Raw genomic sequence first — 144,179 nt, 5'->3', positions numbered from 1 at the left:
TGTACAGGAGTTTTTTAAGTTTGATATAGGGCCATTTGTCTATTTTTGCTTTTATTGCCTGTGCTTTTGGTTTCATATCCAAGAAATCATTGCCCAGAGTTAAAATTTTTTGAAGTTCTCTACTGTATGAACACATGATTTCATTTAGTCATTGTCTAGTCTTAGAGGGACAGTTTTAACATTGAGCGTGTAACCACTCGAGACAGAATACCCTTGCTTTTGAAACCTTGCCCCAAACTAGCTTGTAACCTTAATCTTGGGCAAGTTAGATAACCTTTCTAGCTTTTAGCACTTTTGTCTGCAAAATGGGACAATAAGGTACCGATTTCATAGGGCTATTATGAGAATTAAATGAGTTAATACATGGAAGGCATTTAACAGCACTCAGTTATTTTGGTATCATTTCCATTTAACAAGTGTGAGGCTTTGAGAATTTTTAAACTTGTAGTCTGTAATTCTATCATACAAGCAACTTGAATCAATCTGCTAATACTAAAGATACTGTAAGATATCAAAGCACAACACGTTGCTCTTAAAGACATGAACATAGGGAAAATTAAGAAAATAACAGTGAAAGTTAATAGTACAATGTATTGTAAGGCAATATGTGATTACCAAATAAAGTGGTTGATTACAGTTGTGGTGTAGTCTGAAGACATTATTCAGGTGCAGACTTTGCCTCTGACAGCTTTATAACCAGGGATGAGTTGCTTAACGTTGCCAAGCCTTGTTTAGTTATGAGTAAAAGGAAGATTTCATCAAGGGCCCATGTGAACATTAGCTGAGATAAGTCACGTGCAAATACTTAACGTGTATTTTACATAGAATGTTCTCAGAAGATGTTTATTGGAATAATTTAAGAATTCAGGGGAGGGAAAGATCTAGAACATTTGTATAAGTTCCTGATAAAATATTTAGTGTAGAAGGGAATTAAAGCTATTGTTTAAAATGGAATTTAAAATTTTTATACCTGAATTTCACCTATTCTAGACTACCCTTAAATCCTTATAACTCAGAGTTTGGATGAATGTGTTTTCATGCTAAGATAGGCAAAATAAAACATTGCATTTTGATTTCTCTTTATTTTTATATAGTGAATGAGAAGATGTGAGACTAAGTTCTAGCTAAATTCCAGAATTTTTGTCCTCTTTACATTTTATTCTTGCCAGGTGAGAAGTCTGATTGATAAACCACTTTAAAAAACTGGCAAGAGTTTCCCTTGAGGAAAAGCATCTTCAAATGAATCTAGGACATTGTTGCTTTCTAAGTATTTAGTTGAGAATATTATTTTACAGTTTATTTATTGCAGTGGACTTCTAAGCAAATTGAATTTTACAGCTTTCAAATATTTTCATACTGTGAGTTTGGTTTATGTTTGAAAGGATTGATATATGTATATGTCTACTACATAGGACATATAAATATTCTGGAAAAGTAATGTCAGCATGCAAAAGTAAATTGCATTTTAGTTTCTTGAACTGTATATTTATTGGATTATTGATATGTTTTGGATTTTTACAGAGATACAGTCTCACTGTTTTAATTCTTTACATTGGTACTTTAATACTTTAGTGTTTCATACTAATTGGCAGGCAGTTTGAAGTATAGATTTTTTTTTCAAAGAAAAGCATTTTAATTGTTTTCAAGAATTTCGTAGTAATTTGAACCAAATGGCAGCCTCCAGCTTCAAAAAAGGCCATCCTGTGTCTACTTTATTGAATGGATAACTCACGTATAATTTGCAGCATCTATCTGCACAATAGCAATTAAAATAGTCCTCTTTTTTTTTTTTTTTTAAAGATTTATTTATTGATTGATTGATTACTATGTTGGGTCTTCGTTTCTGTGCTAGGGCTTCCTGTAGTTGCAGCAAGCGGGGGCTACTCTTCATCGCGGTGCGCGGGCCTCTCACTATCGCGGCCTCTCTTGTTGCGGAGCATAGGCTCCAGACGCGCAGGCTCAGTAGTTGTGGCTCACGGGCCTAGTTGCTCCGCGGCATGTGGGATCTTCCCAGACCAGGGCGCGAACCCGTGTCCCCTGCATTAGCAGGCAGATTCCCAACCACTGCGCCACCAGGGAAGCCCGATAGTCCTCTTTTTATTTTTCCCCTCAGATGAGACATATGTGTGTAGATTTTTCTTCTTTTTTTTTTTGCTGCATTATTTTTAAATTTAAATCTGATAAAAAATTCAAAGTTCTGTCCCCCTTTGTCGCACTTAAATTGGTAAAATAAAGCTTTTAAAACTGTCATTTCACATCTGGAGTATTATCCAGCCTATTCCTTTCAAGACAATTCCGTTTTCTTCTGTTTCTGACTTAATCAAAATTTAGTGACAAGTGTAAATTATACATTCAGAACAGTTATTTTGATAGCACCAAGTGTTACAAAATGATCTCCAAATTTCAGCTAATAACCAAACTATTTCAGACGTTATAGTTGAAGAAAGAATACTGAATTTGGTTTGAACCTTAATTTAATGGTTTTGTGCCCCTACATCCATAACTGTCTTTCTGATCCTCGATTTCCTCATCTATAAAATGGGGCTATATTTATTCAACAAATATTTACTGAATCCATACTTCTTCGTGGCAGGCACTGTTCTAGGAACTAGGGAGTCAGTGAACAGTAAGACAGAGTTCTTATCCTCTGGGAGCTTATATTCTAGAAGAATGAAATAGAAAGTATCTGCTGGACACAAAAATGGCTTAATTCCTGTCATTCCCCTTTCCTTTCCTGGATCGCAGTTTTATCTGTAGTCTTCACAGGATTATTATAAGGTTATTTTATTAAGAGCTATAAGAATTTCATGTATTACTATTGAATACTATGGCAAAAGTATTTGGATAGTGCCTTGGAATTAACAATATAGTATTCGTCTCTTTTCTGTCATTTTTTAGTTACCTATTTAAGCATAAAATAATTACCTTAAGTTAGGATTAATCTCCGTTTGGATTCAACTACTCATTCCCTTCTTAGTTAACATGTAGTTCTCCTTGCCTTGCATTTATTCCTTGTATTATTTATGTATATAGTTGTTCCTTTCCTACATTAAAAATTCCTCTGCTGTCAGGAACTATTTTAATGTTAATCATCTTTTCTACTCTTAGGGTGTCTAACAGTGTTTTGCATATACTTGTCGCATCTGTAAAGCCTAGATTTTCTGAAATAATACTTGTTTATATAATTTTATTCCCTTATCAATGAAGACAATTTGTTAAATAAATAAATGAAAAAGTTATAGCTGTAAGCCTTTTCATGGTAATATATTCACAAATGAAGTTTTTCCATAATCGGACAAGTGTGCAAAAATGTATGTATAAGGGTTGTCACTGTAGCAAGAATTTGGAAAGAGTCCATCAGTGGGAATTGATTAAATAAATTGCATTGCATTCATATACTATGCACCTATTAAAAACGATGATGTGCCTCAGTCATTTTCCATCCACTGACCCACCTCACCCTGCTTATTGGCTACAAATTCCCAGCTGCCTTAATGAATTCAGAGTTCAGCCTGCTCTCTCTCCCCTATTGCAATAGTTCTGAATAAGGTCTTAAAAAATAAAGATGATGTGGACCTGGATTTATTGCTATAAAATGATATATACATTGAATTATGAATTTAATAAAGGTAGGCTACAGTCATATGTAGATTATTCTCGTTTTGTTTCAGAATATATAAAAAGCTAGACAGCTAGCCAACTAGAGTAGAGTTAAATATACCAAAATGGTTGAGTGATTTTTTTTCTTGTTTTTCTTGGGATTTATAAGTGATCTTCACTTTGTTATGTCTTTTTTTTTTTTTTTTTTTAAAGAATTATTTATTTATTTATTTATGGCGTGTTGGGTCTTCGTTTCCGTGCGAGGGCTTTCTCTAGTTGCAGCGAGCGGGGGCCACTCTTCATCACGGTGCGCGGGCCTCTCATTCTCGCGGCCTCTCTTGTTGCGGAGCACAGGCTCCAGACGCGCAGGCTCAGTAGTTGTGGCTCACGGGCCCAGTTGCTCCGCGGCATGTGGGATCTTCCCAGACCAGGGCTCGAACCCGTGTCCCCTGCATTGGCAGGCAGATTCTCAACCACTGCGCCACCAGGAAAGCCCTGTTATGTCTTTTTTAATGAGCTGAACAACATTACTTTTATAATCACACAAAAGCTATTTCCAGTTTGCGAGGAAGAAGGAAAAATAATCCTTTTTTCAAATCATGTGTTCTTATTTTAGGTTTTGTTAGTGATGGACATTATTTATAACAGGTGTGCAGCAGAACCTTATGAAATAAAAACAGATCTTGGTTTTTCACTTTTGGATTATCCACATAACCATTTTTAATACTATATTTACTTTTCCACTGGTCCTTAATATGGGGTATACTTAAAGTAAGTACAAATTACATTAAAACCACAAGCAAAGCTGTTTGTCTGGAAAGTGAACACATAAAATAAGGTTGCATAGTTTTAAAACCAAAAGTAAATGTAATCTGGTTTATAAGTACTGTATCTGCCCAACTAATGTTTGTAATACTGCACATTATTGTAGTAACTGAGATCTCATATGATAGCTAAGACATTTAATAAATCAGAAAAGGCCAATGTGTTCTAAATTCTGGCAGTATTTGAACTGAATCACATTACCTTCTCAGGCATTGGTTCCAGTGATTGTTAATCCAGAAAACCTTGCTGATTCCATTTTAAGATGATAAAACTGGATAGTGAGACCCAGAGGTAATGGAACTTGTCCAAATTTTCACTATTCTGGAGCCAAAGAGTGCTTGGCGTGAGTGCATGTATACACACGGCCATTGTTAAGCACAGCTCCTACGCATGAAATTGTAGAAAGATTTTCAGTATCATAATAACTTGAAAATTTAAAGCAACTGTATGATCCTGCTTTAGCAATATCTAGCATCTAGCTGTTAACATGGAAGACGTCCATGAGAGAATGTGTTTGTGCTAAGAATGAAAGGGAATGTACAGATAACTTCTAATTAGCATGCATAGGGACTTTGTGGCCACGTGCAAATATAAGCACATATAACCACTTTCACATCTGGCTTTAACAATTTTTAAAAAATACTTTTTTCTTTTATTGGATGAAACACTTCTATAAAGAGACACTTTCCCCTCATCTGTCTTAGGGTTACACAGTGGTGCAGTTCATATAGGAAAGGCAGGATATGATAAGTGCTTGACTGCTTTTATCAGTTTTCCAGAAAAGGAGTTGTCTCCCCTTTTCCAAAAGCAGATAATATTATTTTTTAGATTTGGCCAGTGAGAACCCCTTTAGGTTAGCTCCTGAGTCCTATAGACACATTCCCAATAGTTTTTTAATAGTTTCCTTTCTCTGGTATAACAGAAAGTTTCAGGTTCCTCTTATATATCCCCTATACTAGACCTGGAATCAACCATATCTCCAATAAGCCCTGGTTTCTTTTAGTGGAAAATGGTGTTTCAGTATCACAATCTGGTACTAAGGATGCTGTGGCTAATAGATTGTTCATTGTTTCTGAGCCTTTTCAGTGTACAGACTAGGGAATTTTTTTTTTTTTAAGCTAAAACAGCTTAATAAGTTTATGCTAGTAAGTCCAATTCAAGTTAAGCACTTTGGGGTGTTTAAACTTTTCTCACTTCTATTTCTATTTTTTTCCTTCCACAGTAGTAATCCTGGTTTTCAAGTCCATGGCAAATGATAGACTATGTCATGATTATTTATTTGCTTTATGCCACATCATATACATAATAGTTTCAGTGTAATATTACCAATATTACCTCACTGATAAAAATTACTGAAAACAGTTATATTTTCTTTTCATATACTCTATTTTCCCTCCATATTTTAGCTTTTTTAAAATTCTGAAATACTTTCAAACTTATAGAAAAGTCTTAAAAATAGTGTAGACTTCCCTATGTACATTTCACTCAGGCTTCCTATTTGATAAAATTTTACTGCATTTGCTTTATCGTGCCTTCCCTCTCTCCCTGCTATCTCTCCCCCACCCACACACATACACAATTTGTTCTTATTATATTTTTTCCTGAACCAATTAAGAGTAAGTTGTAGACATGATGTCCTGTTACCCCTAAATAATTCAGTGTATGTTTTTTAAGACAAGGACACTCTTACATAACAACAGTATAACCATCAGATTCATGAAATTAATGCATGTACTTCATTCAAATTCTGCCGGTTCTCCCAGTTATGTTTTTGATAGCAAAAAGGACATATGTTGCATTTATTTGGCATATTTTGTTCTCTAGATATCATTTTTCTTTTTTTTAATTTTTATTTTATATTGGAGTATAGTTGACTAACAATTGCTTGTTTAATCAAACAATTAACAATGTTATGTTTGTTTCAGGTGTAGAGCAAAGTGATTTAGTTATACATATACGTGTATCTATTCTTTTCTCGAATTCTTTTCCCATGTAGGTCATTACAGAGTATTGAGCAGAGTTCCCTGTGCTCTACAGTAGGTCCTTGTTGGTTATCTGTTCTAAATATAGCAGTGTGTACATGTCAGTCCCAAACTCTCAATCCATCCCTCCCTAACCCCCGCCCCCCATAACCAAACCATAAGTTCATTCTCTGTGAGTTTGTTTCTGTTTTGTAAATAAGCTCATTTGTATCATCTTTTTTAGATTATGCATGTAAGCGATATCACATGATATTTGTCTTTCTCTGTCTGACTTCACTTAGTATGATAATCTCCAGGTCCATCCATGTTGCTGCAAATGACATTACTTCATTCTTTTTTAATGTCTGAGTAATAGTCCATTGTATATATGTACCACATCTTCTTTATCCATTCATCTATCGATGTACATTTAGGTTGCTTCCTTGTCTTGGCTATTGTAAACAGTGCTGCAATGAACATTGGGGTGCATGTATCCTTTTGAACCATGTTTTTCTCTGGATATATGCCTAAGAGTGGGAGTGGGATTGCTGGATCATATGATAGCTCTATTATTAGTTTCTTGAGGAACCTCCATACTGTTCTCCATAGCAGCTGTACCAATTTACATCCCCTCTATTTTCTTTCTTGATCTTGGCATTTTTCATGAGTGCAGACCAGATATTTTATAGAATTTCCCTCAATTTGGGTTTGGCTGACATTTCCTCATATGAATCTTTGGCAGGCATACCATGTTCTTAGTGTAACTTATCAGGAGACATGTTATGTCAATTTGGTCCTTACTGGTGAACTTAACTTTGATCACTTGGTGAAGTTGGTGATTACCAGGTTTCTCCACTCTAAACTTACTTTTTTTCCCCCCTCTTGTAATTAATAAATATTTTGTGGGAAAATACTTTGAAACTGTAAATGTCCTGTTCCACAGCAGACTTTGACCAACTCCTTTTAGCATCCATTGATGATTCTTTCCAGAATAAATTTCTGATGGTTGCCACATGTTGGTTTTTTATTCCATTATTTCTTCTGCAGTTTATTAGTTGGCACTCAACTTTATTCATTAGTATGGATTCATGGATTCCTATTTAATCCATTATTATCGTTATTCATTTTGATGCTCAGATTGCCTCAGATTTAGTCAGTAGGAGCCCCTTCAAGCTGGCTGCTATGTCTTTTTGACACGTCCTCATCATTCTTTGAACTTCCTTACTTTCTGGCACAAAAAGGTTTTCAGGCTTACTTTTTACTTTCTCTGCCCTGGGAATCAGTTCTCTCCCCAGGAGTCCTGATTCTTTTTAGTGGATAATGGTACTTAGAAACTAAGATATAGACACTTGATAAGCTCATTGCTACAGGTGTGTCATTGCCTCTAGGTCCTCTTGGTAGAGCTAAGAAATATATGTATGGGGACTTCCTGGTGGCACAGTGGTTAAGAATCCGCCTGCCAATGCAGGGGACACGGGTTTGATCCCTGGTCTGGGAAGATCCCACATGCCGTGGAGCAACTAAGCCCATGCGCCAAAACTACTGAGCCTGCACTCTAGAGCCTGTGAGCCACAACTACTGAGCCCACGCGCCTAGAACCTGTGCTCCGCAACAAGAGAAGCCACTGCAATGACAAGCCTGCGCACCACAACAAAGAGTAGCCCCCTCTCGCCACAACTAGAGAAAGCCGGCGTGCAGCAACGAAGACCCAATGCTGCCAAAAATAATAATAATAATAAATAAATAAATCTTTTAAAAAAAGAGAACTATATGTATGTATGAATGCATGTATGTGTATGTATGAATGCATGTATGTGTGTGTATGTTGCATGTATGTATATGTATATCTGTGTGTTATATATGTTTGTGGGTATACACATGCCTGTAGTAATTTAATCTATATTAATTTTGCAATCTGTGCAAAGATTCACACACCTCCGTTTGAAGTCCACAGGGTTCATTCTAACCTTCTGCATTTTCATATTTGTAATTCCATTTTCTCTGTTTTTTAAAAATTTTATTTTATTTATTTATTTTTGGCTGTGTTGGGTCTTCGCTCCTGCATGTGGGCCCTCTCCAGCTGCGGTGAGCGAGGGCCACTGCTCACTGTGGCGTGCGGGCTTCTCATTGCAGTGGCCTCTCCTGCTGCAGAGCATGGGCTACAGGCACACAGGCTTCAGCAGTTGTGGTGCACGGGCTCCGTAGTTGCGGCTCGCAGGCTCCAGAGTGCAGGCTCAGTAGTTGTGGTGCGTGGGCCTAGCAGCTCCGCGGCATGTGGGATCCTTGTGGACCAGGGCTCAAACCCACGTCCCCTGCATAGGCTGGCGGACTCCCAACCACTGTGCCACTAGGGAAGCCCCCTGTAATTCCATTTTCTGACAGTAAGAAATGTGGCTCCCGTTATTATCAATTTACTTATTTGTTCATTTTTCCCCCTGTATGTAATGAGTTGCATTTTTGATCCCATTGGTGCAGGCCTGTCAAGCTCAGCCATGCTTTTGGCTATGAGTGCTTCCTTGGTCCCAATAAGTTTCTTTGGTCCAGGCTTCAGCTGCCAAATGAAAATGAAAGGAAGAGAAGACAAATAATCTGTTTTTTTTACAAGTAAAAGGAAAGACAGAGGAAGCCTACCATTTAAAAAATATTTGAACCTATCTACAGTGTCAGAGCATATTATTACATACTATGTGCTCTCTTTTAATTGTTGTTCAGTTTTAACTCAATAGGTCACTGTACATTTAATGTTCACCATCAGTCCTTATGTCATTGTATGTCTAATTTTGGATTCCTAAAGCCTGTTCTCTAGTAGATTTCTAGGAAGGCCTTGTGGGAACTATGCTCCCTAAGTTCTGGAATGTTGAAAACAGTTCAGCTGTGGGTCTTAATGCTTGAAGTTAGTGAGGGATACAAAATCCTTGGCTCAAATTTTCTTTCTGTGGGTATCTAAATATATATTTCTATTGTTTTATGCAAGTACTACTGATGAGCAAAGTCTGATGACAATCTTATTTTCTTTATAAGAGAATAAGCCATTTGATCTTTTTGACTAGATGCCCAATTAATTTTACTAGAGTATATCTTGATGTTGGTTTTTCTGGGTCAGTATTCTTAGGTACATGATTTGCCCTTTCATTATGTGGTTTCAGATGTTTTTATTTTTATATCAGAAAAGTTTTCTCCAATTGTTTTTATATTGGTTTAATTTCCTTTATTTTTCTTCTTCAGGACTCATTCTATGTATGTTGGATCTTCTTTAACTATCTTCGATATTTGCCATTTTCTTTCTAATTTTTTGCCTTTTTCATTTGTTTTAATTAAAAAATTGTCCTTTTTATGTTCTCTTTCATTTACACAGCAGTTCTGTTGTGTTTATTAACTCTTTGTTTCTTCTAGTTTAATTCTTCTTTTTTGAATTGATTTTTCCTTTTCTTTTTTATTGTCTCCTGAGTTTTATCACCTAAGCCATGGGTAGATAATTTTAGGGGTTTTAATTCTAATTTATGTTGTTCTTTTGTATTGTGAATAATTTTTAAAAGTCTTTTCAGCTTGTTTTGAAATAGTAGGTTATAGTGTTTACCTATTTTGTTGGCAAGTCTTTGTGGTGTGCTTTCATTGTGTTCAGAGATTTAGCCTGTTCTTTTTTTTTTTTTTAATGTAACTTTGTATCAGATTTCACGTCTATCATTTTCTTTTACTCATTTTTATGTGAAGTTAGTTAGCCTTTCTAAATACACAGAGATCTTCTCCAGTTTCTGTGTAATGTTTGAAAGTATGTCACCTTGCTATATAAGATCTCCTCACTCCTTTCTCCTTCCCCACTTTATCTGGACTTTCGCTTTTCTTTTTTTTCTATTGCCTCTCGTCTCTTCAGTTTGGATCCTGTTCCCAGAAGTTTCTCCTTGGTGTGGCTTTGTTCTGGAGGAGAGCTTTGACTGATTAGTTTTGAGAATTGTAGTGACTGGATGCCCTTAAGAGTTTATTGTGAACCCTTTCAATCACATGCTATTGTAGTGAGCAAAACCCATTCCTTTTTATTCACTTTTCTCATTTTCGCCTGCTCTGCTTCATAGAGAGTCCCTGTTGGCTGTTTTGCAGTTATTCTGTTCTGTGGACTGGTAAAAGTCCCTGTTACTGTCCTCTGCTTTTTCCTGCACAGATGATACTACCCACATAGATCTTGTAACTATTGGTGGCTTGTCCCCACCTTGTATTTTGGGATTTTGTACATGAGGTTTTGATTTTGCTGTCTAATTGCTCTAATTTATGAGATTTAAAATGTAAGCTGCTGTCTTCCCAGAATTTCCACAAAATTTTTCGTATTAAAAAGTTGTGAACCACTACCCTCTAGACCGTACTGGCTTCTGCTGTCAAGGTTAATGTGATTGCATTAAATGTGAACGAAACTATAGTTAAAAATTAACTATATGTTATTCTTATATTGTTAATAACTACTAGATTGGTGTCTAATTAAGAGCCTTTCTGTACCATCTACAGCTAGATTGTTATAAAAACTGAATATCTTATGTCTTTGGTGACCTCTTGAATGCATTAGCTAGGAAAAAGATATGGAAGAAATTTCTCATATGTAAAATATTAAAAATAATTATCGGGAGTTCCCTGGTGGTCTAGTGGTTAGGATTCAGCAGTTTCACTGCTGTGACCCAGGTTTCGTCCCTTGTCAGGGAACTGAGATCCCACAAGCCATGTGGCAATGACACTGCTGGATTTTTAAAAATATATATGTAACAGCTTTACTGAGATGTAACTCGCATACCTTACAATTCATTCAATTAAAGTATACCATTCAGTGGGTTCACAGAGTTGTGCAACCATTACAGCAATTAGTTTTAGAACATTTTCTTCATCACAGAAAGAAACCTTGTACTCACTAGCAATGACTCCTCATTTCTCCCCAATTCTATCCTTCCCTCCCCAGTAACCCTTGGCAACAACTGATCTTTCTGTCTCTGTAGATTTGCCTATTCTATACATTTCATATAAATGGAATCATACAATATGTGGTCTTTTGTGACTGGCTTTTTTCACTTAGCATGTTTTCAAGGTTGATCCATGTTGTAGCATATATCAATACTTCATTTTTTAAATTGTCAAATAATATTCCATTATATGGACATATCACATTTTATTTATCCATTCATCAGTTGATGGACATTTCAGTTGTTTCAACTTTTTTCTATTATGAGCAATACTCTTATGAACATTTGTGAACCAGTTTTTGTATACATGTATGTTTTCATTTCTCTTGGGTATACACCCAGGGATAGGATTGTTGGGTCAAATAGTAACTATATGTTTAATCTTTTAAAGAACTACCAGATGATTTTTCAAAGTGGACATATCATTTTACATTACCACCAGCAATGTATAAGGGTTCCCGTTGTTCAATATCCTTGCCAACACCTGTGATTGTCCATCTTGTTGATGATAGTCATCCTAGTGGATGTAAAGTGGTATCTCATTGTAGTTTTAATTTTCATTTGCCTAGTGGCTATTGTTGCGCAACTTTTCATGTACTTATTAATCACTTGTATATTTTGGAGAATGTCTATTCAGATCCTTTACCCATTTTTAATTGAGTTTTTGGTCCTTTTATTATTGAATTGTAAGAATCCTTTATATATTCTAGATATATGTCTCTTTCAGATATATGATTTTGTAAATATTTTTTCATATTCTGTGGATTGTCTTTTTACTTTATTGATGATATTCTTTGAGGGGCAGAAGTTTTCAATTTTGATAAGGTCCAGTTTCTCTGTATTTTCTTTTGCCACTTTACTTAATTTGTCAAATCTAAGAATTTCGGACTAAATCAAAGTCACAAAGATTTACTCCTATAGTTTCTTCTAAGAGTTTTATAGTTTTAGCTCTTACATATAGGTGTGTGATCTATTTTGAGCTAATTTTTGTGTATGGTGTGAAGAAGGGGTCCAGATTCATTGTTTTTCATATAGCTGTCCAGTTGTGCCAGCACCATTTGATGACCCACAAAATCTGATATGTAGTATGTTCATTTTTCTTCAATTCTGTTTTCTTGTTTCTATTATGATTGTTTCTTTGATACATGAGTTTTTCTAGACTCTTCTCCTTTCCAACCCATTTGTGATCTAGTTACATTTTTATAATTGATTTCTCACTTAAATGCATTTTGCTCAGAGATTGTAGTATATTGTAATACTAATTCTTTGAGATTTGAAGAGGATAATATTATGGTCTAGTTATAATGTAGTCAATTTTCATTCCTTGTGTGCCTGTAAAGAATGAATATTCACATTTGTTGGATATAATTACTTTATGTTTCTTAGATCAAACTTGATAAATTAGAAGTTTATGTCATTTGCATCCTTAGTGATTATTTAATCGACCCAGTGTCAGTTGTGGATTAAAAATGTGTTAAAGTCTTTTACTGTCAAGGTGGGTTTCTCTGTTTTTTTCCTTTTAGTTCTGTTGATTTTTTTTTTTCAATGTTTAGTTTTAACTCATTATGGGAAGTTTCAAGCATACCCGAAAGGAGAGGGAATAGTTTAGTCAATCCCTACCACCCTCCCATCTTTAATCATTATGAATACATGGCCATTCTTATTTCATATATTCTCTCTACCCCTCTTCTGTGCTTCTCCAGTATTTTATAGGAGATCCTAGACATATACTGTTGCTTTATAGACTCAGTTTAGATTTACTCACACATTACCACAGTGTTTGCTCCACAGTATTTGAACCTCATGATGTCCATTCCCTTTTACATCTCAGCCTGTCTGCAAACATTTTCCTTTTGTTCAAAATATGTATTTTAAGTATCTTCTAGTGAAACCTCAGTGGTAAATATTCTCAGTTTTTGTTTGTTTGAAAATGTTTTTATTTTAATCTTATGTAATTTCCAGAAAATTAGTGCAGAACTCAAGTTGACAGTTATTCTCCCTAAGTATTTTGAAGATATTACTCACTTAGCTGCCATTGTTGCTGCTGAGAAATAAATAGGAAGTCTAATTTCTGTTTCTTTTTAGGTAATCTCATTGGCTACTTTAAGGACTATCTTTTTCTTTGGTATTCTGCAGTTTCACCATGATGTGACAAATAAAAGTATGTCATAAGTTATTGGATGATAGTAGTTTTGAGTTACTAACATTAAACTTCTTAATATTCTACTTCTAAATGGTGATCAGTAGTCTGTCAACAGCTAAGTACATAAGGGAATGCTTGCTATTTATTTTAAAAGACCCTATGGTGTATCTTTCTGAAGTACACAATTTGTCAGCTTTATAACTTTTTTCTCAAGACCATGTGTTTGTACCTTGATGTAAACAGAGATAGTATGCTTTCTGTATCTTTCCACAGCACTATTGGAAATAATTATGAAAAATGGAAGCACTGCTGGAAGTAGCCCTCATTGCCGAAAACCGTCAGGTAGTGGTGATCAAAGCAAGCCTGAGTGCACAAAGGACAGCTCCTCTGGTAGTGGTGAGAGCGGAAAAGGCTACACCAAAGACCAAGTAGATGGAGTTCTCAGGTAGGAATAAGTAACTTATATGTCAATTATAACTGATACTAATGTAAGTTTAGTGTCATAACACCTAAAAAATGGGTTTGAATTATAATTCAGTAGAAGAACAGACATTGAGAAATTGAACTCTGGGTGTCTTATGCTTTATATTCTTTATAAAATCAGTCTGTAAATTACCAATTCTGTGGAAGTTTCCATCTTTTAAAGTAACTATAAGCCACAAAGCTACTTACAGGAAGAAATTTTTTGAGGCAAATTGTTTCGATTTTTGACACAATACAGTGTTTAGATAACAATATTGAAAGAGGATAAAGAATTGTTTTGTCACATATATATATATATATATATATATATATATATATGAAAGCAGGAGAATTTCATATGAGAAGAAAATTGAGGGCAATTGCAACAGCATTTTCAATTTCCTACTTATATTAATGAAGGATAGGGTTTTTTTTCTATTTATATTCTTTCTTTAAGGCTATCTTTATATGTATGCAAACACTATAACGTCCTCTCCTTTTAATATTTCTCTTACTCTGATCATTCTGTCTCAGTGTTTTAGTTTTACTTCATGATACACGTCTACTTAAAGCAGAAGAATTAGGTAGAATTGGAAAATTATGAACTGGGTTTTGGAGATTGACTTTATTAATTTTATAATTAAGAAAAGATTTTCTGGAAAGTAAACGAACTTCTGAGTATGAAACACTGGAGAAAATACTGTTATGGTTTCCTGCTATAGCTTAAGGAAACTGTATTGATGTTGTACTGAAATTGCTATCTAGGGAAACTAAAGTATAAGGATGAAGGACTCTGAACAGTGATTAATCGGATAATTCAACATAGAGAGTGAATAGTACAGTGAACTAGCTTAAGTGAAAAGTAGGTAAAGCTAGTTTTCTTTCTCTTTTGCCCTTTCTTATCTGTTTCTCTTTTAATCTTATTTTCTTTCTTTTTTCACCCTTTTTTTCCCCATTCTTATTTTTAGTTAATTCTTTTTTACTCACCATAATTTGGAATTGAAGTTATTTTTAAATCAAGTATCAATGTATTTATATTTTGCTTTTCTTCATATATATTCAGATGCTAAAGCTTGAATGTAACATTTTATCTGTGTGACCACAATAAGAAACAAAGACTCCCTAATCATGGTAAAGGGTATTTGGTTAGCCTGAATGGTAGTGAAGTACTTTGAGAATTATAAATAATCTTGCTAACGACTTTTATAACTGTAGTATTGTGTCAGAGGTGGCTGAATAAGTGAGATAAGTGAATAAATGAGAGACTTGCTTTTGAATTTCTTTAAGAAAAACCTTTAATTAAACAGTGTGCTGAAATGTGTTTCAGGAAACCACATCTCTCCAAAAACAAATTTTATTTTTTCTTGTAGAAATTACTTTTTACTGGGAGAACTTGTTCTCAGTAAAAGACCTAAATAGAGTGAATTGTGTGAAAGATGAAAGATGATTGTGGGTGCAGATCCCCTTTGTATATGGCCAGAATTGGATAGATGGAAATAAAATGTTGAGAGATTTCCTGTCTTTTGGGTCTGTATTCTCTATGAAATTGGAGATGAAGTTATCCTCTGAGAGTTAGAAGAAAAGAGATGAGATTGAAAGCTTGAGAAGAGTGGTAAAGGTATGGAATATTTGCAGAGGGTAAAGGCAGATGGAATGGCAGGATTGCTGGCTAGCACTGTGGACCCAGCCAAGTTTGAGACTGAATTTTTGTGGAGTACAAGTATTAGCTTAGTAGTATACCTGTATTAGAGATTGTTTCTCTTATCAATAATTTCAGCATACCTTTTTTAAATTAAATAAATGAAGTTTTTTTCCTTTGGGGATAAATATGACCAGAACATTCTTTAATAGAACCCCTAAGTTATTCAAAGTATTTCACTTGGTACCTTATACTGTATAAGAGTTGCTTAGCTAATCATGTAACACTTACTCGTTATATTAGCCTTCTGTAAGTGTCGCTTTAGTGAGGTAACAGATCACCAGCAAACACTTACATGCTGTATGTTTTTGTTTTTGTTTTACCTATACACAGGGGATTTTTCTGAAGAAAGCCATGTTATCTTGTTGGTTAGCACGATTATGCAAACAAGTTGCTCAGTGACAATTTGGCTCAATGGGAGAAGCCATGCAATAATACTGCATCCATTGCATAAGTAAGAGCTAGCTTACAGTAAGACTGAAGAAAAAGTGCGTAACTTTGTAAAAACTCGTATTCTGTGAAACTAAGCACTATTTGTTGTCTTTGCGTTGAAATATATTGAAAAATTACAGAGCAAAAGGTGTCCTGGATCTAATTTAAAGAGACTTTTAATATCTCATGGAAAAAAAGCCCATCTTTTATTTTAAAAATTTACAAGATCAGTGAGAAATCATTAACTGGCCATCATTATATTTATCAATTAGGAACACTTCTGTATAACTGTTAAAATTATTTGAATTATGGGGATTTCATTAGGATTGGATTTAGCTGTAGTTCTTTAAATGAAAACAAAATAAACCATTTTGCTAAATTTATAAAATAAATAAACCTTTGTCTCAGGAATAAGGAATTATTTTCCTAAACAGCAATTAAATTTGAAGTTTATTTAAAACTCATCTATAATATATGAAAAAAAGAATAGAAAGAGACCCCTCCTTCCACGGCCAGAATGCTTTCTCACACATAAAGGAAGACATAAAAGTTGAGCCATGCATGCATCTCCGCTGTTGAGCTCCCAGACATATCTTTCTGGCCTTTTTGCACGATATTTTCTTCCAGGGCAGGTAATAGATTACCTCTTTTTTCTTTTCTTTTTTTTTTCTTTCTTCCTTCCTTCCTTCCTTCCTTCCTTTCTTTCTTTCTTTCTTTTCTTTCCTTCTTTCTTTCTTTCCTCCCTCTCTCCCTTCCTCCCTCCCTTCCTTCCTTCCTTCCTTCTTTTTTTAGTCTTTGGTGAGGATGGTGAAGAAGATTTGAATCTTTCAGTAAGGAGCAAACTATAAAAAAATGTGACAAATGCAGTTAGTTGGTGAAAAGGAGTATAATGAACAATATATAGATTAAAATTAATTTGTGAATGGTAATTTCTCATTTAGGTGTGAAAAATTAAGTAAATGAGTATATTTGTAGCGTTACTTGAGATATGTAGTCTACAGCTTGTCCATTGGTGATGTTGACTTTATACCTCTCTGCTAGCTTCTCAAAGAATTTCTTCTCTAATATACGATGAAAAATTCAGTGCAAGGAAGATATGGTAGAGCTAGATACGGCTAAGAGTTAGTAAAATAATTGTTTTTCCTACCTTTTTTCTCTTTGTGACAGTACTTAGCTTTATGACCCATCTCTAGAGGACTGTGAATTCCAAACTAATTTCCCTATACTATCCAGCAGCCCTCTCCTAGTCTGCCTTTTTCTATTGCCTAGCCTTTTGTGCTCAGGAAATAATCAACAACATAATTTTATAGGATTAATCTGGTCATAAGGAAACATCTTATGCATTCAAAGCAAGTAGTAATGACTTTAGGATTGTTCAGTGTTTTGTTTATCACTGCCTTTTGTCTTTTGTGTTCAGATAGTGTCTGTCATATTTTTAGCTCTGGTCCTTGTCCCACAGTCTTCTATTCCAAATTGATTTTTTGGTGCCAACTATATTTTTCTTACAGCACATTATCTTTGGTCCAAAAATGACTTTTAGATCTTCACCATTTCTGCCCTCAAATTGTACTAGTCATCCATCCATTCAACACATATGGTGAACAAGACACAATCCCTGCCTTCAGGGGGCCTAATAGTCTGGAAAAGTAGTCAAACATGTAAACTGATAGCTGTGGTACATTTAAGATAATTGCTGGGATAGGGCTAAGTTCAGAGAGCTTTAGGAGAATATAAGAGGGTCACCAAACTTAGTCTTGAGGAATCTGAGTTCTTGAGAAAAGGAAGAGCTCAGCTGAGGTCTGAAGATGTTGTAGAAACTAACTAAACAAGAAGAGAGGCAGAGAAGGCATGTTTGGGGCACCGAAACCAACAGAGAATCTGTTTAAACGCTGATTAGAAGAGCAAATAGAAGGAAGTGGATGGTTGGTCTGGAGTCTGAATGGGCTCCTTTTCTTCTTTATTCTGATTCTGAGACAGCAGGATTTTCAAGTCAGACAAACTGAGGATTGAATCTTCACTTGTGAGGCCTTTCCTAATCGCCCTATTTAAAATAGCAGGCCTCTCTTTCCATTCACTATTTCCCTTTGCCACTTCATTTTTCTCTAAATATATATCACCATATGATGTCATATGATGTACTTCGTATTTTACTTCTATATTTGTTAATTGCTTGTCTCTCTCCCAATTTTAAATTTAATGTGAGGAGGGATTTTTTGACTGCTTTATTTACCACTGTAGTGTCTGAAACAGCATCTAGCAGAAAGTGGATATTCAGTAAATTTTTGTTGAAGAAATAAATTTTGGTTTCCATCTGTTACTTGGTTATATGACTTTTGGCAATTTACATAACCACTCGAAGCCTTGATTTCCTCATTGGTTAAATAGGAATAATATCTACCTAATGAGGAGTAAATGAGATAATTTGTGTAAAACAATCAGCATAATAAGATTCTACAATTCTTTACGTGAAATTTTTGTGGACCAGATGTAGTTTGGAACTCGGGATCTTCATATTTTCGAAAAGTACTAAGGAGCATATGTTATAGATTACATAATGTCTTAGCAGGGTCTGGTAAGCAGCCCTAACCTAATAGTGCCATTTCTGCAGCAAAAGGTACAAATATCACACTTGAATGTGATAAATGAAGACTCTATAGCAGCTTCACATCAGTTCAGTTTTGCCTTTGAAATTTTGCCTCTGAAAGTTTCCAAGTCAGGTTTTTGCAGTCAAGTTAGTTATAGAATAACTTCCATTTTTCAGAACTTTATGGATGTTGGAACATGGATATGGGGTTGTGGATATGTGCCTGACACACAGTAGGTGTTCTGTACATGTCGTTCTTCCCTTGTTTTCTATCACATAGTTTCTTAACATATCTAGGAGAATGAGTCTCTACAAAGGCAGTGATCGTTCTCTGTTTTGTTCTCTAATAGATCTCAAGTGCCCTGGGACTTAGTGGGTGCTCAATAAATATTATTGACTAAATAAAGGAAATGTCATGTTTATGAAATAAAATTGACTTGTGTTCATATTTATTAAGTATCTAAAGTTCTAAATTTCTAAAAAATTAGAAAAATCTAATTTTAATTTTTATTACTCTGAAGAAGACTGCCTAACAGATTTTTGTTGTGATTATTAAAAAATTCTATAATCTTTTCAGTGTGTTCTTTTTTTCCCCTTGTTCATATAACAAATGATGAATGCTTTCATTATGAAAGGAGAGCTAAGGTTCATTTATTCCATAAATATTTACTGAGAACCCATCATGTACCAAGCACTGTGATGGCTAATAGGTTTAGTAGCGAAATAAGACCAATCTTGTCTCTTTTCTCTGAAAATTTCAAGTCAGCCTTTGCAGTTCTTTAGCTGTCAGGGAACAGTTGTGCCTCAGATCCTTTTACTTCTTACTACTTCTGTCATCAAGCTGCTCATACATGGAACACTTTTTTTTTTTTTTAATATTTTTTTTTGTTTGTTTGTTTGTTTAAGATTTGTTTTTTCGTTTGGGGTATAGAATAATTGAGTTCTATTTATTTATTTATTTATGGCTGTGTTGGGTCTTCGTTTCTGTGCGAGGGCTCTCTCCAGTTGCGGCAAGCGGGGGCCACTCTTCATCGCAGTGCGCGGGCCTCTCACTATCGCGGCCTCTCTTGTTGCGGAGCACAGGCTCCAGACGCGCAGGCTCAGTAATTGTGGCTCACGGGCCCAGCTGCTCCGCGGCATGTGGGATCCTCCCAGACCAGGGCTCGAACCCGTGTCCCCTGCATTGGCAGGCAGATTCTCAACCACTGCGCCACCAGGGAAGCCCCAACACATTTAAAGTTATATAGTACTCAACAAAAAATATTTAAAATGTAGCTGTATTTTAGTGAAGGAAAATTTTTAGGTCATGGGAGAATGTTAGCATACAAAAGGATTAGTATTCTCTGCTCCATTCAGAGTATTTCTTTTCCTAACATACTTCAAAGACTCTGGGCTTAAACGTTGCATATTTAGGGTTATAAACATGTAAGTAATCTTTAAGAGTATGTTCATCATAATGAAAATCAGATGTAACAAATATTTTTGAGTCCCATGATGTATTTTATTATGAGATTTTATCTTTCATAGAGACTGACACAAATGAATTCTCTTTAGCATTGCCTAGCTGAATTAACTTGCCTTGACATTGAAGCCATAGGGTACTGTAATTGTCTACATGCACTAAACTGTTGCTTTGATACTTGGTTAGGTTTACATTATGCAACAGTAAAACTCTTGGAATGCAATGCACATTAATCTTTAGCTGTGACATACTTGCGAGGAGTTTTGGAATTTATTTATGCACTTAAGAGTACTATAAAATTGTTCTTACTCTCTCGTTTTAGTTGCAGTGTGTGCTCTGTCCTTCATCCACATTTGTTGTGAGCTTTGCTTTACTTCTCTGTAGTTGTGATAAATTGCACCAAGGACATTCTTATGGTCAATTCTTAGATTGGGAGAGGTTGGGAAAATGGTCTGTGATTGAAAAAGAGAATGGAGCAGTAACCCTTAACGGATAAACTATAACTTGATATCGAGAAAACAGTCCACAGACAGGTCTTTATACTATTCTAATAAATAAAAAAAATAGAGGTATTACTCGAAGCTCTTCCTTGAAGTTTACTTACAATGTAACACATTCTCTTGTTCACAGCATAAACAAATGTAAAAATTACTATGAAGTACTTGGAGTTACCAAAGATGCTGGTGATGAAGATTTGAAAAAAGCTTATAGAAAGCTTGCTTTGAAGTTTCATCCAGACAAAAACCATGCACCTGGAGCAACAGATGCTTTTAAAAGTAAAGTAAACCTTTTAAAGCAATTTTCTAAGCCCTTTTCAGAATCCACTTTACAGTGTTTTAGAATATTAAATTCTGCCTTTAGACTGGTGCATTTAGAAGCCAGCATAAGCAAGCCTCCTCAAAATCCTTTAAAACTTCACTATTAACTTGTTATACCAAGAGCCAAACAAATGCTGTTTGGCTTCACAAAAGCGACATGTCAGTTTTGGCAAAGTTCTAAGTAACTTTTCTAGGTACCCATGCACGCCTTCTAGTTTACTACGTACAAGTAGTGTGATGATTATGCATGAGCTTCTAGCATGTTACCAGCTGGTTCTAAAAGAACTAAAAGCAATATTTTTTTTATGAGTTTTTGAGATATTAGAGACTGTCTAGAATTGGGAAATTACTTGGAATCACTATTTGTCCAGTATTCTTCTATTTCTGTTAACTCTGGCCAATTTTTGCATTTTTCATATGTAGTTCTAACTACTGTGATTTTTTTTTCAAGAATGTTTCTTTTCTCTTGGCTAATATTTTCTTCATTTTCTTTCTTATTATTTCAGTTTTTTTGCCAATTTAGTAAATAAGTGTGAGAGAACTGATTTTATAATTCATGTTTATTACAATTTATTCATAATAGTTAACTTCTGATTCATAGGAAAATGCTTAAATTTGTGATTATTTGTTCTTGTGAATTTGACATTCATAAAGCCAATGTATGATGTTTACAGTGAAATGCTGGGGTCTTGGAATAACAGGAAGGAGATAATCATTTTAAATTTTCCTAAAAGATAGACGACTCAATTGTCATTCATAAAAATACTGTTAAAATTGTTTGCAATACAGTTTTATTTCTTAAAAGAAGTTGGCAAGCAAAATACATTTGGGAATTATTAATATTTTCCAGTAAAAGCAGCTGCCAAAGTGGTGCTGGTGAAAGTAGACTATCTCTGTGACAGTGAGAGCCTTCTCTGTCTCCTTAGATTAAAAGTGGCGTGTTGAAAGCACAGGAAAAGCTGCTTTACTCAAAAACACTAACTTTAGCACATATTCCCCCCCAAAGTAAAATACCTCTGTGACAGTGAGAGTCTTCTCTGTCTCCTTAAATTAAAAGTGGTGTGTTGAAAGCATAGGAAAAGCTGCTTTACTCAAAACACTAACTTTAGCACATATTTCCCCCCAAAGTTAAAAACCTTTTTTTCCCTTTCTGAATTAAAATCGTTTAATTTAAAATTTTTTGTGTTTTTAAGATGTCTAAACACATTGGCAGTGAGTTATTTGCATGTTTGTGATCTGTTAGATGATTTCAGTATTAATTCTTCATTAATGTTAACGACATTTAACTGCTTCTTTCTCCCATTTCTGTATTGAAGTCATGTTAGCATTATTGGTCTTAGAATAACAGTAAGTGGACCTACCAATATTTTTACAGCCTGTGTTGTGTTTTGAAGAGGTGAGCAACATATATGTCACCCCACACAGACACTTAGAGGAGTTTAACAAAGGTGATTGTTCTTTGGTGTGGTACATTTCAGAGTCTAATACTACACTTTGCAAAACTAGAAACTTAATATTTATCAACATGCTGGGCGGTGATTCATCTCTAGAGGAAAGGCGCACATTATTCAATACATAGGGGTTTATTTGTAAATCAGAATGCCAATTTATTAACTCCAAAGAAGATCATAATAGGGTGGTGGTTGATGAACCCATATTTCATTGAGTGGAAACTACATAGAAAACCAAGATTGTTGGGACTTCCCCGGCAGTCCAGTGGTTAAGACTCCACGCTTCCACTGCAGGGGGCACGGGTTCGATCCCTAGTCTGTGAATTCCACGTGCCACGTGGCATGGCTAAAAAAACTAAAGAAAAGAAAACCCAGATTGTAAGCCAGAGATGCTTGGTGAGCAAAGGTAGTTAATTAGAAGATATTACTGCTAGTGTGTCAGCACACAGAAATGGCAGGTTTCATTCATTCAACACATAGGACCTTTTCATTACCTTCTGAATCGTCTTATTTTATTTTTAACCATTTGATCTAAACTTCTGTGTTTGGGATACCAAGCTGTTTATTCTAAGTAAAGACTATAGTTTTTTGTTTATATGAGAGGTAAGTATAGATTTATTGCTCTGTAATTGCCAAAATACTTTTTACAGAAGATGGAAACCACTTGTTTTTTATATCTTTCAAGAATAGAAAAAGAGGAGATAATTGGTTAAGGAATTAAATTAGATAGAAGAGATATTTTCATTTGTGTGTTTTGTAAAACTTTAAAAATAAAAGATTATTATCAAAGAGAGTAGGCTAAATGAACTCTTAACTTCATGTAGCTCTTTGTTCTTTAGTTATGTTTGTGAGTTTCTCAAAGCAGGGAATATTTTATTTAAATCTAGACAGTGACTTGCATAGTATATATAAACATACCTTAAAAAAATATTTGAATCAAATGGATCCCTTTTCTTCTGTCTGATGTGGATATCTTCAAAACATGCCCAGTCTACCTTGACCTTCAAAGACTCCCAAGTATTTCAGAGACTATTTGAATAGTACATGTGCCTGTTTACATATACGTGAATATAATGACAAGGGCATTGATTAGCTGTTTATATGTTTGCTTGATAAATAATAATGGATCAGATGCTACTGCCTATGTTAGGTTTGGTAGTTCAATATTCTTAACATCTAGAGCGAATCTATAAGAACAGAGAAATCAGTTCTACCCTATGGGCTAATTCTGAGAGAAATACAGTAAGAAAATATGAGATATCCTCTTACTCAAAGAATTTGTAATTTATGAAGAGGAGACAAGACTCACACAGAACATTTGGAATAATAGTAATACCTAACATTTGACAAGCATTTTATAGTTTTTCATTCCTATTTTTAAAAATTTAATGCTTATTAACAATCTTCTGAAATAGATGGGAACCGGTGTCATTCTTTCACAAATAAGAAAACTGAGGCTCAGAGAGATTAACTGATTTACCCAGGATCTCCCAGAAGACTGAATGTAATTAAATTCAAAACATAGAATAAAGATGTCTGAAGAAAAGTCAGAAAGATAAAGTAGAATCATAATCAGAGTAATTGGAGAAGCCACCATATAATAGGTGAGAATTAAGAGTTTACTCAAGGTGTGTATGATTTCTATGGTTAGTGAAGAGAGAAGATGGCAGAAACTTGGATATGAGAATGAGGGAAGTGACTTAAAAGTCAGTGATGACTTCCACTTTCAGGAAGATGGAAGAGTTATACTTTTCCCTGTTCCTCACACTAAAGTGCAACTGGATATCAGTTATAAAGTAAAACAAACATAAGAAAACTGAAACATAGAGGGAAGAAGGTAGACCAGCTAAGGACCTTGGGACCCAAAGAACAACATGGCAGTGTGTTGCTTGGGTTTCCTTTTGCCTTTTATGTCTTAGACTGGGTGCTGGAGAAGCAGATAACCCAGAAACACCAATGAGCACAGACAAACAATTCCCAAGAAAGGCCTGCTGTCTCTAGCCAAACAACCAGGAAAGGGGTGACATAGTAAGACAGAAAACTTTTAAGCAGTAGTCATTCTACCGCAGCCAAATACCACAGAAAAAACTGTGGCCCCACCCACACCCACACCAGCAGAGGCTGAGAACCTATACTGTCACCCTTTCCAGGCTGTAATGAGATGCCCTACCCTCCCAACTGGGGTGGTAACAGAGAAGATTGAGTAGGGAGCTGTTACTTCCACTGCTACCGGCAGTAACAAGGTATCCCTTCCTCTCCCCCATCACCCGGGGTAGTGTTATAAGTGGCCTGGACTTTCACTGCCATCCAGAGGTAAGCAAAGCCATATCATTGTGGTGTCATTAAAGCCACCTGGGGAGCAATAATGAGGCACCCCTCCTCTTTCCAGCCAAAGAGATATCAGTGGAGGCTTGATTGGGGACTGGAAATCCCATCCCTGCCCATCAGTGATGAGGAGCCTCTTCTTTCAGACGTCATCAGAGGCCAAGGGGGAAACCTCAACTTCTACTCCCACCTTGGAGTAACAGGGTGGTATCCTCACTTCCTGTACCAAACAGGACAATTAAAACAGAAGCTTTAGATAAGGTCCAGAGCCTTATAAGACAATACCTCAAATGATCACAAATCAATTGAAAATCACTTACCATACTAAACATTAGGAACACTTCAAATCATATTTAAAAAGTCAATCAATAGAAATGCACATGAAGATGACAGAAGGGTTAGAATTGCCTAACAAAGACTTTAAAGCATCCATCATAAAAATGCTTCAATGAGCAATTACAAATATGCTTGAAACATTTAGAATAAAAGTCTCAGCAAAGAAATAGAAAGTCTGAGCAAATAAACACAAGGTATAAAGAATCAAATAGAAATTCTATAAATTAAAAGTACAAAACCAAAATGAAACTAGCAATGAATAACATAAACAGCAGAATAACAGAGGAAAAAAAAAATCAGTGAACTGGAAAATAGAAAAATGGACATTATTCAATCTGAACAGTGGAGAAAATAGACTGAAAGAGAAAAAAGGAACATAACCTCACATACAAGTGAGAATATAACAAAAGATTTAACATTCTTATATGTTTCCTAGAAGAAGAGGAGAAAGAGGGCATAGCTGAAAAAGTACTAAAAAAAATAAAGGTTGAAAACTTCAAATACTTGACAAAAGATATAAACTTCCATAATTTAAGAAGTTGAGTGAACTCCAAAGAGATAAGCCCAGTGATATCCACACGAAGACACATCATAGTCAAACTTCTGAAAACTGAAGATTAAGAAAAAACCTTGAAAGCAGCAAAAGAGAAGTGACACCTTACCTATAGGGGAAAAGCAATTCACATGACAGTGAATTTCACATCCGAAATCATGCAGGCTGGGAAGAAGTGGCACATTTTTCAATACTGAAAGAAAAGAAACTATCAACCCAGAATTCTATACCCAGCAAAAATATCTTTCAGGAATGAAGGGGAAATCAAGATATTTTCAGATGAAGGAAAAGTAATAGAATTTGTCATTAGCAGACATACCCTAAAAGAATAGCTAAAGGAAATTTTCTAAACAAAAGAAAATAATAAAAAAAGGAATCTGAAATATCAAGAAGGAAGAAAGGACAGCATAAGCAAAAATATGGGTAAATGCAATATACTTTGCTTCTCTTGAACTTCTAAATTATGTTTGACATTTGAAGCAAAAATTTTAATATTATCTGATGTGGTTCTCAATGTGTGTAGAGAAAATATGTAAGGCAGTTACATTATAAATGGGGAAGAACAAAGGAAAGTAAAGAGAAGTAGAAGTAAGGATTTCACAGTACACTTGAACTAGAAAAGTGATGATACCAGTGGGCTGTTGTAAGTTATGTATATATAATATAATATCTAGAACAACCACTGAAAAACTGTACAAAGAGATAGAGTCAGAAAACACTAGATAAATCAAAATGGAATTCTAAAAAACATGTTCACATAACTCCAAGGAAGTCAGGAAAAAGAAAACAACAGAAAACAAAAAATAAAATGGTAGACATACGCTCTAACTAATCAGTAGTTACATATAAATGTAAATGATCTGAATATATCAATTAAAAGACAGATTGGCCAAGTGAATTAAAAATATATGACTTGACTATATGTTACCTATAAGAAACTCACTGCATTTATAACAATATAGACAGGCTGAAAGTAAAGAAATGAAAAATGGTATATCATGTAAACATTAATCAAAAGAAAGTGGAATAGCTGTATTAATACTAGAAAAAGTAGAATTTAGACTAAAAAAATTACCAGAGAGAGATATTATGTTATGATAAAGAGACAATCCTTCAAGGGGATATAACAATATAAATGTGTATGCACCAAAAAACAGATGCAAAATATGTAAATCAAAAACTAATACAACTGGAAAGAGAAATAGGTAAATTCACGATTATAGTTGGAAACGTTAGCACCTCTCTCTCAACACTTGATAGAACAAAAAGACAGAAAATCAGCAAGAATATAAAAGAATTAAACACCACTATTACCCAAGAAGATTTAATCAACATTTATAGAACACTCCACCCAACAGCAGACTATAAAATCTTTTCAAGTGCTCAGAACATACTCCAAGTTAGACCATGTCCTGGATCATAAAATAAATTTCTACCAAGTTGAAAAACTGAAATCATACGGAGTGTGTTCTTTGACCACAATGAAATCAAAATAGAGTCAATAACAGAAAGATAATTGGAAAATGTTCAATCACTTGGAAACTGAACAACACACTTCCAAATAATCTATGGGTCAAAGAAATCTCAAAGAGAATTTTTAAAAAATACATTAAACTGAATAAAAATTCAACATATCAAAAATTCGAGGGAACCAGCTAAAGCAACACTAAGAGGAAACATAACACTTAGTGCACGTATTAGAAGAGAGGAACAGCCTTAGTCATCTAGGCTTCTCCTCATGAAACTAGAAAAAGAAGAGCAAAGTAAACCTAAAGCAAGAAGAAGGAAGGAAATAAAGGTGAGAGTGGAAATCAGTAAAATTGAAAACAGAAAAACAATAGTGAAGATCAGTGAAGCAGAAGAACTAGTTGTTTGAAAAGATCAATAAAATTGACAGACTGACAAAGGGAAAAAAGAAGACAATTTACTATTATCAAAAATAGTATCAGAAACAAGGATACAAACCCTGCAAACATCAAAAGGGTAAGAGAATACTATGAACAGCTCCACACACATAAATTTACAACCAATTTTTTGAAAATTGAAAATGATCAGAACTCACTCACTTTGAAGTAGGTAATATGAACAGCCCTATAACTGTTAAGTAAACTTGTAATTAGGAAACTCCCAAAAGGAAATCTCCAGGCTCAGATGTCTTTATTGGAGAATTCTATGAAACTTTTCAAGAAGAGTTAAAACCAATTCTACAGCCTCTTCCTGAAAATAGAAGAGAAGGAAATATTTCCCAATCCATTTCACAAAATAATTATTACCCTGCTATCAAAACCAGTCAAAGACACTACAAAAAAAATAAAACTACAGACTAATATCCTTCGTGGAATAAACCCAAATATCCTTAATAAAATATCAGAATTCAACAATCTTTTAAAAGAATTATACATCCTGACCAAGTAGAGTTTATTCCAAGGATGCAAAGCTGGTTCACTATTTGAATATCAGTCAGTGTGATCCACTATGTTAATAGGCGGAAGAAGAAAAATCTTATTTTATCAGTCAATGCAGTAAAAGCATTTGAAAAATTTCTCCACTCATTCATGGTAAAACTGACAGGAAATAAAACACTGATAGAAAAAAATAGTAATTCCAAAGGAAACTGCCTCAAATTGATAAAAGAGCAACTATAGAAAACCTACAGTTAACAGTATACTTAACGGTGGAAGACTTAATGCTTTCCCCCTAAGACTGGGAACAAGCAAGAATGTCCCCTTTCACCACTCTTACTCAAAATAGTGTTGGAAATTCTAGTCAGTGCATTAAGGTGAGAGAAGGAAATAAAAGGCACACAGATTGGAAAGGAAGAGATCAAACTGTACCTATTTGCACATAACATGATCATGTATAAAATCCCCACGGAATGTACCAAAAAAAAAAAATCCTAGAACTAGTAAGTGAATCCTGCAAGATTTCAGGGTACAAGATAAACATACAAAAATCAATTTCTATTTAGCATATTTCTATATACTAGTAGTGAACATGTAGACACTGAAATTAAAAATACATTACTGTTTACAATCACACACACACAAGAAATACTTAGCTGTAAATTTAACAAAACTTGTATGAGATTTGTATGCTGAAAGCTGTACAATACTAATGAAAGAAATCAGAGGATCTAAATAAATGGAACGATATATCATGTTCATGGATTGAAGGACATGGTAGTAAAGATGTCAAGACTTCCCAAGTTGATATACACATGTAATACAGTTCCTGTCAAAATCCTAACAAGACTTCTTTGTAGATAAGAGCAAGTTTATTCTAAAACTCATATGGAAATACAAAGAACCTGAATAAATAAAAATGATTCATTAAAGGAAAGGAGTAGGAGTAATTAGTGTACCTGATTTTAGGACTTACTTTATAGCTACAGTTAGCAAAACAGTGTAATATTGGTAGAGGGATAGACACATAGGTCAGTGGAACAAGACAGGGAAGCCATACAATATGATAAAGGTGCAAAATAATTCAGTGGAGAAGAGATAACCTTTTCAGCAAATGGTTTTGGAGCAATTGGACATTCATAGGTAAAACAATAACAACAAAATTTAACCTTGACCTAAATCTCATGCTTTATGTAAGAATGAATTTGACATGATAAAACAACACTTTAACTTTTAGCAAAAAATCATGGAAGCAAATCTTTAGAATCTTAGGCTATGCAGTGACTTCTTAGACTTAACACTAGACAGTTTATAAAACAAGAAGTGGATAAGTTGGACTTCATCAAAAAAATTTTTGTTTGCTCCGCAAAGATGCTATGAAGTAGCGGAAAAGACAAGCAACAAGATAGGAGAAAATATTTGCCAAGCACATATCTGACAAAGGACTAGTGTCTAGGATATATAAAGAACCCCCCAAACCCAAAATTTAAAAAGCAGACAACCCAATTAGAAATTGGTTAAGAGACATGAAGAGACATCCCACAAAAGATTATATACACATGGCAAATAAGCATGTGAAAAGGTTTTTTAACATCATTCATTAGCCATTAGGGATAATGCAAAGTAAAACCAAAATGAGATATCACTACACACCTATCAGAAGGGTTAAAGTAAAAAATAGTAAGAACACCAAATACTGGTATGGATGCAGAGTAACTGGATCACTTATACATTGCTGATGGGATATGAAATGACACAGTCACTCTGCAAAACAGTTTAGCAGTTTCTCACAAAACTAAGTATTCAACTAATAGACAGCCCAGCAATTGCATTTCTGGGAATTTATCCCAGAAATAAAAATTTATGTTTACACGTACATGAATGTACATGAATGTACATAGCATTTTTTTAAAATTTTACTTATTTATATTTGGCTGTGTTGGGTCCTCATTGTTGTGTGCAGGCATTCTCTAGTTGTGGCGAGCGGGGGCTACTCTTCATTGCGGTGGCTTCTTTTGTTGCGGAGCATGGGCTCTAGGTGTGTGGGCTTCAGTAGTTGCAGCACACGGGCTCAATAGTTGTGGCTCACGGGCTCTAGAGTGCAGGCTCAGTAGCTGTGGCGCACGGGCTTAGTTGCTCCGCGGCATGTGGGATCTTCCCGGACCAGGGCTCAAACCCGTGTCCCCTGCATTGGCAGGCAGATTCTTAACCACTGCGCCACCAGGGAAGTCCCTACATAGCAGTTTTATTTGTAATATCCAAAAACTAGAAACAGCCCAGATGTTGTTCACTGGGTGATTAGTGAAACAAACATCCATACCATGGAAAACAATAAAAAAGGAATGAATGGCTTACATAACAGCTTGGATCCATCCCCAAAGAATTATGCTGATTGAAAAAAGCCAATCTGGGAGGTGTCATTCTATTTATATACTGTATTATTCCATTGATATAACATTCTTGAAATGCCAAGATTTTAGAAATAGAGAATAGAGTGGTTAGTGTTTGTGGGGATTTAAAGAGGGGATGGAGGGGAAGGAAGTGGGTGTGGTTATAAAAGGGCAACCTGAGACGGTAATGGAAATGTTCTGTATCCTGATTGTATCAATGTCAGTATCCTATCTGTGATACTGTGCTATAACTTTATAAGATATTACCATTGGGGAAATTAGGTAACATATAGAAGGGATCTCTCTGTAATATTTTTTACAACTTCATGTGAATCTAAAGTTAACCTCAAAATAAAAGGTGTGATTAAGGAAAAATGAATAAAGCAGAAGGTATCTCTTGGTGAAGTAAATAACACTGAGATGGAAATGTATTTTGTGAGGCTTTTGAATACCAAAATAAATTTTGGTTTTAATTCGTAAGATAATAAGGACCTGAAAAAAAAAATCTTGATTATAGGTATAGCACAAAGTAAGTGAATAGAAAATTAGTCACAGTAGATAGAATAAATTGTCTTACATATAGAATTATGAATTATGACAATCTTTCACAAATATTTTCTAAAACATCATAATGTTTGGAAATCACTTTTTTAAAAAGCAAAGCCTTAAAGGTAGAATTGGGTTGCCAATATATTATTAGTATAAAAAGTAATAGCATTATGAACCCGAAATAGTCCTTTTAGTGCATAGAGGTTAAATCCGAAAACTGATATTATTACTGGAAGTACAACTTTGGCAGATATTGAAAGATATACTTCTTTTTAAGGTTATACTTCTTTTTAAGGTATGTGTTAATTAATACCTTGATGGTGTTTGTAAGTACATTGCTGGGATCTCTGATTATGCTTCTCCCTTGGAGCAACATTATAAATGATTGCTCTATTTCTGAGTCACAGATCTATTTGAAAATCTGAAGAAAGTTTTGGACCATCTCCTCAGATAAGTGGACCATCCACCTAATTTTTCATACCATAGGGTTCACAGACCACCTGAAAGCTATCCCTGATTCAGAAGAAAGGGTCCAGAGAATCTGTATATAATTATTTCAGTGTGATATGTAGTCATCCAAAAACAACTACCATACCATAGGGTTCACAGGCCACCTGAAAGCTATCTCTGATTCGGAAGAAAGGGTCCAGAGTATCTGTATATGATTAATTTCAGTGTGATATGTAGTCCTCCGGAAACAACTACCATACCATAGGGTTCACAGGCCACCTGAAAGCTATCTCTGATTCAGAAGAAAGGGTCCAGAGTATCTGTATATGATTAATTTCAGTGTGATATGTAGTCCTCCGGAAACAACTACCATACCATAGGGTTCACAGACCACCTGAAAGCTATCTCTGATTCAGAAGAAAGGGTCCAGAGTATCTGTATATGATTAATTTCAGTGCGATATGTAGTCCTCCGGAAACAACTACCATACCATAGGGTTCACAGGCCACCTGAAAGCTATCTCTGATTCGGAAGAAAGGGTCCAGAGTATCTGTATATGATTAATTTCAGTGTGATATGTAGTCATCCAAAAACAACTACCATACCATAGGGTTCACAGGCCACCTGAAAGCTATCTCTGATTAGGAAGAAAGGGTCCAGAGTATCTGTATATGATTAATTTCAGTGTGATGTGTAGTCCTCCAGAAACAACTACCATACCATAGGGTTCACAGACCACCTGAAAGCTATCTCTGATTCGGAAGAAACGGTCCAGAGTATCTGTATATGATTAATTTCAGTGCGATATGTAGTCCTCCGGAAACAACTACCATACCATAGGGTTCACAGGCCACCTGAAAGCTATCTCTGATTCGGAACAAAGGGTCCAGAGTATCTGTATATGATTAATTTCAGTGCGATATGTAGTCCTCCGGAAACAACTGCCTAATGAGCACGTATTTGCTTGCACAGTGCCTATGGCAGCCACCACATGGGAGCTCAAAAGTATTTTTAAAATAATCCCATATGCAAGAGGCTTATGATCCAGTTTAAGAAGTAAGCTGTTCTTATAAAATGATTAATTATTAGATGTTTCAGAATGTGAATAGGGTGATTCTTGCATTTAGATTAAAGCGTTACAGCTTTTGTAAATCACCTCGAGAAGACATTTTGGTAATTAATGTGATCTTTTGGGCATGGGAGTATGAGGTAGGCAATAGAATTCTTTATGAATATCATGAAAGTAGCAAAGTGAGATAGGAGGACTAGAGATATGGATATATGGATTCATTCAAAAACAAATTCAGTCTCTATGCTCTACCGTGGGGATATTGCAGTGAAAACTTAGATACAGTCCCTACCCTCATGGAGTTGACAGTTTAAGAGAAATAAATTGTTCAGGAATAAATGAAGAATAGCTTACTCTGGGCTGGAGTGTGCGAAAAAAGTCTATGGTGTAGGTTGCATAGAGTTTACTTACTGTCCTAAAATAAATTTGACCTTGAACAAGTTTCCTAACCTTTTTGAACCTCAGGGGGCTCATCTGTAAAGTTGAGACACTAATGGATAAAGTAATAAGATATTGGGTTCAGAGCCTGGTAGTTGGTGGCTACTGCTATTGTTATTGGTTTGAAGGGAAGTAATGAATGACTAGATTGGGATACTCAAGAAAAGAAGCAGGAAGTTAGGGGAGCACAGTGGTAAGAAAGCAAGATGAGCATTCCTTTATGTTCCAGGCAGTAGGGAGACTTGCCTGATTAATATAAAAAATTGTATTGGGAGGTAATATGTGTAATTGTAAGCAATGTATAATACCTTTAAAAGAAATTGTTACTGTCTTATTTTTTTGATTAACCTCAAGTCATTTTTTGTTGTTGTTTGACAAGAAGCCTTTATATGGGGCAGTCTTTTATAATATAAAAACGTTGCTTATTGGGGCTTCCCTGGTGGCGCAGCGGTTGAGAATCCGCCTGCCAATGCAGGGGACACGGGTTCGAGCCCTGGTCTGGGAAGATCCCACATGCCGCCGAGCAACTAGGCCTGTGAGCCACAATTACTGAGCCTGCGCGTCTGGAGCCTGTGCTCCGCAACAAGAGAGGCCATGATAATGAGAGGCCTGCGCACCGCAATGAAGAGTGGCCCCCACTTGCCGCAACTAGAGAAAGCCCTCGCACAGAAACGAAGACCCAACACAGCCAAAAATAAATAAATAAATAAATAAATAAACCCAGAAAGTTAAAAAAAAAAACTTTGCTTATCAACTTTTGCTCATTACTTTTTCAGAGATTGGAAACGCTTATGCGGTTTTAAGCAATCCAGAAAAACGAAAGCAGTATGACCTCACAGGCAATGAAGAACAAGCATGTAATCAGCAGAACAATGGTAGATTTAATTTCCATAGAGGTTGTGAAGCTGATATAACTCCAGAAGACTTGTTTAATATATTCTTTGGTGGTGGATTTCCTTCAGGTATTTTAATGTTAGTTATAAATATTTGTACTTTATGAAGCTAGAGATCATCACCTCCAGTTAGGCTATTTAGAGATTTATGTACCTTCTCCCTGACATTTTCTTATAGTATTATGATCCTGTGATGGTTTTTCATGAAGATAGAAGAAAATTGTTAGACTTATTACCTTTATTGTAAGTCTGTCTTTTTCCTAGAACATACTTTATTTTTAAAAAGATGTTGTGTATTTTACATAGAGCTGAAGAAAGGATCTGTAAGTAGGAGATCCAGTGGCAATGCATTAGTTAAGTGCCAATACAATTATAGGAAGTAACCTGTACCTTGAAGGACTATTTGACATTGGTTCTTTGAAGATCTTTGTAGATTTCATTAATAATATTGTAGATTGTTAATATGGATGTATGTGGAGGTACTGTCCATTGAAATGTCTGAATCATGGGTTACATATAAAGTAAGTGGGTTTTAAAAAATTACATTAAGATAGAAATAATTTCTTGAACTAGGCTATCAAAGTAAAATACTGTAGAAGTACTACTAAATGAATAGATTTTTAGTACCAGCATAAGTAGTACTGTGTTTTACTTAAATTTACTGTAAGTTGCTTGTGTGGAAATTAATTTTCTTTAAGAGTAGCTCCTCTAAGGTGTTTAAAATTATAGCTCCAGTCTTGTTTACAGCAGTAACGAAAGGTGCTAAGTTAAACATCCCATTCAAAATTAGGATAGTCTTTATGAATGTAGCAATATAATTTGGCCTGGTAGTCCTGTCTGAATATTATTGAGAAAGATTGTGATCATTGATAAGGCATTTTGTAAAGCATCCTTGAAAGAAAGAGGATGTGTAGATACAAATTAATGACTGAAAATATAACCTGCATTTTGACGTACTAGGATACATAATTACCTCTCACGAAAAAATTATTCAGACTAATAATTTTGACTAAAAATATGCTGGGAACAATTAGAAATCTTTCAGACAATAGTGAATTTTTCTGATAGTTGATTTGCAGTTCTTTTGCTTGTTATAACATAGTTTACTTTATCAGTGATAGCCATTTCTGGTTGGTCACCTTTTTTGAAAACAACTTGAATGTCCATCAACAAGAAAATGTTTGAAAATTGTGGTCCACCTGTACCATAGTATATTATACAGCTGTTTTTAAAAAGTGAATTAGAGCACAAGCTTTTGATTTCTAGAAGTACTTGTGATTCATTGATAAATGCAGAAAGCAGAGTTTCAGATTAATGATCCAAGGTTTGTAAAATCAACCAACCACAGCAAAAGTCCTCCCTGTATGCAGTATTAGGGAGGAACTCTCATTCAAGTTTTCATCAAGAAAGAGCTTCTCCTTTACTTTAAGGGAAGCAAAGAAGAATCATTCCTGGTTTTGTCCACTCTTCACTCACAAGAGGAGAGGGCAGTAAGCATTCATTACTCAAACATGCGTTGTTTTAGTAATTAAAAATAAATAAATAAAAATATAAAGGAAAATATGATTTTTCTGATGATAATTGTTCTCCCTAATTTAACCTTGCTTTTAATTTTCTAGGTAGTGTACATTCATTTTCAAATGGACGAGCTGGCTATAGCAATCAACATCAGCATCAACATAGTGGACATGAAAGAGAAGAAGAAAGAGGAGATGTATGTTTATGATATGATTAGAAATCAGAAAATGGCAAATTTCAGCTCAGGAAAAGCATAGAGTTGTCTGAAAATAGGGCAAGTTGGTTTAAAATGAAGTAATGAGTTTTCTTTTACCAGAGGTGTTCAATGGAGACTAGAGAATCCCTTAGGGATACTGGGGGAGCAGGGGTAGAAGTCAAGGTGACAGGTGGTTGGGCAATATGACACCTTCACATTTGATATTCTATGATTCTAATGAAGGTAAACTTGCAGTGTGCATGTTCTGAACGTAAATTCTTATTGTTGGTTCTAAAGAATTTAGAATTAATACTGAAAAAATTAAATTAGAAGTCACTTTCCTTATCCTAATGCAGTTATACCTAATTGCATATAGCAGTTAAATTACGTGAAGGAGAAATATAAATGGAAAGAGCACTGGACCAGAAATTAAAATGTCTGGTCCCCAGCTGTACCACTGTCATCAGTGTCCATGTTCCACCCTCAAATCCATGGTAAAAATAGTTTTGCAACCTGCTGCATATTGATAGAGTCTCTGTGTATGAAGATAAAGAGGGAGACAGAGAACTTCGTCATCTGTAAAATGAGATCAGGTTATACCAGTGTTTTCCAAATCAGGATCAGGATCTCTAGGTGAAGCACCTAAAAAGTTGTATTTTTAAGAATCACCCCAGGAAGCTGGTATGATCAGGCAGATTTGGAAGCACTGAACCGATGATCTCAAATGTCCTTTCTTCCTCTAAAAATGTTTGACAATTGTTGGATTATTGACAACTAAAGTTATATTACAATTTGTTATTCTTTGATGATTTTTTTGTAGGGAGGTTTTTCTGTGTTTATCCAGCTGATGCCCATTATTGTATTGATCCTCGTGTCATTATTAAGCCAATTGATGGTCTCTAATCCTCCTTATTCCTTATATCCCAGATCGTAAGTAGCTCAGTGAAGTTTTACAAAAAAAGAACTGTTGTTTCTTACCTAACTAACTTTAAAGGGCCTTGTGCTCTTTTAAACTTTTAAGTGCCAAATATTCTATTACTACATGTGTACCTGATTTTAAAATGTCTAATTTTAAAGGTAGTTTACTTAAGCAATAAGTTTGTATTATGTTAGTTTACATTTCTGTCCTATTGTGGATAAAGACAGAAGTGTTACGTTCGAACTTGATGGCAATTTAATGTAATAGGTAATGTGTTGACATCAAAGACAAAAAACTTTAGAAGACAAAAATACTTTAAAGACAAAAATAGAGTTGTGATTGATCTCACATAGGATTTGTGTCGTTAGGGTATGACTTCACTCTTATGTTTATAAAATATTGATTAAATAAAAGCAAATATTACTTTTTTGTTATGTGAGGTATTTTTCCACAATATACTTTATATATAAGCGATCAGGACATATAGCAAATTTAATGCAGCATACCTTCCAAAAAACTTTAGTGTAATACAATGAATATAATGGAAACTTTGTAAAATCATATTGCTAGTGATTATATAGTATTAAAAACAGATTGGTCTAAAAATAAGAAGTAATTTATTTCTTCCAAATAAGATTTTTATTAACTATAAGTTGAGAGAACTTATAGGAACATAATGTATTAAAATATGATTACTTTTTTATGACATGAATGGTGGTTTTAGGTAATTTGAGATAATATTAAATACTTGATTACCAATATTGACTTTTTAATTATTTTTATTAGCTTGATTTGAAGAAGCAGATCAGAATGTACAATTTTAATTAAAAAAATAATGATCAAGCATTTCTTTTACAGTGGATCAGGGCAAACGATTAAAATGCAGACAGAAAACTTGGGTGTCGTTTATTATGTCAACAAAGACTTTAAAAATGAATATAAAGGAATGTTATTGCAAAAGGTAGAAAAGAGTGTGGAAGAAGATTATGTGACTAATATTCGAAATAATTGCTGGAAAGAAAGACAACAAAGTAAGTTTATCAAATATTTAACATTTAAAAACTTATTCAGAGTCTTTGGAATTGATTACTGTAGATTTCCCTACTCAAGGAATGTTCTAGAATTGCCTGGCACATACTCGGAGCCCAGTACTTAAATGAGACAATATGTTTTAATGTACATGTGGTCTTATAACAATATTTGGCACATGGCAAGGACTTAATAAATGGTATTTGTGTTATTGTTCTTAATAAATATTTGATGGAATAAGTAGATAATATCAAATTTCATTGTATTTAAGATGTTGTCAGTTGTAACATGCAACATTATTTTATGCACCACTAAGAAAGAAAAAAATCCTGGTATAGACTATGTCATCAGTTTTAATATGTATCCTGTTTCAGAATTAAATTTGAAACTCTTCATTAATTTAGCTTCAACAGGTTAACAGTTAATGTACAATGAGTTTTGTTGACATTCCACTTTCCCTTACTTATTTTGTAGGTAGAGAAGTTCTTGTGAACACTTAATTTGTTTAGCTTCTTCCAGCCTCAACTTCCTTAATTTAAGCAGTTATATCTATAAAAAGATTGACTATTGACCATAAGAATCTGCTGAGATGCTCCATGTGAACTGTTATTATAGTTTTTTGTTTTTCTTACTGTTCCGAATAATAATATAGACCATATAGTGTAGACATTGGAATTAAACAGACTAAAGTTGAATCCTAGGTCTGAAATTTTTACCTGAGTGATTAAGGCCGAATATTCTAACCTCTATGAATTTATTTCCTTGTGTATAAAATGGATGATGATGATGATGGTGAGTGGGAACAGGAAGTAACTATAATTTATATAACGCCTATTTTTTCAGTCATTCTCCCAGGCCCTTTATATATATTAACTCATTTAAGCTCCACAATGACACTGTGAGGCGATTATACCCACTTTACATATGAGGAAACTGAGGCATAGAGAGACTAATTAGTAACTTGCCCAAGGTCATTGAGGTGATCTGTGATTCAAAACCAATTTGCTTTCATAATCTAGGCACTGTGCCTCACAGTCTTCTCTCTAATACCTAACTTTATGGGTTTGTTGTGAAAATTAAATCAGGCAATAGTTGAAGTGTTTCACATGTAGTAAATACTCAGAAAATGGGAGCAATTATCATCTCTTATCCACCGGGGAAAATTTGATAAAACATAACCATTGTATACTTCTAAGAGAGTTCTTATCTCTGGCATTGGTTTCTTCATCTATATACTGATAGTTAGAGGAGAAACCTCCTTAGTTTCTAAAAAGTCTCTGAGTCTGTGAATCAGTATGTTCTCAAAGTGGAGAAGGTTACAAAAGACCAGTGGTTTTTCAGCTGGGAATGATTTGCCCCTGCCTCCCAGGGGACATTTGGTAATGTCTGGAAACTGTGTGCGTCAACACGGGGTTGGGGTGGAAGGGATTGCTACTGGCATCTGATGGGTTAAGGCCAGGGACGCTGCCTAACATTCTAGGACGCACAGGGCAACCTCCACACCAAGAATTATCTGGCCCCAAATGCCAGTATTGCTGAGGTTGAGAAACCGTGCATTAGCCAAAGGTCTTAAGGGAAGTATTTCCCAAATTTTACTTATTTAATTTTATTTCACCTAATTTTTTGATCTGTAGCACCTTGCACAGTTGTTGGTACAACATAGGCAGAATAAATTTTTGATGGATATATGAACAGTTGGATGAATGATTAATGAATTCATATGAATGAATGTATGAAAGACCTGCTTATTTTGTGCTAAAAGAATGACGAGCACATTAGATATCTCATTTTCAAATACAAGTCCTAGTCCCCAGCCAAATACGGGTGATTTTGGGGTTATGCATACTTACATTCTATTACCTTAAATAAAAATTGGGAATTGACTGCATAAATAGAAAGAAAGAAGGAAAGGTATTCATGTTTATGAATGAGTGTAATGTTATGTTTAAAGTGCCGGCTCTGGGACTGCCTTGCAAGATCCTGGCTTCACCGACGCATTACCTACTTACTTAACCTCTCTAAATCTTAGTTATCTTATCATTAAAATATGGACCATAACAGATAATATATGGTAACACTTAGCGTAATGCCTTGTATCCATAAGTGTTCTATATTATTATTTATTTATTTATTTATTTTTACTCCATCCCTAGCATAAGCCAAGTAGTTTTTCTGGCATAATTTAATCTTTTAACAATCCGACAAGATCAATATCAGTAGGTTCACAAAATGTGAAGAATTGGTCAATCAAGGTAAAGGGTTTTAGAGTGTTTATTGTGGTACTCAACTTGTGTATGTTTGAAATTTTCAATATAAAATTCAACAAATTCAGCACATCTATAGGTTAGGGGCTTGAATACACTTTTGCCAGGATTTTTCTGTTTTGGAGTCACTTCTATCACTCTCTAATGTCTTGATTGGTAAAATAGGTGTTTTATAAAATACAAGCAGTAATTTGAGGTAATGGAAAGAATATTAGGCTAGGAGTTAGAGATTTGGATTGAAATCTAGATTCTGCCATTTACTAGCCCTGTGAACTTTGCTTTATCTACCACACTTGGAAAGAATCATCTGCAAATGGATTTTACAAGTGCCTCATTTGTAAATAAAAGGAGGGGAGTGATTTTAATTGATTTGTTAAATCCTAACCTGATTGATCATTTCTGAAAGTCTTTACAAATAGAATACACTCTTATCTATGAGTTTATTTTGAATGTGGTCCTGATTGATGTCCTCTAATTTGGTCACTGTTTTTGGTTACATTTTATCTAAGTGAGCCCACCCTTTAGAAGTGTTAATAAACAGTGAAATGGCTGAGAATAACAGGAAAGTAACAAGGAATAGTTCCCTGAAGAATGTTTGATTTCTAGTCCCTTTATTTTTCTTTACTAATTCTATCCACATATTGAAGGAAGCGTCAGAAGTACTTATTTGCTGAATATCACTGCTGTGATTGTATAGCAAGCTGTTTTTATCTTTTGTGTTCCTTTAGTAAGTTTATTATATATGTTTTTAATTCAAGCAAACTCAGAACAAGATTGCAAATTTTTCTACTCAGATCTTGGCATAATTAATTAATCTGGAACCTTAATAAAAGGTTACAGCAAAACAACCACTAGCAGTATTGAATAGCATATGGTGTGTTTGGGATAAGAGGTCAAGATAATGCTTTAGAGCAGCAGTTTTTAAACCTTTGGGAACAGGAGTGGAGGAGGGAAAGGGTTGATAGGATACCATCCTTATTTTCTTTTCTAGAGCAGCTCTGTGATTTATTTATTCATTCATTCATTTATTCATTCATTCACTCATTTATGGCTGCGTTGGGTCTTCGTTGCTGCGGGCGGGCTTTCTCTAGTTGCGGAGAGCGGGGCTTACTCTTTGTTGCAGTGCGCGGGCTTCTTCTTGTTGCGGAGCACCGGCTCCAGGCGTGCGGGCTTCAGTAGTTGCAGCACTTGGGCTTAGTAGTTGCGGCACGTGGGCCCTAGAGCACGAGGGCTTCAGTAGTTGTGGCACGCGGGCTTGGTAGTTGCGGCGCACAGGCTTAGTTGCTCTGCGGCACGTGGGATCTTCCCGGACCAGGGCTCGAACCTGTGAACCTTGCATTGGCAGGCGGATTCTTAACCACTGCACCACCAAGGAAGTCCCTCTGTGTTTGTTTCACATGGTAGGATTCCAAATGGCTTTTAGGTCTAGTACTTGGATTTCTTTAAAAACAAACAAACAAACAGTTAATAGAAATATATTGAAGGACTTCTATGAAACATCTTTGAGTTTAAACAACTAGTTGATCTAAATTACTATTTACTTAGCAATATATATTTTTTGGTTAACAGAAACAGATATGCAGTATGCAGCAAAAGTATACCATGATGAACGACTCCGAAGGAAGGCAGATGCCTTGAGCATGGACAACTGTAAAGAATTGGAGCGGCTGACCAGTATTTATAAAGGAGGATGAACTGGAATTTTATTTATACCTTTTAGAGTACTCTCTATTTTTTCTGTAAGTAAGTTTAGTTTCATCATGAGAGCTAAAGAAGAAGATTTGATGTTGAAAACTAAACTGAATAGTTGGTCCCTGAAATCTTGGACTGTTTATGACCTACTGGCTCCTTTAAATAGTAAAGAACTGAAAACTAAAATTAATATTTTAGTTATGCTTCTGCAATTATTTTCACTTTAAAAGCTTATATGATTCCTAACTAAAAATGTCTTGAGAAAGGATTATCGCACCTGTAGCAATTTCTGGTTTTAGATTCTCAATTTTTTTCCCTTGTCATGTAAATATTTATGGAATGATCATTTTGTGTATATACAGGTTATTGCCTTTTTATTTAAATTCTTTTGGTGTTTAGCTCCATGAGACACTTTAGTTTAAAGTGACGGAATAAATGTTTTATGACAAAATTGCATTTTCCTTGTCAGATGTCCAATGTGTGGAGGTTACAATGAAACTTTATCAAAAAGAAAAGAAAAAACAAAAGTTGTTTAACTTTGTGTAAAATCTTGTAGCATTATCAGCGTAGAGGGAATTGATATTTTTAATATTACCATTATATTCTAAATTATATATTGAGATAAATGAACTGGTGTAAAGTATAAGTTTGCTATTTATTTAGTTTTATGAATTGCTAAGCCATGCATAGAAATGAAATGCTATACTGATAGATTTTAAAGAAAATATGAGGAAATGGCTATATAAACATTAACCAAAAAGGGTCTTCAACAGTAAATTGCAGTTATGTCATTTGCAATTCCAGTAACTAAAAGGCCCCCAAATGTTCATATGCATACATCTTTGAAGGCTGCTAAAATTTATGAAGAACAGGACCTACCTGTTTTACCCCCCATGGAAATTTGCAGTTTCTTCTTAGTGATCAGGAGCCTTAGTAAACAGGATCCGAAACTAAATGAGTTCTTAATATTGTCTAATAGGAAAAATTACTACTGAAATGAAGCTTTGTGCCTTTTAACCTGATTGCCAGCTCGTAAACATATAGGTAGATTACAGCAGACTTACTTGATCAGAGCATGATCTGTTTGGCCATATACAGCAGTGAGCAGAAACATAGCAGCAGGTAGAATAGTGATTTATAACAAGTTATCCTTACAAAAATTTGAGCTAAAATCTATTCTCCATTGAGTAATTCAATTAATCCTATAGGAATAAGCTCCTTATAATTAAATCCATAATATAAATTGGAAAAATCAGCTGGAAATTGAAGTTTTTGGTGCCTGTATGTTGGATATGAAACTATTTGATTTCTAGTCTTCTATTTTTTTTTTTTCTTCTATGTTTAACAGTTGTAGTATTTTAATGATTTTGCTTTCATACTCATTTAACAGAACATGAACACATCTTTGGTAGTTTTTTTTTGTGTGTGAGAGAATGCTAGTTGGAGTGCAGTGTTCTTTTATTTAAAGATTTTTTTCTGAATGTAATTTATATAGCATCTGTTGAATAGAACTTCTGAAATGACCATTCTTTTTTAAATGTTCTCTTGTATCCCCTTTTCCAGGTAAATCAATAGAAATGCTTGATTGAATTAGTTGTTTAACTAAACAGCATACTATCCTAGGAAAACTGGACAGCTTAACCAACTTTCTTTTAGAAATGCAACCTTAAAAAAAAAAATAGCGTGCTTAAAAGAAAATACAATTTAAAATATTTTCTTCAGCCTATAGAATTAGTTTCTGAAAAACAAGGTCATAGCATTCTAATTAACTTTGAAAGTTTATATGCATCAGAAAACTTATACAAATATAAATGAAAAAAATTTCATCCATTATTTTTCCAGTTTTAATGGGAAATTTACACTATTGTGATTGATGCTTATGTGAATTGAACTCTTGTTGACTGATTCTTTTTCCCTTAATCCTGACTTTAAGGAGATAGGTGAAGTTATCAAGTTAAGTGAAGTTATATATTATGAAGTCATACATGGCTTTTGGACAGTATTATATTTCAGTTGCATTACATTTCATTTCATAAAATGCATTTGATAAAATTTTCAAACAACTGTGGGAAATGACTGATCGAGTGCCTGACAATTTAAGCCACATGTAAAGTATGCAAGTAAAGAGTAAGCCCTTAATGTCACCTATATCATGGTGTAAAGGCCCGTCCAAGTGTCTTAGAATTTTGGGTTAATTCTACAAAGTAAAAAGACTTCTACTATCTTTTTTTTTTTAATCAAAGTGTATGATTTACAGTGTCAGCTATCTTGAGATGTAAGATTTTCACATTTGCTGCTCTTTTAACAAAAATTCCATTTTGCCATCTTATTTTTAGCTGAGCTTTCCAATTTAATTTGATAACTTGTCCTCTTCATTTTAATCATCGCCTAAAAGCCCTCAATCTTTGAGTATTGATTTACTAGCTTTTCTAACTGGTATTTTAGAAGTTTGGCAGCAATTATATTTATTAGTGCTTTACATTTTTATCCCTTTTTAAACACATACACAAACATCATTGTCTTTGCGAGGATTTGGGGGAAAGTAAATAGTACCTTTTCTCCTCCTCTTTTAATTCCTTTGTTTCCACATAGGTGCTAGTCATTTGTAAGTTTTGGAATTTATTGTGATCAAATCTGAGAATTTAACTCTCAACAGTGAGAAATAATAAGTGAAAACAATGTGTTTTGGGAACAGACTACATTTGAATGCTTAAATAAGTATTTGTTTCATAATCATTACATTCTTATTTATGATAATTACAAAGATTTGGTAGAGAAGAGTAAGCCCTTAAGGTATATATATGCCAGTGCATTAAACCACTTTGCTTTTATGTCAGCTCAGGTGTTATTAGGAACAGGAAGATAGAATTCCAGCCCTTTGCTTTAATTGCACTTTCATGCTTAAGTGTTCTTCCTGTTAAATCTTTAGTTATACTAGTATGTAAAATTGTTACTGAGAGAAATGGTTAACCTCTTGATTTCCCTTTGTTGATTTGTAATATTTTTAAATGCAGCTGTTATTTAACAGATGTGACATTTAATATTACTTAATAATGCATTCTAACTTATTTCATTAAAAAAATTTCCCACCCGTGTTAAGGCAGTGAAATATTTCTAGATGTTGGCCTGAGGACCAAATGAGCCGTCTTTTTAGTTAAGTAAGAATTATGTCAAAAGACCAAATGATTCAAAAGGAGAATTTGTGCACTTATTTAGCTTTCCCATATGAAGCTTGTGTTCAGTATTACTCTTACTATTGTCTGTCTTCATACTGAGTGAACCAACTGAAAAGGCATTCATAATCTTTTTTCTTAACTGAACAGAAAACCTTCTGAAAATGAACAATAAGTCTTAATCTGTACTAGATAGCTGAAAAACCTTGTCTCTTGGCCATATTGGACTAGTGCCTAAAGTCCATAAAATTCTCTATAAACCCATCAAAAAGAAAAGAGAGTAGTCTCACAATAACTTGTTTTTTTAATTCTAATTTTTAAGTTCAAAGAAGAAGTGGGTAGAATGAGGATCTTCAAGCATTGTTGCACATTCCTTTAATAATCTGGCAGGCGATACAGTCCTCGAATTCAGGCTTCCTCTTTGTTTCATTACTATTAAATAGACAGTTTCATATAAATGGAAACATTTTCCCTCAAAACACTAGTTCAAAACATATTCCTTATATTAAGGATTATGTAACCGCATTTTTTGTAAATTCCTTGTGTGTAACTTTCCTGTTGGTATGTGATTCCTTTTCATTTATTTAATTTTATTATCTGCTGGTTTTGGGGCCAATAGATTTGTGAATATTCTGTGGATGTGTCCATGTATACGTGTGTGTGTGTATATATATATATATATACATATATATATATATTTTCCAGCTAATACCTCAAATATGTGATTGTTTAATATATACCACATTATATTTGCACAGAGCAGGGCTTCCATTAGCAGTGGATTTTCTTATTTCTAACTTTGAAAATCAGTCCACAGAATTTCATTGGTGTGGATTCTTTCTGTTGATCTTTTCCATATTTTAACACAGATTCCTATTATAAGGCCCATACTTCAAATATAATTGTATCTTTCTATAGCAATCTGGAAGTATGTAGGGGTAAGAAGTGTTTCTTGGAATGTTTTAGTAAGTTACCATAAAAAATTGGAATTACTCGTTGCCAAGCTGTCTGGTAACTGCATAACAGATGACATCTGGCATGAATGTGAATGTCTCATTCACTTCAGCCCAGGAGTTGGGACATTCTAATCTGATATTCTACTTTGCCATTTAAGAGCACCATTAAAATAATAGAGATTTTTCGATGACATCGGAGTATTTTAAGCATCAATTTAAAAATGAACTGCTTTGGACTCTGTATGGATGGATGACTATATCAATGAGAAGAAAGAAACTCACACATAAATAATATTTTTGTAATTTATTTGTATTAAGAAATGCTTCTTACCTTTTTTGTTTTTTCAATTTTTGGGTTGCTACATAAGACTTTCTTTCCATATGAAGTTTAGATCATGTTTTTTAAAAGCTGCAGGTAATTTTCAAGGTGTGATGGAATTTTAATGGAAGCCTTGTATAAGTTAAATGAAGTGAAATTGGTAAAGGAGATCTTACTTTATTTGTCTATAGTGCATTCAAGATTATACAATTAGATTTCAAAATGAAATGTCTGATTTGTAAAATATTTAATGTTATATCAGACTTATATAAAATAAAATTTTCTGTGTGAGAACTCTGTTAAAGAAAATGCATTTGATTTTTAATGAATGTTCTGCTGAATGATTTATGATGAATTTTTGTCTTTCAGTCTCTGCAGTTTATCTCAATATATGAATAAAAAGAAGGTCTGTTCTCACTGTAAAGGGTTTGTTTTTATCATGTTTTACATTCTTAATATGCCCTTTCCTTCATTCATTCAACCATTCAACAAATGTATGAATGTTTGCTATAACCCAGGCAGTAATATGGGAATTAATCACTGAAGAAGGCAAAAATCCTTATGAAGTTTACATCTAGCAAGGGAAATAAATGTCAAGTAAATAACTAATTATAATTATGATGAATGCTACAAAGAAAATTACAAGGTACAACAAAAGCATATATCTAGAAGACTTAACCTACTCTGGGAGGATTAGGGAAGGTTTCTCTGAGGAAGTGAGCTTAAGCTGAAACCCAAAAGATGAGATAAGTAGGAGTGAGGTGAATGCTAGATAAATATTTCAGGCAGAGTGTGCTAAGTTGATAAAGTCATAGAAACTTTACAGAAGTGAAAACAAACTTGTATGATTATGACATAGGGAGCCAGGCTAAGTTAGAGAATTAAAATAAGATAAGGGCCAGATCCCATGAGGCTATATATAAACCATGATGATTTATGTTCAAAGAAAAACTTTGAGATTTTTAATGAAGGAGTTAACATGATGAGACTTGAGTTTTTAAAATAACATTTTAGTTGTTGTGCAAAGAAGACTGCAGGGCAAAAATGAATGTAGGAAATGATAGGAAGTATTGTCAAAGGAGAGATGATCATGGCTTGGACCAGAGTAGGAATATAGATAGTGATTGACTTTGAGATACAGTCAGGATGTAGAATCAAGAGAATTATTTGATTGATTGGATTTGGGATAAATGGAGGCAGCAATTAAAAACTTTCCAAAAATTTGGCTATGAAAAGAAGTAGAGAAAAGGGGTGGTAGCTGGAAGATGTGGTTTCTAAGAAGGCTTTTGTTTTTTCAATTATTATTTATTACATGAAACCTTACTACTTATTACGAGACCTTACTAATTCTTTTTATTCTGGTGGAAAGGGGCAAGTAGAAAGTGAAAAAATAGAGAAAAAGAAGGATAATAGCATTAAGTACCTGATATTCTAGAGGATGTTGGAGCCACTGCAAAGATGGAATAATTACTTTAGCTAAGAGACACCACCAGCATTCTTTCAGAAAGGAATATATGGGTTATGGCTTGTATTTTCTTAATGAGATAAGCAGTTTATGGAAAATTAGGGGGTGGAGAGGATGATAAGCAGACACTTCAAAAAGAATGAAGACAATTTGAAGGAATCATTTTCACTGAGTCATCTGACTAGTGAAAAGTAGGATTTCTTTGGGTCCCACATTGGTGACAGAATTTACAATCTGTTAAATTTTGTGTATTTTTTCCAACTTAATCCAGCAGCCTTGGCATAGACATGTAGAATACAACTCATTTAACTCTTCCAAATTTGAGATTCTGTCAAGCAGGAAAGATGGTAGGGGCATTTAAGATGTTGACAAGTGAGTGGTTTCACTGACTATTAGATGTAAGCCAGAGATCGAGGGAATTAGTGATTTCTGAGGTGACCACCTAAGTCCAGGGTGTGGTGACCATGGGTGATAGTACAGAAGAGAAAGTTATTGTATAGACCTTATTGTATTTTCAATGGGCCAAATCCCAAACCAGAGCCAAAATCAAAATTTGTAAGACATTTTCCAACTTGGCCAGTGTAAGTGATAAAATTTTCATTTTTGTATGTTGGAGAATCAGCAAGACTCTCCTCCCCATACGAGTTTGAATACCAATAGAATTTTCACACAGACACCAGAGCCAGCCTAAATCCAGATGATTGACTGTTGATTTTTTGATAGGAAACCAGAATCTTAAAAAAAAACAAAAAAATTGAGAGCTCTGCTGTATACAACAGCTAAGAGAAATTTAAGCTAAAGAGAAGCAGAAACAAAGGCTCTGATATAATAAACTCAGAACTTTAACATGTGTATGTTTGTTGACTATATAATGTACTAGTATACTGTGTACATAGTAGGACAAAATAGAAAATTTGTATAATGAGATAAAAATTTTGTGTGCATATGCATGTATGTGTATACTATCTGTTTCTTTCTGAACCTCAGAGATCATCTGTTAAATCCCACTTTGGAGAACTGGCACACAGTGCTGATAATCTTTTAGGTCAGTAAATATTTCCCTTAGTCCTGTACCAACAGCAGTGTTATTGATGGGTAAATGCAAACAGATCAATCTGAGTACATAAGGAACTCTCCTATTGACATGCCATAGTTTGGAAACCACCACACTTGGAAATTAAAAATCTTACTAGATTTTTCAATTTGTAGACATCGTAGTATTTGGAGATCTTGGAAAGCTGTGCTCTCCCTTTTTGCCACTCAAGAGGAAGAAAAATATCAGCAATATTTTCCAGGTCAACTACCATATAATAATGTCAGTAAAATGGATAATTATGTTAAAATGAAAAGTAGTGCTTCCAGAAATTAGAATTTCGCTAGAGTTCATATTTTTATTTGCCTCCAAACTTGGGGGCAAATGGTGGGGAGGTACAGGGGGAAATAAGGAGTTTTAGTTTTAGTCAGGGCCAGGACTAATGGTTTCTTGTAATCACTTTCATTCTACAAATGTTGAAATGAGTACCTACAGAATGCAAGAAACAGAGGCATTGTAGGAAACTGGAAAAAATCTAAACCATGACCCTTCTTTCTAGACCTTACCGTCTCACTGGGTAAACAAACTAAAACTATGACACATAATTATGCACAAATAAATATCAATCATTCTTGGTAGTATATAGGAGCATTCAAGAGAATGTGATGGATGAGAAGGTGTTATAAGGAAACAAGATTTAAATAACTAAGGCAGAAAATGAAGGGGTTTAGAACATGCCACCCTGAAATATGCCACTTTAGCATATTGGTTATTTTGATCTGAAGGCACTAGGAAACAGCAAATGCAGGAAGGGCTCTCTGACCTCCTACTTCTACTTAAAGGCTTGTTATAAAACTTCCCATGAGAAAGCTTCCCTCCCTCTACCAGGAAAAGAAGAACATTCTTACCACCAGAGATGGAACTGACACTGAAATGGATCTGTGCAAACAAACCTACTAAAATAACCCTATCTTCCATTAGTTTATCCCATACGTTTCATAGTCACTGTTGTACAATCTACTGCCCCTAGCCCAAGCCCCCTTGTCTGTCTCATCCCCACAATTTATTGTTTTTTGTGTAAAAAGGTATATAAACTTTGGGCCTAATGGCTTTGGGTCTTCATTTTCCTTCTGAAGACTCCCATGTACATGTAAAAATATTCAATTAATTTGTATGATTTTCCTCCTGTTAATCTGTCTGTTAATTTCATTGTTAGACCCAGCCACAAAATCAAAGAAGGTAGAAGGAAGTTTTGCCTCTCCTACGAGAGAAATAAGCATTTCAGATTCGGGAACCTCCACAACTAGCATGGGAAAATAAGAGTCATTTGGATGGAAGGGTGAGGTAATCAATTCGGCTGGGAGTATAGGATTCACAGTAGAGTGCATTTAGAAGTAAAATAAAATGACATGTTAGTGCCAGATTAAAAACTACATCAACTATTGTCTGCAATGGTATATCACTAAAGATTTTTTGATCGGCAATAATGTACATTATTTTAGAAAGGTTTAACTGGCCATTGTTAAGTGGCTATCGATACAGTCTTGCTGAATGGAATAATGGTTTGAATGAAGAACTGAAAAAATCTAGATGTAAAAAAACATTGTCAAGGAAGAAAAGAACATGAGGAAGGAAAGAGAGCAAACATGATACCTGAAGGAATCTTGGAACCAACATGGACATAGATCAGGAAACACAGGTTTACTGGAGTTTTTAGAGCTTTTGAGTTAGAACTGACAGACATATGTGTAGAAATATTCAACATCCAACAAGCAGCTGAAAATGTGAACCTAGAACTCAGATGAAAGGTGCAGATTTAGGACTCACATTCTCAGGACACTGTGGAAAGGGAAAAACAGCAGAGGAATCAAAGACAAGCTTTAAATGCCTTCATTTAAGAGGAGGCTAGAGTGGGTGAGGAGCTAAAATAAGTGCAGTGTCCTAGAAGCTAAGAAATGAAAGGAAGGAAAAGGAAGTGCTCTTCAATGACGTCAGTTGCTATGGAACTGTCAAGTTCACTTGTAATGACAAGGAGGTCATTTGTAACAGCTGGGAGCTTTGTAGTTTACCATTTCATCCTCCTAAGGATAACTAGGAAATAAGTATCTTTTCACGTCTTGGGCTATGGTTCCTTTTGCACTTCTACTTTTTGGGATTGGAGTTGACAATCAGTCGAAAACAAGTTCCCATAGACCTCATTTTCCTACCACCTACTGTAGGTTTTCCTTAAATGTGCACACAAGCAACGCACCAAACGAAAAGTAATGTAGGCAGTCCTTAAAGGTATAGCCTTCTACGTCAAGAGCCAATGAAAGAAGGTTGTCCAATGTCTGCATATGTAGAGGCTTGAGGTACACACATAACTCAGATCTCCAGAAAGCTCATGGATCCTCGATTCAACCTAGACAGGGCCTTGAGTCACAGTACGTGGGCAGCACCCATGGGAAAGCCAAAAGAGACTAGTAAATTGGGGTCAGAAACCTATGGACCTGGGACTTCTAATCACGGGCAACCTGGTGTTTGCTGTTCAGCGTGTAACACCACCCTTTCAAATTTCTCCATCTACAAGAAGAGGTTTTAAGATAACGGGCCCTAAAAGAACTAATGAGATTTTTCCACCCTCTCCAAACAAAAACGTCTTCTTGCTTGCGTTTTCCGGGGGTCTTCACGGCTCGGCGATCTCTTACGAATCTCGATCCGACAGCAGAGGTCGCGACGTCCGGGTCTCTGCGTAGGCGCAGGAAGCAGCCCCCGGGTTGGGGGGGGCAGGAGTCGAGCTGGGCGCGTCGCGCGGCTGCGCGCTCCCTTTTGCCGAAGCACCTCCCCGGAAATCCGGCGTCACCGGGGTCGAAGGTCTGGGAAGTGCTTCCTGGAGTACGGAGGCGGTTACTAATCACGTGACAGCAGCTTTTAGAGGAACCTGTGTCAGAAGCTGCCCTCTGAAGTGACAGCTCAGGGAACCGGGCAGCCCAGAAACCCAGGTAACTGGAGCCAGTTTGCCCGGTGTTAGGCTTGGGCCCGCAGGTGGCGCGGGCGGTGAGACGGAAGAGAGGACGCCCCTTTCGCCTCCCCTTTAGGCCTGAGTTTTGGGGGTGAGAGGGTGGAGTGGGCTGAGGTCAGGCATCTCGGTTACCCGTCTGGGTATGTGGAAACTCCGAGTGCCTTCAGCCTCCCTGGCACGAGCCCTGGAGCCGCGGATCCTTGTCTGACCCTGAGGAAAGCTGACCCCGCGTATTGGGTTGGAGGTGGGGAGGGCGAGGAAGTGGTGAGAGGAGAGTCACCAGGAGTTTCTTTTTCAGGCGTGGAGACTGATCCTGCGAGAGGAAGGGGTTCATCATGGCGGATGTGAGTTAACACAAGAGGAAGGAGAGAGTGGGCGGGGAGAGGTAGCGCTTCCCAAGTACAAATTTGTTTCGTTTTAGCGCTTCCCTCCACTTCATTATTTTCGCTAGGATCTGAAGTGAGAGATTAATTTGAGTAGTTTGCGGGGTCCCGAGTTTCTGCCTGGAGTGGGCGTGGAGGACTCTAAGGTGCCTGAGGTTGAGAAGCTTTTATTTTTCCCACGCCCCAGTCCTGCGGGCATGAGAGAAGCTCTGCATATCTACCATTTCGATTTCTAAATGATGGTTTGTTGCTCTGAATCTTTTTCCAGTAAGTGTCATGTCTCTCTGAGCTCATTGTAACAATTGCAGATGATTTATAACCAACACCTCTTTAGCACAGCAATACAACCAAAATTCTAAATTTAGAGAACTTCACTCCTAGAAACAGCAGGTAATTAATACTATTAACGTCTGTGTTTGTTTAAAGTTTACATACTGTTATTTTGCTGACATACATGCTAAACATTCTTTGGAACATTGAACATACACTCATTTAATTCTTACAGTAACTTTTATGAGGTAGGCACTATTATTATTATCCCTGTGTTACAGATGAGAGTGCTAAGGCACAGAAAGATCAAGTGACTTCCTCAGGTTACACAACTAGGAAGTTGTGGAGTCAAGATAGCAACCCAGGCAGACTGGCTCCAGAGCCCGTGCTCTTAACCAGTACACTAAGTGGTCATTCAACATCAATATGAATCGGATTTTTCTGTTTAGGTTGCAAGATTATGTTTTTCAACAGTTAGCAACTTTTTATGCCTTTATCACTCCATTTTTGGGTGCCTTCCATTATATTTTTGAGGCCTTGTTCTCCAGGCATCATCAAATCACTAAATTCTTTTGAGCATCTCCCTTAAAAAGATTGCTGTAGTAAGGGCTGTGAGAGAAATAAAAATGACGTATGTATGATTTCTTTCCTTAAGGGTTTCTAAAGTTAAAAAAAATATATAGTAAGCAAGTGATCATAGATGTGCATACATTATTGTGTAAAAATTCAAGGGAAAGAGGGATTGCCTCTTTCCTGCCTTTATCAGGAAAGCTGGTTTGGAGTATTTGGTGGTTGAGATTAGCTCTAAATGATGAGTAGCAATTTTTTTTTTTTAAAGGTCGAGGAGGTATTACTAGTAGAACGAATAGCATAAGCAAAGTTAGAGATAGGAAAGGAAAAGATGTATGTGGAGGAGCTGTGAATAGTCCAGTTCAGCTGGGGCTGAGGAAATGTATGAGGGAGTGGTAGGAAGCAGGACTGTAAAATTAGTTGTAGACCATATTGTAGAGAGCCTCAAATGTCTACAGAATTTGTACATAATTTGGTAAACAATGGAGAACCATTCAAACATTGATCTTGATCTTGGCTGCACAGGGAATCATCTGGGGAGCACCTCCAAACCAGGCATCAGAGTTCCTTTTATGCTCTCCAGGTGTTTTCCATAGCCAGGGTTGAGAATCACTGCAACTATAGATTTAGAGAAGGAGAATAATATGATTATTGGCATTGTGCAGAAATGTGTGGGGTAGAAATGGTAGACCGTCATACCAATTGGGAGGCTAGTGTAAGTCATAAACAATAAACTGGACCTAAACTGTAACGTCATTTGGAAAGGAGAGAAGAACATCAGTTTAAAAACATTTGGCTTCACAAGTGATTCTTAAAGTGACACATGTGAGTTTTGGGTTAAATATTACTTTATGTTTCAAAGCTGAGTAAGTAACAGGGATTGGTAGTGCCATTAGTGGAAACAAGAAGAGATTGGGGAAATCTGGATTTCGGATGAAAAGTGATGAGTTGAGTTTTGTGATAGTGTGTGCAAAGGTAAGCTGGTGGTGATAACATGAAATAAAGTGAACATCCAGATTTGGAGAATAGTAGGGATTAAAGGGCCAAAACAGCAGGTGTCTGATTTACGTATGTAGAGCTCATAATTGATGCCGGGATTGTCAATGAAACTCCCCAGATGAGAGAGTGTAATGAGACAATGTAGTCTTCTGTTTCTTTAGTCGTAATTATGTTCCGTGCTAAACACTTGACACACATTGTGGTTTGTCTTTAGTCATGCAGGAAACTGAGTTTCAGAGAAGCTCATCAACTTACCCAAGACTGTTAAAGTGTTAGAAAGTCTGTGGATATGGAAAGATGTTCATAATATATTCTCAAGTGAACACAGTTAGCAACAAGAAGATGTACAATAGTATGAAAAGTATGATCTAATATTACTGCTAATATGTATTTGTGTTTCCACTTCTGGATATGCTAATCACTTTACATGCATCGTATCAATAAACTTCAATAACAATCTTATGATGTAGGTTTTATAATTATCCCTACTCAACAAATAATGAAACAGGCTTAGAGAAAAAGGTTAGTTAACTTGCTGGAAATCACACAACTAGTTAAAGCCTCAAAATCAGAAAGAGAAAGAACACAAGCAAGAATGGTTATGAATGAATACTTAAGTTACATGAGATGTGGATAGGACAGTGTCTAGAGAACCAGTACAAGGCATTATTATTATAATACGATTTTTTATATTTTCTTTCAGGACCTAAAACGATTCCTGTACAAAAAATTACCAAGGTAAAAAATTACTAATTTGTTAGTAAATAAATTCTGCTTAACATATGTTAATTTTATGTAGCATTTTGTTTCTGTTTATCTTAGACTAATATGTGTGTATTATGCTATTATTTAGCACTTGCAAATATTCTAACAATCTTATGTAGCACAAGTGATGTGCTTTGAATTTGCAGATAAACAACATGAGCCCTAGAGAAGTTACATGACTTGTCTGAGGTTAAACAGCTAGTGAATGCCCGAGGGCTAGAACCCAGATTTCTTGCCACTTTAGAGTTCTTTCATAGCGATTTACTGGATTATACTTTGAAGTAGTTGGAGTAATTTCAAGGGGAAAAAACCTAAGAATTTGCCTTTATTTTTAACATTGCTTGTAAGACCTAATTGCTGAGTCTACATAACCAGAAAATGCTAGACTTAGCAGCTCATACTTGGAAAAATCACAAGGCTTTCACCTACCTGCCCACAGTCCATTTGATGCACCGTTTTGTAAATTAGGCTCTTGTGTTGAGGACAGTGACTTCCTTTTAGGTATTTTACTGATTCAAAGGACTTTGTCACTTTAGTTGAATTAAAATTCACATTTAGTTTAATGTAAAATGATACCTTAGAGTTAAGGGCATGAAAGAGAGGAATATATTGAGACATCCATTTTCACATTCCAGAAGAATTGATTAACCTTTGAATTAGTATAGCAGAATATGTAGTGAGATCCTTTGTTTTTTTTTTTTTAATTTCTTATTCTCCGAATCTATTTGATGTTAGAAAGGTTTTAGATGTCAATTTACATAGGTGGGGGGAAAAAAAAAAACAAACCCTTGTTTGGATTTTTGCCTAAATTGGTTTGTGTGGTTTGCCTAGGCTTGTGCCTTTACTCTGATTACAGAGCAGTTGAAATTAGTATTATCTTCTAGTTTTGATTTATCTATATTCTTCTTTGCTCAGGAAGAAATCACTACTGAAGTGTTATTTGTTACCATTGACTTTATGTTAGTGTGATACTTAGATTCATTTTTACTGCCTGCCTCCTAGTACTGGCAGCTGTAAAGACGAGCTGCCGACGCTGTTCTCAGCCTAATGATCAGCAGTAGCAGCAGCCTCGGCTTTGCACAGCAGGGCAGGGCCATAAAAATGACCGAACAAGCTGCAACTGTCCAAAGCAATTTTAATAATCAATGGGGGGCTTCCCTGGTGGCGCAGTGGTTGAGAATCTGCCTGCCAATGCAGGGGACACGGGTTCCAGCCCTGGTCTGGGAAGATCCCACATGCCACGGAGCAACTGGGCCCGTGAGCCACAATTACTGAGCCTGCGCGTCTGGAGCCTGTGCTCCGCAACAAGAGAGGCCGCGATGGTGAGAGGCCCGCGCACCGCGATGAAGAGTGTGGTCCCCACTTGCCGCAACTAGAGAAAGCCCTCGCACGGAAACGAAGACTCAACACAGTCATAAATAAATAAATAAATAAATAAAAGAACGTGAATTTCTTAAAAAAAAAAAAATAATCAATGGGAAAAGTTACTTTGGTTTTGTGACCTTTAAAAAATGTTGCCAACACATTAAAACTTCTCTTATTGTTGGTTATATTTAGGGAAATGGAAACAAGTGCTAAAACTAATATTTGTTTAATACACTATAATTTAAAACATTAGAAACATTGAGAATTAAGGTGTTTATTTCTTTGAAAAAAACGTATCAAAAGTAGTTTGAACAGTGTTTTTCCACTTCTTTTCATATATTGTACCTTCAGATATTTGAAAGGTATATCCTTAAGATAAGGAACAGACATCTTTTCTGTGCCTGGCAAATTGGCATATTTCTTTCTAACTTTGGATTAGCTTCCAAAAGTTTGTTCTTTGTACTTTCTTTTTTTTAAAATTAATTTATTTTATTTTATTCATTTTTGGCTGCGTTGGGTCTTCGTTGCTGCACGCGGGCTTTCTCTAGTTGTGGCAAGTGGTGGCTACTCTTTGTTACGGTCTGCGGGCTTCTCACTGTGGTGGCTTCTCCTGTTGCGGAGCACGGGCTCTAGGCACACGGGCTTCAGTAGTTGTGGCACATGGGCTCAGTAGTTGTGGCTCACGGACTCTAGAGCGCAGGCTCAGTAGTTCTGGCACACAGGCTTAGTTGCTCTGCGGCATGTGGGATCTTCCAGGACCAGGGCTCGAACCTGTGTCCCCAGTATATTGGCAGGCGGATTCTTAACCACTGCATCACCAGGGAAGTCCCTGTCCTTTGTACTTTCAGTGATGTGAAATGTCTCTGAGAGTTCCTTTAATGTGAGGTTCTTGCCAGTGTCACTTCCTCTGGGACATCTTTATCCTGTTCATCACAACCACTTTTCTTAATTTACATCAGGACATTTGCTTTCACTGAGTTGTTCTGGCTGCACATCTAGTGCACAGCAGCAAGTGTCAGCATTCCTCAGCCACCTCTTTCTTCCATAACTCCGTTTACTCTCTATTCCAGCATTATCACTTTTCATTTCTTTGCTGCATTTCATCTTTATTGGCTGTTCCCTATTTCAGTTATCCTTTTTTTTTTTTTTTTTGGTCACATGGTTTGTCACTGGAAGACAAGAAAGTAACAAAACTACAACATGCTTTGCTGTCTCTTCAAAAACTGCGTAACGTGCTCCATGAACAGTCACCAACACACTGTGAAAGAAGCGGTGTGACTGGTTACTGGTCACAATTTGCATCTGTTATTTACAGAGTTACTTACATAGTGATTTGTGAACTGAAGAGTTAGCTAAGCTTGTACTTTATGCAGTTGTTCAGCTAATATACCAGCTAACTGAGACTTTACCCAAGCTGCTGGGGGAGAGTGGTATTATTTAACTAAATTGTGATAACTAAAATGTGTCCATATTGGAACCATACAAAACAAGGGCTTTCTGTGCTTACCTGTATTTACCTTATTGGAGGCTTAGCATATTAAAATGATGATAAAATTGGCCTGGGGAGAGGGAGGGATACCACACTGGAGACAAAATATAGGAACAGAAGCATAGTTGATATATGTGAAAAGGATATTTGTAAAAACATAATGAAAATCTTTCCACAGTGGAAGGAAAGGGATTAGTACTGTGTGTTTTTATCCCGTAATGACTGAGGCCACTTTGGTTCATTTTCATGATCATTTCTTGAAAGTGGGCTTATTGCACCCAAGAGCTAAAAGGATGGATAAGTAATAACACGTAAAGAAAAGTCATAGAATATACACTTTGATTTGTTGCTAGATGTATGTAAAGTTACGGGGTTTGGACACAGGTAACCTGGCTCCAGAGCTGTGGGTCCATGCTTTTTCTTTCTTTCTTTCTTTCTTTTAAATTTATTTATTTATTTATTTATTTTTGGGTGTGTTGGGTCTTCGTTTCTGTGCGAGGGCTTTCTCTAGTTGCGGCAAGCGGGGGCCACTCTTCATCGTGGTGCGCGGGCCTCTCTATCGCGGCCTCTCTTGCTGCAGAGCACAGGCTCCAGACGCGCAGGCTCAGTAGTTGTGGCTCATGGGCCCATTTGCTCCGCGGCATGTGGGATCTTCCCAGACCAGGGCTCGAACCCGTGTCCCCTGCATTGGCAGGCAGATTCTCAACCACTGCTCCACCAGGGAAGCCCCAGTGTACAATATTATATAAGTTACAGGTATACGATATAGTGATTCACACTTTTTAAAGGTTATACTCCATTTATAGTTATTATAGAATATTGGCTCTACTCCCTGTGTTGTACAGTATATCCTTGTAGCTTATTTTATACATAATAGTTTGTACCTCTTAATCCCCTACCCCTATCTTGTGGGTTCACGCTTTTAATTCTTACCGTTATGACTTTCAACAACCAAGTCAGAGATACATGTGAGTGGAATGTGCTTTTGTTCATTTGAATTCTCTGTTAAATATAGTTCTTGGATTTGTATTTTCAAATCTAATTGTGACTCAAAACAGTCTCAGGCTTTAATATTCACAGCTTCTTGTGTTAAAACCAAATGTTTCATCATTATATGAATAGAACTAAGTATGATATCTTTGATTACTAATGTAACATTTGCTTTTTTAGGATAAAAATATTTGTTTCACTTAGCTTAAAGTTTAGATTTCTGCAGGATATTTCATAAAATTCAATTTATCCCCTCTAAAAGTGTAGCGTACCTATTAATACATCATAGTTATTTTCAATTATTAGTAAGATGTATTCATGTTTTTCTTGGTTCACTGTGTATAGAATTGGAAACACGTTTTATATTTGTGACCTGATTTCTTTAAATGGGTCCTTTAAATATATGAGTCCTTTTTCTACTTTGTTGGGCTTTTATATCTGTGGATTTGAAATCCATTAAAAAGAATGTCCTTTTATTTCTTCCTCCTCTTTTGGTGCATTAATTTGGCCTTTAAATTAATTACCATGAAAATAAGAAAAAAGAAGTCACCTATGGTGATACAAATATTTCTAAACATTTTTTAGTACTCTTTACCTGTTTTTCAATTGGCTTATTTTTTGAGTAGACAATACATTTATAAAGTTCAAAATTCGAAAGTTAACTGAAGGACATAGAGTGAAGAGCCTCCCATCCCTGTCCTTCAGCTGCACAACTTCTGTCTCAGAGGCACCCACTGTTACCTTCAGAGAGATTTTATGCACCTGCAAGCAAATGTATATTAGCACATGTATTTGCACATATACTCATATGTCTTAGTTCAGGCTGCTATAACAAAGTACCATAGACTGGATTTCTTATAGACAACCGAAATTTATTTCTCACAGTTCTGGAGGCTAGAAGTCTGAGATCAGGGTGCCAGCATGGTCTGGTTACAGTGAGGGCTGTCTTCTGGGTTATAGGTTGCTGACTTCTCATATCCTCATGTGGTGGAAAGAGGGCTAGCTAGCTCTTTGGCCTTTGATAAGGCTGCTAATCCTATTCTTGAGAGCTCCATCCTCATGATCAGTTACCTCCCAAAGGCCCCACCTTCAAATAACAGCACACTGGGATTAGGGTTTCAGGATACGAATTTTGTGGGTGATGGCAAACATTTAGTCCATTGCAACGTATACCCTCACATGCCTACACATGATATTACATAAGTTGTTGGTTCTTGTACACGCTATTCAAAATGTGTGTTTTTTCACTTAATGTAACTTTGAGGTCAATTAGTACATAAAGAGCTCTTTTTTTGTGGTTGCAGAATATTCCATGGTTTATGCGTGTCATAACATATTTAATTTGTCCTTCTTGATGGACAGTTAAGTTTCCAGTCCTTTCCTCTTTCAAGTAGTGTTGCTATTGACAGTTGCACAAAGTTAATTTGCATGTGTACAAGTATCTGTAGGATATGTTTTCATATAACCTAGTTTTTAACTTTGACAAATATTTGTTTTTATGTATTAATTTTATAGAGTACGTTTTAATCCATAGATAATTTCAAGATTGAATGATAATAGAAAATAATGCCAGTAAATATTGAGACACAGTTGTTTTCATCATTTTTATTTTAAATGTGAGGGAGATAAGTAGTTTTGTTTGTAACATTTTCTACTTGAATTTTAATCACACTTCCCTGACTTGAAAATTTTTGACAATGAGATTTTTAGAAAGTTTAATTTCAGTATCTGCACATTAAGTTAATATTAATATTCCTCATTCCTAGGTTAAAATATTAAGGTTAACACCATAAGGAGGGGGTAATTCGGGGATATAGTAGGGACAGTAAACATATTTCTGAGGAGACCACCACGGTAAAGTGAATATCGAAATAAAGCGAGTCACACAATTTTTTTGGTTTCCCATTGCATATAAAAGTTATGTTTATACTAATACTGTAGTCTGTTAAGCGTGTAATAACATTACGTCTAAAAAAACGATGTACATGCCTTAGGTAAGAAACACTTTCTTGAAAAAACACTTTTTTGCCAAAGAATGCTAACCGTCATCTGAGCCGTTAGTGAGCTGTAATATTTCTGCTTGTGGAGGGTCTTGCCTCAGCGCTGATGCAGCTGACTGATCGGGGTGGTGGGTGCTGAAGGCTGGGGTGCCGTGGCACTTTCTTAACGTAAGAGCACAGTGAAGTTTGCCGTGTCGATTGACTCTTCCTTTCACAGTTTCTTTGAAGGATGCAAGGCTGTTTGATAGCATTTTACAGCTACAGTAGAACTTCTTTCAAAATTGGAGTCAGTCCTCTCATACCCTGCTGCTGCTTTATCAACTAAGTTTTTTGTAATATTTAAATCCTTTGTTGTCATTTCAACAGTCTTTACAGAATCTTCACCAGGAATAGATTCCATCTCAAGAAACCACTTTCTTTGTTTGTCCATAAAGAGCAACTGCTCATTCATTAAAGTCTTATCCTGAGATGGCAGCAATTCAGTCACATCTTCAGGCTCCACTTCTAATCCTAGTTCTCTTGCTGTTTCACCATATCTGAGTTACCTCCTCCACTGAAGTCTTAAACCCCTCAAAGTCATCCATGAGGGTTGGAGTCTACTTCTTCCAGACTCCTGTACATGTTGTTATTTTGACCTCTTCCCATGAAGCATGAATGTTCTTAATGGCATCTAAAGTGGTGACTCCTTTCCTGAAGGTTTTCAATTTACTTTGCCCGGATCCATTGGAGGAATCACTGTCCATGGCAGCTGTGGCCTTATGAAATGTATTTCTTAAATAATAAGGCTCAAAAGTCCAAAGTACTCCTTGATCCATGGGCTGTAGAATGGAGGTTGTGTTAGCAGGCATGAAAACAACCTTAATCTCATTGTACATCTCCATCGGAGCTCTTGGGTGACCAGATGTGTTGTCAATGAGCAGTAATATTTTGAAAGGAATCTTTTTTTCTGAGCAGTAGGTCTCAACAGTGGGCTTAACATATTCAGTAAAGCATGTTGTACATAGTGTGCTGTCATCCAGGCTTTGTTGTTCCATTTATAGAGCACAGACAGAGTAGATGTAACATTGATTCTTAAGCACCCTAGGATTTTCAGAATGGTAAATGAGCATTTTGCTTCAACTTAAGGTCACCAGGTGTATTAGCCCCTAACAAGAGAGTCAGCCTGTCCTGTGAAGTTCTGAAGCCAGGCATTGACTTCTTCTCTCTAGCTATGAAAGTCCTAGATGGTATCTTCTTCCAATAGAAGGCTGTTGCGTCTGTATTGAAAATCTGCTGTTTAGTGTAGCCATCTTCATTAATTATCTTAGCTAGATCTTCTGGATAACTTGCTGCAGCTTCTGTATCAGCACTTGCCTTGTGCTTTGATGTTATGGAGACAGCTTCTTTACTTAAACCAACCTCCTAGCTTCAAACTTTTCTTCTTCAGCTTCCTCGCCTCTCTTAGCCTTCATAGAATTGAAGAGAGTTAGGGTTTTACTCTGGATTAGGTTTTGGCTTAAGGGAATGTTGTGGCTGGTTTGATCATCTATCCAGACCACTAACACATTCTCCATATCAGTAATAAGGCTGTTTTGCCTTCTTACCATTCGTGTATTCACTGGAGTAACACTTTTGATTCCCTTCAAAAACTTTTCCTTTGTGTTCACAACTTGGCTGTTTGGTGCAAGAGGCCTAGCTTTTGGCCTGTTTCAGCTTTCGACATGCCTTCCTCACTAAGCTTAATAATTTCTAGATTTTGACTTAAATGAGAGATGTGTGACTCTTCCTTTCACTAGAACACTTAGAGGCTGTTGTAGGGTTACTAACTGGCCTAATTTCGATACTGTTATGTCACAGGGAATAGGGAGAGAGGTGGGGAAACTGCCCGTCAGTGGAGCAGTCACAGCACACAACATTCATCAGTTAAGTTCACCATCTTGTATGGACATGGTTTGTGGTACCCTAAAATAATTACAAGAGTAACATCAAAGATCATTTATCACAGATCACCATAGCAAATATGGTAATAATGAAAAAGTTTGAAATACTGTGAGAATTATCAAAATGTGAGACAGAAGCACAAAGCACATGCTGTTGGAAAACTGGTGCCAATAGACTTGCTCCATGCAGGGTTATAAAAAGCTCGATAAAGTGAAGCACAGTAAAATGAGGTGTGCCTGTAGTTACAAGGCTATAGGTTTTGTGTTATAGTTAAAGGGCTATAGGTTCTTTGTAAATGATGAAAGTTTGCGGATGTTTCCCCATTATAATTTTTAACATTTTTGCACTCTAGGGATTCTCACTAATAATTTAGTATTTAAACTGCATGGATAAATTATGTCATTCTCAATGTGCACAGATGACAACATTGATGTTAATTAATATTTTTGAATGTTAATTATGTACCAACCACCCTCTGCTTTACATGCATTATTTTATTAAATTTCACAGTAGCCAAATAAGTACAATTATCCCCATTTTCAGATTAACTGAGACTTAGAGAGAGGTTTTGTAACTGACGCAAGGTAGCTTAAACAGTAAGCACCAGACTCTGAACTGGAAACCAGGTCTTTCTAACTTCACAGCTGTAGACTTAACCATTCTGCTTACTTCTTGTGTAGGCATGGCTGAAAGGATTGCTGTATGACCTCCATTCTTTCTGTCCTGTTCCCTCAGCTTACAGTGATCTTTCTGCCCCTCTTTTCTTAGTACCATAGCATCTCAGCTGAGATACCACTTCCTCAGGGAAGCCTTCCCTGACCCACCTGTCTGAATCAACCCCCCTTTTATAGGCTCACGTATCCCCACATATCTCTTAATGGCACTTCCCAAGTTGTAGTTTTATATTTGCGTGAGGTGATCTGAATGATAGCTGCTCTCCTTTTAGATTATAAGTTGTGTGAAGGCAACTGTGTCTGTTTTTGCTTGTTATGGTGGAAGAGTTTTGGCAAACATGTTATAGGAACTTATATCAATAACTGAGTTCCCATGGTTTTTCAGAAGTATACATGAAAATTACCATTATGACTTTGAAGGTACATATTTTGAGAAGATGTTTCATAATATTTTAACTTTATGTTTTCTTTCTAGTGTTGAGGGGCTCCATGCTATTGTTGTGTCAGATAGAGATGGCGTGCCTGTCATTAAAGGTAAAATGGAGCAATTACATGCCAGTGTCATGTTTGCTTTTGAATAAAAATGTATTTATTATCTGAGTAATATAGAAGGCAAGCATAAAATAACCCATTTCAATACATTCAGGAGATGGTCTTAGTTTGGGAGGAAATGTTTGCTTTTGTGTGTTGAAGGCTGGGTTGGAATCTTAAGTAACTTATTATATATCAAATGTATCACGATATCATCCAGAGTTTATAAGCATGGATTTATCACAAGCCCAGTTTCCCATTAAAGACATTTTATGTATAACGTAAACGATTAGTAAATCTAAGTGATGAGAGTGGGCATATATGCAGCTAGATATATTATACACACAGACTCCCCCAATATATGTTTTTTTATCAATATTGCTAGTAGTTTTAGGATAAACATCTACATTTGAATTAACATAAATTTATTATTTTGTTTACTCTTTCTTGTTCTGCTTCCTTACTGGAAATAAGATTTTGAAAAACTTTTAACTTCACAATTACTTTAGTTAACCAGAATCTAACAATAATTTTTGCCTAAAGAAGAACTGGTTAACCTAAGGAAAAAAAAAAAAAAGAAAAAGAAAAAAATTTCTTTTTGCCTGAGTTTTACCTTTTTTTTTTAAAGTATATATGTCACAGAAAGATTAAATAATGTTCTGCATATTTTGTTTACAATTTATTTTCCACCTGGGGTTATCATATATGTCAGATAATTTCAGACTTTAGAATTGAAAGAAAGTTTAGAAATTAGCTAATTTAGTTCTTTCATTTTATAAATGGAAATGGTCAAGCACAAGGAATACATTGTCAGTCCAAAGCTGCACATGAGTCAGTGACAAGATAGGCAAAGAACCCATCATCTCCTGATGTGTGATCCAGTGTGCTTTCTAACCCAGCATAGAACATAGGTAGCCATGGGCAAGTCACTTACCTTTTCTCAGTTCTGCAATGAGGGCTTTGAAGAAAGTAATCTCAGAGATTTTCCAGTTCTAATGTTCTTTCTGAGATTCGCTGTGTTAAAAGCCTTAATTAAGCTCAGCACTTAACTGGTACAACTAACTCCACTTAGACCTTTTAATGAGTGAAAGAAACTTAAAACACATGGCCAGTTGTAGAATTATTATCATCTACAGAAGATACTTCTGTGGGTTTTATAAGAGCAAAGGTTTTTGAAGCTTTTTTTTACTATTCTAGCTTTGCTCTCAGTTAACCAAAACATTCAATTTATTAATTGTACTGATAATCATAATCTGTGTTTTAAGTTAGATATTAAGAAAATGGAAACAATTAGTATTCATTTGAAAATTTTAAAAAATTGTGAGAAGCAGCATTTCTTCCCTTAGTTATGATCACTCAACTTCTGGCTGAGTGGTTTTTCCCACCTAAATTGATGAGACCCAGTTAGTAATATGATTTTCAGTATTGTGAAGCATAACCGTTGTGCTCATTTTTTTACAGGTTTATGTTAAAAAAAAAAGTGCTCTAGATCTTTTCCCTAACATATTTCCTGCATAATTTTTACTTAAATCATTTATATTTCCAGTGGCCAATGATAATGCTCCAGAGCACGCTTTGAGACCTGGCTTCTTGTCTACTTTTGCCCTTGCAACAGACCAAGGGAGCAAACTTGGACTTTCAAAAAATAAAAGTATCATCTGTTACTATAACACCTACCAGGTAAGTTCATAATTATCAAATGGTTTGCTGATGATTTCAACTATTATTATGTTTTCTGTATAAAATAGTTTGTTTTATAATTCTAAATTTTAGTTTTGAAGGGGATGGAATTATAAAATCTTAACCTTCAAATTGGTTATGTTAAACTGTAGTAATTTTTTTCACATTTCAGGAATGAATTAATATAGAAAATTAGATTAAAAGATTTAGTAGTAAAGTATATGTTATCCTAAAAAGGGTACGTCAGGTCACTAGTACCTCCAGTAGATGGTGCCCTTAGCTTATTTAACAACTGTGATTTCTCAAATGACACACTTTTTTAATTGTTGTTGTGGTGACAGATACAGAATTTTCCTTGAAAGTCAAATGATAAGTTATTTAAATTTGTTATCGCTACTAATTCCTTCATTTGGTTTGAAATATATAAAATAAGTGAGGTTATTATTTGTGGGAAAGAAATTAGTTGCTACATATCTCTTGACCTCCAGCTGGATTTTCTTCTTTAGAATAAATTAATCACTTCTACTTTAGAACAATGTTTCCCAGAGTATGTCATGTACTACTGGTGCTACATAAGTGACATTTTTTATTTTAAAAGTTACATATTTTAATGTCTATTAGGCAAGAGATAACCAGCCCATCTGACCTTTAATTTAGCCAGTAAGGGTTAGGTTGAAGCTAAATTTTTTAAAAAGATAGTTGATTCAAAGTTAATTTAAATTTAAATTAATTTAAATTATAGTGGTTCAGAGGAGGCAGAAGATCATGAAGTTATAACCACTTGAATGACTGAGAAATACTGCCTTGACCTATTTGCTTATCAGATATTTATTGAGCCCCTATTATGTAATTGACACTCTGCAGGGCTTTAGAAGATAAAAAAAGATGAAGAAGACACAGCCCCACCTTAAAAACTTTCCAGGCTAAGTGGTATTAATGTCTCTAAGAGATAATCAGTAAGCCTGTTTTATGGAAATACTTATTTTCAGCTGTTGCATGTTTTCATGATGTAATACCATGATGTTGGGCTAGTATCTTACACATTGACCATTTAAAGTTTTTTGGAAGATTAAGATATTTCATCTGAATTACACGACCTTTTCACTATGTAACATATTATTTAGATCTTGTTCTCTTTTTAGGTGGTTCAATTCAATCGTTTACCTTTGGTGGTGAGTTTCATAGCCAGCAGCAATGCTAATACAGGTGTGTTTTAATACAGCTTTTAATTCTTTATAATACCATATCTGAGCAGTCTAATATGATAGGAATAGCAGATTTAGAGTCAGAAAACCTAAATTCATGGCCCAGTCTACCATCTGTTCCTTGATCTCTGGAAGTGTAACTTCTCTGAATTGTGTTTTTCATATCTGTGTAATGGAACTAATATCTGCTTTCTCGATCTTGTGCGGTTATTTTTTAGTTCAAATGAGACAGTGTATACGTAAGTGATCGTTCAAGACAGAAAGGAAAATTAAATGTTATCTTCACTTCTTGAATGCTATATCTTGCTCACGTTACAACAGTTTAAGAAAACAAAGAAGAGTAGAGAAGATAGCCAAACAGAACACATAAAAACGATCAAGGATGAGTTCAGTTCCGTATAGACCAATCTATAAAATCTTGAACCATAGTGGGCAAGGTGAATGTGACTGAGAACTTAAAGAGTGTGACGAGGATGCATATACTCATTCTTCTTTAGGGTGGGAGAATGTGAGGACAAACACTGGGAAGCTGTACTTTCTAAGGAGGATAGTAAGATCTCATTATATCCACTAGCCTTCACTGTCTACTTTCACGTAAAATAATGACAGTATTCAGTTGAATTGTAATTTTTTTCCTCTTTTGGTTAAAGTGGAATTTTGTTAAGGTCTGTCTCCTTCAGATTTCACCACTCACTGTTAGAACTGTTATACATTCCTTTTCTGTTTTTTTTCTTTCCAAGCTCTTTGAGCCCGTTTTGTTTCTAGCCATGTCACTGAAGCCTGTATTTAGATTCCTCATCTTTAAAATGAGGGGTTTAGATTTGATGATCTATTGGGTCTCTTTCATTTCTAAATGTTTTGAAGCTATAAAATATTGTATGTGAAAACACTTTATAAATTGTATAGGATAGTAGTGGTGTCAGTATTTTAAGTATATTAAACCTCAGTTCTGATAAATCACTGTCATGTTATAAAATCATCAGTTGTTATAAATTATGATAATGTGCAGAATTGTATTTTATTTTATTTTATTTATTTATTTTTTTTTAAGATCTACTGGATAAAGTAGTGCCTAGTAAACTGTATTATTACTATTTTGAATTTCCAAGGTTTTTTTTTTAAACTTTGGGTTTATTTTATTTATTTATTTATTTATTTATGGCTGTGTTGGGTCTTCGTTTCTGTGCAAGGGCTTTCTCTAGTTGTGGCAAGTGGGGGCCACTCTTCATCGCGGTGCGCGGGCCTCTCATTATCGCGGCCTCTCTTTTTGCGGAGCACAGGCTCCAGACGCGCAGGCTCAGTAGTTGTGGCTCACGGGCCTAGTTGCTCCGTGGCATGTGGGATCTTCCCAGACCAGGGCTCGAACCCGTGTCCCCTGCATTGGCAGGCAGATTCTCAACCACTGCGCCACCAGGGAAGCCCCAGAATTGTATTTTAGTATTGATACTTAGAACATTTCCTTGAGAATCCCAGATGCTTTTAATGCTCTGTGAGACAGAGGAATATCTTTATTTGAGCATAAAACAAGCAGTATTTAAGATATATATAGCCTTCTACTCTGGTAAACTAAGGAGAAGCTAATTTCTAGACTAGTTTGTTTCTTTCAGTGTGTGTTTTATACTCCTGCCAAGCATCTTTAAAATTATTGTTTTCATTTGAAATACCCATTTATATCTTAGCTTTATTGAATTTATATAATAAATATTTGATTATTCCTTTGCTATCTACCTATCTTTTGATAAAGTTCATTAAAATTGGCTCAGGAAAAAAGTATACCTTTTTTTAGTAAAAATCATGTGTATTATTCCTGAATCAGTGCAGATTTTGAAATAATAAGGTATAAATTAAAGTTTTCCTTTCAAAACTAACAAAATTATAGCACATAATATAATTCATTTTACATCTTCTAATACATATAAATATTTTCATTTATTTATGTTAATAGATGATAAAAATAAACTTCATAATGAATATGGGTTTTTGGTTACTTTATTTAGAATTACAATATTTTGTTTTAAGTATGTTTTAGTAATGGAGAATGAACTATGTCTCATTTACTTTTTTAGTATTATACATTTTGATAAACATTTCTCTAATGTTCAAATTTTCTTAATCTCTTTGTTTTAGGACTAATTGTCAGCCTAGAAAAGGAACTTGCTCCATTATTTGAAGAATTGAGACAAGTTGTGGAAGTTTCTTAATCTGGCAGTGGTTTCTATGTATACCTTATCTTCATTATATCAGACAGTATCAATCCAGCAATCTTTAGACCACAACAACACTTGTATCCATGTACTCAAGAAAGGGCCCCTTTTTCCACCTTACACTAGAGAAAGAGCCTATAGATAGAATTTACAGACAGATTGATTGTTCTTTTCTTGTGTAGGGCCTTTTCCTATTTGTGAGATCTGGGGATTGCACAGAAATGGTTCAATCTATCACAGCTCCTATGGAGTTAGTCCAGTCACCAAATATGCATGAGATTCTATTCGGTGGCTCAGAATCAAAATGATACTTTGACCCACTTGAGCCATGGAGTGATCCCTATTGTACAGTGTGCCAGGCCTGCAGAATGAAGCAGACTCTTTTTATTGTGAATAGTGAGGACATATTTTTCTTCGTATTATTTTATTTGCATTGAGAGGAAGATAAAATGGCTTAGTAAAAGTAATAAAATCAGTGCAGTCGCTAACTTTCCTTTGTATGTCTTGTTTTGCAGTGCAGGTGAGTGTTACTAACTGATCTGATTCTTCTCAGAGGGCACTGCTCTTTACTGGAAATGAAAATGATAGCTAATGGGTTTTTCCTCCACTCTGCTGTCTGTAACCAATCAGTGTTTTTTAATGTTTGTGTATTCTTTATAAAATTTAGATGTGATTCATTATTGAATTGTTCCCAATATTGGTATGTATGTAAACATGGTAGTATAGCCCTTTTTTTTCATACATGAGTATAAATAAAATAGTATTTTTAGAAGTACAGTTTGAGCACTATGTAGGTTTTTTCCCCCAGACTGTTTTCAAACGTTTAAAGACTATAATTAACTTAATTCACTCTTTCAACCACACGAATAAGTGACTGTTTCACGTCTGGTTTGGAGACCGTTTTACCTAACATAAACTGTCAGTTGGAAAATAAACCTCATCCATGAGCCTAATTTAATCTCTGAAATTGGTATCACAGTTCTAGCGTGTGCTTTTCATGTTCAGGAATGCAGTCTATCATTCAAGGTTGTTAATTTCCTCCTGGGATCTTTGACAATCAGAGTTTGTCACTGGTACCTGGCATTGAGCACCTACTGTGCAGCATTCACTAGCGCTACCACACTGCAGAATTCTAAGGAACGCAGTGTACGTCATATTTCTGTGCTCCAGGAGTGCGTTTTACACGACATGTGTACGAATGCAGTCCCTCAAGTTGTGCAGTGAGATCAGCCGGGCACTGTGCCTGCCTCCTTCCTTCTTCTTGCCTTCCTTTCTTCCTCCCTCCTTCCCTCTCTTCTCCCATCCTCTACAAATATGAGACTAAATTGTGGTACCTATCTTTAAAGAATGTACAGCTCAGTAAACGGAACAGGTATAGGAAGCGCTGTGATGAAGCTGTGCACAGGGTGCTATAGAAAACACAGAATGGGGCATTTAAATTGGGCAAGAACAACAGCCTTTACAAAGAAATAGAGGCAGGAGCTATGTTTTACCTGCAGCATGCTATACATAGTTAATTGTTATAACCTAATGAAGCATTAGACACATCCATTAAAATCTAGAATTCCCATTATCCAGATTATTATTTAATAGTGTCCAGGAAGTTTTTGCCAATGCAGTGATGCATGAAGCAAGAAAGTCTTTTATAAATGAGGTGACCAAAATTGTAATTACTGGTAATTTTATATGTATACCTACATACATTCATACCCACCACCCAGGAAAGAGAACTAATAAATGGAGATATTTAACCTTTGCATGGTGAACACTGCTACTATTAAAATTTCTATTTTAAGGGGTATAATAGTTAAATTATTCTTTAGTTCATCCAGAAAAATAAGGTGAAACTTTCTAAGGAATTTTTGAAAAGGTAATATAAAACTAGATTATTTTTAAAGGATAGTGTAAAACTACATCAGGTGCGCAACTAGACAGATGAGTAGAGCAGAATAACCCAGAAACAGACTTTAGTACATACATATGAGGAGTTAAAACATTGTAAAGATGACATCATAAGTCAATTGGGAAAAATTTATCAAAAAATTAGCACAGACATTCTTTATGCCCTACTGATGGAAGTGTGAATTGTTATATCCTTCTAAATAGGACAACTTGGCTATTTCTACCAAACTCAAGTGCACATAGCCTTTCACCCAATGTATTAGGATTCTCCAGAGAAAGAGAACCCACAGACACAAAATATTTAATTTGGGCACCCCATGTTGAGTCAAATTGACACAAAAGCCCACAATTCCACTTCTAGATATTTATGTTACCGATGCATATGGATGTGTGAAAAGTATATACTTATATTCATTGCAATTTAGTAACATTAAAGGATTGGAAACAAGTATCCATCATAGATGAGGTGACCTGTTTTTTTTGTTTTTTGTTTTGTAACAATGCCAGTTTATACCTGCTGTTCTTGGTGTAATTATTAGTGCTCCTTTCAACTCTGAAGGGTCCCACTTTAGATGGATTATATGTTCACCCTAATCATAGAGGGTTGGTTAAAGAAATTTCTACATTTGTCCAATGGAAAAAAGAATGAAGAAGACTTTAGGTACTGAGATGGAATGATCTCCAAAACATAATGTTCAGAAGAAAAAGCATGGTGTGAAACTGTGTGCTATGCTACAACTTATGTATAGGAAGAAAAAATATAGATGTATGTTCATATTTGCTTGTATATGCTAGGTATCTCTGAAGATGCACAGGACGTGGTAACATGGGTAGCCTCCATGGCGTGGAACTAGGTACCTGGGGGACAGAGTTCCCAGGAGTGACCCTTTTCACTGTAAACTTTACTTATTGAATTGTTAACTATCCAAAAATGATAAAATTAACTAAATAAAATATTTCAGCCAACAACAAAATTTATAATAAAATGGTGATGAGGTATTTGGGAAAGAAAGTTGTATCACTTGGGGTTCACCAAAAAACAACCAGTAAGATATATATGAATTAGACATTTCCAGGGACTGGTTACCTGATTTTGGAAATTGGCAAGCCCCAAATCTGCAGGGCAGGGCGGAAGCCTGGAAAATCTCTGGCAGGAGCTGAGGCTGCAGTCTACAGGGAGAATTTCTTCCCCATGGAAACCCCAGTTTTGCTCTTGAGGCCTTTCAACTGCTTGAATGAGCCCCACCCATGTTATGGAGTATAACCTCTTTTATATAAATTCAGGGGATTGTAGATGTTATTAAGCACATCTATGAAATACCTTCATAGCAACATCAAGGTGAATTCTTTCTCAAGAAGGCTCTTGCTTTATTTTACATGGCTGTCCACTAGCCAGACCTACTTGAAATGTCCACAGACTGGGCTGTTCTGTTTGTTAGTACAAAATAAGTTACAGAAGTTGAGGGTTAAGGGTTTAAAAAACAGCAGACATACTAACTTTACTGAATTTGATTTAAAAAATGGGATTGTGATAGTTGTATTTTTACTTCAGTGTTCTAATAACTTACTGGATTTTACAAATTCCCAGTCTGTGATAGAAAATAAAATTAAAAAGAAAAAAAATCTGGCCCTTTTCCACAGATAATTTAAGAAGCTCTGCTGGACGTCATTCCCAGACAGCCTGAATTGCGGTGAGCAGAGTGTAGGCTCAACGTGGCTGGGAAGACTTCGGCAAAACGACAAGTTTGCTGCAGTTGACCTGAAGTAGCAGTAGAGGAGGGAGGTAGAGTTTATATTCACCCTGTAATAATTCTCTTGCTCTCTGCCTGAAACAGCGACTCGGTGTAACTCCCTGACCTGCACTCCGAGCGTGAGTGAGAGGGAGGGACCAAAGAGCCCAGTCTCCCGAGTGCCACGTGGCTGGAGGAGAGGGCTCTGGCCTGCTGAGTGTTCCCCTGTCCGGTGGCCCAGGAATAGGGGCGGGTCTCCCTCCGAGGCAGTTACAGCCACCTCACTGTTGAGCGGGGCGCTCCCCTGGTCCAGAGGCAATGGTGCTTCTGCGGGGCAAGATTTTCCCGGGGTTGGTGGGATTCTGAGAATAACTGCTAATCCTTTGGCTGTGTCTTGAGGTACTTTATGATGAGCACATACTGTTAGCGACAGAGCTTGACACAGACAGCTGTTCTCCCAAACAGCCCCACTCCGATTTGGCACGAATCGTCCTCCCTCGTCCTGGGGTCCTTCCCTGAGCTCTCTCAGGAGGTGAAATCGTGATCACTTCTCAGGGCTGCCGAGAGCAGGTAAAGCATCTGGGCTAGTACTAATTGCATAGTGTACGTTAGATCGCCCTTTTCATGTCAAAACCCTCCAAAAGCTGAAGCCCACTCCATCATATAGCTTTGTGTGCCTCACTTGCAGTATTTATCGTATTTACTTCTATACGTCATCATGGATGTATTTCTTTTCCATATTCAACTGAAAACTCCTTGAGAACGGGGACTATTTCTTCAACTCTGAATCCTTCAATCCTTTGTAGCTCATAGTCTAACCAGAGTGGATTCTTCATTGCTATTTATGATATTAATTGGTTGTATTTCTTTTAAATTACAGTTATTAAAAACACTAATAGCAAAATATTACAGGCGCAGCAAAATCATGCTGTTTTTAATAAACATAACCAAAGAATGTAAATAAACATGACATATTTTACAAAAAGTAAAAATATTACCTACACAACACCCTTGGATCTAAGAAAACAAAACTGTACATCTCAGTGAAGATTTATGTCTAAGTCCTTACTTTGCAAACTTGACACAATACATTTTAACTTGACATTTGCTTTATGCCGTATGATACAAACATTACAAAATACATTAAAAACCTTGTTGAAACATACAAAAATTTAATGTAATTTCTGAGTCCTAGATGTTTAAATAACAGAAGAAACGTATTCAACAAGGTAGCCCTTTGGACTGCAAGAGCAGCGTCATATCATAGCTTTGCTCCACAACCTTTTTGTCTGGGTTCTTCCTCCACTTTTGTCTCCTTTCAAACTTCAGTCTAAAAAAGCAGTGTTAATAAAGATAATAGAAGGGGTTAAAATCTATTTAGGAGCTCTGGATGCCAGTGTCTCATCCCCCTATTTCAATCCCCTTGTTCTAGCTTGAAAACGCTGTGTAACAAACACATCATTACCCTTTGCATGTGGATTTAGTGTTACTCCCTCAATAGACAAAAGAAGTTGCTCTTGAATAAGGCGTACAGTGCAAGGTACATCTTTCTTCTCTTGGGCCAATACCTCCCTCTCACTCTGGGGAAGGGATTGTTATAACACACTCTACTTGAGAAGTTTCTTTCAGTCTGTTTGAGAAGTGTTGGATGAAGATAACTTAGTGCTTACAAGTGCTCTACTATTGTTATAATAATAATTATCGTGATGATAATTATTATTAAACTACAAGTTACTACTTTATCACTCTTCCTCAATTTATGTTTTCTCACTCTTTAAAGCATTTCCCCCAAAATGACTAAAAGAGATGCTTTTTTAAGATTGTACCTTCCATTATCCTTATCATCTTGCCCAATAGCCCATAGGAGATTTAGTTATCACAGGTTTATCATTAGAGGGGAAGAAAGGACCCATTAGATATCTGAGCCTTTTACAAAGAAAGAGAAAATAAATACTACAAACATTTTCCATTTTAGTTTTGGAAATTGTTTTGTTTTTTGTATAAAGGGGAAAAAAAGTAAAAACAACACTGCTCCCCCACCCCAATCTTGGACATTTGCTATCTCAATACACTTTCTGAAAAGCAGTCTAAACCTCGGGCTACATATTTAGCTGTTTCCTTCCTGGATAATAGCACAACCTAGAAGTCAGATGAGTTGACCCTGGTGCAGAGTGGGACTTTGGGTAACTAATGTCAACCAGCTTGGGGACAACAATGAGGGAAAACAAAAACCATCTCGCACTGTGTGTTCTAAGATCGAGCACGCCTGGTCGCAGTGGTTCATCCGTCTCCATCAGAACGAGGAGCCTTCGGTATTCTCAGGGACATGGCAGGATCTTGAAGGGCAGCAGTTTTCTGTGAGTCAGCAAATGAGGTGTCTTCTGAAAGGTCCAAATCCGCATCTGCCTTTGATTTGTTTCTACAGAAAAATCCTTAGTCAGCTTTCATCTGAAACCTGCTGTGGATCACAACATCAGGAACGTTCCACCCTGCTCCTGGGTCAGGGCATCCCTCATCGAGGAAGGTCTGTCTATTTAAAGATGAATGACCGAGATCGGATTGTGCCTTCCCCTTGATCAAGCTGTTTTCTTATTTGAGACTGCAAGAAAGCACACCCACGTGTATTTATTATTGAGCAACTTTAAGATAACAAACTTTGGCTTTTGACAAATATTAAATAAGAAATGCTGACTAGTAAGAAAACCGTGCAACTACAAATTAATTATCATGTCCCCTCCTCCCCAAGTTTTATTCAGGTTTTCTGTATTTTTCTCAGGAGACTATACTGTAAAGTGGTTGCTAAAACACGCACAGATTGGGAACTGGCCTAATACTTGTAGTAATCCATAAAATTCAATACTATTCAACGAATCAAAATGAAGATATAGATCTAAATTTATTGATATGGAAAGATGTTCATGATATATTGCTAAGTGGAATGAGCAAGTAAAGAACACTACAGAATGATTAAATTTTGTTTTTAATACTTATTTGCAGAGAGAGAAGTCTGAAAGGATGTGCAATTGATATATTTTTACTTTAAATTTTCTATAATGATTGTGTCACTTGCATAGTTACAAAATAGAAGAAATAAAAAATGATTCATATTTGAGCAAAAGCTTCATATGGCAGAGTATTTCCCCATTGAATATCAAATACATTGGAACTATCTCAGAATGAGTGGTATATTGCTTTGGATCTCAAACTGAATAGATAACCAAAAGCAAAAATCCCAGTATTTAGAAAGGAATATTCAATAAGATTGTATATATCAGCTAATTTCATTTAAAAAATTAGGAATAATTGTCTATAGTTGAAAACATGAAGGGTTTCAAGATGGTATTTATAGGAAATTTAAGAAAGCTTTAAGGACAAGTTCTCGGCTAACAACTCACTAACTTGCAAACACACAAAAAATGCATGAGACTAGTAAATTCTTATAAGCCCTTTGTCTTCCTCCTGGGAGGTACATAGAAAGCAGATAAATTAACACACCTTTTGTTCTTGACTGGCACAAAGTAACTGGACATTAAGCTAAGTCTCTCTGGCAAGCCTCCTTCTCTGACAAAATAAAAGGATTTTCTACTATAGAAATATGTCAGCTTTCCTCTGTCTGACCTCTGGTTCCACATGTCCTCCTCCAGGCAAACTTGGACCAGCCCACACACTTGTAGGAAGCCTGATAGACACCAGGGTGCCAGGCTAGGCTCGGGGGCTGAGACCCCAGTGCATCTTCGTTCTTTTTCTTTTATTCCTTTCTCCATCCCTTCCACATCCCAGAAGAATGAACAGATTCTTCCACAAGCCTGCAAGTAGACCTCCTGTCCATTCTCGGGGGTTGTCTGACTCTTTCAATAGAAATATGTTTGAAATCATCAACATGTGATTTCTGAGTACTAGGCATCCAGAGACACAAATAACTCACCAATTTCCAGCGTAATATCTTGATCCACTCATCAGCTTCTACTCCTGTCTTTGCACAGAGATAAAATGTCCTGAATGGAAATACTAAGCTGATAAGACAAAAGAAAGAATGTAAGACACTCCAGATAGTTGGTTGAACATCTATTAGTTGAGCACTAATTAGAGTATTCCAAGGGGAAAAAGAATTGACGAAGAACCTGGGTGAGAACTTGAGGAGTTGGTATATGTGGAGCTAGTCCTGCCAGCAAACGCAGAAATGTTGAGGCTGTAGATTCATATTATTATTACAGGCCAGATTTGTATTTTCTAGTGAGAGTCCAAAGAAAAAAACCAGGTCCAGGTCACCCCCAGATCACTTTATTGTTCATGTCTTAGACTGAATACACATACGTGTTTATTCAGCTGATCTGTTAAATGACTCAGAACTTGGGCTACGATTCAAAGAACAAGCAAGACAGATAAGAGAGTTTGTTGAAGGAGCTCATCTGTGTTAGCTGGCTTCAGCGAGGATGACACTGCCCTCTGTGGATGAAGGCAGTTTTAACTTTTCAGGGCAGGAAAAAGAGACAATAAATATCTTCAACTATTTATTTTGCCCACTTCTGGCCATGAGTTAATCTTTGCTGAAGGGAAGACAAACTTGCCTACTGGCATGAAAGATTGTACTAGGAATAGAGTTAACTCCTCCTTTGACTGTCTCTTTTGCTATAGAGTCAAAATCGTCTGACTTACATCTCGCCCATACCTCCTGTCCTTACAGTTGAGATGGCAAACACTAAAAATCTTTTTGTCCTTTTTGTGAAAAAAGAAAAAAAGAAAGCCTTGGACTTCCCTGGTGGCACAGTGGTTAAGAATCCGCCTGCCAATGCAGGGGACACTGGTTCGATCCTTGGTCCGGGAAGATCCCACATGCCACGGAGCAACTAAGCCTGTGCGCCACAACTACTGAGCCTGCACTCTAGAGCCCGCGAGCCACAACTACGGAGCCCGCATGCCACAGCTACTGAAGCCCAAGTGCCTAGAGCCCGTGCTCTGCAAGAGAAGCCACTGCAGTGAGAAGCAAATGCTCAGTATCGAAGAGCAGCCCCCGCTCGACGCAACTAGAGAAAAGCCCGCGCACAGCCACAAAGACCCAATGCAACCAAAAATAAAAAATTAATTAAAAAAAAAGAAAAAAGCCTTAAAGTGAAATCAGAAGGGTTTCTATATCCTAAAACCAAAGCAGCATATCTGGTTATACCAGTAATTAATGTTGAATAGACAAGAGGTAAGTCCCTGTGTATAAAAGGTAAACACTGACGTGAGGTCTGGTTGGGCAGTGAGTAGAGAGAGGGGAAGCTGGGGGAGGTGTGATATTGTGTACAGAACCAACTGCTGGAATTGTCATTGTTTGGTCCTCCCTGGGAGAGACATCATTAATTGCCTGTTAATACAGATAATTTTTCGTTTCTTCTTGCTAACAGAACCCCAGGTGATAAATTATAATTAGTCAGAGCCAATTATGATCGTACTATACTGTTTTCTAGCTTCCCCTGCTGCTGGTGATGGCCATGGGACTCAGTCTTGGCCAATGAGATGAGGAACAATCTGATAGAAGAGTTTCTGGGAAAATGTCTGCTTTCCTGATACAAAGGGCAGACCTGGCTAATACCATCCCAGCATCTTTCTTTATGGCTTACATGAAAATGTGAGGCCTACAGTTAGAGTAGCTCTCTTGGACCCTGAAGTAGTAAGCATGAGGAAAAGACCAAGAGAATTGTAGAGACGTTGGACCTGACGTTGTCAGAGTAGCTGCCTATCTCCCAATTGCTTGTTATATGAGAAATATAAACCCCTGTTAATTCATATGGTACCTTTATGTGAATTTTGAAAAGATTTCCATTATTGGTTGTACTATACAATCATTAATTAATAATAGTTAATGTTAATTTTCTTAGGTGGGACAATGGTATTGTAGTTCTATAGGTGATTTTTTTTTCTTAAGAGATGCAAATTTAAGTATTCAGGGGTAAAAAGTGCCATGATGTCTGCAACTTACTTTCAACTAATTCAGGGAAAAAAAAGTGAATAGTTAGAGATAAAGCAAATATGGCAAAATATTAATGATTGATGCATCTAGGTGAAGGGTCTATGGGTATATAAGTCTTTCAATTTTTGTATGTTTGAAAACTTTAAAATAAAAGTTGGTGAGAAATAAGACACTCTTTTCTCAAGATACTTTACTTTTCCCAGTTAGAAAATTGTCATGATATACTGATTGTGACAGAACAAAACACTTTTGTGCCATCTGCCAGAATTGTCATCATTATACAAATCACTCATTGTTGGAGTCAACAAAGTTGTAATTGAAATTGAATAAAACACCTCAAAGGAATAAAAGCTGTCTAACATGTGAATGGCATCCTACTTGTGCAGTGCATCATACTTGTGCAGTGCACAACCTAAACAATTATACCCAGGAGATTTTCCTACTTGTTTAAGTCACTTTAAATGAGGTATTATGTCACACTCGGCTGAAAGCACTTCTGACATACATGCCCTGTGTGATGGTTAAACCCACCTGCCTCAGATCAGAACATTTGTACACATTAAGACATACAATTTTTTATTCTTCTGCTAAACTAAGTGTCTGGCAAGAAGACTTTTAAAAACATTTACTTTATAAAACAACTTACCAAAAACAGTTCACCCTTTCCTGTGAATAATCAAATTGTACAGCCGAACATTCTGTTAAATCTAGGCTCCGAATTGGTTCTGGTGACTTAAAAAAATAAAATAAAAGGGCAAACTGTGTCATCATAAGAACACACATACAAATCTGTACATCACTTGTTCCCCTAACAAGTCTCCACTATGAGCGACTGTCAACTTTCCTTCTACTACAGGGACTGATTATAGAAAACCTTCCTAAGGGAAGTCACATGCTCATCTGGGGATTGGCTTTTCATGAAACTGGACATTAGGAAGAGATTTTCTTTGTCAATTTAAATTTGGTGGAGATGGATTTTTAACACGTGGAAGGGAGTCATATTTGTCTCCCATGTTTTTAAACATCCACTTACTCAGAAATTTTGTGTAGGAAAGATGAGAAGAGATGAAATAATTTTAAATTTGTTTAATGAAATCGGCATGAGAAATGGACATATTTTTAATAAAGGGGGACACTGCTGCAAGAGACAGTTAATACACTGTGGCAAGAGAACAATTCCATTGCCTTAGACGGAGGGAATGATGTCCCCAGGGAGCTAGAGGTTAGCCAGCCCGAGAGAGCCGTGTCTGGGATACACATCTCATCTTTGCAAAAGAACACTGCTCATATCAGGAATCAAGAATTCACATCTCCAATCATTTATAGGATGTTTCAGCTGCTCATAGGAAAATTTCAGGGATCTTGAAGGCAGACATTTCATCTACAGGGCTCTTTTTTTTTTAAAACATCTTTATTGGAGTATAACTGCTTTACAGTGTTGTGTTATTTTCTGCTGTATAACAAAGTGAATCATCTATACATATACATTTATCCCCATTTCTCCTCCCTCTTGCGTCTCCCTCTCACCGTCCCTATCCCACCCCTCTAGGTAGACACAAAGCACCGAGCTGATCTCCCTGTGCTATGCGGCTGCTTCCCACTAGCTAGCTATTTTACATTTGGTAGTGTATATATGTCCATGCCACTCTCTCACTTCATCCCAGCTTACCCTTCCCCCTCCCCATGCCCTCAAGTCCATTCTCTACATCTGCGTCTTTATTCCTGTCCTGCCCCTAGGTTCATCAGAACCACTTTTTTTTTTTAGATTCCATATATATGTGTTAGCATACAGTATTTGTTTTTCTCTTTCTGACTTACTTCACTCTGTATAACAGACTCTAGGTCCATCCACCTCACTACGAATAACTCAATTTCATTTCTTTTTATGACTGAGTAATATTCTATTGTATATATATGCCACATCTTCATCCATTCATCTGTCGATGGACACTTAGATTGCTTCCATGTCCTGGCTATTGTAAATAGAGCTGCAGTGAACATTGTGGTACATGACTCTTTTTGAATTATGGTTTTCTCTCAGGGTATATGCCCAGTAGTGGGATTGCTGGGTCGTATGGTAGTTCTATTTTTAGTTTTTTAAGGAACCTCCATACTGTCCTCCATAGTGGTACAGGGCTCATTTTTAAAGGGAAAATATATTATCATGTTTCTCACCATCTGGTCTTTGAAGTATTTCAGTTCATTCCTGTGCAAAGTGAACCACCTCATTTTCCAGGTCTGAGAAAAAAAAAATTAAAACATGTAGGTTTTGAATACAGGACCATAATATTTGAACTAGTTAATTTCCTTTTGTTGTAAAAGTACGTAAAAGGTTAGATACAATAAAATATTCTTGCAGTGTTGTTTCTGAGGAAAAAACTTTCAAAATAAAATAAAATTTTAAAGTTTCAAAAATTAAAATGATTCCATGCATTAAGCTCACAACGGAGGCAAAGATTCAACATTTTTAAACAAAAGAAATAACCTATCATAAACATTCAAGGTGATTTATAACAAACCGCTGAAATGTCCATCTTAATAAGACTTAATAATCTTAATAAAACTCCATAATAAGAATAGATATCATTTTTCAGCACCTACTGAGGGCTACATACTATCCTTGGAGGTTTATATACATTATAGCCAATCCCCATACATTGCCAAATATTGGGTTGGCCAAAAAGTTCGTTCGGGGTTTTCTACTAGCCGGAAAAACCCGAACGAACTTTTTGGCCAACCCAATATTATTATTCTTGTTTTACAGATAAACAGATTGAGGTTTAGGAAGCTGAAATGCATGCTATTCTAAACCTTGCCTAAGAATTCCATGGCATTGGTGGAAAAACAGTTGTTACCCACTGCCTCTTTCTTATGTACTAACAGAACACTAATGATGTTGGGTGGCAATGTTCCCAGTTAAAAGAAGTAACTGGATTTAAAAATAATGCTGTGAACATGAATACTTGCTCTCCTTAGGGAGCATCCAGTCCAGTAGGGACACAAATAACTAAGTACTTAAGTTAAATTCAAGCAGGCCAGTATCCTCGAGAGGTTAAGTGTCCTGACTCTTAAAATGGGAAAGAACACACATTCCATGAAGGTCTTCTTGGCACATGAAAATGAAATAGAGTAACTTTAAAGGTACAATCACATAAATAGAGGATACCCCCCCCAACTAGTAAAGTCCTAAATTTTGTTTTCTGTGGGATTTTATAATACACTTACATTCATGCCAGTGACGGGTTTTTTGGGGCCTACTGTTAGGTAAACATTTCATCCAATTTTCACTTCTTTTTTGTTAAAAAATCTTAAAAAGCCAAGATATGTGCTAGAGTTAACTTGCTACGTTCATCCTCAATCATTGCATCAAAAGGATTACATGTTTTCTTGGGTATTAAATGTAGGCTATTCTCATACATTTGGCTTTGCCAAAGAATAGTCAAGTCATTTTCTAGAATTTTGACTAATATTGGCCATAAAGATGAACTCTGGAAACAGGTAAATATTATAACTGGGTCAAAATAAGTAGGTTCTGCTTTTTAAAAAGTCAAAATTAGGGTTGAGACCCCATGACGTGCTCTCTTTCTTTGTGGCTGGCAGCAACGTGCTTCCTTACCTTGACGAGCCCCCCCTGTTTGGTGAGGTAACCTTCTTTGGTGCCCAGCTGAAAAAAGAAAGAAACAAGTGAAGCCCAGAACTATCACAACTTTATTTTTGTCTTTCTATTTCTGTCCTATTTTAAAATGAAACACAAGTTTGCCTTTGATCTTTAAGTAATTGCCTTTCAGTTCTCATCTAGGCACTTGAAAACCCTCCGTGTGTTGTGAGAGACTGTTTTCAGACCAGATCATCTGGCGTGATTCTGTAGCAACAGGCAACAATGGACAGATTCTCCTCTAACACGAGTTCGCAGTTTGCAAACAATCAGCCACATCATACCACTTATAAAAGTCGGCATTGGGCGAAGTGTGTGTGTGCGTCCCAGCTGCTTGCATTGTTGGTGGGGTGTTATGCACATAAATATGTCCACACACACTGACATGGGGTCAGTACCTGGGAAACTCTGGATTAAGCAAAGAAGGATTTCTGTACTTCCCGGAGTCTGTTTTATGCTAATATGCTTCATGAATTGTAAAGAAGGAACATTAGGAATAGCATTTTCAACATTTATTTTATCATGTAATTCTCCTTGAAACCCCCTTTTAATTTTTGCAGACCGCCCCTTCAGACCTATAGTCCATGGAACAGATTTTCATGAGTGCAGATTTATTTACACTGGATTCATCCAAAAGGGATTTGAAGTGAGAATGAGTCATTCCTTTTAACTCACTCATCATTAATTCCAGAGTAACAACAACATTACACACTTAGCTGGCACCTGCAAAATGTAAGGAATGGTGGGGAACTGTGTGAATAGAAATTTGCATAAAACCAGGACCCTCAGATGGAAAAAATTCTAAGTTCATAAATTTCAAAGAAATTAAATTCCTGGTAAGATGTTACGTTCTAATATAATGTCATAATATATCTTATATTAGTAAGAAAAAAATGAATAAAAACTGGGAAATGACTTGTTGATGTCAATGTTTTTTTCCTGTGAGTTTCTAGAGTATGTTTCCCTGAGGTGGATTCTCCCTACCAAATAAAAAGAGGAACAATAAAGAGAGTGAAAACTAGAGATAATATATGACCACTTCCTCTACAGTTTTATGGCATTTAGGTAAGGATGAACTTCCCAGGCGTTCATTTAAATAATGCTAAATAATATTGGTGAATTTGATATGAAATAATCAGCTTGATTTATTTTGACACTAAAAAAAATTGAACTGACTGAATTGAGTTTGGGTATTATATTATGGAAATAGAAAAAAATGAACATTTTGGATTGTTGAGTCTGCAGAGGCAAAATAATTAAGGGTAAATTGTTTCATAGAAGACTCTGATAGAATTATTTACTAAAATCTTACTAAGGGATATGCTATTCACTCTGTCTTACCTCCATCCAAACAATATATTATAAGTCTAGTATCTTTCTAAGGTTTTGATAGATAAATAGAAGTTTGCAGAGAAAAAAGCTGAGAATACCAATTTTATTCATGGCCTCAGGAGGTAAGAAAGGAAACAACTATACAACAGATTTATGTTTTTAAAAATACATGATCTGTAATAAGAAAGATGTTTATAATAGCCCCAAATTGGAAACAACCTAAATATTTTAAAAATAAAGCATTAACCTGCCTACCCTCCTTTCTACCTGCCTCCCTACCTGCCTTAAATTTAGTCCAAAACCATCCGGTGGGATGAAGCAAGGCAGGCATCAGTGTGAGTGTGTGCAGGGCACTGGTGCACCTCAGCAAAGGGTGGAGTCAAATCAGGGAACAGAGGGCATCTGTGGGGACAATGGCGGGGGTGGCAGCTCGGTGCCAGGCGTTGAAGCCTGGCAGGGCGAGGAGGGCTTCTGCCCCAGAGGCGTGGAGGTGCCGGCCAGGGCACAGTTTCAGAGCCAAGTCGGGCTACGTGGGCATCTGCGGTAGGGGAGGGAGTGAAAGTAGACAGGCAGTGGGGTTCCTGCCCAGCTGCAATTGGAGATTGATTACATTTGACTGATCTACAAATAAGTGAATGTATTGAAGATAATGGAATCCATGTTCCTCACTGTGGGGAAAGAGAGTTACAACTATGAAAAGTGAAGAAATTAAAATAAGCCTTGTGGAACTGGAGTAGGATTGGAGGTATGGGTGCAAACCCATGGATAGATGATAGATGATAGATAGATAGATAGGTAGATAGAGAGAGAGAGAAATTTAGATAGAATTAGAAAGAAATACAGACAGCAATATAGGTAAGTGTACATATGTATAGACATACATATTTTCCCTAGCTCTGTTCTCAGAGTGGGCTGGGAGAGTGACATTCTGCTAATAATGCAACTGTAGCACCCCGATCTGGATTTCTAAAGTACTACTCTCCAGAAATAGCTGATTGTAGAGGTGGATACAAGAAAAGTACAAGATAAGCCTGGAACAATTTGCTGTACCAGAAATTAAGAAAATTCTCAAAGAAATATGAGGTATGGATACAAAAGTCATGTGGAAATAGCTCTTACTGGCCAAAACTGGGGAAATTTGAGGGATCAAAATTAATAACAGTCATGATTAGAACCCATGATATAAAAATAATTGGATAAATTCAAAGAATAAAAAGCTTTTCTTTTCAGTAAAATGACAACCAATAAATGTAAAAGGAATAAGACAACCACAGAATCACCACTTGGCAACAATCACAGTAATAATTAAAGCAACCAAGAAACATCAATGGATGATAAAATTGGTGGATGAAAGTTTAATGAGGAACAGGATACCTACTTAGTCTCAAATAATCTCCCCCCAAAATATTTATTAATGACAAAGGGAATAAGGTGACTTCAGAGTGAAGAAACCTGGCAGACACCAATTAATCAAGTCATCAAACACACTGGAATAAGACAAATTGAAATCGTGTTCCACTTGACAGGATGCAGTGAGACGTGCAGAGCATCACTTTTGTGGTATTTCTACCAAAAAAATGCAAAACCCAAATCTAATCACAAGGCTACAGCTGATAAGTTAAAGTTGGGGAACAGTTCACAAAATAATTAGCCTTTAATATTCAGAAGTGTCAAAGTCACAATATCAAGGAAAAACTGAGGAAGTGTTCCAGAGTGAAGAATACTCAAGAGGCGGGACAAATAAAAGCAACTTGTGATCTTGGATTGGATCCTTTTGCTCTAAAGGGCCTTACTGGGAAAACTGGTGACGCCTAAATGAGATCTGTGGATGGGACTATGGTGCTGTATCAATGTTAATTTCCTCATTTGAATGGCTCCATGTGGTCATGAGGCAAATGTCCTTGTGTGTAGGGAATACACACTGAAGTACTGGGGTGATGGCATCATGCAGGCAATTTACTTTCTTTGTATTGTCCTTTCAATTTTTCTATAACTTTGCAATTATTGAAAATTGAAAAATAGCATGTAAAAATATAATAGAGAATTAACAAAATAAATTATGATATATCCAAATAATGAAATGTTAAGGAATTTGTTTTAATGATGTTTTAGAAGACTATGTAATGATGTGGAAGATGTTCACAATATATAATTAATTAAACAAGCATATTATAACTCTACAGTGAAGAGTGGGGGAAGATGCCATAATGAAACTGGTTAGTCAATGTTGTCTTAATATTGTTGACAATTCTGTCAAGTTCCTTTTTATGAATACTTCTATTTAAGCCATTTCACCTTTGTTTTGAAATCCTTCCCATTTAAGGAGAAAATGTGACACTTGCTGAAAAGCTTGTAAGAAAACCCCTCTTGTGCCACCCCCCTTTTTTTCCCTTTTAAACCTTCTTTAAATGACAAATCTTCTAGGTTATTAAGGTTGTGAGTTTTTATTTTTGTTTGTTTTTAATGAGCATTTGTCTTTTAGAATAGGATTGTGTGATAATGTTTAAATGGACAAAACCAAACGTGACTTTGTGCAGTTAACAAAATATATATATTGATTCAAGAAAAAGACTAGAAGGATAGACACCAAAACTGTGAGAAGAGCTTCAAAGACAGAATATTGGAAAGGCCAGCATGCAAGGGAGGTGTCTAAGAAGAGGAACTGTAAAATGTGCTGAAAAGATAACATAATAAAGACAGAAAGGTTGCAGAAGCAAAGGAAACAGAATTTTTAGAGGAAGAGAGTTCTGAAAAATGTCAAATACCACAAAAGGGAAGCAAAGGAAGCTAATGAGCCAACGTTTGACATAGGCTCTGGTCTATGTCAACCACTCGACATATATTATCTCCCGTAAACTCTACTAACATAACTAACTGGTGGTTTGCAGTCCCCAGGTCCAAAACTACATCTCTTTCCCATCTCCCACTCCTCCTGCAATCTCAGCCATCTCAGTAAACAGCAGGAGTATTTACTCCGTTGCTCTTTCCTTCACACACTACATTCAATCCATCAGTAAGTCTTGCTTCTTCTACCTTTGAAACACATCGTGAAGTTGACCAGTTCTTATGCCTTCCTCCTGTTCTAACTACTATTCTTATTCCCCTCTCTGGTTTCAACTACCATGGTCTCTCACCTGGACGGTTGTCACAGCCTCCTAACTGGTCTCCTTGCCTCCAACTTTGCCCTGACTCCATTTTCAACTTAGTGGTGAAAATTATCTTTTTAAAAATTTTAAAACTTAAACAAATTGTGTTACTCAAACTCCCATGATTTTTTTTTATCAACGCTTAGAAAAAAAATTAATTCTCTACCTTCTCCTACAAGGCCTTTCGTGTTGTGTAAGGAAAGGACAATTAGCATTTTGGGTAATTCTTCATCATGTGTTGTGGGATATTTAGCCCCCATGACCCCTGCCCATTGTTGGACAATTCTCCAGGGGTCTCTTGTGTTTCTCCATGTCTTACGAGCAAGGCACCAACAGCCCTTTGTCCCACACCAATTTTTAAAGCATATTTATATAGCAGACAGCCTGAAAAGATAGAAATAGTGCTCGCTTCAGAGGAAAAGGCAGACAAGCAGAAGCCTTTTGAGTCTTTCAACGCCTGTGAAACTGTGGCAGGCGAACTTGTTAACTGGCAAGAAGGGTAGAGTCCCAGACCCTTCACAGCTCCAGACACCCACTAATGCTGGCAATGCTCCAGAGCATTGTGACAACTGAAATGCTCATAAATTTCCAAACACTCAGCTGGGTGGCACTGCGCTTTGAGAACCCCATTGGCTACATGATCTGACCCCTCATCACCCCAATAATCTCATCTCCTACCACTTTCCCTCTAGCTCACTCCATGCCAGTTGCTAGATCTTCTTACTAGTCTTTAAACCGCCTCAATTTAGTTCCCACCTCGAGGCTTTTGTCCTGATCTCTGCCTGCAATGCTCTTCTACATCCTGACCTGAGTCATTCCTTCCCTTCTGTGAAGCCTCTTCTCTAATGTCACCTCCTCCTAGAGGCCTCCCTTGCTTCCCTCTCATCCACTTATCCGACTTTTTCTTTTTATGACCTATTAGTATCTGGGTTTATAATATTCCATTGGTGATTGTCTATGGTCCCCCCTACTACAGTGTGAGCTCAGTGAGGGCAGAACCTTTGCCTAATTTATTCCCAACTCTCCAGTGCTTAAAACAGTCCTGGGTGCATTGTAGGCACTTTTAAAAAAGTTTGTTAAATAAATGAATCAGTTAAATTTCACCCTATCTCAGAAGCCCGATCCTATGTTGTGTATAAAATATATAAATTGTAATTTCCCCAAATGCAGTTGCCAAAGGATGGTAAACAGTTTTGCAGAAACATCTACATTTCTGGGCAATAAGACACCTATTTTCATTTTCACTTCAAGCAAGTTCTTTTTCCTGTAAATAGCACTTAGTCCTCTTCCTCCACTGCCAGAGCTTGTGCAAGAACCCCATCCCCAAAGGAGAAGGCAGATGTCTAGAAGCCCTCAGAGCTCTCAGGTTGGGGTGGAGGTGCAGTATCATATGTGCATGGGAGTAATCAATCAAGGCTGTGAACTCTTGTGCTCAGCAAGGGACAAGAGCTTCTAATCAGAGCAGAACTGGTTCCCCAGCGGGCTGGTTCAGTTATCAATCATTTCTTAGTGAGGAATAGTGTGACACTGCAGAATCCACTAGAAAACCTTTATAGTTTTCTGTCTATATCAATACACAATAAATGTCATGGACCTCTCATTATACAGTGTGAGTGCAGACATTTTCAACTATCCACTCATCACTGTTTTAAAAACTCCATTATACAGAACCTTTTGTGTATATTCATATTTGAATACTTGGGCAGGTGAATCGATCTGATACCTGGAGCGAGCAAAAAGGTAAGCAATAAGGCTTGCAGAATTTGATCTCAAGAGGGCTGTATCTACCTAAGTATGCTGTGTCTCATGCTTACACCAACTCCACAAATTAGGTCTTATCTGCATTTTACTGTTGAAAAATGTTGCACGTAGTAAGGTATGGTTCGATTGACCCTGAGTGGAGATCTTTAGGGGAAGGTAACAGATGAGAATGTAAGTTTAACTGAGAGTACAAATGAAAACGCTGTTAAAGTGATCGGTGGTGGGGTAAGGATCGTAAAGAGGAAGGTTAGGAAGAGTCCCGTCGACTGGAAAACAAAGGATTGGTTAGAGGGTAGACCTTAATGTGTTCTTTGGTCTGTTTTCACTTGGGACTAGTTATTGTCTTGCTTTCCTAAATTTCTCTAGTTCTGAGGTCTTATACTTGCCCTTCTTACTCTTAACAAAGCTAAAACATCTTTCTCAACCAAATTCCAGAATTTTTATTTTTGAGTAGATGTAGTGTAGTAACAATGTAATATGTCGTGAACCTGGCTAGGCTATAAAGCTATGAAGACAGGCTATGATTCCTGTCGTGGGAAGTGTCAGGCTCCTGGAGAGGGCAGACACCGTGCGGGTAGTCAGCCCCCAGTATGATGATTCCAGGATAAAGGTGAGCCGAGGGTGCACAGAGGAGGGGCATTTTAGAGGAAGCTAAGAGGAGTCCAAGAAGGCTTCCTGGAAGAGGCTGATCCTGGATGCAAGTCTCTAAGGATGAGGGGACAGTAGCGGTGTTGGCAGCATTTCTGATGCAGGGAGGGGAGGAGGAGCACAGTTGTGGAGAGAGGTGGGGGTCCATAGCGTGAGTGTAGGAGGAGCACGAGGTCAGGCCAGAGAGGTGAGTAGGTTCCAGGCAGATGAAGACAGTGGGCACCACCGAAGGATGTTAAGTAGGGAGGTCACGTGGTAAATCTACTTCTTAGGAGAGATGTCTCTGGTGGCGGGGTAGAGAAAGTACCACAAAGACAAAAAAGTCAAGCATGTTTTAACATAATGTGTAACTGAACATCTTCAAGCATAATGGTTGCTGTCTAGAACTAATTTTTGAAATTTCATTTGGGTGTTGTCCTCTTTATCATCGGCACACATCCAGATGTCTTATACCAGAGCATGTAGCCAACGAGGAAGAGGGAAAGAATAGGGGAGCGCTGCGCATGATGAAGGGAAAGGTGCTGGAGAAGAATCTTTGCAGGGTCCCAGCTCCCAGAACAAACGTAAACAGACTGAAGAGAACAATGAAAGCCCCAGTTACACTGAAACTGAACAGTGGCTCACACGCTGCAAAGAAATGCAAGTGTCTTCTGTCCGTACCCTTCATTCAGTGAAGGAAAAAAAGGCCAGGAAAAAATAACATCCTGAGAGATTATGGCCAAGGTGGAGAATCTTTTTCTTCCATAGAAAGTTGAAATGTAAAAGAAGATTTTTCTATTCTTAATTTAAGAAATTTGTAGAATAACAGTTTAGCCAACTGTGTGACCATAAACCTCTCGCCCATTCTACCACGAACTTCTTTGGTGAAGTAAGGCCGGGATTTAAGTGCCATTTCTGAAGTCTTTAAAATCCTATCACTGAAGGGAGACCTTCAAGACAGCGGAAAGTTAAGACGCGGAGATCACCTTCCTTCCCACAGATACATCAGAAATACATCTACATGTGGAACAACTCCTACAGAACACCTACTGAACGCTGGCAGAAGACCTCAGACCTCCCACAAGGCAAGAAACTCCCCACGTACCCGGGTAGGGCAAAAGAAAAAAGAAATAACAGAGACAAAAGAATAGGGACGGGCCCTGCACCTCAGCGAGGGAGCCGTGAAGGAGGAAAGGTGTCCACACACTAGGAGCCCCTTCGCGGGCAGAGACTGCAGGTGGCAGAGGGGGGAAGCTTCGGAGCTGCGGAGGAGAGCGCAGCCACAGGGGTGCGGAGGGCAAAGCGGAGAGACTCCCGCACGGAGGAGCGGCGCCGAGCAGCACTCACCAGCCCGAGAGGCTTGTCTGCTCACCCGCCGGGGCGGGCGGGGCTGGGAGCTGAGGCTCGGGCTTCGGAGGTCGGATCGCAGGGAGAGGACTGGGGCTGGCGGCGTGAACACAGCCTGAAGGGGTTAGTGCACCACAGCTAGCTGGGAGGGAGTCCGGGAAAAGGTCTGCAGCTGCCGAAGAGGCAAGAGACTTTTTCTTACCTCTTTGTTTCATGGTGCACGAGGAGAGGGGATTAAGAGCGCCGCTTAAAGGAGCCCCAGAGATGGGCGCGAGCCGCGGCTGTCAGCACGGACCCCAGAGACGGGCATGAGACGCTAAGGCTGCTGCTGCCGCCACCAAGAAGCCTGTGTGCGAGCACAGGTCACTCTCCACACCACCCCTCCCGGGAGCCTGTGCAGCCCGCCACTGCCAGGCTCCCGTGATCCAGGGACAACTTCCCCGGGAGAACGCACGGCGCGCCTCGGGCTGCTGCAACGTCACGACGCCTCTGACGCCGCAGGCTCGCCCCGCCTCCTCCGTAATGCTCCCTCCCCCCGGCCTGAGTGAGCCAGAGCCCCCGAAGCAGCTGCTCCTTTAACCCCATCCTGTCTGAGCGGGAACAGACGCCCTCAGGCGACCTACACGCAGAGGCGGGTCCAGATCCAAAGCTGAAACCCGGGAACTGTGCGAACAAAGAAGAGAAAGGGAAATTTCTTCCAGCAGCCTCAGAAGCAGCGGCTTAAATCTCCACAATCAACTTGATGTGCCTGCATCTGTGGAATACCTGAATAGACAACGAATCATCCCAAATTGAGGCGGGGGACTTTGGGAGCAAGGATATATATGTATTTTTTCCTTTTTTCTCTTTTTGTGAGTGTGTATGTGTATGCTCCTGTGTGTGATTTTGTCTGTATAGCTTTGCTTTTACCATTTGTTCTAGAGTTCTGTCTGTCTGGTTTTTTTGTTCTTTTTTTTTGTTTTTAGTATAGTTCTTAGCACTTGTTATCATTGGTGAATTTGTTTTCTTGTTTGGTTGCTCTCTTCTCTCTTTCTTTCTCTTTTTTTCTTTTTTACTTTAATAATTATTTTTTATTTTAATAACTGTATTTTATTTTATTTTTTTCTTTCTTTCTCTCTTTCCCCCCCTCCCCCTTTTCTTCTGAGCTGTGTGACTGACAGGGTCTTGGGGCTCTGGCCAGGTGTCAGGCCTGTGCCTCTGAGGTGGGAGAGCAGAGTTCAGGACATTGGTCCACCATAGAACTCCTAGCTCCATGTAATATCAAATGGCAAAAGCTCTCCCAGAGACCTCCATCTCAATGCTAAGACCCAGCTTCACTCAACAACCAGCAAGCTACAGTGCTGGACACCCGATGCCAAACAACTAGCAAGACAGGATCACAACCCCACCCATTAGCAGAGAGGCTGGCTAAAATCATAAAAACGTCACAGACACCCCAAAACACACCACCGGACACGGACCTGCCAACCAGAAAGACAAGATCCAGCCTCATCCACCAGAACACAGACACCAGTCCCCTCCACCAGGAAGCCTACACAACCCACTGAACCAACATTAGCCACTGGGGGCAGACACCAAAAACAACAGGAACTACGAACCTGCAGGCTGCAAAAAGGACATGCCAAACACAGTAACTTAAGCAAAATGAGAAGACAGAGAAACACACAGCAGATGAAGAAGCAAGATAAAAACCCACCAAACCAAACAAATGAAGAGGAAATAGGCAGTCTACCTGAAAAAAGAATTCAGAGTAATGATAGTAAAGATGATACAAAATCATGGAAATAGAATGGAGAAAATACGAGAAACGTTTAACAAGGACCTAGAAGAACTAAAGAGCAAATAAACAATGATGAACAACACAATAAGTGAGATTAAAAATTCTCAGGAAGGACTCAATAGCAGAATAACTGAGGCAGAAGAACGGATAAGTGACCTGGAAGATAAAATAGTGGAAATAACTACTGCAGAGAAGAATAAAGAAAAGAGAATGAAAAGAATTGAGGACAGTCTCAGAGACCTCTGGGACAACATTAAATGCACCAACATTCGAATTATAGGGGTCCCAGAAGAAGAAGAGAAAAATAAAGGGAATAAGAAAATATTTGAAGAGATTATAGTTGAAAACTTCCCTAATATGAGGAAGGAAATCGTCAGTCAAGGCTAGAAAGTGCAGAGTCCCATACAGGATAAATCCAAGGAGAAATATGCCAACATACATATTAGTCAAACTATCAAAAATTAAATACAAAGAAAAAATATTAAAAGCAGCAAAGGAAAAACAACAAATAACGTACAAGGGGATCCCCATAAAGTTAACAGCTGATCTTTCAGCAGAAACTCTGCAAGCCAGAAGGGAGTGGCAGGATATACTTAAAGTGATGAAGGAGAAAAACCTACAACCAAGATTACTCTACCCAGCGAGGATCTCTTTCAGATTTGACAGAGAAATTAAGACCTTTACAGACAAGCAAAAGCTAAGAGAATTCAGCACCACCAAACCAGCTTTACAACAAATGCTAAAGGAACTTCTCCAGGCAGGAAACACAAGAGAAGGAAAGGACCTACAATAACAAACCCAAAACAATTAAGAAAATGGTAATAGAGACATACATATTGATAATTACCTTAAATGTAAATGGATTAAATGCTCCAACCAAAAGACATAGACTGGCTGAATGGATACAAAAACAAGACTCGTATATATGCTGTCTACAAGAGACCCACTTCAGACCAAGGGACACATACAGACTGAAAGTGAGGGCATGGAAAAGATATTCCATGCAAATGGAAATCAAAAGAAAGCTGGAGTAGCAATTCTCATATCCCACAAAATAGACTTTAAAATAAAGACTATTACAAGAGACAAAGAAAGACACTACATAATGATCAAGGGATCAATCCAAGAAGAAGATACAGCAATTGTAAATATTTATGCACCCAACATAGGAGCACGTCAGTACTTAAGGCAAATGTTAAGAGCCATAAGAGGGGATATCGACAGTAACACAATCATAGTAGGGACTTTAACACCACACTTTCGCCAATGGACAGATCATCCAAAATGAAAATAAATAAGGAAACAAAAGCTTTAAATGATACATTAGACAAGATGGACTTAATTGATATTTATAGGACATTCCATCCAAAAACAACAGAATACACTTTCTTCTCAAGTGCTCATGGAACATTCTCCCGGATACATCATATATTGGGTCACAAATCAAGCCTTGGTAAATTTAAGAAAATTGAAATCATATCAAGTATCTTTGCCAACCACAATGCTATGAGACTAGATATCAATTACAGGAAAAAAATCTGTAAAAAAATACAAACACATGGAGGCTAAACAGTGCACTACTTAATAACCAAGAGATCACTGAAGAAATCAAAGAGGAAATCAAAAAATACCTAGAAACAAATGACAATGAAAACACGACGACCCAAAACCTATGGGATGCAGCAAAAGCAGTTCTAAGAGGGAAGTTTATAGCAATACAATCCTACCTCAAGAAACAAGAAACATCTCAAATAAATAACCTAACCTTACACCTAAAGCAATTAGAGAAAGAAGAACAAAAAAAAAACCAAAGTTAGCAGAAGGAAAGAAATCATAAAGATCAGATCAGAAATAAATGAAAAAGAAATGAAGGAAACAACAGCAAAGATCAATAAAACTAAAAGCTGGTTCTTTGAGAAGATAAACAAAATTGATAAACCACTAGCCAGACTCATCAAGAAAAAAAGGGAGAAGAGTCAAATAAACAGAATTAGAAATGAAAAAGGAGAAGTAACAACTGACACTGCAGAAATACAAAGGATCATGAGAGATTACTGCAAGCAACTATATGCCAATAAAATGGACAACCTGGAAGAAATGGACAAATTCTTAGAAAAGCACAACCTTCCAAGCCTGAACCAGGAAGAAATAGCAAATATGAACAAACCAATCACAAGCACTGAAATTGAGACTGTGATTAAAAATCTTCCAACAAACAAAAGCCCACAACCAGATGGCTTCACAGGCGAATTCTATCAAACATTTAGAAAAGAGCTAGCACCTATCCTTCTCAAACTCTTCCAAAATATTGCAGAGGGAGGAACACTCCCAAACTCATTCTATGAGACCACCATCACCCTGATACCAAAACCAAACAAAGATGCCACAAAGAAAGAAAACTACACGCCAATATCACTGATGAACATAGATGCAAAAATCCTCAACAAAATACTAGCAAACAGAATCCAACAGCACATTAAAAGGATCATACACCATGATCAAGTGGGGTTTATCCCAGGAATGCAAGGATTCGTCAATATACACAAGTCAATCAATGTGATACACCATATTAACAAATAGAAGGATAAAAACCATATGATCATCTCAATAGATGCAGAAAAAGCTTTCGACAAAATTCAACACCCATTTATGATAAAAACCCTCCAGAAAGTAGGCACAGAGGGCACTTACCTCAACATAATAAAGGCCATATATGACAAACCTACAGCCAACATCGTCCTCAATGGTGAAAAATTGAAACCATTTCCACTAAGATCAGGAACAAGACAAGGTTGCCCACTCTCACCACTATTATTCAACATAGTTTTGGAAGTTTTAGCCACAGCAATCAGAGAAGAAAAAGAAATAAAAGGAATCCAAATTGGAAAAGAAATAAAGCTGTCACTGTTTTCAGATGACATGATACTATATATAAAGAATCCTAAAGACACCACCAGAAGACTACTAGAGCTAATCAATGAATTCGGTAAAGTAGCAGGATACAAAATTAATGCACAGAAATCTCTTGCATTCCTATACACTAATGATGAAAAATCTGAAAGAGAAATTAAGGAAATGGTCCCATTTACCATTGCAACAAAAAGAATAAAATATCTAGGAATAAACCTACCTAAGGAGACAAAAGACATGTATGCAGAAAACTATGATGCTGTTGAAAGAAATTAAAGATGATACAAACACATGGAGAGATATACCATGTTCTTGGATTGGAAGAATCAACATTGTGAAAATGACTATACTCCCCAAAGCAATCTGCAGATTCAATGCAATCCCTGTCAAACTACAAATGGCATTTTTCACAGAAGTAGAACAAAAAATTTCATAATTTGTATGGAAACACAAAAAACCCTGAATAGCCAAAGCAACCCTGAGAAAGAAAAACGGAGCTGCAGGAATCAGGCTCCCTGACTTCAGACTATACTACAAAGCTACAGTAATCAAGACAGTATGGTACTGGCACAAAAAACAGAAATATAGATCAATGGAACAGGATAGAAAGCCCAGAGATAAACCGATGCACATATGGTCACCTTATCTTTGATAAAGGAGGCAAGAATATACAGTGGAGAAAAGACAGCCTCTTCAATAAGTGGTGCTGGGAAAACTGGACAGCTACATGTAAAAGAATGAAATTAGAACCCTCCCTAACACCATACACAAAAATAAAGTCAAAATGGATTAAAGACCTAAATGTAAGGCCAGACACTATCAAACTCTTAGAGGAAAACATAGGCAGAACACTCTATGACATAAATCATAGCCAGATCCTTTTTGACCCACCTCCTAGAGAAATGGAAATTGAAAAAAATTAACAAATGGGACCTAATGAAACTTAAAAGCTTTTGCACAGCAAAGGAAACCATAAACAAGATGAAAAGACAACACTCAGAATGGGAGAAAATATTTGCAAATGAAGCAACTGACAAAGGATTAATCCCCAAAATTTACAAACAGCTCATGCAGCTCAATATCAAAAAAATAACAACCCAACCCAAAAATGGGCAGAAGACCTAAATAGACATTTCTCCAAAGAAGATATACAGATTTCCAACAAACACATGAAAGGATGCTCAGCATCAGTAATCATTAGAGAAATGCAAATCAAAACTACAACGAGGTATCATCTCACACCGGTCAGAATGGCCATCATCAAAAAATCTACAAACAATAAATGCTGGAGAGGGTGTGGAGAAAAGGGAACACTATTGCACTGTTGGTGGGAATGTAAATTGATACAGCTACTATGGAGAACAGTATGGAGGTTCCTTAGAAAACTAAAAAGAGAACTACCATACGACCCAGCAATCCCAGTACTGGGCATATACCCTGAGAAAACCATAATTGAAAAAGAGTCATGTACCACAATGTTCATTGCAGCTCTATTTACATTAGTCGGGACATGGAAGCAACCTATGTGTCCATTGACAGATGAATGGATAAAGAAGATGTGGCACATATATACAATGGAATATTACTCAGCCATAAAAAGAAACAAAATTGAGTTATTTGTAGTGAGGTAGATGGACCTAGAGTCTGTCATACAGAGTAAAGTAAGTCAGAAAGAGAAAAACAAATACCGTATGCTAACACATATATATGGAGTCTAAAAAAAAAAAAAAGTGGTTATGAAGAACCTAGGGGCAGGACAGGAATAAAGACACAGAGGTAGAGAACGGTCTTGAGGGCACGGGGAGGGGGAAGTGTAAGCTGGGACGAAGTGAGAGAGTGGCATGGACTTATATATACTACCAAATGTAGAATAGCTAGTGGGAAGCAGCTGCATAGCACAGGGAGATCAGTTTGGTGCTTTGTGACCACCTAGAGGGGTGGGATAGGGAGGATGGGAGGGAGACACAAGAGGGAGGAGATATGGGGATATATGTATACGTATAGCTGATTCACTTTGTTATACAGCAGAAACTAACACACCATTGTAAAGCAATTATACTCCAATAATGATGTTAAAAAAAAAAATCCTATCACTATCGCATTGTAATTTTATACAATTTACCCTGGACCGGATGAACTGAGTCATAGCCTTTGAACCTTATGTTCCTTTCCAGCTTTTATATACCAAGTTAGAATTTTTATGTGAACAAATATATTTTTAAAAGTGTGTAACTGTTACCGCTTTTAGACAGTGAGCCCCGTGGGTAGATGGACGGCCACTTACAGAAGGGGCAGTGGGCACAAGGTCGTTTTCTGTTCTTCCTGTCTGCATTGCTGTGTGAACCCGGACAGATTCATAAATGGATGGTTCTTCCACTTTTCTTGGATAGGGATGTTTCAGAACAATCAGAGTGCCTGAATGAAGACAAAAGAACATAAGTAGAATCCCCAGAAATAAGGTCCAAATGCTAACAACTGGATAACTGTGGTTGAATTGTAAAGTCTCTTGTTTTTTCATGGATTCACTTACTCATTTTCTCAACCTGTATCGAGTACGAACTACATGCCAGGCACTTAAGCCAGTTGCTGGAGATACAAAGCGGGATGAGACGATATCTGGCCTCCTCGTGCTGGGACAGAGCTAGCAACGAACATAGTCATTTAACTGAACGGGGTGATGAGACCAATCTCGGTCACGTGAACCAAGCATGCTGGGAGCCTATGTGGTAACTGTGCTTTTTAGGAGAGATGTCACTGGTGGCAGGGTAGAAAAAGTACCACAGAGACAAAAAGGTCATGCATAAGAAAAGCCTTTCTGTGGAATGCTTCAGAAACTCTTTCCTAGGGGAGGCAACACCGTTCTAGACCTTAAAGCTGTAACTGGAGGTTTTCCAAGTGGGCTTTACAAAAGCCATGCAAACAAAACTAATCAAATACTCCGGGTATAGGAGGATTTATTGCATTGCCCTACTTCTCACTAGTTTCAGAACAACTTGCAACAAATCAGTGGACCTGAAAAATATGAGCTCGTAGCATTTTCCGTAGTATCTCATACCAGGATGGGAGAAAATAAATTAACAGCTGGAGGAAATGAAGTCTTTGCTTTTCTTAAGTGAACATGAAGTGAATAGGCTGGGGCTCCTGTGTGATTACCTTCACTTCCATCTGGAGGTGGGGGGTCCTGGCAGACAAAGGGTCCCCCCAGGGGCCAGGCATTGGGGGCTTGGGCAAGTCATTCAGAGGGCTGAGCGCTTTCAGCTCAACATTGACATTTCCCCCTTCTGCATCCTTCCCTTTCCCTAGTCAATCAGTCAGTCAGAAACTAGAAACTGACTACAAAAAGACTAAGTTAAGGGTTTTCTCCCCTTTGCTATGGCTTCTTGCCTTTTTAATTTTATTCAGGTCTTTTATAAGGCAGATCCAAGATTGTACCAGACACTGGGGGAGATGCAAAGAATTCAGTAATTCATTCAACAAATATTTACTGAGCTCTACTAAGTGCCAGGCACTTGTCTAGGCCCTGGAGATGCAGCAACAGACAAAGGAGATGTAGCGTCTGCTCTCATGGCAGGGGAGACAGAAAAAATTTTGAAAAAAAGAATATGTCAAGTGAGAGAATCGTTATAAAAACCCTAACAGAGCAATGTAAAGGAACAGAGAGCGAAAAGAGAGGGGTTGGGGAGGGTGGTATTTATATCAGGTCAGGGAAGCCTTCTTTGACAGGGTGACAGAAAGCTCATAGAAAGTATAGACCTTGAATTGCAGTAAGAAAGAGACAAGGAGGAAAGGAAAATACCTCCTCTGCAGTTAAAAAACCCTTAATAATAATGATAAACCTACAAACAAAGCAAAACCTTTCTATGAGGCTTGAGTACATACAACGTACTGACTGCAAAAACAGAACCGTGCCTTCTGATACCTGGGCCCAGATAGTGCCCTGCTGTAAAGTGAAAAGGAGCATTGAGAACAGCCAGAAGAGGGCTCTAATCTTGGCCCCAAAACAATACCCTCCTGCTCTTTCTGTACCCAATTCACCTCAGGAACCCTGGGAACACAATGGAAAATGGCGTTTGCAGTTATCAGAAGCTCCAGTACTGCTCAGGCACATTGTCTGTGCTCCCTTTTGTCCGTGTGATTCTTTCATGAGAACAGATCCAGTCATATCAGGACAAGGGGCCAGTTACAGGTTTACAGTCATAATGAAAGCAGCAACACCTAAATCAAGAGCAGCCGTTATGCAGGCTCAGGGGCGCTGTGGACGCAGCTGTGACATGGCAGATGCTCGGTGAATTTGGGGCTGGCTTCTAAGTGACCTACCCCAGAGAAACACCTCCTGGCAGCCACGCAGGCATCATGGAAAGAGCCACCATGGCCACTCAGCACCTGTTGACTTTGGACATTCTATCACAAGCTTCTGTTTCTTCCTCTGACAAGTGAGCATAATCACGCTTTCTTCATGAAGCTGTTTTAAGCACCAAATAGAGAAGTGTTTGTGAAAGGATTATAACAATGTTCGATGTTGTTATGCTTTGATATAGAGCATTTTAAAATCCTTGACTGAAATTCCAATGAGTGGCATCTTTGGGAATGTGGATTTTAAAATAAGTTAAGAAAGACCTCAGTGTAACGATGTGCTAAGAATAAAAATGGCAGTAGTTTAGTAGGCACTAATGACACAGCGCTAAGACAAACAGGTGCCTCTTAAACACTTCATCTGACAATGGAGGAGAGGGGGACCGGAGCTCAGGGCTCAAAGCGGCTCACAAATAAGAAAAAAATGTGAAATCTTGTGCTTCATCTTCAAAGCTGATGCTAAATTATCATCCTATTCCATATGCTTAATATGAAAATAATATTTTAAATGATGCCCTAGAAAGATGCACCTGGTCAATCCTCTGTCCTTTTGCATAGAACCAAGCATACCCCAGGTATATGCCTACCTATACAGGTTTCCTACTGCAGCTGTAACAAATCGTCACAAGCGTAGTGACTTAAAATAACTCAAATTTATTATCCTACAGTTCTGGAGGTCAGAAGTCTGAAATGGGTCTCACTAAAGTGAAAGTATCGGCAGGGCTGCTTTCCTTTTGGAGGCTCTAGGGGACAGTCCATTCCCTTGCCTTTTCTAGCTTCTGGAGACTGCCTGCATTCCTTGACTGGTGGCCCCATTCCTCCATCTTTAAAGCCAGCAACAGCGGGCCAAGTCCTTCTTATGCTGCCATCTCTCCAGTTCTCCCTCTTCTACCTCCATCTTATAAGGACCCTTGTGATTACAGTGGTTGCTCCTGATTATCCAGGATAATCTCCCCATCTCAAAGTCAGCTAATTAGTAGCCTTAATTCTATCAGCAAACTTAATTCCCTCTTGCCATGTAATGTAACATTCACATTTCCGGGGACGGATGGGAATGCTTTTGGGGGGGGTCATTATCCTGCTTACCACGGTATCAGTTTCTGGGAGGTAAGCATAGCCATAGGGGCCCATTGTGCTGCATTGTAAGGACCTCTGGGCCAGGGTTGCTGCCTGAGCCTGCAGTGCCGTAACCACTTGGTACTGTAAAGCCATTGCCTTTCCAACACGTGCATTTCCAAGCCCTGTGAGTCCCTTCAGAGCAGGTATGGTGCCAAATTTATCTTTGTATCCCTACCTCCTGGTAGAGTTTCTGACGTAGGGAAGGCTTGATGAGTGAATGGATGAATGAATGCCACAGTAATTCAGATTTAAGGCAGGGAAGAGCCTGAGATGAACCAGGCTCTTCCAGGTCCATGATTACCCTGGGCTGGGGCAAGGACAGGACAGGACAACAACTCCAAATTCGGCTCTCCAAATCTCCATTGGGGGGACCCAAATTTTATTTTGAAAACTTCCTCTGAAGTTTAACCAATGAATAGCTAAGCTAAGGTAAATGATATTGAGTCAACCAGGAAAGCAGAATTGACCATAGATAGATATTAACTAGTAAGACCATGAATGAGGCTAGATTGAATGGTGGAATGAAGAAAATGACAAACTACTTATATAATGATAACTTCCAGGACTTCCCTGGTGGTCCAGTGGTTGAGACTCTGCGCTTCCAATGCAGGGGGCATGGGCTCGATCTCAGGGCGGGGAAGTTTTGCATGCCACATGGCGCAGCCAAAAATAAATAAATAAATGAATAAAATAACTTCCACTGATAAAAATATGGCCTCTTGAGAAACAGGTCTCCTTAGCCAACTGTTCTGCCCAAGGAAGGGCCAATATATGGACTTCTTGGCATGGCTGCTAGGCTTACAATGATTTCCCCTTTTGTAGAGATCGTCCCATCCCCTTACACAGAAGTAGACCCCAAAGACCCTGGCCCTCCTCCACAAACACCTAACCTGGACACACTCATTGGACCAATCCAGGGATCTGCTTAGTCACTTCTCTGGAAAAAAGGTCCACTAACTTCAGTTTCTGAGTTCATGAAGAAGACTTGTTTCCTGCCTTTGACATGAAAGCTGGTTTCAGAAACGCTCAGTGGAGGTACGTTTTTGAGATGATCAGAGCAGGAGGAAGGCAGGCATTTCAATTTGCTGAAAGCTACAGAGTTGCCATGATCTCTGGGCTGATTACTTACTGTCTCTCGTGGTTTAGCTTGCCCTTAAATTCTGAGCTGATATACGAATATCTTTCCAAAAAATTCCACTTTTCTCCCTGTATCCTTCTTTTTCTTTTCCTTTTTTTTTTTTTTAAATTCAGCTAGCCAGGGTTACTTTCTATCATTTGCAGTCAAAGGAAACTTATCTAATGTTGCCACCACAGACTCATTGTATAAGTTCCACCCAAGGTTCAAGACAGCACGTTGGCTCCATAAGAGAGAGCTCTGGGTTAGTGACATTCAGACAAAATTAACCCCAGGACTTGGTTTGAAGATTCAGATAAAAGGCAACAGGAGACAAGGGCTGGTAGAGGGAGAAGAGACACAGATCTGCAACCACAGGTTGGAACGCTCTGTAAGTTTCACTTCAGTTTCTGAACTGCATGAAGGAGGAGACTGCTGTTTCCTGCCTTTGACATGAAACCTGGTATCAGAAATGCTTGGTGGAGGTATATTTTTGAAGTGATCAGAGCAGGATCGAGGCAGGTATTTAAATTTGCTTTGGCTGAACTGTAACTTACAGGACACCTACTCAGAGTGTAATACTATGAGATTGCATTGCAGGACTCCTTATCTTGTATCCCAGCAGGAATTCAGAAAAAGAGTAAGGACAGTCTCAAGCCTTAGGCATTGGTTTGATATCTAAAATAGAGAGTAGGGCAGGGCACATATAGCTCCTAAAAAGGAAACTTTTGTTTAGAATATTTCTTTTATGCACTAAAGCTAGTATTCAGTACTCACTCAGCCAGGTTGCCCACCTAGACTGTAAGATGTTTGAGGGCAAGGATGATACCTGTTTCATCACTGTGTTATCAGTGGCCAGCAGTGCCCAGCTCATAGCTGGCACTCAATACGTATTTGTTAATTATGAATTAAATTAAAGTAAGATTATATCCATCCATGTTTTATTATTGCCCTCAGGTTCAGAAAACAAACTTTCCAACTGGCTTATGCATGGTGGGTTCCTCCATCTCCTCCCACCAATGGGAAGTGACTTTCTAAGGGGGTTTATAAGAATATTTAAGATCTTTCTCTTTTCTTCTTTGCTACCTTTTCTGCAAATAAACTTGAACTCATCATAAAAGGGGGCTAGTAAAACCACATTCATTTATAGTTGAAGGGGTTTTAATATTGGTTTTAATATTTAAAATATTAAGAGAAGAGAAATATACTGAGGTAGGAAAAGAGAAATATACTGAAGTAGGAAAAGCAGACCAGTTAGCCAGAGAAAAAGAAGTCTGTTAAACAACCAAGTCAAATCAGGTCACTTTTTTTTGAGTACTTGATTATACCTTTCAGATGAATGCACTATGGAACTGGCTTAAAATTTGAAGAGGACATCACAAAGATTTGATAAACACTAATCCAATTGTCCCTAAACCAACTCTTCATGATATGACAAAGAATATACAGCTCTTACATATAATTATTGGAATGAATTACCATAAAAGGGCTTCATTAAATAACTAATTAAGTATTTATGCCATGCTAAGAGTCATTCTAAATATGCCTCATCTCATTCAATCTTCACAGCAAGTCATTAAGATATCAACTATTACCATCAGCTCAGTTTTATAAGATGATCAAACTGAAGCTCAGAGAGGTCACATAACTTGCCCGAGGACACACAGTTAGCTGATACATGGCAAAGGCTGGAGTTAGAACTGGGAGTTCACATATTTACTCATTATACCATACGTTTTTCTCAGCCTTGGTGATAATGACCACCATGGAAACTCTCTACGGCAAGTGAAATGTTGTTCTTGGCTATTGTGCGCAAGAGATCACATGTATAAATCAAAATTCGAAGAAGTGGATTCTTTAAGAGGCAGCTTGAGGAAAGGAGAGGAGAGTTTTTGCTTCAACATTTCTCACCAGGCCTCAATTTCTTCATTTGTAAAGGAGAAATGAAATGGTCTCTGAGCTCCCTTCCAAATCCAACATTCTGTAAATCTAGTTAAAAGCATAGGCCCAATTGAAAGGCAAGAAATATTAGGATGCTTAGTAACAAAATGTTTACCCTGTTTCTGCAAATGCACAATATTCACTTGATATACTTTAGTCCTGATGTCATTTTATTTTTGCCTCTCATTTTTCTTTTCCTCCACCTTCTCTTCAAACTTTAAATTTTATTTTACTTTACTGTAATTACGTAGGCTATTTTATATCTTTTCTGGAGAGGCATGAATGAGATGGGGCTAAGTATTTGGGGGCCGTTTCCTAGTCAGCCTTTTTTATGTTTTATGATTTCCTAGTATAATTTCTCCAATGGCAATTTATGTAAATAAATTAAGAACAGCAATAAACACGAAGACAGAAGTTCAAATTGAGTCACATTGTTTACAACAATGGCTTTATATCACATACCAAAAATATTAAAGGTTTTAAAGAGACTGAGGACTAAAACATGTATTGTAGGCCTGCCGTATCCTACAAGCATTCTGTTACATCATGTGGCAGGGATTCTTCCCATCCAAATCCGTTCAAGGCCGTGCTGTGATGTGGCAATACTGTATTGCCGTGTCACTGTGACACCAGTTTCAGGAGACAGCAAAATGAGTGGAAAGCACACACACTTTAGAACCAGTTAGCCTGGATTCCAGTCTCAGCTCTGATGCTTTCTATGTGTGCAGCTTGGGCAAATAGATTAAAATCTTTGAGTTTTTATTTCCTCATCTGAAAATGGGACCACTTTACACATTATAGTGGGTGGTCCAGAAGATTAAATAACTTGGTATATGTGAAAATATCTAGTAGCATACCTCAAACTTAGTAAAACTCCACAAAGATTTGTTTCATTCTCTTCCTTGCCTGCTTTTTCCTTTTTCAAACACACCTCATCTACAAACTAAGAAGATTTATATTTTTGGCAAACATAAACTAAAGAAGTGACTCTTGGTTGTGGTTTGGCAACATTCTAAGTTGTCGCCAATTATTTTCAGAAGTGTCACATAATTCTCAAATTAAAATTAATTTTAAATTAATTATTTTAAAATGCCGTCTGGGTAAGATGGCTGGTATTGCAAAATAAAATAATAACTGTAGCAGTTATTAAAAGGTTGGGAATCCCCACGTCAAAACAAAAAGAGAAGTGGAAATTTGACATTTAAGAAAGAACCAGATAGGATCTTCAAAATTGAGAACCAATTACTATAAAGGGTAAGCACAAACACAGCACACTTGACTTATACCATATTTTTTCATGCTAGTTAGGTGATTAAAGTCACAACACAGTAATTCCTATAATAATTTGTACAAGACAATTTCATGTACAAAAGTATTGCAATATAAATAAAAGGTAATGGGAAAGGCAATTTTTGTTTTAATACTATTTGGACATTTAAGCATAAAGATAAATGGTGTCTACATTTTCCAAGATGACACTCAGTCAGTTACAAGAGGATACAGTAAAAATTAATAATGGACCAAACATATTCATACTAAAAAAAAGCCTCAAATTTCCAAATCTATTTGAGTTGAATTTAGAAGCCTTGTACAAATACGGATAGAAGTTTTACATAACATCTTGCTATTACAAATGAAAGGCAGGGTCTGAATTTGATCATTACTGAGCATACATACGACGCAAATCATCATTTTCAAATTATGCTCTGTATACACTTTGCAAGTAAAACTTAATTGTCAGTAGCTTGCTAGTTGCGACGCTGCCATGAAAGCTGCAACGCGGGCTTTGGTAATGGGATACCCATCACAGAATGCTGTGGATAATGATTAGCATTTATTCTTTTAGGTGCTGGGACATAACAGGGAAAAAAACTGACAAAAATCCCTCTTCTCATAGAGCTTACATATGAGTGTGAAGGTTTTAAAAAAATAAGTGAATTAAAAATATGTTAGAAGGTAAATGGGCCATTGAAGAGAGTAAAGCAAGTGGGTACATTGTATATATCTCTATGATATACTTGGGAGATGATTGGGTTTTGAGAATGAGAAATATCTTAAGAGTGTTTATGGGTATTCATAAGAAGAAATTAGAGTGAACGGAAACTTTAATGGAGATTAGAGAGATTAAATGTAGATTACAACAAGGGAAAGGGAAAATTATAATAATAGAATCTTAAAGTTGTCAGGAGGGTTAGATCTTGCTTACAGAATCTTCATTCTTTAGCTTAGGAGGCAGAAATCCTGGGAGTTTAAATAATAGGAATAAAATAGGAAAAAGAAATCTTAAAAGAGTATTCATCCCTTTAGGTTAACACTTTCACCTATCCTGAGAGCAAATATTTTCTTATGACCCAGGACCAAGAATTCTGGTTTCACTCTACTGAAGACATTAAATAGATATAAAATTGTAAGGCAGAAGTGTACGGTTGTTGTTTGTTTGGACATCTTCCCTGTTGCCCTCAAAGGTGATGCCATTCCTGCCGGTGAATGAGTGTGAGAAAGTCTCTCTTAAATAAACTCACTGCCCAGGCCCTGGAGGGCGAGGCTGGCCTGAGCTGGGCTGGTCTGCAGAGTGGCCTGAAATACTCAGTTCTAGTCCTTCCCCTTCTGGGGATCTGGAGGTCAGAACCCTGGCAGGGTCTCATCCATTGTGCAGACAAATGCTTCCCCTGGTGATCCTTAACCGAACAAAAATTTTAATAAGAATTTACACTTCATCTGATGGTGAAGAAGGAATCATCAGCCTGGAGGTCTCCTGATCACTGTAAGCCAATTCTTTTTAAATTTTTTAAATTTTTAATTGAAGTACAGTTGATTTACAAAGCTGTGTTAATTTTTGCTGCACAGCAAAGTGATTCAGCCATACATATATATACATTCTTTTTTATATTCTTTTCCATATGGTTCATCACAGGACACTGAATATAGTTCCTTGTGCTCTACAGTAGGACCTTGTTGCCCATCCATCCCATACATAATAGTTATTTATCCATTCATCTGTCGATGGACATTTAGGTTGCTTTCATGTCCTGGCTATTGTGAATAGTGCTGCTATGAACATAGGGGTGCATGTGTCTTTTTGAAATATAGTTTTGCAGGAGCCAATTCTATTTTTTAATTGACGTATAATTGATGTACAGTGTTGAGCCAATCTCTGCTGTACAGCAAAGTGACTCAGTTATATATATGTGTACGTATATATATATATATATATACACACACTCTTTTTTAAAATATTCTTTTCCATTATGGTTTATCCCAGGAGATTGGATATAGTTCCCTGGGCTATACAGTAGGTCCTGTTGTTTACCCATTCTAAATGTAATAGTTTGTATCTACCAACCCCAGACTCCCAGTGCATCCCTCTCCCTTCCCCTTGGCAACCACAAGTCATTTCTCTATGAGTCTGTTTCTGTTTCATAGATAGGTTCCTTTGTGCCATATTTTCGATTCCACACATAAGTGATATCATATGGTATTGGTCTTTCTCTTTCTGACTTACTTCACTTAGTATGATAATCTCTAGGTCCAACCATGTTGCTGCAAAATGGCATTATTTTGTTCTTTTTTATGTCTGAGTGGTATTCCATTGTATGTATGTACCACATCTTCTTTATCCATTCATCTGTTGTTGGATATTTAGGCTGTTTCCATGTCTTGGCTGTTGTGACTAGTGCTGCTATGAACGTAGAGGTGCATGTATCTTTTTGAATTATAGTTTTGTCTGGCTATATGCCTAGGAGTAGGACTGCTGGATCATATGGTAGTTCTATTTTTAGTTTTTTAGGGAACCTCCATACTGTTTTCCATAGTGGCTGTACCAGTTTACATTCCCACCAACAGTGTAGGAGGGTTCCCCTTTTCTTCAGGAGCCAATTCTTTCTTTCTTTTCGGCTGCATTGGGTCTTCATTGCTGCGTGCCGGCTTCTCATCGCGGTGGCTTCTTTTATTGCGGAGCACAAGCTGTATGTGCAGGGGCTTCAGTAGTTGTGGCTCACGGGCTCTAGAGCGCAGGCTCAGTAGTTGTGGTGCAAGGGCTTAGTTGCTCTGCGGCACGTGGGATCTTCCCGGACCAAGGGTAAAACCCGTGTCCCCTGCATTGGCAGGCGGATTCTTAACCACTGTGCCACCAGGGAAGTCCCCAGGAGCCAATTCTTAAATGAACAAGAAGAGATCTGTTTTTAGAAGATGGAATCCCAGTTTCCATTCACTGTTATTCATAGGTCACACTGCTGACTCTGTGACTTCCAAGGACCATCTGGGTTTAAAAGCCATCATAGCTTCAGCAGGTTATCTTGTTTCCTGAGGCTTATTACTCCCAGAGGGCATAACAGAAGCTCATATGTCATGGGTTTTGCCCCTTGTTCCCAGCTTTGGTGGCTTTGCCTTCAGCTGGCAGGGACAGATAAGAGGAATATTTCAGAGTTACTGGGATTTAACTCAAGAGCTGGAAGCCAGTTTGTCAAGTACATATCTATCAGCACCCAGGGTCTGTAGCAGGGGTTTAAATAGCAGCAAATTCCCAACTGGGTAATGAATAGAACAGAGGAGAGGCAATGGAGAGCAAAAATCTCAGTTTCCTAAGTTTTATTGCAATAAATAAAATAACAATTATAGTGATGATAAGGCTACAGCAAGTTTCAGCTTTTTTTTTAATTTTTGAATTTTATTTTATTCATTTTTTTATTAGGTTCTTATTAGTCATCCATTTTATACATATTAGTGTATATATGTGAATCCTAATCTCCCAATTCATCACACCACCACCACCCACCCTCTGCCACTTTGAAGAAAACTACCATAGGTGTCTGGATTACAAATCTTTATAATCCCTATTGCATTAATCACAAACTTTCTTTAGTCAGATTAATCTATTTGCTGGGAAGCTTAATATTGACCCAAATATAACACTGAGGAACCTTTATTTTGGTGCAGTCTTAGGTGATCCTTTCACCTAGTGATTGGATCAGTGCCAGAAAAGCTCAACCAGAAAGTACTGCATTCACTTTGATCTCAAAGAAGATGTGGTATATACATATACACACACAATGAAATACTACTCAGCCATAAAAAAAATGAAATTTTGCCATTTGCAGCAACATGGATGGATTTGGAGGGCATTATACTAAGTGAAATAAGTCAGACAGAGAAAGACAAATACTGTATATCACTTATATGTGGAATCTAAAAAATACAGCAAACTAGTGAATATAATAAAAAAGAAGCAGACTCACAGACATAGAGAACAAACTAATGGTTACCAGTGGGGAGGGGGAAGAGGAGAGGGACAGTATAGGGGTAGGGGGTTAAGAGGTACAAACTATTGTGCTTTAAAAAAGCTACACGGATATATTCTATAGCACAGGGAATATAGCCAATATTTTATAATGACTATAAATGGAGTAAAATTTTTAAAAATTGTGAATCACTATATTGTACACCTGTAACATATAGTATTGTACTTCAACTATACTTCAATTAAAAAGAATTTAAAATAAAACAAAAAAAAACTTTAAAAAAAGGGGGTTTTGAAACCTGCTAGTAGGCAGAATATGTACTTTTTCATAACTTGGAGAAAGTCTGGAAAGGAGTATGGAGAATGACCAAAGATACTGAAAATAGAGTCTAGAGGGAGAGTTTAAAAGAAGGGAGCTGATTTTGCTTGGCGAGAGAAGAGGAGGCTGGAAAGTAACAATGGTAATGGCTTTGAAGGATACAAAGAGTTGCAACTCACAGTCATCATTCATTCATTTATTCATTCACTCACCCAAAGCACCACGCACTGTACCAGGACCTGGGAGACACAGAGAAGGACAAAAATTGAAGTAGACAAAACAGAGTCCTTGGCTTCAACATCTCCTCTCCATTGCCAGTGACCAAGAATTGAACGAAAGTGAGTGTAGGTTGGGACACAAGTCGGAAATAAGTTTGAAGGGAAGGGATTTGAAATTGAAATGCTTGCCAAGGCCAAAGTAGCAATGGAAATAAAATCATTGCCACTTGCCCTTTGTTTATGAGAATTATTGCTGGTTAAATGATAAAGTAATTTTCAGGGTTGATTAGGAGGATTTCCACCAGAAAAAAAAAAAGATGATTGCTTCAATTTTATGGTTTGAAATAATCTATCAAAGACCTTGTACGGTCAGTATAAAGTAAGTCAACTATTTTGTGGTTTCCACTGTGCTTTTTGTCTTTCCTTGACTCTGTGTGAGTCATATCAGGGTCTATTCAGGCCACAGAAATAGCAGAAAAGGAAGAGGCACTGGTGGCATTTCTCCCAGTGTGATCAACAAAAAGCCCACTAACCAAGTTTACCATGAAAATGAGTGTGTACAAATTCACAGCAACTGACTCTGCTATTAAGGCTTGAATTCCTCTTGTTCTTGGTTCTTGGAACTGTCCAATTTTCTGATTAACTGAGAATTATCAACATTTAGGACATAGAAAATTGTGATTCTATGTCACAAATACAGAGGAAATCTTTTACCTTATTTAAATAGTATAGACAAATGAGTTAGATAATTTAAATACCAAGAGAGTGTGTTTGTTTTTTAACTTGAATTTTCTGGTTTGATTCTAACCACCCAGAAAGGAAATTTTAAACTATTTCCAGCCATACTTAAGTGCCATGTAAAAACTTATCAGAAACCAAGACAAGAGAAACAGAATTTTATGATGAAATTAAGGAATTGTCCAGGGGAGTAATTTCTGGTCAGTATTTTTAATATTCAATGATCGTTGAGAAATTGCATTTCATTTTAAAATGCTCAAAAACTGCTCAAAATGATCGTTTTTGGGTCTCCCCAATATGCAAACTTCTCATACCTAAACTTCTGAGGAATCAAAAAGTTGTTCTTTCCTTTGTTCTTTCTTTGTTTACTGTATATATCATTATAAAACAAATAGGTCATTTTAAAGAAATGTGTGCTTTTAATCAATCCATTAAATAACACATTCTGAGAAAAATACCTATTTTGTATAAGGCACATTGTTTTCTCCTAAAAATAATACTAACATACTGACATATATATATATATTTTTAATGTAGCATATGGCACTGTAATTGGAAAAAAAGTTTCTAAACATATCCAGTTGCATATAGTATGCACATAATTCAATAGAAGTGACAACTATTTAATTGAAACCCGCTTTGTCCTGCCTCCATCCTGAAACGATATCTCACAGGTCAAGTATCTGTCCATAGCTTACCTGTCTCACTTCCAATCAAAGGCTGATTTGCAAAATGCTTGACAAAATCCTTCAAAGATGAGAATTCATTAAAGCCAAATTTAAATGAATATCCAGTATATTCAACGTGAAAGTGTTTGACAGAGTCTTTGGCTCTAAAAGGGAAAAAAATGTTTAATGTTATTTAAGAAACGAGTATCTTTTTTGAAGGGGAATGTAACCTTGGGCATTAGCATCACCATTAAACCCTTCTAAAAGCTGAGAGTTATGACACAATCACTGGAACCCCTGGCACTTAAAGAACAGCACTGGTTTCTTCGGACAGAGCGTGTTCTCAATTTTTCATTCTAATGAAAGACAAGAGCCGGTGCTCCCTGTGTATTCTCTGACTTGCCGAACGAGTCTTTGAACATTAACCTCTTAAGGGGCATGAGTTTAAGAAGGGCAGGAAGAGAGATGATAGAAATGGCAAGTCACCCCCTCCTCAAATTCTTCTCTGTGCCTGGCCCTCCTCCCTTACTTGTTTGGGAGTCAATCCAAATTCTGCTTCTGTCACTTAATCAGTTATGTGAGCCCAGCCCTTTGCCTTCCGTGCCTATTCCTCTGCCTGCTGAATAAGATATCAGATTTCCTACATTGTCATTCTCCACTTCATTTTTGGAATAAGGCAGAGAATTAAATTTTAAAAAATTTATATATATATATACTTGATTTGACCCAATCCTATCTGTCTAGCCTCACTTCCACCATTCCTTTCTTGCAGGGCATGCTCCAACTTTAGCAAGCATCAGAAACCAGAAGCACCTGCCGGGCCCAGATTTCTGGGCCCTATCCCCTGAATTCCTGATTCAGTAGGTCTGGGGCGGGGCCTGAGATTTGTATTCCTAACCTGCTCTCGGGCGATGCTACTGGTCTGGGGACCGCACCTTGGGAACTGCTGTAGTCCAGCCGTGCCTACTATTCTCCTAGGAGTTTCCGCCTTTGTCCCTTAGCTCGTACAGTTCCCTTCACCTGTGACTTCTTCCACTTTGTTTCCGATCAAGTTTCAGTTCAAATGCCACTTACTCTATCAAATATTGCCTGCTACTTCTGGCTTGAGTTACTTGCCTTTTCTCTTCTCAACAACCCAAGCACTTACCTTGTTTTCTTTCACGGCATTTACAGCGCTCTACTTTGTAGTAAGGTATTTGGATATGGTCTTATTGCCCCTGTGAGGCTATACTTCCTGATGTCAAGGTCTTTGAATCTTCTACAGCACTTATCAAAATGGTAGGCACAGAGTGGATGCTTTGAAATATTTATTATTAAGGAAGCGAATGACCAAATGAATAAAAACAATCATTCTCCTGAGCTGGTCTGTGATTCCTCTTACTTTTGCTGGTGGTTATTATTTTTTAAAGCATTTCCAAGTGCTTGTAATGGAAATTAATATTTTATATTTTACCTTTGTATATAGATGTAATATATATGTCATCTCTTTGTAAGGAGCTTATGATCTAATTGCTCAGGCGAGACATAGAAAAGTGAAAAGTTAACATTCTTTTAGCCAACAATTCCACAGATTTGTTTGAGATCTGGGGGAGATCCATGCAATAACGGATCAACAATCTAACCACTTTAATGTAATTTTAACATTTGCTGTTGATTTGAGAAAGCACAATTCCTGTTTCCCCCAAAGCAGAATTCTATTTTTGGTGAATATTTTTCCCAAAAATGTTTTTTAGAAAATTTGTAAATAAAATAAAACAATAATGGTTTGAGGTTATTGGCTGGGTGGCCGAGGGCAATTACATGGAGTCCTCACATCACCATTCTGACCCAGGGGCAACTCTCTGTGAACCCAGAAAGACTTGCTACATGTCAGTGGAAGCCAAGGGGACAGATGCTGACAGATAACCAGTGACTCTCCCTGATTATCACATGACTAGGTCACCTTCTCTGAAAGGGAGGCCAACCAGGAGAAAGGGGATGGGAGAGAAGCCCTGAAAGGACTGGACGATCACTGTTTTGAGCAGGGCATACCTGGTGGGGACTAGATTAACTTTCTTAATAGGGGAAATGGAAATTCAAGAAAGGCCAGTCCATTTATAGAAAAAAACTAAAAGTTGCATACTGCCTGCTTCAGTTTGTGATTATGAAAATTGCACAGCCACAAGTCATTCTGATTTTCCAGAGGGAGCAAGGAATAGTGAAAGGGGCACTGGGCCAGGTTTCAGGGATGTGATTCTGGTACTGTTTCTATCACTGATTTATTGGGTGGAAGACACTTTACCACTTCAGGTTTCAGTTTCTTCATCAGTCAAGCAAGAGTTTTGGATTAAACAATTCATAAAATCTCCTTCAGCTCTAACATTTTTTTCTCCACCAATGGAAGGGGCAAGAACGTTTTTTGCAGGCTCACCACTCAGAGCTTGGCATCCTCGGACCTGCTGGTCTAGCAGGAATCAAGAGAATTCGGTTCTCTGGCAATCTGAGTGTGACCATGAAGTCAGTGCCCCTATAAATAAGAGATGGGACCCCACTGAATTTATAGAGTTCTCACGCATCCTACCTCACAGAGAGAGAGTACAGCCCGGTCCTTTCATTGCTGTCTCGCAGAAGGTAGCTCCCGTCGCATCCATTGGAGAGGAGAAGAGCCTCGGCTGCATGGCGGGTGAGGTTACCATGGTACCACCTGCGGAGGAGAGAGCAGCACTTTCACTCAGGGTGAACCACAGGGGACTCTTCCTGCACTGAGTTTTCTTCTCAGCAATATTCTCCACTCTGGTAGCCCCGAGACCAAACTCTGAGCCAAAACATCAAGAAAAGGAAATTGCTGGATGAGGCTGAAGGGGAAAGGAGAGAGTTGGTTAATCGCAGAATATTATGGGTTGAATTGTATCCTGTTGAAGTGCTAAGCCCTAATACCTCAGAATGTGGCCTTATTTGGAGAGAGGGTCTTCATTGAGTTATAATGAGGTTATTAAGGTGGGCCCTAATTCAATAGGACTGGTGTCCCCTTGTGAAAAGGGGACTTCTGGAGACGAACTTGCACACAGGGAGAATGCCGTGTGAACATGAAGAAGGCCATCTGCAAGTCAAGGAGGGCAGGCTGGAGCAGATCCTCCTTCACAGCCCTCAAAAGGAACCCACCCTACTGACGCCTTGATTTCGGGCATCTAGCCTCCAGAACTGTGAGATAGTCACTTTCCGCTGTTTAAGCCACTCATTTTGTGGTACTTTGTCGTTGCAGTCCTAGCAAACAAACACACACTTTACTTTGTAGACAGAAAGATTTTTTAAAATCCAAGTCAAAAATAACCATAAGAATAGGTTTTGGGCAATTTTCTCTCTTTCTTTTGGTCTCTCTCACACTCTCTTTCGAAAGTGTGGTACCACCTTTTGCAGTGTAGAAAACCACTGAGCTGTCATACCAGAGTCCATTGTCATGAGGGAAATGAAGTTGAGCACAAAGAATTCAGATGTTTTATACTGAGATGCAAGCCTCATCCAATATTGTTTCAAACTGAGAAATATCTGCACAGCTGGGGAAGTCCCAAGGAGATTCAAACTGATGTACGTGTTTTAAAAAACAAAAAACAGGGCTTCCCTGGTGGCACAGTGGTTAAGAATCTGCCTGCCAATGCAAGGGACACGGGTTCGAGCCCTGGGCTGGGAAGATCCCACATGCCAAGGAGCAACTAAGCCCGTGAGCCACAACTACTGAGCCTGCCCTCTAGAGACCGTGAGCCACAACTACTGAGCCCACGTGCCACAACTACTGAAGCCCGCGCGCCTAGAGCTCATGCTCCGCAGCAAGAGAAGCCCCTGCTTGCCGCAACTAGAGAAAGCCCACGCGCAGCAACGAAGACCCAATGTAGCCCCCCAAAAAATTAAAAAATAAAAATAAAAACCAAAAACCAAAAAACAGAAACACATCAGAAAAGGTAAAATATATACACAGTAGAAAAAAAAAATCTACGTAGTTCAAAAGAAAACATAATGAACATAAAGCTTTTTTCTCTCCCTTAATCCCCAGAGGACCCCACCGTTAACCATTTTTTGTGCTTCCTCCTGAGAGGTGTCCCGCGCATGTAGAGGCATTCAGACCTGTCCGCTGCCGCAGTTCTATGGAAATAGAGCATTCCAGGCACACTGTTGTGCACCTCACTCCTTTTTCCTAATGACAGTTCTTTCCCGTTCTTTCTAATGAGCTGGTAGAGAGAGTTCAGTGTGGTGATGAGGACTGTGGGCTCTGCAGTCACTTAGCCTGAGTCCCGATCTGGGTGGCACCTCTTATTAGCTGTACCACCGTGGGCGAGTTACCTAACCAATCCGAGTTTCCGTTTTCTCACCTCTAAAATAGAATTAATAACAGTTGTACCTTGTGGGCCAGTTGTAAGTCCTGCTTACATTAACACATATGAAATGGTCAAAACAGGCTTGGCAAACAGCAGGGCTCAAAACACATTAGGAGTTGTCATGAAGCCATTGAGATCCACAAAGCCATAACTTGCGATGTATCTTCTGTGGCGTGATTTTCTTGTTGCTCAAATATAATTGTTTATTACTTTCAACTTACTGCAGATAAGAGAAAGCTAGGTCCTGGGGACCGTAGCTTCTGCAAAAGACCAACGGTCCAGAGCAGTGGAGGGGAAGGGGACACAAGCAATTACACAAATATTGATAATGTCAGTGAACTAAGTACTGTTAAAGAGATGTGCATGGTGTACAAGGAAGACCCCTGCTCTGGAGGTGAGGGATCCTACTGGGATGTCCCTGTGGCACGATATTTTCACCTGATAACAAAAATTAAACGTAAGACCAAATGTAGAAGGAAGTTTCTACATAGGTCTCCAAGCTACCAGTTTTCTAAATCTGCATTTCCTAATATCTGCTTCTTTAACACATTTCCTCTTTGGGGCAGAGATGCCTCCATCCTGTGTTAGAAATGTGCTTGCTAGCTGAAAGCAATGGCAAGGCAAAGCATTTTATAAGAAATCCCATTGACTTATTTACCCATTCATTGGACTAATTCCCAGACATGCTCAAATCTTCACGGAATGAAATTCCTACAAAAGACAATTGGAACCTAAAACTAGTATGTTGTATGTCAATTATACCTCTTTTTTTTTTTTAAAAAAAAAGGGCAGTTGGAGGAGCTAAAAGTGAGGCTATCAAAAACTTCAGGTTTGGTTACAGACAAAATTCTAATTCCTTTTGATAAGTGAAATCTCTACGAGGTCACAAGTTCTTAAATACATTTTGCCTATAATTATTTTTTTAATGAACATTTCAGCAAACCATTCAGTTTGAGCCAATAGATTACTTATTGGAAGCAACAAAATTTGTTTATTTGTTTATTTATTTATTTATTTTGGCTGCGCAGTGTGTGGGATCTTAGTTCCCCCACCAGGGATCAAACCCGCGCCCCCTGCATTGGAAGCACAGAATCTTAACCACTGGACCACCAGGGAAGTCTCTTGAAGCAACAAAATTTGATCAACAAAATTCTAAATGTAAAGAATTTGGACATTCCTTGGGATTCTTTTCAACAAGATCTGATGTCTGTCTAAAGCATTTACAGAATTCTGATCATTCTAGCTTGGCGACAGTTTTTACTGAGAACTTTTTTATGGTAATCTTTTAAACAGTAGCTATATATCATAAACACATAAGAAATCCTTGAATATAAAGCAAGAAGGATCACACTGTGCTCTAATTTGGAACATGTCAGGGAGTGTTAATTTCTGGGTGAGAAACATCACTTGGTTGAGTCAACATCACTGTCACAGTTTTCACGGAGTCCTGGGCCTGGGCAAACCTAAGACAGAGGCTTCCAGGCAGCACCTACGCTTCATGATGTCTGCAGGGCAATGAGGACCCTCACGCCCCAAACAACTCTTCCACAAATACCTAAACTCCCTGTCTTAATTGAGTTAAGCATCCTTTCCTAGGAACTTCAGATCAGCATATCTTCCAGGGAATTGACTATAAAGCCAAATAACATTACATACCCTTTGCAGGAATATGTCCATCTTTGGTAAGGATGGTTCAAGACTTTGTACATGAAGAGTGAAAGGTTGAAAATACAGTCTTATTCAGCTGGTAGTTTTCCCACAGTTAACCTTCTCTATCTTCTATTATTTGACTTTATAAATCTTTATCTATTAAGTTCAAATCTGTGCAAGGCATTGTATTAGGCAGGTCAAAGGGAACACAAACCCAGGCTGAGCCTCAAGAAACCATTAATCTAGTCAAGAGGGTAAGACAAGTACTTTGCAAACTACATCCAAGAGAGAGTAAAGTATCCAGTGGGGGTTATAGGAAGAAAGATCAAGGCCATTTTTTATTAATTAATTAATTTATTTATTTTTGGTTGTGTTGGGTCTTCGTTTCTGTGCGAGGGCTTTCTCTAGTTGCGGCAAGTGGGGGGTCACTCTTCATCGTGGTGTGCGGGCCTCTCACTATCGTGGCCTCTCTTGTTGCGGAGCACAGGCTCCAGACGCGCAGGCTCAGTAGTTGTGGCTCACGGGCTTAGTTGCTCCGTGGCATGTGGGATCTTCCCAGACCAGGGCTCGAACCCGTGTTCCCTGCATTAGCAGGCAGATTCTCAACCACTGCGCCACCAGGGAAGCCCTAAGGCCATTTTCTGAATGACCCAACATCTAAGTAGGCCTTGAAGAATATGTAAGTTATTTTTTAAAGTGTGCATTATTTTTTTCTGATTATAAAACATATGTAGTAAAAATTAAAATATGTACACATACAGAAGAGAAAATGAAAGTCTTTCACAGAAGAGGAAATATGTATTTCAAATAAACAGTCTCACTATTAATCAGAAAAATGCAAATTAAAACAACAATGCAGTACTTTTGTAATCCACCAGATCAGCTAAAATTGAAGGGTTGGTATTAAGTTCTGGAGAATTTGGGGGCCATGGATATTATCATCTACTGTTGGCAGGTGTTTAAGTTGGAGGGGAACTTAGCACATCTAGTGTAACTGGACATGCACACATGACCAGCGACTCCACTTCTGGTGGCTTATTAGTGAAACACTCACACGTACACAGAAGGAAGTGTGAATTAAGGTGTCTACTGCAGAGCGTTTGTGAGAATAAAAATTAGGAGCCATCCTAAATATCCACCAACAGTGAGATGACAGATAAGTGCAGTGCAGTGAGTGCTCATAGGATGAGATTATGTTAAAAGTTAACCGAAAGAGTTTGAAAAGCTAAGAGCGTTGTTGGTTGCCAAATGCTAAAGGCAGGGGGTTGGGTGCTACCAACACATTGTGAGGGGGCACCAGGAATGATTACCACCCTCTGATGGCCGATGCAGTCCTGAACAACTGAGAATTGTCCCTCTCAGAATGCTAATCACTCCCCCACGGAGAAACACGGAGTGAATATTTGTGTCCACGCACATCAGAGTTGACAGATCCCAAAACATATTGTCAAGTTAGAGGAACTGGTGGCAGGTATAGTCTGAAACCACTTAATTTTGAAAAATCTCTCTCATTCCCTCCAAACAATACAACACATACACATATAATAATATATAAAAGCACAAAATAGAAGTCTGATAAAATACACACCAAACTCATAAGTTTGGTCCTTAAAAGAAGGAACTAGGATTGAGGGCGTTGTTAAAGGGGACTTTAGCTCGATCAGATTTTCCTAATTTAGCTTGTTCTAATGAAAAATAAAATAAAATACACGCATATATTAATTGGGTAACTAAAATTTGAAAAAAAGAAAATTGTATGTCTACCTTGATCCAACCTCCAGGGCCCTGTTAATGTTGGCTTTATTTAAATATTTTACTTAATTTACTTATTCAACTATTGTTTATTGAACACTGGAAATGATCTAGCATTTGCGGGGAGGGAGAGAGAGAATTTTTCTCTATTTAAAGTCTGGTGGGATATGGAGTGACAATCGTTCAGGGAGCTATTCTGTGCAAAGGGAATAACAGGAACAAAGGCCAAGAAGCAACAGAATGCCAGGTATGTACAGGGTCAGAGCCCTGCATCGTGGGGTGAGTAATTCAGGTGAGTGCCAAAGGGCACAGTCAGGCATGGTGAGACGAAGCTGGGAGGAGACTGATGCTGTCTTATACTGGGCCCTGGATGCTGACAGTTCCTCGGCTGATGTCTACACGGCTTTTTGTGGATTAATACGCATATACAATAGCTCATTACATAGAGTCCTAATTGCACGGGCCTAAAGTTCCTGTAATTGGGACTGTGTTTAACATTTTTTTATTTTGTTCTTCTGATTATTAGATGGAAGAGTCAAATTTTAAGGGGCTTGAAACTTACAAAATTTGGAAGTCTCTTTAAGAAAATTAGTATAAAATTACCAAAAAGAGAAAAGAATAATTATTTAGAATGAGAAATCACAATAGATTACAAATTTTAAAAGCTGACATCAACAAAAGGCAACCTACTGAATGGGAATAAATATTTGCAAATCATATATCTGATAATGGGTTAATATTCAAAATAGATAAAGAACTCATACAACTCAATAGCAAAAAAAACAAATAATCCAAAGCAATCCAATTTAAAAATGGGCAGAAATCTGAATGGACATTTTCCAAAACAGACACACAGATGGCCAATAGATATATGAAAATATGCTCAACATCACTAATCATCGGGGAAATGCAAATCAAAACCACAATGAGATACCACCTCACACCTGTTAGAATGGCCATCATCAAACAGACAAGAACTAACAAGTGTTGGTGAGGATGTGGAGAAAAGGTTGGTGGACATGTAAATTGGTGCAACCACTATAGAAAACAGTAGGGAGGTTTCTCAAAAAGTTAAAAATAGAGTTACTATATGACCCAGCAATACCACTCCCAGGTATTTATCTGAGGAGAATTAAAACACTTATTAGAAAAGACATATGCACCCCCATATTCATTGCAGCATTGTTTACAATAGCCAAGACATGGAAACAACTAAATGTCCATTGATGGATGAATGGATAAAGAAAATGTTTTATATATGTATATATATTCAGCCATAAAAAGAGTGAAATCTGGCCATTTTTGACAACATGGGTGGACCTTGAGTGCATTATGCTAAAGGAAATGTCAGACAGAAAAAGGTAGATACCGTATGATCTCACTTATATGAGAAATCCGGAAAACAAAACAACCAACCAAACTAAACTAAACTAAAACAGACTCAGAGATACAGAAAACAAATGTATGGTTGCCGTAAGGGAGGGGGTTGTGTGTGAACTATGTATAGGAGATTAAGGGGTACTAACGACCAGATATAAAATAAATAAGCCACAGGGATGTAATATACAGCATAAGGAATATGGTCAATAATATTGTAATAACTTTGTAGGGCACAGATGGTTACTAGACTTAGCATGGCGATCATTTCATAATGTACACAGATGTCAAGTCACTATGTAGTACACCTGAAACTAACATAATATTGTATGTCAACTATATTTTGATTAAAAAAGAATAAAAATTCACCAAGCTTTAACTATGAAAAGATAATAAATAAGTAAAAATAAAACAACAACAAAAAACAAACGAAAAACCAAGTTCATGGATAGAGAGAACAGATTGCTGGTTGCCAGAGGTGGGGGAGGAAGGGATAGTGAGATGGGTAAAGGGTACCAAAAGGTACAAATTTCCAGTTATAAAATGACTAAGTCATGGGGATGTAATGTACAGCTTGGTGACTACAGTTAATAATACTGTATTGCTTATTTGAAAGTTGCTAGAAAAGTGGATCTTGAAAGCTCTCATCACAGGAAGAAAAAGTTTTGTTCACCATGTGTGGTGATGGTTGTTGACTGGAGTGATTGCAGTGGTCATTTTGCTATATATGCATTATCAAATCCTTATATTTATTTTACTCCTGAAATGAATATAATGTTATACATCAGTTATATCACAAATTAAAAAAATAAAAATAAAAAACTGACAAATATCACAAACATTTCAAAACTGAGAAAACAACTTATATTCATTAATTAAGTGTTTACATACCCCTATACCTTTTTTTCTCTATACTTTTGGCCATGTCATCTCTGGTTATTTCTTCATCTAAAAACAATTGTATACTACGATTTTCTATATAGAGAATAGAATAAGAATTCAGTCTTTCACCTATAATGTTTTTTTAAAATTATTGATAGCATAGAAAAGTTATTTTCAACTTCACGATATGATATTGCTAATGAAGTTTTTAGGACCGTTGGAAAATTTGAGAACCTCTATCAAATTTCTTTCATAAATGAGCTGTAAGATTTCAGGGTATTTAAAATTTTAATGTTCAGGGATTAATCTTAAATACTCTTTGAGTTGACTACATTTATTTTAACTACATCACTAGGGTCTGTGCAAGGCAGAGGACCTGAAGCTGAAGCTTCATTGGCTTCACACTCTCACTTCTGGTGATTATAAAAGCCATGTCTGCTTTTTATTTTTTAAAAAATTAAATAATTAAAAATGTTTAACTTAGTCAATAAAAGCCACATATAATCCCTCATCGCAGAGAAAATCACAACCAGCAGCTTGGTTTATATTTCTGATTTTTGTACAGTGTGTGAATAAAGTCTAAACCCTAATAAGACCCTTATTCAATCTTTGTTTACATATTACTAATGATGCGGAACTCACTACTTCCCAGGCAAGCCCATTCCATACTTCCATGATTGATGGCCAGAAAACTCTTGCCTATATATCAAATTAACGTTTTCTTGCTGTACGGCTTTCAACAGATGGTCTCAGAGCTACTTCTTGGGTTTATATAGATGATACTTATACAAATCGTTAGAAACATTTAGAATGTTCTCTCTTTTGTTTCCATCATCTTCAACTTCTCCTTTTACAATAGATTTTCAGTCCCTTGATCACCCAGAGAACTTATCTCCTCTGAATACCTTCCAAATTTTCAAAATCTATCTTCAAGGTAAGATCTGACGTGCAAAACAAAGCCCCACAGGATCTCCCCATTCTGGCTGCCAGGTACGCTGTAAGGCAACCCAAGATTGCATTCGTTTCTTGACAGTTGCATCATGCTGCTGATTCACGCTAGACCTGCTGTGGATTAAAACCCCCAAGCAAGTCATCTTCCTCTGCGGCTCTGCCACTTCTCCCCCAGCTGCATTAGAAAGGTGATGTTTTTAGAATTAAGTGCAATAAGTAACCTTTTTGCTCCTGGGAACTGCCAAGCGGAAAGGAACGCTAATAAGCAGCTAACCTGGGTCACAGACACCCATGCAGTATCAGTGAAAATTTTGCGAGGTGAGAGCTGGCCTTTGTCTCCACTCTTTTCCTTAGCGATGAGTCCTTCTGCTTCAATGGCTTCTGGCGCGTTCGCTATGTGACACCACACGAGTAGCAACCTCTGTCTTTCTCATCTGCCTAGGTGACCAATAATAACACCTGGTAGGAAAACTCTCTTATTTTCATGTTGGAACACTGACTTCTTTAATAAACTTCTCATATGACTCTTTAACTTTTGCAGAAGAGAACAAGGTAAAAACTTTGCTATTTATACAACATATTATGAATATGCTGGACACTGTACTGCGTGCTGGGAATATGACTTCTCTGCTATTTGGGATAGGGTTCATCCTCCTGAAACTTAAAAAAAAAAAAAAAGCCTTTCTGTCTCATTTTCTCTGAAGAAGTAAAAAAGAGCAAGAAATTACTCTTTATAACAACACTTTTGAAGCGATGTTGTATTTTCCTTTTCCCCCAAGGTCCACACATCGTCATAAATAAGTCTCAAGGCTAATAGTCAGCAGAGGCTCATCAAGCTTCCAAAGAATATTTGTACTGGGTTTATGAGATTATGAAACCCACAGCTGGCCTTGAAGGAAAGAGTGGCGTTATCCCTCCCATGATACAGTAACAAATCAGGAAACACCCACCCACTAAAGAATTTTCATAGCTGCCTCTCAGTAAGATACAGGAAATAAGATCAACCACAGAGAAAGCAGTCGGGCTTGATCCAGAAAGCTGGTCCTCAGTTCTGCCTCTTCTCTCGTTCCTGTGCCCTTTGTGTTAGAACCTTCTGGGAAATTGCCCCGGCCTATTGGAGCCTTCACAGTTTCTTATCCCAATCGGTTTCATTGTCTTAATTTGCTGATACAAGTTTATATCTCATTCTGCTCTGTCCTTTAAAGGAGAGGCTTTCAAACTTTTCGAATTGGCCCATAGTATAAAATACATTTTGCCTCCCTCTCTTTTGCCTCTCTCTCTCTCTCCACACACACACACACACACACTTACATTATAAACGTACACAAAAAACCAAAAAGTGTTATAGGAAAAAACACTATTCTCCTAAACACTATTTACTATATTCTTTTCTATTTCTTTTTAACAAATATTGATTGTGACCCACTAAATTAACTTTAAGAACACTCTTGGGTTGTACCTGGTGTTTGAAAAACGATGTGAAGCCTTTCCACTCAGTACCCTGAGATTTTGTTAGGAATTCACATTTGCAGGCCTCCTAGACCTGCTGAATTATAATCTGCTTTTATCAAGAGCCCCACATGATTGCTATGCAGTTTAGCGTTTGAGAAGCATGGAGCTGAAGAACCCTTGGTCCTAAAAACTTTAACTCATTTCAGTAACCTTGATGGTTTGAGTGTACAGAGTGTGGTATCTAAAAGCGGGACAAAGAGAGCAAAGAATGTACTAAGGAGCTTTACAGTACTTAGGAAATAAGTACTTAGAGGAAACGAGAAGGATCTGTGGCAAATTTCATAAAAAAAAATCCCCAAATAGCTGCCATCTTAGTGATGGGGACAGTAAATGGTATAGAAGGAAGAGCCCGTGACGGGATGAAATGATCAGGGAAAACTTCATGGAGGAGGAATACCATGAGTTGGAACTTGAAGAATAGATATAGAATTCATCAAGTGTGAGAGAAAAAAGCATTCCAACCAGAGCAGTAGCATAAGCAAAGGCACTGAGGTTGACATATGCATGGTGTATACAGGAAACACAATGCCTACCTGGAACAGAGGGTCTATGTTGAGGAGTAATGCAAAACAAGACTGGAAGAACAAGTGGGCACAGAAATCAGTCTTGCATGTTAAAACATGAGCCATACATCCGTTTAGATTACATACATCTTGGGGAGAAAATTTCTTAGTAACCCACGTTTACAGATTATTCATATATTTAATGACATATTTTTCCCCTTTTTGGCAAAGAGAAGTGACATAGAACCTAGATTCTGTCCCTTCAGGCTTATAAAGAGGACATACATTTCAACCCAAAGCAATAATAGAAATTCCTAATTGTGTAAAAAGAGCTAACAGGCGTTGGAGTTGAACAGCCAACAAAAGCTCTCTTCTTTGGAGAATTTTCACTTTTTTTTTCATTTTCAAACTTATTTTCACTTTTGAATGATGCTGACACACTTTCTGAACTCTCTAGACCAAAGATGGCAAATGCATAACCTATGATGCCATGGATAATAGAGTTTTCTTAAGGCCATGGATAGCACAGCTCATTGATCTGTCTTCTTGCTTGCTAAGTCTGTGCTTGGCCTCAGAATCCTGCTAACACAATGATAATAGAATAAAAAATGAATCTATTAGGCAATCTCAATCTAAGCAATCTTAACTTGGGCTCATGTGTCCTCAGCACTTGAGTCACTCCATGGGATTTGCTTTACAGCTGATTGCCTTTGTGTACATTTGTTCACAGTGTTGGTGCTAGACACTTTGACTTCGTGAAAACATGAAATGCTTGACTCTTTAAGCCATCAGAAATCATGGATTAAGGAAAAGGAAATGTCTTATTTAGCTCAAAAACTATCAGTGCGGCAATTTGTATTATAGTCAGGCAGTGGCGTATATTATGTGACAACGTGGTGTTGACCACATAAGCATGTTAAGTCCCCTGTTCACAAATGTGGGCTGACCTTTCCATTGATCATAGCAAATGGACCCTGACCAAGGAGAGAACCAAGGAGAGGCTTTGCAAAAAGTTTGAAAGTTCTATGTATCGCAGTGTGATACATAGGGGAGGCTGAAGAAGGACCATAGTCTTTGCAATCAGGAGGTTTCCGTGATGGAACCAGCTTGTCTGAGGCTTTCCACATTGCCGTTCTAAATGTCCACATTTACAAATGCTAATAGCAGAGCTAAATGGTGAGGCCAGCTGCCCCAGGCTTTAGGAAGCATACCTGAGTGATGACAGAGGCAGAGTATGTGAGTATTTGGTCCAACAATGAACTAAAGGTGGGGCCCCAAGTGTTTTTTTGCGGGAGTCAAGGCTCAGCTACAGGGAAACAAGACTGAAGGGGTATGATAATTCTGTGGGAGTTGGAAACCAGGATAAACTTGTTCCTGAAGGAGCCTGATGAATGAGGAGAGAAGTTCTGAGAGATGGAAACACAGAAAGAGAGAGACTCAGAGATCCAGAGACACAGATGGGCACAAAGAGTGAGAGATACATAAGTCAAAAGCTGTAGAAAGAGAGATACTCAGACCTAGAGACAAGAGAAAGGCACAGCGGCTCATGTAGCTAGCCAGAAGCACGTAGGGACAGTGACCTAGGGAACACAAGTAGAGACCCAATCAGAGTGGTCCAGGAGACAGAGGCAGAGAAACCAAAGTGAGAGAAAGATACAGACCCACAGAGCATGACTTGGGTCAATGCACCCAGGGCTGTCAGAGACATGAGAGACCCGCGGGCAGAGTCACGGATGGGGAGATGGGGGGTGGGAGGCAAATTGCGTCTCATTCCAGCAGAAGTCCTCTCCAGTCCCCAGGTCAGCACAGTACACGAGTGGCTGTAAAACCAAAAGAGCATCATTGCTCTTCCAGTGGTTGGGGCTCAGGGAATGTTTGATTTGGACTGGGAACCAAAGCTCAGAGACTGACTAGAAAAACTATTTCATGGATAAGAGCTTGAGGGGGACTTGAATGCCTGGGCAGAGATCCTAAACCAGATGCTCTCTCAGGAGGGCTCATCTCGGAGTGGAATCAAGCTTGACTCTGCACTTACTGTGGTTATTCTTGCAACTTATATACATCATAAAATGCTGCTTCAGGGTAATTGTCTTTGGACTGTAGTTGCCATTGACAACCTACCATTGTGGGTTGGGACAGGAGACAGAGAAGGTCGCTTTCAGGAAGCTATAACTCTAGGAAAATGTCCCAAACTTTGGGGGATGTAAGAAAAAGATCTTTGTTTCATTAGTTTATCTCCTGTCTCTTCCATTGTTCAGATGCTGCCTCTAACCAACGTCAATCTGTCCCAGCAGTAAAAACTTTTGTTAAGAGGACTGAGTGAGTCTGAGGGTAATAAATACGAGAACATCACCAGTGTTGATGTGGAGGGCTGAAGACAGGGACCTTGAGTTCTGGTCTTGACTTTGACCGAACTTGGGACAATTCAGATATTTAAACATCTGCTCTTTGTCAAGTGCTGAGCTTGGATGGAATAGACAAATATGAGTAAACTACCACCCTGCCCCTAAGGAGATCACTGTCAAAAAGAGTGTACTGTGCTCAGCCTAGAGCAGGTGGCCAAACGTCTTAGGGCTTTAGGACTGACATCTAGAAAATGATTCTAAGATTATGTAGAGAATTAACCCAAAGTATAGACTCAACTGGTGGGGAGTCAGAATCGTACAAGCAATCACATGAGACCCAGGCAACTTTAGATATTTACAATGAGAAAGCAAACAATGGATAAATTAGAAGAAATTCATGCCATTAAGATTTTCAAAACTTCTTTGATGCCATTTTGAAAAAATATACAAAAGCAGAACTCATTCTTATTTGGATGTGAATCACTTATGTTTTTAGCTCAGTAGAATTACTGGCTTCCACCCCTGTTCCTTCCTTACTATTCCCAGGTCCTCACTCTAGTTTCTTATACACCAGTCTGTAAACTCTCTCACTCATTAGTTTTATTGTCTCTGGACTCATTATTATTGATCATGCTCAACTACCAGATTAATCTACCTTAAAAAAAACCCATGATGACCATGTAGTTCCACGTTCCTATAAACATTCAATGATTACATATTGTCAAATGATGTTTGACCAAAGTCCAAACTCAATCTATTTAAGGTCTTCTGGAATTTGGATCAATCTAAATATTCAAATTTTAATACAGGGAAACAGGATAGCCTGGGAAAGACCAGACCCAGAACCTGCTTTGAGAAAGAACAAGAAACAGATGATGAAAATGTATGCTACCAGAAAGTAAGAGCAAAATTATATGCATGGTACGAGCACAATTCAATCTATGTGCACGTGCGTGTGTGTGTGTGTGTGTGTGTATGTGTTTACAGAAAAATATTTTTTAAAGACTGGAGAGAAGTTGAGCAATATGTCATTTTGGGTGGTGGTACAGGGCTGACATTTTTGGTGCTTTTCATTATTCACAAAATTTTCAGTAATTAATACATTTTATTATTATTTTAAAGTGTTTATTATAAATAATTCCAAATATACAAGAAAGTAGAAAAATTAGTATAAATAAATACCCACATTTAAATAATACCCATATTTTAGGTGGAATAATTTTTAACTTTTTGCCAGATTTCCTTCATATATTTTTGGATGAATGTTTTAAAAGTAAGTTACAGATATCATAGCACTTTAATCTTAAGTAATTCAGCATGTGTCTCTCAAAAGCAACATTCTCTTACATAGCTATACTTTTATCAAAACAAATTAAGTTATTGCCCTTAGGCTTTTTAAAATTTCAATATTTTTGAACAAAGAAGGTCTAACAACAGATAACGGGAGCAGGCACTAGTAGTCGGGGAAGCAGGACCACAGGGAATCTGTAGGTGACCGAGTGACAGCCAAGACTTAGCTACGTGGGCTGTGGTTGGGTTCAGACAGGTCCATCTCAGGGAGTAGGAGCCAGAGTGTGGGGGATCAGACTAGGAATTTATCCTCGTTGATAGGATAATTGAGAGGAGTTGGTGGGGGCAAGAAATTAACCCAGGCTTAAAAAAAAAAAAAACAGGCTAAGTGTATGGTTATGACACTAGAAACTAGAAGAGGAAAGCCAGGTGGAAGCTTTCTCATAGAATGTAGCTGAAGGTGGGCACTCTGAGAGGTAAAGACCAGAACAGGACTGAACGATGAGTAACTGCTGGGTCCCAGGGACTGGGAGGGTCTGAGTCCATGTGGACACTTTTTTTTTTCTGAATATTCATATGTTTTGCCACTTTTACTGTTTTATTCATGCCATTTTCTCTTTAGAAAATGTCTTATTCTCTGCCTTCAACTGACAAAACTCCTACAGGTTCCAAGGCCATCTTCTCCACATCCAATGATCTCCTTCTTTCTTGCCATCTGCTGTGTGCTTTATGTAGACACTGCAATGACCCTCAGTCCCTCTATCCTGCATTCTAACTCCACCCACTCGTGCATTCTCTGTCCTCTGCACTGTAAACTCCTTCAGGGGACAGCCACTTCTTCTTACTGTCAGCAACTCACACACTGCCTTGTATAGTGTCATCATTCAACAGATGGGTCTATGAATAAATGGAAAAGAGAATGAATGAAACAAAGTGACCCCACTCAATGTGGAGAACGTGTGTGGCTAGATTTCCACATGTAAGTAGAAGGAAGTCACCGTTACCCATAGAGGAACAGAAACACAACTGAAGAGGAAATTCACTTTAGTTCAAGCAGAGATCAAACTGTACACTAGTTACATACTCTCGCTTGGCCACAAGAGAATCACCTTCCATTTTTAGAGTCCAAGATTACAGAATTGTGCCCAGAAGAGGAACAAGCTTTTTTGCTCTACTTGGTATCAGCTCTGTAAACAGCTTCCTTCAAAGCTTTGAATTTACTATACTTTTCTTAGCCTATTCGATTTGCCTAGCCCCCAAAGAAAGGAATCTACACACAATTCAAAAAAGTTCTGATGAATTAGGATATTGACCTGGCTCTGTATGCATGTCTGTTATGTGAAGAATGTGAAAGAATAATGTCTTTTAGTAAAAAAATGTGTTGGTGGTAGTAATCACAGAACATTTCTTTCTCTCAGTTCTCACTAGCACTAACAGTGCTGATATAATAAGCAGGAAGTTGTGTTAGTGGAGAAGCATGTGGGCTCTGGAGCCAAACTCCTGGATTTGAAGGTTTATGAGCGTGTCATCTTGAGCATGTGATAAAAGCTCTGTCCTTCATTTTTCTCATTTGTGAGCAGGAATGCCACTAATGGTAGTATCTACCTGGCAGTGATGTGTGAATTTAATAAGTCATACGAGCAAAAGGCTTAAAATAGTGCCTGGCACATGGTGAGCATCCAACCCTTACTAAATTGCCGTTCTTAGAAGGTGTACCTTCTTCCATCGGTGGAGAGAGAGTCAGCTTTGGAGTATGCGCCTAGGCACTCTCAGGGCACCACCTATGAGGTCTGTGACCTGGACAGTTCACTTGACTGATCTGAAGCCACCTTCTGCATCTATAAAATGAGTATAATCATACTGTATTGATGTATTGATACTGTGAAGGCCAAACGATGTGAACGACCTGGTGCCGGCAAATGACCCTCACAACAGGAGGGCAACCTGGTTTGGTGGAATAAGCATGGACTTGGGACCCGGATTCTCTGGGACTCCAGGCAGCTTGATTTCTCTGCTAATGAGTCTCCTCGTGTGTAAAGCTGGAACGTAGACACCTTTTGAAGGCCAGAGCTCCTGTATGCAAAATGCCTGCCTCTTCGTAAGAACTCGCTTTGGTTATTGTTACTTATTCCCTGGGTCGTCAGCAAACCACCACGTGAGGGCCAGTTCCTACCAGGGTACACGTTTTGGTGTAGACTGTGAGCCAAGCATGGTTTTACGTTTTTAAGTGGTTAGGGGGAAAAAAGAAGAAGAATATTTTATGACTCATGACAACTGTATGAAATTCAAATTTCAGTGTCCTTAAATAATATTTTGTTTGAACACCGTCACAGTCATCTGTTTCTGTGTTATCTATGGCTGTTTTTGCATGACAATGGCAGATGTGAGTAGCTGAAGCAGAAATCATAAAGCCTGCAAAGCCTAAAATATTTATTACCTGGCTCCTGACAAAAAAAGTTTGCTGATCCCTGATCTGCTCTAACCTTCTCTTATATGGGAAGCAGCAGAGAAATTAGAGAGTTTTTAATTAATTTACTTAAATATCCAGAGCTTAGAATCTACTTTCTTGACTCTGACAGCACAGCCAAACACAGACACTTCCTTATAAAATTTGAGACGGGAAAACATATAAAAAAGGGAACATTTATTATATTTCTTGCTTGAAGGAATATGTCTGACTAGCTCATTTGAATATTTAAAAATATGCTAAAATATTTTTATTTCACAGTATCCCTTTTGTGTCTGTAGTTATATAGTTTGTAGTTACATACAAAACTACATTGTTTTGTAGGAGCCTTTGTTATAATCAAAGAATTGCTGGAATCGTAAATTGTTAACTGATTAGCAATTCTATCCTAGTTTGTTCCTTAGGTGGTGTCTCAGATATTCACTATTTGTTTCACAGCCCCGTCGTTTCATTTTGGAAGCCACACACAGCCTGCCCTCTGTTCCCAATACACCTCCTGCTTCTCACTGACCATTCTCCGCAGCCTTTGCCCCTCCCTCCCCCATCCCATTCGGCCAACGTGTAAGTGAAGCTGAGCAACCATTGCAAATTGCGTTATCTCCCATTTGCTTCTGGATGCATTAATATGTTTAGGATGAAGGAAAATAAGTGTTTTTAGATTGATACTCTGCAAATGAGACACAGAAATGCATCTGAGTTGCTCGATTTAGGTACTTTAGAAAGAATGTCTTCTGAGCAAGTCGTGTGTGTCCTAGAAAGGCAGGGGACGGATTTGTTGCAATGCAGGGTTTAATTTGCAGAGCTTACAGATTCCAGAACCCGAAGAAAAATGGGACCAAAGAACAAAGATGTATGCCATCTCTTTAATTTAACCACCACCTTGTCTGTTTGTATCTATCAAAAATACAAACGTTAAGAACCTACCTAACTACTCAGATAACCTATTAAAAACGATTTCAAAATGAAGGCATTAAAACCAGCCACTTTTTATCTATCAACTGCTTTAAATCATTTTGTTTTTAAGGAGCATTTTAAAAACTGAATTAATTAGAAGTTTGGGGGTAGATTATACCTAACCAGTAGCCTAGAGGTTCAAAGAAGAAGTTTCATTTCATTCAGAATTCTGCCAGAGGCAACAGGTCATTTTCAAGTTTTCTCAGATCTTATGACCTATGAGAGGTATATCAGGATTGTCCTAGAGGCACAAGTACTAACTCAAGTCTATTATTAAATTCTCAGGAATTTTGTAATCTTGTTGTTAAACCCTTGGCAGCTTGAAAATGCCTGTGATTGGAGTATTTATACCGGGGAAACAGGCAGACTCTTGAATCAGGGCTATCCCTCACCCAGGTGGTTTATTAACACACCACTGAGTATATTAAAAAAAATGCTTCTGAGGTTTCTTATTGGGGGGATGAAAATGTTCTAAAATTGATTTATGGTGATGGTTGTACCACTCTTTAAAGGCACTACAGGTTATTGAATTGTACACTGGAAATGAGTGAGCTCTATGATCTATAAAATATACCTCAATAAAATTGTTAAACAAATGCTCCCAAACCCACAGACGAAATGTCAATGTTTATTAATGGCTTTAAGATTCAGGTACATATCCAACAAACAAGGGCCCATTTACTCAGTGCTTCTGATGGATTTCTATTCCATGCAGTGATTCTCAACCCTGGTCTTGCTCTGATATCACTTGGAAAGTTTAAAAAGAAAACGCTCACCCCCAAGATACTGATGTCATTTGTCTGGTGTGTGGCCTGGGCAGGAATTTTGAAAAACTCCTTGGGTAATTCTAGCGCACAGCCAAGGTTAAGAACCGAAACCGTAGAGCAACTTCCCTAGACCACTGTAGCTTGCCTGTTGTTACAGAAACTGTCTTCCAATGTTTAAGACATTTCCAGGCCTTCTGAAATAGTGAAGTATGGACATAAAAGCACCTTTTTGGGGTGTTTCTGGGTTGTATTGAATGTCCATCTCTGCACATGGAGGGAAGACACAATTCTGTTTCCTAGTGGGTTTTACCTAAGGTTGCTTCCTGCTACGGGCACTAAGGTGGGGAGAAGAGACAGTGTTTAGTTCATGTTTGTCATCCAAGTGAGTGCCAAGGGTACTCAAGCACAGAGCCTAGGCTCAAAGATTGTTGAATTAAAGGACCAGAGCTGAATATTTCCTTTGTCTCTCTTCTCCTCTGTGGCTTCCTACCGATGGTCGGCTGGGAATCCATATAACCAAACACATAAAGAATGATAGTTGAATAACTTCATACGGGTCTAAGTGAGAGCCCAGGGTCCAGCTTTATTGCCTGGACTTTGTGACACCCATTTTGGATGCTCAGGGAACATTTTACCTCTGCAGTTTGGGGATTTGGTCTAGAAGGCTAGAGGTGTCCTGGAGCTCTGACTCCCCATAAGAGGAGTTTACTTTACTGAAAAGTCTAGCTGTTACGTTTGATTTACCCTATGAAGGTAAAGTTCAATTCTGAGACCTCAAGTTTAAAATCTAAAGACAGGACTTATTGAGAACGCTTACAACACCCCAAAATACAATCTCTGCAGTCTTGAGGCAGAGAGATTTCATCCCTACTTTAGTTTTTCTCTGGTTAAGGACATAGACTTGGCAGATTGGAATCCCGACTTGTAACTGATGTGTGACCGCAGGCAAATTATTCAATCCCTTTGGTGCTTGTTTTCTTCCTTTGGAAGATGGAGAGGATCGCAGCTCCTCTGCCCTTGAGTGTTTGTGAAGATCAGAGCTGTTTAGTGAGACAGCAGGTGCAGGTCTCGCCTCTTGGGAATCACAGCCAAATCAGCCTCACCAGGCTATTCCAGGTGCTTCAAGGGAAAGGAGCAGTTTCTCTAGGAAATCCCCTACCCCTCTCTTGTGTAACATTTGCTTCTTTTATTACATATCCTGATGCGTTGTCTCATCTGGTCCCTTCTTAAAGACGGGACTACAGTGCCTCTTCCTACCTAAATGTGTAACCTGTCTGGGGCAGGATGTTTATCCTCTTCCTGACTTGTTAGTACTTAGAAGGCTCAAAGTTGCCCTTACAGACATGCATGCATACAAGAGCTCACAAATGCAGTGTCAGGAGCAAGAAACACATATGGGACACTGCTGCAGACACTTCCTCGTTCTTTCTCCTTTGAAAAAGTCCCTCTCCCTTGCTGTAGGGTCTAGGCTTTCCGTTTATCTCACCAGCAGCGCAGCCCTCTTACTGTTAGTAGCTTGGAGCTCAGAACTTTCTATAGCACATTTATTCATAGACCAGATCAATAACAAGGAAACCCAGCAACGACCGTGACTACAGCCCAATTCTGTCCCTAATCTCAAAGAACGTCCAGCATTTGATTCTTTTTTGTCCCATTTTCTCCACCTACTTGTTTGCACACCTGGAAAGGTAATCCATACTTTCACAGTGGAATTGGGCCCCAACAGACACAGATGAGTAAGGTGGAAAGGGTAGAAGATTGGGGTGTCAGAGAGAAAGAGTGCTAAAGATAATCATTCATCAAGATGAGCATTTGCGTAGGAGTGAGGAGTTAAGGTTCACCCAATAAGCGCTTGGAAAAGGGGACCTGCCCTCTTACCCCAAGTCCTGGAGCAGCTCAGCTTCTCCGTCCGACCTGCTCCACAGATCTGAAGGATCCTGGGTGCTCATTTTCCCTTCTAGAGATTCTGCTCTGCCCATTCGCACGCCTCACGTCCGCTAAGCCCCTGCGAGGTGCTCTGGGTAAGAGGCAGAGAGAGAGACGTTCTGCTACTCCTCACGCCCTCCCCTCCCCACTGCGAGAGAAGCCAGCTGGAGCTGAGTCTCCACCAGCCAGGAAGTGAAACTTGGTTACTCCTCCCACTGACACTCCCCGCCCTGGCCCCTAGGTGCTGGCAGGAGTGTTGTGTCCGTCAGGAAACACGCAAAGCTACGTAGCCACCTCTGAGGACACCCACGCTGCATCATGCCACACGCAGTTTCTGGCAAAGGAAATGAAGATCAAACTGCTCCAACTGAAATTGACTCTTAATTCCAACTCTCTTCGTGAGGCCAAACCATAGTTTTTCCTTAGTGCTATTTGCCTCTGGTTTGCCGAGGATGCACTCCATCACGTACACCTTCCGTCTCACCCACAAACATAAGGAGCATCGAGGAAGCTTCGGGATCAGGAACATCTTTCAAAGGGGGAAAGAAATCAGGCTCAAACCACTAGCTTCCATCATGAAGTCTGGTTTTTAGCACTTTCTCAATATTTCTGCTTCAATCACCTAAGCTTTCCAGCATACCCTTGACGTTCAGGTTGAGCATGATTCAGAGACAATTATCGTTCCTCCGTGGAAGAAGGACTGGGTGAGAAGAAGGTAGGAAAAGCTGCAGGGGGGCCAGCCGGGTGCCCAGCTAACAGGGCAGGTTAGAACTCCTGGAGTCTTCGAGTTCCACTTCCTTCCCTGGGCTTACAGCTGGTATCGCTCTGTGTCCAGACTCATGTGTAGAGAATGCCAGCTGCCTAAAAGTCCAGAAGGGAAATTGTCATCACTCTGAATGCTGGGGAATTGGACAAAGTACCGTAATGAATGAACAAAGAACGTATGTCGCTTCCTGTGCTCTCTCTGTATGTAACCTGCAGGAGAGAGCGTGCTTCTCTCTCGCCTGTCCTCTCTCTGTCTCTCCCTCTTGTCACACCTGACTCACTCAGGGTTCACCTCGGTGCTCTATAACTCACTTCTCCCAGTGCATCTGAGGACCAGCTGCATCCCCAGGAGCTTGTTAGAATGCAGAATTTGGGTTCATCCCAGTGCCTCTGAACCAGTATTTGCATTTAAACAAGATCCCCAAGTTGACTCCTGTGTGAGTTAAAGTTTGAGGAAACTTTATAGGAAACCAAGATGGCAGAGCTGTTCCAAGAGGAGAGGCTGGTCGGCCCCTGGCATTATTCTAGCTTTTCTTACAGTCCTTCCCTATGATCTCTGTTTGTCAGTGCTGTGTGAGACCCTGGCTTACTCTGACTGCCAGGGAGAGATTCCTGAGTGGAGACTGGGCTCTGATAACACACGGGAATGACGGTACACCAACATTTAAAATTCTCTTGGCTACAGTTTGTTCGGAGAGAAGCACAGCGTCCACTTGCAACAGAGGCCAGTCCTGGCCAGGGCGGTGCTGAATGTGAACACAGCAGAGATAGGGGGAGAGCCGGACAGAGTTCTTGTTCCCCTTCTACAACTCTTTGTTCAGGGTTTTAGTATCTATTCCATTCCTGTTTAAGCAAATTCTGGTTGTTCTTTTGCTTACCTTTTTTTTTAAGGAAAGTAGCAGAATTTACTAAGACAACCCTCATCCCCTTTTCTTTTTTTTTAAATATATTTTTATTTTTTAAACATCTTTATTGGAGTATAACTGCTTTACAATGTTGTGTTAGTTCCTGCTGTATAACAAAGTGAATCAGCTATATGTATACATATATCCCCATATCTCCTCCCTCTTGCATCTCCCTCCCACCCTCCCTATCCCACCCCTCTAGGTGGTCACAAAGCACCGAGCTGATCTCCCTGTGCTATGCGGCTGCTTCCCACATAGCTATCTATTTTATATTTATTTGGTAGTGTATATATGTCCATGCCACTCTTTCACTTCATCCCAGCTTAGCCTTCTTCCTCCCCATGTCCTCAGGTCCATTCTCTATGTCTGCGTCTTTATTCCTGTCCTGCCCCTAGGTTCTTCAGAACCATTTTTTTTTTTTAGATTCCATATATATGTGTTAGCATACGGTATTTGTTTTTCTCTTTCTGACTTACTTCACTCTGTATGACCCTCATTCCCTTTTCAGTCTTCCTGTCCCCTCCCTTTCTCATTTTGCTATCCCATTTGTTGTCCTTTCCTTTGATGTCATTCTTTCTTTTTGTCACTTATTCCATGTTCCCCAGGACCCCTCCCATCCCTACCGCCCCCTGCTTCACTAAGTCCGCATGCATTCAGCATCATAGGGGAACCAGTTGCCGCAGAATTACTAGATGGTTTCAATAAAATGCTGGACAGTCATAAAATATTTGGTAATATTTTTTATATTAGATTGGTCACATGCTACATTATTTCTTTTAATTAAAGAAACTGCAACTTTTGCTTTCAAACACTTTGCAAACCAGCACAAAGAATATTTTTTAAAAGCACATAGTTCACTTCTTATTTATTTCATTATTCTCTTTTCATTGATGCTTGTTTATGCAACTGAATTCTTTCCACACTGTATTGCACATAGAAATGGGCACAAACAATCGAGCGTTTTAACAATTTTGGAACATCTTATTTTTTGTTGGAAAACTATTTTCTTTTTCAAGAAATGTTATAAATGTTATCAAGATAGTCATCGTCGGGATGACTATCACACTCAAATCATCAATTTTCTCATAAAGAGGATTCAGGGAGAGCTATTTTGTCCAGATTTGAATTTTTTTTTTTTTTTTTAGGCCATACCACTCAGCTTTCAGGATCTTAGTTCCCTGACCAGGGATTGAACCTGGGCCCCAGCAGTGAAAGCACCAAGTCCTAACCACTGGACTGCCAGGGAATTCCCCAGATTTGAATTTCTAACATTTGGGACTACTCTAAGAAGAACTTTTTCAAAAGAAATAGTTCCATGTGGTTGAAGATCCCCCCTTTTTTTCTTATAATTGTGCAAGGAAGTTTTTCTTTTTTAAAATTTTTTAAATTAATTTTTATTGGAGTATAGTTGATTTACAATGTTGTGCTAGTTTCAGGTGTATAGCAAAGTGAATCAGTTACACATACACGTATATCCACTCTTTTTTAGATTCTTTTCCCATATAGGCCATTACAGAGTATTGAGTAGAGTTCCCTGTGGTACACAGTACGTCCTTATTAGTTATCTATTTTATGTATAGTAATGTATATATGTCAATACCAATCTCCCAGTTTATCCCTTCCCCTCTTTCCCCCTTGGTAACCATAAGTTTGTTTTCTACATCTGTGACTCTATTTCTGTTTTGTAAATAGGTTCATTTGTACCCTTTTTTTAGATTCCACATATAAGCGATATTATATGATATTTGTCTTTCTCTGTCTGACTTACTTTACTCAGTATGACGATCTCTAGGTCCATCCATGTCACTGCAAATGGCATTATTTTGTTCTTTTTTATGGCTAATATTCCATTGTATATATGTACCTCATCTTCCTTATCCATTCCTCCGGGTTGAAGGCCCTTTTAAATCTTTCCCTAATTTATTTGTCTCTACAGAAAGCTCACATATCACAGTGTTGCTTTGCACCTGGTTACCTGGCAATGGCAACTCTACTCACGCTCTTCACAGCACAGAGGGAATGGTCCTTTAGCTCCTTTGGTTGGTTAACTGTTAACTGTTACATAAGCATGATCTCTTCTCCATCATTGATGTTGGTGGGAAAGAAAGGATACATTCTGTAAAGGGAAACCATGGCTTGGGATTACCATGGACTGAGGTTACCATAGCTTGGGGTTGAGGGACCCTTACTCTGTTTCCCACTGGCTGTTCTCCCCACCCATGAAAAAGAAGAAATTATCATTTCATATTAAATTGGAACAGAGGAACAGCAGAGGAAGAAAGAACTAACCATTGTTTTTCAGCTGCAGGCTGGCTTTCCAAAGGGAAGTCTTCCAGCTCTCCTCCTAATTCTGTGGCAAGCTCACAGCTGCCATATTGCTTTTAAAAGTATGTCAGTTGGAGTTTTATTTCAAACTGCCACTTCTGTGTTCTCTGCCACAATTATGTGATCACTTACTACAGTATCAAAGGCCAAGGCAATTGGTTGTCTTGAATTAACTGGGACCCTATTTCATTTTCTTCTCTCGTCTAGATAACCAGTCCTAGCTTCTTTATTGGATAAAGCTGTCTGTATGCGGCTATAACTCGCCAACTTCAAGGTATAAACTTCACTCTAATCCCTTCCTCTCTCAGGAGAGCAGAAAACCAGAAACAAATGAAAGGATTTTCTCTGAAGGGGAAAGGAAGGATACAAACACGTTGGATTTTACTTTCCTAAGCATTCCTACAGAAAATATGGTTTCCTCGGTGATTTAAAATTCTGAAAAAATAACATCAGCAGACCCAAGGTGTGGGCTCCCAGAAGCTCAGGAAATAGTTCATAAAGGTAAACTTTAGTCATTGAGAAATACAAAGCAGCCAAGTGGTGATGTCAGCTAGGCGTGTGGTAGAGGTGACACTGCATGACTTTTGAGGGGAGGTCATCGTAAGAAGCCTTGAGCTTCAGCCTGGTCTCTTTGAACACCCATTCTCCAGGCCTTCCTTCCAGAGTGTTCCCTTGTGGAACCCAGCTGTCATGCCGGGAGAAGCCCAAGTCACATGGAGTGCTTCCTGTGTGTGCTCTGTTGACAGTCCCAGGAGCCCCAGCTCGAGTCATCTCAACCAGGTTCCAGACACACGACTGAAGAAGGCTCCAGGTGATTCCAGCCTCCAGCCAGCTGAGTCACTCCCAGTGACTGAGTCCCACTAAGTCCCAGGCATTGAAGAGCAGAGACAAGCCATCCCGTCTATGTCCTGTTGGAATTTGGGATCTAAGGAATACACGCACACAATAAAATGGCTGCTGTTTTATGCCACAGAGTTTGGGGTGATTTGTTACCCAGTGACAGATAACTAAAACACTTGTTTACCGTCTGGGTCACCGTCTAGAATGTGAGCTTCAGGAGGCAGTGACTTTAAGCGTCTTCACAGCTATGTATCTGTGATGGTTAATTTTATGTGTCAACTTGGCTGGGCCACAAGGCGCTCAGATATTTGGTCAAACATTATTCTGGGTGTTTCAGGGAGGGAGATTTTTAGTGAGATTAACATTTAAATTGGTGGATTTTGAGTACAGCAAATTGTTCTTCAGAACTGAGTGGGTCTCATCTAATCAGTTGAAGGCCTGAACAGAACAAAAAGACCAGCCTCCCCCGAGTGAGACAATTCTCCAGCAGACTGCCTTCAGACATCTTCTGTAACATCGTTCTCACGGATGCTACGGCAGACGGCCTTCGAACTCAAAGCGGAACATCGGCTCTCCTGGGTCTCCGGTCTGCTAGCCCACTCTGCAGATTTTGTACTTGCCGGCCTCCAAATCAGATGAGCCAATTCCTTATAATAAGCCTCTTTATATATATGCATGCTATTGGTTCTGCTTCTCTGGAGAACCCTAATACAGTATCCATAGTTCTTAAAACTGTGGTTCTCAGCTAGGGGCAGCTTTGCCCTCCAGGGACGTTTGGTAGCATCTGGAGACATTTTGGTTTCCCAACCCGGGGAGCCCACCGGCATCTAGTGCATTGTGCTTCCAAGCGTCAGTGCACAGGACACCCCCGACAACAAAGCATTGTCTCACCCAAACAATCAGAAGGGGCAGTCTGGTCCACGGCAAGCACATTTTTTTTCTCATTCCAAGAGCATCCTAAAAACGATAATACCATAAATCCACTGACGGTAGCTATGCAAAGTCACCTACCTAAAAAAAGAGCTGAATTGCAGTCAAAAGCCAGCCCTCCTCATCTGCTTCTGTCCACCTTACTAAATTGCCTCCAAAGAGCCAGAGTGGCCAAGGGAATGGGGGCCTGTGGGGGGGGGGAATGGGGTGGAGTCCTGCACTGCAGAGGGCAACCTCACAGGGGACTCCGGCTAAAGGGCCTCAGCAGGACCCTTGGCGCAAAGGGTAGAGCAAGAGAAGAGCAGGAGACTTGGTCTTCATCACATGTGAGGTGATGTTTCTGGGAAGTCTGAGAAATAACTGTGGAGGGTATGAAGGTTAAAGGCTGAGGTCCCACCTCTTCTAAGAGGGACCAGAGTGAATGAGTAGAAGTGAGTAGAAGTCAAGGAACATTAACCCAGGATGTTGAGATCACTCTTCCTTCGTGTCTACCATGTATTCTGTGCCCAAGCCCATCCCTGGCATTCAATCAGTTCTGCATGGTTATGGGAAGCCAGGCTGATTGGTTCATGGGTGATATTTACCAGCAGTGTTGTAACAACTAAAGCTTTGTCCTCGAATAAGAAACACAATCACCCTCTGGTTATAAAGGAGCAGCTCTCCCTGTTGGCAGTTGGTTATATTAGTCTTTTTCAGAGGAAGAAATAACTGGTATATTTAACTGAACCAAGATGTCGAAATATTCAAGAGACTCTTGATATTCTCGAAAGAGTAAGATGTGACCCACATGAGGAAATTTAACCAGGATCCATAAAACAATATAGTAATGTATCTCTATATACAATGAGTTTCCATCATCACTTTTATTTGGATCATGAATGTTATGTTAATTAGGCAGAGCAGGTTTCATTATTCTTATTTTTTAACAGATGAGACAATTGGGGCTCAGAAAAGTCAAGGAACTTGTTAGTAATTAGTTGTACCAGGAAGAGAATTTGTGTGCATCAGTCAGTGAACAGATTGGAAAAGAGAAATCCTTCTAGATAGTTCATCCGGAGACCGACATAACGCAGGGAATTGGCTACACAGGTGTTGGAAGAACAAGAGGACTCAGGAGGAGATCGTGAAGCTGTCACTGCCTTTGATCCAGGCCGTGCAAGTCCACACTTGCTGATGCACTGATGGAGACATCACAGCTGCTGGTCTGGGGAACCTAGGAGGACACACCTTTGCTGGTGCAGCTGAAAACTGGCACTAATGCTTCTGACAACTGCCACCACTGCTGCTGCGCGGAGTGGCTAAAGCAGAAAGAAAAAGAAAATTCTTTTTTCTTCCTTTCTCTAGTCTTCTAATTGGCAAGTTCTTTCTGGAAGAAAGCTGGCAAGGGAATCCATGAAATGTAGTTTGGAAGCTTCCAGCCCCCTGTGATATAAGGAGAGCAGAGAAAGTAAAAAAGTGGAGCTGAGGGTCAGCAAGAGTTACTGGCACATAATATTTTCATTCTAGGCTCTTTCCACCATGCCTCATTTTCTCCAGTGTTGGTCAGGGTATGCGAAATTGCTACTTCAGATAGACCCAACATCTAATACTTCCACACAGAGGAAGTTTAATCCTTGTTCACGTAACTGCCCAGCATGGAGAGCAACCCTCTACCTCACGGTCATTTAGAAGCCAGGCTGAAAAGAAAAAAAAAAAAAAAAATAGAAGCCAGGCTGATGGTGGTCTCCCATCTTTAACACATGGATTTCAAAGTTGCTCTCGCTTCATAAATCCAGTTAGCATGGAGGAGCAGGTGGGGGAGGGTTTTTTGGGCGGGGCCAATAAGAAATACACATAAGCACTCTTATTCCACCAAAGACAGCTTATCACAGGGCTCTATCCAATGCAACGGAACCTGGAAGTGTAATCCAGCTGTGTGTCGGGATGAAATATTTTGGATTGCTAGTGGTATCTGCCACACCTCCCAGGAAGGTAAAGGTCTGCCTTTAGAGCTTTCAAGCCAATGCTTTAAGCACAGAATAAGAGACCCAGTTTGAGAAGAGTCATCTGAAAAAGAGCTGGGGGGTTGGTAGCTTTTTTCCTCACTGTGAGCCCTCCGTCAGATAGTATAGGGAAAAAAAAGATTAAGGACATAGGCAACATGCGCAGAAACAAATGGCACCAATACCAATGGAGATCACAGCCCTGCCCCAAGCTCCTGGTGAGACCATAGCTTGGCTTTCGTAACCTTCTGTCCGCCACTCTAGTGGACCCCAACGAACTAAAATGTGTCCAACCAGGATGGTGGAACAGTTGATAAATCTGGAAGAAAAGTCACAGAGCAGACCGTGATGGTTGTGTGTAAGGGTCTGAAGGCGCGTGGAAAGGAAAGGACGCTTGGTTGTGTGGTTGCAGAAGGGCAGGACTTTGTCAGTGGAGAAGGCTCTCCAGCATGAGAGTTGCCAGGCAGGCAGCCTTATAAAAATTAGGGCTTCTTCATGTGGTCTTCAGTAAAAAATAAGAGGTGATTATCTATGTGGGTAAAGGACTTGAAAAAAGAATCATAAATGAGAAAATGCAAATGCAAAATCCCACTGGTCATCAAAGAAATATACATCAGATTAGCAATGAGATACTTGTTTTTTCTTTTCTTTTGGCTTATCAACTTAGCAAAAATGAAAATACACCAACAACCCTCTCTCCTCCCCGCCCCCAAAACCCAACCACCTAGTAATGCTTCATTAAGTGAGGTCTGGTGTAACGAGCGTTTTCATACACGGCTCTGGGTATGAAAACTGGCCCCTTAGCAGTTTATTTTTAATTTCTAAGGTTTTTGCAAGAAGTGCTTAATCTTTGACCCAGTACTTCCATTTCTAGGAATTTCAACCCAAATAATAACCAAATAGACCAAAATAACCAAAATAGACAAATACAATAATAATACAGTAATCTTCATCTTATAAGAGTGACAGGCTGGAAACAGCCTAAACGTCTAATATTAACACAATAGTTAAGAAATGTATGGCACAGCCGTAGAGTGGATTTTTATGTAGCCTTGAAAAATGTAGTTTTCCAAGGGTCTTTACAATAAATATACACATAATCGTAATCACTTAAAGAAAAACTTTATAGAAGGAAACGCAGGAAATTTGCCAAAAGTTAGGCTGGAAACAGCAGTGAATAGTGAAATTATGGACAATTTCTTAAATGCTTCTTAATATTGTTTCTGTATCTTCTAAGATATAAAATATCACTTTGATAGTTAGGAGATATGAAGTAGAAAACCTCTTTTTTAAAAATTAGAAAGGAGCGTGCTCTTAGTCACCTAACATTAAATCAGAGGCCAGATAGGGTAGAAAGCAGGGGACGGGGTGGGGTGCGTCTGGGGAGTGGGGATGGCCTACCCCTGCCCAGAGGAGCATCTTATCACTGAGGTCGTTCGGAATTGCTGGTGTCTGGTGATAACAAAAGCAGGCTGACTTCTCATGGGGTTTATCGTTGTTTCTCATTTCTTACTGGCTATCCTTGGGGTTAGATTGCTCTCACCCCCTCATTTACCCTGCCTTTGTAGCTACTGATACAAGGATTCTTGCATTTGGAGGAAATCGCTTTTAAGATTCCTTTAAACTTTGAGATATTGGGACTTTCTGGAAACAATCCTGCAGGGTTGCTGAAGCTCTCCTGCCCACAAGCAGTACACATTATGCTTTGTGTTGAAGCCGGGGACCATTGCGTTCAACAAAACACCTCTTATCGCTGTGATCAATATGCCTTCAAATAGAGCGGTGTTTGTAATAATTTTAAGAAAGCACGTGTACGTGTGGTTTAAGAAGAGTGCTTTGTCTTATGTGTCTCCTAGTTTCCTAGAACTGCAGTGTGACTTTTTTCTCAAGTAGTGCAAGCAGATTAAGTGATATCATGCTCCCTTCTGCAAAGTCCTTACTTCAGCACTCTCTGCCATTTTAAGAAACTAGGTCTCAAAAGTAAGCAAACATCTGCCTTCGAGGGTTAATGTGACAGGTGCTCTTTGAGCTGGTGAAGGGTGGCACCAGCTGTATGGAAAGGTCATGCTTAACTGTCTTTGCACTGATTGCTGAATAGTGAAAGCACGGACTGAAGTGAAACCTCAGACACACTAGCTTTTGTTTTCCAGCTTGCAAAAATTAGCTGCTACCTCAACAAAGTGAAACCATGTCAAGTTACACACCTTTAGATCTTGTGGGCCTTATTTTAAAACTTTTTGTCTTGGTCTGAGTTCATTTGAAAAGATTGCTGTACTAACATTAGTTAGGTGCAAATAGCAAAGAGCAAAAATTATTTGACCAGCTGGCCAGCTGAGATATTTCTGAGATACTCTAGCTTCTCTGGAGCCTCCAGGGTAGAACCAGGTTATGAAAATGGGTCAGCCTTGAAATCACCCATAATAATGTGGGAGTGGCGATGGGGAGTGCAGAGGGAATGGAGTAGCTCAGCTAAAGTTTCAAAATGTTTTGTTCCCCCTTAGGGTGGAAATTAATCAACAGGAGAGGTCTTAGAACTTTTCATGGAGAGCATCTTAGAGAGAATCTATTTCAACTCCCCTGTGTAACACGTTGGGCAAATGGGTTGGAACGTAATAAAGTACTTGTCTGAGGTCCGGCAGCTGGTCAGTGGTGGAGCTGAGTGAATCTGACTTAGCTCACGGTTCTTTACTTACTGATTCCAGTGATTCAAAAGCCAGCAAACTTCAGTGCTTTTTAAGTCACAAAATGCTTCCTGGGCTAGAATTAAATTCATACAAATTTATATTTTATATGTGTATATATGATACGCACACACACACACACATATATGATATATGTTATTTGTCCATTTGGAGCCTGCGTGGAATAAAGATAAACTCTCAAGTGAAAACCAAGGTTTCATGTCCTTATGTAACTCTTTTTGAAACTGCATCAATAAAGGTATATTTCGTGAAATAGACCTTAAGATAGAAGCTGTAAGAGTTGACATGATAGAAAATATAACTTTATTCTAGTTACCGGGTGCTTTAACTTGCAGATCAGCCCTGCCATCGGGGAGCTTTCGGCCCCCCCTCTCCTCCACGTCCACTGGGCAGGACTCCTGTGGTGAGGATATGCCGCCACTAGGTGGCAGTCATACCGCACCGGTTAGGGGGCTCTGCGGCGGCTGCTTTATCCAGAGTGGAGATCAGATCCATTGCTTTTTCCTCTTATCTATAAGAGTATGCATAGCTCTTTATTAAAGAAGCCGAATTTAAGCACTACTACCCAACACCTCATTTGTAGAAGATATACTAAAAACCAAACCATTAAATGATTCAAGTATCATTCATTACCTGTCTCATCAGGCTTTAAATGGTTCAGTTGTTCATTTTTCTGCTCCTTCCCTTTAAAGCTTTCCGACTCTTACCAAAAGGATTTGAATGAGTAAAAAGAGATTTGAATCTAAAACTTCAATTGTATACCTAGA

General features: G+C 38.0%; 3 protein-coding genes across 12 annotated transcripts in view; 2 read left to right on the top strand and 1 right to left on the bottom strand.

Annotated features, from left to right (window-relative positions):
* DNAJB14 (DnaJ heat shock protein family (Hsp40) member B14) overlaps nt 1-46,290 on the top strand; it is a 48,876-nt gene extending 2,586 nt beyond the window's left edge. For 3 of the 7 annotated variants that reach the window (XM_036853188.1, XM_036853187.1, XM_036853185.1), the window contains 8 exons: nt 13,409-13,484; nt 13,740-13,911; nt 20,736-20,881; nt 33,663-33,848; nt 35,399-35,493; nt 36,314-36,423; nt 37,271-37,443; nt 41,275-46,289. In XM_036853188.1, coding sequence (XP_036709083.1) covers nt 13,757-13,911; nt 20,736-20,881; nt 33,663-33,848; nt 35,399-35,493; nt 36,314-36,423; nt 37,271-37,443; nt 41,275-41,399 — 990 coding nt within the window. In that variant the 5' untranslated portion in view covers nt 13,409-13,484; nt 13,740-13,756 and the 3' untranslated portion in view covers nt 41,400-46,289. Of the gene's footprint in view, nt 1-13,408; nt 13,485-13,739; nt 13,912-20,735; nt 20,882-33,662; nt 33,849-35,398; nt 35,494-36,313; nt 36,424-37,270; nt 37,448-41,274 lie in introns of all 7 variants that reach the window. The other 4 variants (XM_036853186.1, XM_036853189.1, XM_036853184.1 and 1 more) reach the window with 4 other exon arrangements.
* Nucleotides 46,291-51,230: 4,940 nt separating this feature from the next.
* On the top strand, nt 51,231-74,463 carry LAMTOR3 (late endosomal/lysosomal adaptor, MAPK and MTOR activator 3). 3 transcript variants are annotated; one of them, XM_036852970.1, is made up of 8 exons: nt 51,231-51,324; nt 51,643-51,688; nt 54,270-54,304; nt 63,245-63,303; nt 64,847-64,980; nt 66,123-66,186; nt 71,933-71,982; nt 74,447-74,463. In XM_036852970.1, exons 2-7 carry the CDS (start codon nt 51,680-51,682, stop codon nt 71,974-71,976), a joined length of 345 nt encoding a protein of 114 aa, XP_036708865.1. In that variant the 5' UTR covers nt 51,231-51,324; nt 51,643-51,679; the 3' UTR covers nt 71,977-71,982; nt 74,447-74,463. The 3 variants fall into 3 exon arrangements, with proteins under 3 accessions (XP_036708865.1, XP_036708864.1, XP_036708863.1); XM_036852969.1 differs by lacking the exon at nt 74,447-74,463 and having other exon boundaries at nt 71,933-72,017; XM_036852968.1 differs by lacking the exons at nt 71,933-71,982; nt 74,447-74,463 and adding an exon at nt 68,313-71,313.
* On the bottom strand, nt 74,014-133,163 carry DAPP1 (dual adaptor of phosphotyrosine and 3-phosphoinositides 1). 2 transcript variants are annotated; one of them, XM_036852966.1, is made up of 9 exons: nt 132,916-133,163; nt 112,799-112,921; nt 110,269-110,402; nt 96,817-96,947; nt 81,591-81,638; nt 80,150-80,212; nt 78,621-78,706; nt 75,947-76,034; nt 74,014-74,620 (listed from the first exon to the last, which is right to left on the bottom strand). In XM_036852966.1, the coding sequence occupies exons 1-9, from the start codon at nt 133,014-133,016 to the stop codon at nt 74,552-74,554; spliced, it is 843 nt and encodes a 280-aa protein (XP_036708861.1). In that variant the 5' UTR covers nt 133,017-133,163; the 3' UTR covers nt 74,014-74,551. The 2 variants fall into 2 exon arrangements, with proteins under 2 accessions (XP_036708861.1, XP_036708860.1); XM_036852965.1 differs by lacking the exon at nt 74,014-74,620 and having other exon boundaries at nt 75,196-76,034; nt 132,916-133,090.
* Between the last annotated feature and the right edge of the window lie 11,016 nt (nt 133,164-144,179).

Source organism: Balaenoptera musculus, chromosome 5, assembly GCF_009873245.2.
Source record: "Balaenoptera musculus isolate JJ_BM4_2016_0621 chromosome 5, mBalMus1.pri.v3, whole genome shotgun sequence".
Classification (NCBI taxonomy): Eukaryota; Metazoa; Chordata; class Mammalia; order Artiodactyla; family Balaenopteridae; genus Balaenoptera; species Balaenoptera musculus.
The sequence above is the reverse complement of the archived record's forward strand: the minus strand, read 5'-3'. Positions and strand labels throughout refer to the sequence as shown.

Coding starts and splice junctions, on each gene's coding strand:
- LAMTOR3 (XM_036852968.1), top strand. Junction 63,304..64,846: donor TGGCGTGCCTGTCATTAAAG/GTAAAATGGAGC, acceptor TTATATTTCCAG/TGGCCAATGATAATGCTCCA. Junction 66,187..68,312: donor CAGCAGCAATGCTAATACAG/GTGTGTTTTAAT, acceptor TCTTTGTTTTAG/GACTAATTGTCAGCCTAGAA.
- DAPP1 (XM_036852965.1), bottom strand. CDS start 133,016: ATGGGCAGAGCAGAATCTCTAGAAGGGAAAATGAGCACCCAGGATCCT. Junction 110,403..112,798: donor CTGTACTCTCTCTCTGTGAG/GTAGGATGCGTG, acceptor TTTCCCTTTTAG/AGCCAAAGACTCTGTCAAAC. Junction 78,707..80,149: donor AATACTTCAAAGACCAGATG/GTGAGAAACATG, acceptor TATTTTTTTAAG/TCACCAGAACCAATTCGGAG.